This window comes from Corvus cornix, chromosome 2 (assembly GCF_000738735.6).
Source record: "Corvus cornix cornix isolate S_Up_H32 chromosome 2, ASM73873v5, whole genome shotgun sequence".
NCBI lineage: Eukaryota > Metazoa > Chordata > Aves > Passeriformes > Corvidae > Corvus > Corvus cornix.
The window spans coordinates 79,846,498-79,990,676 of NC_046333.1; positions in this window are offsets into that span (position 1 = coordinate 79,846,498).

The following is a 144,179-nucleotide window of genomic DNA, read 5'->3' on the forward strand; positions in this document are numbered from 1 at the left end:
ACAGCAGTAGTTAAAGAAACTGAAAAAATAGGGCTCTGGAATGTAAAAGAAGAGTGAAAAGAGCAAAGCAGTGATCCAGACAGAACCTTAAAGAAGAATTTAAAACTCATAATACAGAAGTAGAACAGAATTTATATATGAACATGCAGAATTTTTAAAACTATTTTACGATGGCTAGAGGCATGGATAGAGCAGGCAGTAGATTTAGAGAGTATGTGTATGAGTTTGGACCCAGAAATGGAATGAAGGACACCAGTGCTCCTACAAGGAAATTGATGCTCAGATTCATAGTCTCAATATGAAGTTCATTAACCCTATTTTCCATGTTTCAATGGAGTGCAATCCATCACAAGCATGTTTTTTAAAACCTGTACTTACTGACATGAATTTTTACATGAATTATGTCAAAAATTTACAATCTTATAAGAATTGCAAGTTTTGTGGTTAAGAGTATTTTAATTGCCTAGAATTCCTTCTATCAATTCCCAAGGTCTGTAATAGTTTTGCAAACTTAGTGAAAAATCCCTGTTCATAATTGCTGTTCCTTATTCTTAAAGAATAAGGCTACTATTCACTCTGTGTTTTATTCCTTCCTAAAAAAAAAAAAAAAAAAAAAAAAAGCCTTATTCTTGTTTTTTTTTTCATTTTATCCGAAACTAGAAATACTGTTTTGGCATTGTTTCTTATATTCTCTTTCAAGTTTTAATCAATTAATATTCCATTTCCCCATTTTCTTGTTGAACTGAGGTATTTTTCTACAGGCTTACCAAAGTAGGCAATCCTTATGTAATAAATTGCTTCAGAGTAGTCATAACTGCCTTATCCTCATGTAAAATTCTGCCGAAGTTAAAGGAACTGCTCTGGCAGAAAGAAGTAAAGCATCTTATTCACACTGTGTACTCTTGGCCAAGAATTTTATCTCTTCAAGCAATTCTCAGGGAGGAGGAAGGCAGGTTCAAACCTTATGAAGTGGCATGTGTTAATCTTCTCCAGTTAAAAACTGTATTACATTTTGATTGGCATGTACCTTAGAGCTTACAACTTCTTTTTCTGCAGATGCTCTATTAAAAACCAATTAACTTTCAGCGTAATCAGGTATTTAAGTTATCAGTTATGCAGTGAAAAATGTTGGGGGTGATAGCAATGACAAACAGGCTTACTACCTGATCAGCTGTCTAATTAATTTGAAAGTCTTTCATGTTTGATGAAAATTATGCATAAAATGAACTGTTTTAAATCCTGGGGGATAAATATACCTGTAGAAAAGCCTTTGGGAAGGTTTGTCTTGAGATATATTCAGAAGGCAGCTGAAAGATGCAAAGGTCGTGTGATACAGAACATTTTGGTTTCTTCTTTCTTATGTTACTTTCCTCAGATGTTAATAGAAAAATCTAGAAAGAGAAAATGATTTTACTAAGGTTAATTAATAAATGACCTTTTCAATGATGTCAAAACTGATGTTCCGGGACAGATCTGCATCTGTAATCAGGGAATATGTAATTTCCTGAAAATTTCAGGGCAGATTATTAGTTCTCTCCTGTTATTTATAAACATGATGGCCTTTTCATCCCAAACAAGCAATTATTGACAGGGTTTGGGTATTGGGCACTGCAGAATTCCATGTGTGGGAAGAGGTCAGGAACTACCCTGTGACAGTCAAGCCAGGTCCACCTGACTTGGCAACAGATAGAAACAACCACAGCACACCAGAATTTCAGTATGAGGAGCACATGGCAACACTGCTCAAACATCATTAAGAAATAGGAGTATCTGTAGGGAGTAGGAGAAATGAAAAGGGAGTTGAGGCAGGAGGATGAGGAGGAGGCACAGGAGACAAAAATGGAGATACACGAGGAGATGAGAAAAGCACATTCTGCAGTAACCAGAGAAGAAAATGCAGGAGACGTAGGGAAGAAGACATTGCTGGGAATGCTGCTAGAAAAAAGCTCTTGAAAGGGGATGATCCATGCTGGAGAAAGTCTGAGGACTGCGAGCGCCCTGAAAGACTGCACAGCTTGGAGAACCCTGAGGTACCGCAGGCTATGGTGAAGCCAGCTGCTGAAAACGGTGGGAATGGTGACTAGAGAAGGGCAAGGAGGTGTTGAACTGAAGCTGAGCCTACAAGGCCAGGAGCAAAGCTGTTATCCTATGTGTCTGTATAACTGCATGAGTCTTGTTCCTCAATACCTCAATCAATAATTAAAAATTGTGTTAATCATCATAAAGTTGAAGTTTAAAATCCCCTGGTCAAGACTGTTTTTCCCATGAAGGTAGTGGAAAGAGAAATGTAACTTAGCTTCAAATATTTTTTTAATTAAATTTAATTTTGTGTCCTAACTAAAATAAATTCAATTAGCAAAATTTCTTTAGACACATTAATTTATTGTGGCAGTGTTGTCGAAGCAGTTTGGACTCATTATGGCTTCTGAAGGTTCATTTTTAAATTATTTTTTCTGTGTTTTGACAGTGCAAGAATTTTGGTTAGATACCTGTATATTAATAGTTATATCTAGTGGAAGATTTGAACACACACTGCTCAACTTGAATGTTTCTTGCATACCCTGGAGATCAGAACTATAGTCTAGGTGACCTGACTGTCTAAAAAGTGCATTAAGAATGCACTACTTTGAGAGTGGAAATGCAAGTCAGACAACAGAAGCAGGCAACATTATCCTCGTCTGTCAATCCAGCCATTCTTTAGGTTGCCTCTTTTGGAGGCTGAATAGATAACTAAACTGCATAATATTCATTACTTTCAATTTTGCTTTACTTCCACAGCTAATAAAAGGAACTGTAAGAGATTTTTAGAATACCTTAGCAGAGATAGGGAATAGTGGTAATTTAGCTACAGGCTCAGTTTACCAGCAAGCATAGATATGGCTTATAAGTTGCTGCTGTAATGACAGCAGGTTCGTGGAGAAGGAAGGCTGGTTTAAAGATTAGCTGGGAGTACAGCAGCTTTCCTCATGCCTTAAAGTTACCTGTGAGTCATTCTTTATTTCAGAAAAGGATCTGAACCCAACACTAGGCTACAGAGAAAGGTGCCTACAGCTAGCCACCGGGAAATGTAATTACGGATCACTGAAAATTTTCCAGCTGCTCTAGTTAAAAAGAATGGTTTCAAATATCTACCATAAAATAAAAGTGCTGCTGCCAGACTATTGAGATAAATTAAATGACATGGGTATCTGTGTTTTGAAGGATTTTAACATGCAGCTCTTTTTTTCAAACAAAACGTGCAGCTTTTGTTTTTCAAGAGACTATTTCTCAGTTTATACTTTATAAAAAATTCAAAGCTCACTAATGAGGACTGGAGTATAATTTTACTGAGATACTCAGACAGGAAAGAGGTTTTCACTTTTCTTTTTATTCCTAGAAATTTGTACACTTCTCTGTAACATTAAGCACATAAAAGGTTTCTCTCTGCATATCCTCCAGCCTGCAGAGGTATATCAGAACTAAAAAAAAACCCTGCAAAGATTGCTCACATTACAGATACAACCATTCTTTGGACCATGATATACAAGATTTTATGCCTAAACATACCTACACACAAGCATATACATCTCCTCTCTAGGGACAGTTTTCTGTTGTACTGCTGGTGGTGATTTGTTTCAGCAGGCTCCTCATGGAGCTGTGCTCTCTGTGCCCTAGGGAGGTCTGGCAATCCTGACACTCTCAGTGCAGCTTTTGATCTTCTCTACTGGGATCCTCTCTGCACCACTGCTTTGCTTTATTTCTGGGCTTTTCCAAAGACAAATATAAGCCATTTGGATTACAGGCATGTTTCTAGGTGCACACTTGGTTGTTTCGATGAAAGTTTTGGCTGTTTCTTGGTCATGTCTCCCCATCTTATTTTAAACAGTCAACTCTGTATCATTCAATCTCACTGCTCTGTTTATCACCTCCTTTCCATGTGAGAGCACGAGAACTTCTCCACTTCTATCATCAGGAAAATTCTGTCTTTGATTTTGCACCAATCTGGACTTCACAACCCACAGGAAATATACAATAAAGAGCAAGTATCCAAGTGTTTCTAGGTTTAGGCACCACTTGACAAGGGATTTTCAGGAAGCACTTTTGAACCTGAGGACCTCAGTTAATTCTAAATCTTGCACTGGCCGTCTATCTGTAGGTCGTCTAGTTCTTAATGTTTTTCATAATACTGATGACTTGAGAAATTCTTACCAGGCCACATTTGCTGTAACTTAGAGATACATAATAAAATAGTTCAGAGTATTTTAGTCTGAATAAACATGACAGATTAAGTGTAACAACTTGTTAGAAACCTCTAATGAATTGCTAAAGATATAGAATTATATCTTCTAATGTACTCCCATGCTGCATGAGGAAGTTGCTTCTATTCATTTCAGTGAATACCAAAAACATCTTTTAAGTTTATTTTAATATTCATGACTGTATACTTAATATTCTGTGGAGATTTTAGGGAGCTAGCAAAAATATGATGTAATCCTTTTTTTGCTATACATACTGAGTCTATCTGGATGGATGTGGAGAACAAGTTTTTATACCCGAATTAGACTGGAAATTATGCTGTCCAGCCAAAATCTCACTTGATGAAGGAATATAAACCTAGCAGGTTTTGAAAAGGCACAGAACTAACAGGCAGCTTTCTGTTTTCATCCCAGGGAAGGAAGGTCATATACACAGGAACAAGTTGCATACGGGTTCTGACAGAACCTATGTTTACATTGTATGAGGACATTTTAAAAGCTTCAGGAGAAGATAATCAAGCAACACCAAATTAGTTGTCTTGTTTAAAAAGCATTGAATTTAACAAGAGAAAAGTACAATAACGATTTAATGCTTCTTAAACTGTTTCAGTTCTAGGTCACGTGCTACACCAAAACCTCTCCAAGTCTGACAATGCAAAGTTGAAATAAGCGTATTTTACTGCAAGTAATTTTGAAATGCTTTGGGCAACTCTTCACTAGTCATTAGCTTAAATACTCAAAGAAAATCCTATTAACAATATAATCTTTATTTCTATTCAAGAGAAAAATTTAAATTTGTATTCGAGTACCGTAACAGGAATAAATTTACTGAGTATAATTGCCCTTTCCTACTAAAATTTATCTTTATAGCTATATTAGGGAGGAGAAAAAAAATCCATTTGCAATGTAATTTTCAGATGTAATTATTTTCTTTACTTTTCTTTAGCTTTTTTGTCACAAAAAAAAGTTTTTGTTGAGTAGAAGACTTAACCCTTTTCTCTGGCAAAATGGGCTGGTATGAATCTTTCAGCTATGCCAAAAAAAGTGCTGGTTTTCTACTTGGCTGCCCTAATTGATCTCTTTTCTGAGAAGTTTCTTCCACTTCACCAGACCTACATTATACAGGTCAAAACTTCTCTTCTTAATGACATAAACAGTGTGACTGAGTGCAAACTCAGCAAGCTTGCAGATTACACCAAGTTGAGTACGCAACTGATACGCTGGAGGGCTGGGATGCCATCCAGAGGGACCTTGGCAGACTTGAGGAGTGAGTGCTTGGGAACCTCATTCAATTCAATGAAGTGGTCATGGCAATCACCCGTATGAACAGAGTCTGTGGAAGGAAGGGATGAAGAGCAGCCCTGCAGGGGACCTGGGGATGAAAAATTGAACATGAGCCATCAACGCGCCCTGGCAGCCTAGAAAGCCGGTTGTATCCTGAGCTGCATAAAATGAAGCATCAACAGCAGTTTTTGGGAGGTGATTCTTCCTATTTGGGAGGTGATTCTTCTATTCTGCCCTTGTGACACTTCACCTGGAGTACTGCATTCACTTCTGGAGTCCACTTCTGGATACAAGGAAAACATGGACCTGTTAGAGCTGGTCCAGAGGACGGTCATGAAAACAGATGGTGGAACACCTCTCCTACAAAGACAGGCTGAGACTCCATGTTTTTCAGCCTGGGTAAAAGAAGGCTCCAGGAAGAGGTTATTGTGGCCCCTAATATACGAAACAGGGCTTATAAGAAAGAAGGAGTGACATTTTACCAAGGCCTGTAGAGACAGGATAAGGGACACTTATTTTAAACTCAAAGAGGGCAGATTTAGATTTGATATAAGCGATTAATTCCTTATTGTGAGGATGTGAGGTACTGGAACAGATTGGCCTGGGAAGCTGTGGACAACCCACCCCTGGAAGTGCTCAAGGCCAGGCTGGATGGGTCTTGGAGCAACCTGGTCTAGTGGAAGGTGTTTCTGCCCATGGCAGCAAGGTTGGGATTAGATGATCTATAAAGTTCTTTCCAACTCAAAACATCCTATGATTCCATGATTTTATGATTTATTCTAGGCTTTATAGTTCAGCTTTTTAAAATTTAAATAGTTGCACATTTAAGTTCTTAATTTCTAATAGATTAAGAGTGTAGTTGTTATAATAACTAAACTGAAGTTATTGCTGCAGACTAACATTATTCTAATTTTGTTCTGTACTGTATTACAACTTGCCAATGTAGGTGTAGGGAAACAGAGAAATTGAAATAAATGTGTGATGTCAAGCATGTTCTACACATAAATTTTCTAGAATTAAATTCAGACTTATACTTCTGTCATTAGATTGTACATAATGTTACTGAAACTGAGCAATGCTTATACTTCTCTTATCATGTTATTCAGATTTCTAATCTGGAAACATCTTCAAATTTCATGCCAAAAATATATATCTGTTCTGCTTATTCAGGCATATGTTAAAGTATTAAGAGGAAAACTACCTTCTCCATTTACTGTATTTAATAAAATTTGTGACTTTCAGCTTTATGCTCAGATCAGTAATTAGTTCCCAGATCCTTTGATTTGACTGAAGTCAGCAGAGAGATGGAGGAGCAGTGACTGTAATCAATACTGTATCTCTCTATAGGTTAATGGAATCAACATATAAATATGCTCAATCCCACTGAATGAAACGCAAACTACATTTCTACACTACAAGCTGGGAACCCTAAAAACATATAGTTGCTTAGATCCAAAGATTCAAGGGGGATTAAGAAATCACTGTAGCTGCGATTAAGAAATAAAATAATTAAATTTATCCTTTACTTGCTCAATATGCTCAGGCTGTGCTTTTCTGAAGTAAAGATCTGTATTTAGGCTTTGTATATATTTTATGAAAATTTAAAATGAATAATAGTGTACTACAGCAGCAGAATGAGATTTCTTTTCCTAAGATACTAGTAAGAAAGATGCAGTCAGAGCAAATGGTACTCAATGTGAGTATGTTTTCAAAATACTTGTCACCACTAATAGGCAATTCCACTGCTTGCTCAGGAAAAACTGTATGAGCACCTCAACCTGTTGATTAAGAAATCTGGGTGTCTCTATTTAGGTGGGTAGAGGAATTGATGTGGATGGGGATGGAATGAATGGTCTGTCACACAGCCTGCCAAATTAACCTCAGTTCTGATTATCATCAAGAATAAAAATGATATCTATATGTTATCTAATACTTGTTTAAAATGCATGCTCTTATTTAGGTATAGAACCTTACTGCCTAGCACCTGTTTGCACTTCTAAGTACCAGACATGATAAAACTATCCTAAAATGACCATTAAAAAAATCCAAATAGCCCCTCAAAAATTTAGAATATTTAGCTCAAATTTATCAATCAGAGCAGGTTTAAAAGTTGTTCCAACTGGTGTTCCTGAAAATTAAGTACTTGGTTAATTTTTGTATGTACATCTCTATGGATTTTCTAGTTATCAGTATCTTCAGGTTCTACAGAAGTGGCACAGGATGCATACAAACTCTTATTGCTGTTCATGATGGCAAAAAGACATTTGCTATGGCACAGCATCTTTAAGCAGTATGTGGAAGAGAATGTAAAGGAATTGTTCACTTTAAAACAATTCCTCCTTCACAGTTCAATGGAAGATGCATTTTTTCCATTAAGTGGTGGTAGTTCTTGCCATGACTCTGGCATGTGAACAAGAACTGGGGTGAAGCAATTGCAGACTTTGTACATTTGGGCTGCTGGAAAATTCATTTTTCTGAGAGGTGGTAGGTCCTCAGATCAACAGTGACACTTCCTTCAAAAGATATAATTTAGCAGCTTCAGGAAGGTCCAGTGAGGAGGAAAGAAAGAAAGCACTAAAGAATTTGAGGCGGTTACTTTTATTACTTTATAGAGCAGCAACCTCTGACATCAAGTCCTCTCAGACTTTTGTTCTAGGCTGCCTCATTTCTGAGGCTAATTATAAGACATGGCTAAATTTATTATGATAACTAAATTGAAAGAAAACAGACAAATTTATGTCAAAGTGGTTTTTACCTCTGTGTGTATGAATCAAGAAGTTCCATGTAGCATAGTATAATTTTTTTTTCTGTGAACTTTAGCTGCAGCCTGAAGAAAATCAGAGATTGGGATAAGTTCAGGTATTGGAGAAGGAAAGAAAAAGCACTGGACGACACAATGAAAAACCAGTAGAATTACAGAATGATTGAGGTTGGAAAAGACCTCTTGAGGTCATCTGGAACAACTTCCCTGCTCAAGTAGCGGCAACTTGAGCAGGTTGCTTAGTTCTGTGTCCAGCTGGGTTTTGAATATCTCCCAGTGTCTCTACCACTTCTCTGGGAAGCTCATGCCTGTCTCTCACCACTCTCACAACATAACTGTTTTCTTGTTTTAGATGCAATTTCCTGTACTTCACTTTGTGCCCATTGACTCTTCTTCTGCTACTGCACCACCAAGAAGAGTCTGTCTCATCTTCATTCCCTCAAAAGCAGGTATTTGTATACATTGATAAGACCCGCCCCCCAGCCTCCACTTTTCCAGTGTGACAGCACTCTTAGCCCTTCCTTATATCACAAATGCTCCAATCTCTCAACTTCTTTGTGTGTCTTTGTCAGATTCCCTCCAGAAAGTTCTTGTCTTTCTTGTGTGAGAAAACTAGGTATTTACAAAGATAAATCAGTAAATTATTGAGGGAGAATTTTATTTTAAATTGACTGCAGGTTATATTGGTGAAATTTTGTGCATAAACACCTTTAAAATATTATATTACATGAACATAGGATGTAACTTTCCAGGATTTAATGCAAATTTTACATGGAATTTATAGATGCTTTTGAAGGTGGGATTTTCAAGGTCACGACTTTTGTTTTGTTCTGTCAAATGAGAAGAAAAAAGGAAAGTTACCTGGTATTAAAATCTTAATTCCTGTTGATTCAAAGAGCTTTTGCATATTATGTGAAACTGCATAATACCTTTAGGCTTTTTCTCACAAGAGATAATGAATGACGTGTTTCTCTCTTGAACAGATAAGCTTAAAGTAAAAATCCAGCATAGCCTTAAACCATGCGTATGTTCTGGTTTTTGTATGGAGATTCTAGTAGCAGAAGGGTGTTTTGCTGTTACATTTTTGGGGATTTTTTTTGGTGTGTTTGTAGTCTAGGGAAAGAAACAACTTTCACCAGCAAGGTTGGGATCAAAACCATAAAGTGAGAAAGTTCTATAAAATTGTTTTATTAGCTGCACAGCATGCTTCAGAAAAATTGTCTGGTTTTGGAGTAATAACTTTAAGAAATTGTGAGATAGCATAGATGGAGTTGATTTTTTAAGGTCAGGACATTTCTCTATTTTTACCGTCTATATAAGTACGTAAGTGACCTTTGTTCTATGAATTTTGCAACCAACTAATCACACCACACTAATGGTTTCTGATTAGGAGTGTATTCTGAGGAGGACTAAAATATCAACTGGAAGTTCCAATGTAGTAGAAGATCAAACAAACTTATTTAAACTGATTAATTTCTTCATGATAACTAATACAACTTCTTGGACGAATGGATTAATAAGTAACTGGTGACTTGATTTCATTGAACCTTCAGAATGAATCCCACATGGACAGAAACTAAGGTAAAAAAATAAAATTTTCAGTACTGAGTTATCTTTTTGAATATTCAGATTGTAGCATTCAAACATTAACTAAGCACTGGCAAGACTTTCCTATCTGCACTGGACCCAGCTTGGGTGGAGGCAGTCAATAAAGTGATGAGTTTTGTATCTGTGACTGAAAAAATGCTGATAACACACCAGTGTTTTCAATATTAGTGTACTAGTAGGAGAGAGAATTACTTGGTTAGAGTAAGAATAATTAAAAAAATCATTAATAAGAACACTTACAATGGAATGAAGAATTTGTAGTGTAAACCCTAAGCTTCAGATCTCTTAAGGTCTTCTGATGTGTTTATTCTCCCAAACATAGAACTTCAATGGGACTTAAACCTGTCCTGTGTTTCCATAACTCCTTTCTTCAAAAAAGTGGAAGATAGATGTGGTTATTTTCCAAATCTCATAGAAAAGTGACAAAAAGCTTCTGGGTATCCGGGGCATATACATTCATATACATACAGAGAGTTAGACATAAATATGCATATGTGGTTATATTTAATAAATATATAACTATACTATATAATAATAGATATGTATATAAGTAGAAATATATTTCTATGGGATAAAAATATATTATATGCATAATAAATATATAACATCAGACAGTATAACTGCTAAACAACCTTTCTTTTCCCCTTTTAACAGAGTTAATGAATAGAAGGTATTACGTATTTGACAAGTAATGTTTTATAATTCTGTTCAAAAGTGTTTCTCAAAGTGACATTTTTCAATAGACCTTTTTTCCCGTGTGTGTAAGCTCCATTAAAAAAAAGAAAAAAAATTTAAAATCCTATGCCTTTTTACTTTTATCTATTCCTAATCAGTGAATAATAAGATGAGAATAAGTCAAAACTTGGAACACTTTCTCCTAACCCATTTATTTTTTTCCTGATTTTTATTTTTGTCGACTTCATAACACTGTATCTTCAATGTGGGAAAAGCTATGAAAGGTAATATTTTGAGCATGAGAAGCAGAGGAAAAAGGTTGAAGTTAGCTCCAGCATAGCTGTCAGAAAGTGTGGACCACAGTATTGTCTAAAACGATGAAAACTTACAGTTATTTGACATTCAAAGTAAAACTCACCTATTTTATATGCTGAACCCTGTTTTCTAGGTCTACTCTTAGCCCATGTATTCTGATCAAATCAACTTTAGACACTTTTTTGCCTTCAGACCTTTTTTTGCCATTTGAATTACACAAGATTGTGGGTTTTTTCTTCCACTAAAATTGCTGAATAAGTAGCTGTTTCAGAGACACTAAGTAAGGATTACTACAGACATATAGTTTATAGAGAGCCTTAAATTTTTAATAGCAAAATATGATTTTTTATAGTTTGAAGACTAAAACTGCATTCAGAATATTCTGTATTGCTTGAAGTCTGTTAGAAAATGTTGAATATTAGTTGTTTTCTGCAACTTTCTTAGAAGGATGTTTGTTTCCCTTTGGAAATAAAAACTTGGGTCATTGATTGAAAATCTAAAAGGCAAAATAACTATTTCCAACAGGAATATTTCATGTCAGTGGCTGATAATGGTAATAGCCTAAGGAGTATTTTCCTGCCTGCTCCACTTAATGTGGTCGGAAAATGCCATCTTAGAAATCCTCCAACTTTTCAAAACTTAATAATACATTTTCAGAGCACTTTTTCCATTCCATACACCATTTTAATGACAAGTTCAGTATGGTGAAATATCATGATATAAAACAAAAGAGAATTGGATTGCAAATGGAAAGACTCCATAAAATCATGGAATTTAGAAAAGACACTTTTTTTTTTCAATGAAACAATGTGGGTTTTAGGGTTGCCAGATGTAGACAAAAGTTCAGGTAAAAACAATGTGATCTTAGGATGACTTCAGATTCAGTTTAGAATAAATTGATTTCCCCATTGTAAAGTTCAGTTTAACAAAAGTTTGCTTTTCCTTGCACAGCAAGTGTTCTTTTCTTTTCAGGTTATGACGTAAATGTGCATTGGCCTCCTAGTACAAGATGAAAAATTGACCACAGTTGATTTCTATGATGCCTATGAAAAAACAGGTGCCTGTCTTGTTTCCTCAGTTTTTAGTTTGCAAAGCTGAATGATTACAGACTCTTTTGTTAGACTTAAAGCAGAAGCCATTTCCTATACTTGATATTTCTCACTGGCTTTTTTCTAAGTTCTGCTAGTTCTGCTACACCTTTCCTGCAATGTCAACCTGAACTGGACACAAACACTAGTATTACATGGGCTCATGCAATAATGGAATGAAATTTCCTATTTGTCCTTATGTCCTTCCTCTTAATTGCTGTGTTTTTCTGGATGTGTTGGGACTTTTTGACAAAAAATGAAAACCACACCACATAACCTCAAGTCTGTTTGAGTTATGGTCAGCTCACCTTTTGTCTGTGGCACACATAGTAATTTTCTCTGCTGTTTTGCTGCCCGGCTACTGAGTAGAACTGGCATATCTCAGTCGTTGAGCAAGTACGCATTTATCTTTATCAGTATTTGCAAAAAACCTTAAGATTTTAGCCTTCAATTTCCATGACCTAAGTGACAGACTCATATTCTTTTAGCAGAACTGACTGAGCTCTTACTTTATGGGAAGAGCATGATATTGCTATAGGTTATCATAATTTATCTGTCTACTTATCTACTATATAGTTAGTGCAGCCAATGTAATGTCTTCTGTTGGGGTCCCTCCCCCTGCCATGTGATCCTGGGGGAGGGCCCCTGGGGGCAAGGCATGGGGTTTCCCTAGCACCTGGTCAACCTCGCTCCCCATTAGTTGTTTTGTGTTCCCCTGCACGGGCAAGGACCCTCGGGTCCCGTGATTGCTGCAGTTCCTTGGCAGAGCTCCAGCCGTGCGGCTGGAGAAATAAACATCTCTGAAACATCTATCAAGAATCGGTCCACATATATTTCTTTTCCATGGGCCTTGTTATCTGATACACGTGTTGCAGTATCTGCACTGTAACAAATGGTGGCAATGCTGGCAAGACACCGATCCCTAAGGACAGAAAATTCGTGTGTAAAAACCACTCTAGATCTCTCTCTTCTCGCCTTGGTTTGGATATCCTCTCTAAATTATGGAGGAACCGTGGAAAGACTCTTGGCTCTCAGAGCCGCATATGGACATTTATCTTAAACTTAAAATGATTCTTGAACAACGATTTGTAAATTTTAGCTAGATTCAAGCTCAAAAAGAACTGAAACACTTCCTGGCATGGTTGTTTAAGAACTTTTTCTATGTTTCTTGGGATTTGATTCTTACCAAGGACTTTTGGAAGACCGTTCGGACACAGATAATTTCTGAGTCAAAATATATGCCGATGGAAGAATATTTTTGTGAATATTATTTAATTACCGAGACTGTTGAGCAATATCAGCTGTGTCTTGGTGAAGGGAAGCCTGGCTCAGGGACCGTGTGACCCAGGCCACGTGCAACGAGCCCTTTGTGAGCAGCAGCGAGGCAGTTCCCACGCACGAGCGGAGCAACGCCAGCTTCAGTGTCAGCAGCGGAGCGAGACGTGGCGGGGCTTACAATGGAGATATTCTCTACCATGACTACGATTTTTAGCATATATACTGCCTTTTACAGGAACACCATCAGGCCCAGTGACCTGCGATGCTTCTAACCCTTTTCTACCTAGTACAATTTTGAATTCCACCACCTCTCCATCTCCCAAGCTTGGGATGCATTTTTCAGGGTTATTCTTTTTAATAGCAGTTCTATGCACGAATATGTCTTTTTGGTTGTCACATCTTGTTATAAAACCATAATTTTGCTTAACATTATACCATTTTACTATTCCTAAAACCTTAGCTATGACGATCTTTTCCTTTTTCTGAGTGGCTGCTGTTTTCTGTCTCGCTGCGTCTTTGCTCTCTCTTTCGGTCGCTCCCATGTTGGAATTGTCAGAGCTGCCGGGACCGCCAGAGCTGCTCGTGCCTGCGCGCTCTTCCCAGGGTCGCGTTTGGGGCTGCATGGGCTGGGCCGGGGCCGCGCCGCTCAGTTCTCCGTGTGCTGCCTCCTCTGGTTGCAGCTTCGCTGCCGCTGCCAGGCGCTGCATCTCTGCCAGGCCCCCGAGCGATGACCCCCCCGTGCCCTGCTCCAGCATATTTCAGCTGGGGTGCGGCTCCACTCCACTGCCACTGCCGGCAGCTGCCGCCCCGCACGCCGCCCTCTTGGTCTGGCGTTCACAGGGCTCGCTCCACCACGCTCTGCGCCGGGGCTGGAGGGCACTGTCGGGTCGCCCCGCTCCTGCCATGCACCGCTCCGCCATCGACCCTGCAGCTTGTGTGGCTCTGCCCGTGCGTGGGAACTGCCTCGCTGCTGCTCACAAAGGGCTCGTTGCACGTGGCCTGGGTCACACGGTCCCTGAGCCAGGCTTCCCTTCGCCAGGACACAGCTGACATTGCTCAACAGTCTCGGTAACTAAATAATATTCACAAAAATATTCTTCCATCGGCATATATTTTGACTCAGAAATTAACTGTGTCCAAACGATCTTCCAAAAGTCCTTGGTAAGAATCAAATCCCAAGAAACATAGAAAAAGTTCTTAAACAACCATGCCAGGAAGTGTTTCAGTTCTTTTTGAGCTTGAATCTAGCTAAAATTTACAAATCGTTGTTCAAGAATCATTTTAAGTTTAAGATAAATGTCCACATGCAGCTCTGGGAGCCAAGAGTCTTTCCACGGTTCCTCCATAGTTTAGATATGGAATAGCAAAGCAAAACCAAGAACAGGAATCCAAAGTGTCTAGGGTTTACTCACACAAATCAGTCGCTTAGGGATCGGGGATCGTTCTGCCCGCATTGCCACCATTTGGTACAGCAGGGATTACTGTAACATGCATATATCAAACCAGGAGTCCAGTGGAAAAGAAATACCTGTGGACCGATTCTTGGTAGATGTTTCAGAGATGTTTATTTCCCAGCCGCATGGCTGGAGCTCTGCCGAGGAACTCTCACAGTCTGGACTCTGGGTCCTTGCCCGCGCAGGGAAACACAGAACAACCAATGGGGAACAAGGCTGACCAGGGCCTCAGGAAACCCCATGTCTGTCCCCTCAGGGCCCCTCTCCCAGGGCTACATGGCAGGGGGAGGAGACCCCGACAGACATACAAATACATAGTGTGCCGAATGTACATTCTAAAACTACATTTTCAAAGCAAAAAGAGTTTCCATAGAGAACAATCTCAATTATTATTCTAAAAGAACCCCAAAAGGTAACAATTTACAGTAAGAATCTCAAATCTTCCTCCTACTTTTGAGCATATAATTTTAATGATGCCAAATAGTTCTGAGAATAATTTGCTTTGTGAGCATTGTAGGATGAAAAGATAGACAGCGGGAAGAGAAGACTGTGCAAAGGAAGGGATCAAGGTGCTTTGGACAGTAAAACATTTGGGAAAACGGAGGGTTAAGGAGACAAAAAAGGATGGCCATATAAAAATGACATTTTAGAAAAGGAGCTCTACTTCAAATAAGTAATGTTTATAGACTAAAAGACTGCATCTGTTATTTGTGTTTTCAGAGCAAAGAAAGAGGGCAAAATAATTTAAAAATCTAGAAAAATGAATAAGACCTCAATTATCTGCCTCATTTTAAAATTGGTAAGACAGCTGCATTTTTCTTCATTGAAAAAGCATTTTACTCTTTTAAGCTGCACTTTTTCTTGCCAACATTTGTATTTTCAGTTCCATTGTAAACAATTTTTGACCTGAAAAATTATAGATTCCACAGAGGAGTTTTCAAAATTTCCATAAATTATGGCATCTATTTGAAAACTCTCTTTTCCCATTTTTATTTTGTATTTCGCTATGTAAAAGGAAAGTGTATTCTTGGCACATAATATGTTTTGTTCTTCTCGTTGTGTTTCATTATTTTATTTACTTATTTTTTTAAATTAAAATGTTGTTTCATCCCAATTAGATTTCTTATATGAAAAAAAAATTCTTTGGAGAGTTTTCTCCTAAAAGTCTGACAAGCACTTTTAAAAACAAAATAATGTTTTTCTATATGAATAAAGGGCTTGGAAATATACTTTTCCAGATATCTTTCAACAATTTTTTATTATTTAATATATATTATTTAATCATTACTAATGGAAATTATGAATGGCACTCTCACCAACCACCTTCTATACTTCATTATATGTTTTCTAGACCACAGGTCTCTTTTCGCAGCTCTCATCTTTTTCCGAGAACTCAAAAATATAAGCAAAGTAACTAATTTGTCAAGAAATGTCTGAACAGTCTGATTGAGTGTCAGGTTTCTTAAACTATCTTAGACAGACAGAGATTTTATTTTTCAAGAGCAGCTGTGCATCCCTTAACTAATGTAAACTGTTAGAGCTAAGTGTTCTTGCTTCCAATATGCATAGTATTCTGGTGATTTTACCTCGTATCTGTTTTTAAGGTATTATAAGGTTTGTGTCTTGCACCACTACTATACATAACTTTCTGTGGTACCATTACTTCAGAATTGCAGATTTCCTCAGAATGAATTGTCAGGATTTTAATTCAGGATATATCAAAGATATTTTTAAATTAAAAACTAAGGTGGAAAGTGTCAGTTCCTGAAGGTAAGTCCCTGAATAGATAAATTAGTTTTTACGTTTACAATTTGAAATAAAAAATTCTCACTGAATACTCTGTCACTGACTTGACAACTTAATGGAAAACAGACTAACAAAGAAGCACATATGTGAGCTACTAGAAAATAAAATAGTTGCATTTCTAAGTGTCTCTCTCGAACAACAAAAGTGTCTTTAATGCAATCAAGTACTGTATTTTGCTTTATATTTCCCAAATGAATATGTTTATATAGTCTTTGACTTAAATTGATCAGTATAACACTCTTCAGAGAAACTTGAAATGCAACTTATTGGTGGCTTTTCACTTAGCAGAGTATCACAGGGAGCCGTGGGAGATGACAATAAGAGGTTTTCGTTATTTTTTACCTTAAAATGGTGCTTTTTTGTCCAACAGCATCACTTGTACATTATTAGAATTTACTAAAGCAAATCTGAATTAATCTAATACTAGCATTATTCTATTCCTGTTTAGTCAACTAAAGAGCCCTGCAACTAACACTTTGTCTTAAACCACAGGAAACAGGAGGATATTTTATTCACTTCTTCCCTTCTTCCAGAGCAAGTTTCAGTTCCTACCCAATGCTTCAAACCTAATTATTTCCTCTACTACTATCTCACGGCAAACTTTGAGTCTTTACACTACTAAAATAACTGGGACTACTTAAAACTGTACTGCAGTCAGTAGAGTCTGCCAGTGTAACAGTAATACAGTGACATGTAATGGCACTCTTGCCATGTCTCAACAAGTAGTTCAGTGTTACTGAAAATCTGGATGGGATGCTCAGTGCTCTTGATGATTTTTTTTAGGTGTTTTCATCCCTCTTTACTCTGAAACATTTGGAAAAGTAATGAGAAGACTGTTTTCCCTCTTTCAACTTCCAGTTGAGGAGTATTGACCAAAGCTGTTTTATTTTACGGTATTTTGAATAGGAGTAGAACTTGATGTAAAGAGACATCTCAGTGCTCCTAAATGGATGATGGTTGGTTTAGGGTTTTATTTGCAAGAGGTTTATGGAAGTCTGTTCGTAACCATGAGAGGGAATGTGTGGCAGGGCATGTCACCACTCTCCCACCACAGATGGCCAATGCAGATAGGAGAGATAACCCAGACGGGCAAGGCCCAGCGGGTATTGTCTGCTGATGCCAAAATGTCTGCCAGCTTAACAGATGTGGGAAGAATAAACAAACATAGGTGACCGAAAGGCCTGTTTTTACACTATAAAAGTACTACAGTTTATCACAGAGGCAGAAGACTCTTACACACTCCTTGGGAACATGTGAGAAGATTTCTCCCCAAAGCTGGATGCAACTTTGAGGTTACTTTTCTGGGAATTGAGAAAAAGGATTTTTGATGTGTACTCCATCAAAGAATTGGATGGTAAGAAACATTGGATCCTAAATGATACTATTTCTTAGCTAGCTGTAAATTTAATGGTACCTTTAGCTCCGCATGTATACTGGTATCCCCTTTTTGTCTTATCCCTGTGTAGTCATAGTCTGTTTTAAGTCTTATGTCTGTTAGTTTTGTGTCTATTAATAAATAATTCATTTTATAATAGACCGAATCAGTCATTATTAAAGAACTTGCGAATAAGAGTGGATCTTGGGGTGCTGGATGCCTCAATAATGCGACTGCCTGCTGCCAGAGGCCTGGGCAAAGGTAAGAGCTGATTTAAGTCTACATCATCCATTCATAACGGAATGGGAATGAAAAAGGTGGTATCTAACCTTGATGGTAACAGTAGAATTAGAGTTAATATCCTCTTCAAAAATCAATGTATACTTAGTCCAAAAAGAGGAGACCTGTAGATTTTTCATGTGGCATTGTTTTTTGATAATATTATAACTACAGATATATCAGTCTGATATATTTTTTAGTCTGAAGTTCCTTTCAACAAGAAGTTGATACCTCAGAAGATTTAAAATTTATTCAGTGAGTTAAAATCCATTTTACACACTTAAAAAAAATGTATTAGTCAATTGTAAGTCATTGTAAGAAATTAAAAAGTTCCAAATCATATATTCTTACGGAATCATTTTTGGTTTAAGAGGCCTAAATTACCTGGAAGGACGTATACTTTAATTTGGCTTGGTCTCTTTTTTTCTGTTCATATAATGAATTGACTTGATTCATGTAATCAATACTATAAAACTCTGACATATATTAATACATGCTATGTAGTGTCACATTGTATTTTGAAGGTGAATTAGAAATATCTAATCATCTATAGGTGATGAACTTGTTTTAAACATTTGTGTATTTAAAATAGTAAAAAAAGTTAAGATTCTGTACTGCCTCTGTCTTTCATAACATAAAATTGCAGCTCTGACATTATTAACTTGTGGAGATCCTTGACTTCTTCTTGACTCTGGTTTACAATGGTGGTCTTGCAGGCAGTCATCACATATTTCCAGGTCTACTTTACAAATCAAAGAAAACCCCTTCTGATAATTATCAATTAAATTACACAGAATTTCTCCATAAATAAATATCTTGCTTTTTAACGAAGTTTAGCTCCAGGGCCCAGCGAAATATTCATTTTCCTGTATTGAGAGAAACAGACTGTTCTTTTGTGCCATTTAAACCAGAATGTGCACTTAAACAATCCCTGAATCTGGCAAAGTAAACAAATCTGAAAAGAAATCTACTTCTGCAACATTTCTAAATACTGTGCTAAACCACTTAGCGCAGAGCAAGCCAATGCAGATCACAATGAGCTGCATACTGTAATGAATAGCTTTTCTATTCCTGGCACTTTTCTTTTTGAGTGGTTTTACTCAGGAGGCAAATCCATTAGGTACTGAAATAAAAATATTTTCTCATGATACTGTCATGGTATCTCTATGGAGACAGTGAGCAGTAGTTTTGTCTTCATACATTTTGAAGGACCGAGAGAGAAGAGAAAATGTAATTAAACAACATGAATAAACATGGATTTTTATGCCTTTTAATCATATCATACCATATCATGAAACAAAACATCTTTTGCTTTTAAATCAAATACAAAAAAATGTAGCATAGCTAATTAACTGAACAGAGAGGTCAGATCAGAAAAATGTCTCTGCTATGTAGTTTTAGACTTTTGCCTGAAAGGACTGAAGGATAGTGATTAATAGGAAAAGCCAGGTTTTTACTTGTATGATAGAGATGATTGGAAAAAATTTTAAGCACACTCTTAATTTAATGACACTCTGAACACTGTTTCTAATAGTATTGTGTGATTAGTATATTTGTGAATAAAAAAATTAAATTGAAGGGCCATAATATTTTTTCTTGAAGGGCAGGAGTCTGTTCAAATAAATAAATAATGTGGAAATGTAAATCCTGATGGTTGATGTCAAACATTTTTATTGTAAGTTTATTCCTGTGTTTACTCCACCATATGTTCTGATGTTAAACATAAATAAATGTCATGAGATAAGTCCTCATATTCTCTTTTAAATGTAACAAGCTTTCATTCATAGCTTTTGTTTTTAGAAGATAAAAACATGGAAGAAGTTGTCTGTTTAATTCCAGCCCATCATTTTATTGAAAGTTCTTACTGGCAATTGCTACATTTTCAATACCCAAACTTCCCGTAGATGGATTAATTTCTACAATTTCTCCTTGTAAAAAAAAATTCTCAGCTTTTTCTCCTTAATTCCTTAACCTTTTACTTCTTAAGCATTAGCCTGTTGGATTTTACAAGGTGGAACAATCTCTTTTTATTGTATCAAATGTATTTTTTCACAAAAAATGTCAAGAAATTTTTAAGTTTCCTCTAAGAGTGATATGGGAAAAATACTGTGAGAGGAAAGATTTCTATACACTGCTGAATACTCAAAGCAAAAAGGATCAACAGACTGTTCAATAATAGGGTACACTACTTGATTGGACACAACAAGTTCAAATTAAACACAATAAGTCCAATTTAATAGCAGGTATTTACTGTCAGAGAGGAAAGATCAAACTGGAAAAACAATCAGCTAAATGAAAAGTAACAAATACAGGTAGTAATTCACTTGATTGATATCTTGAAACTTATCCTTTAATTCACATTAAATATCTGACTTTTATGTTGCACAGCCCTTTAGGTGGGGAAACCAAAACTGTCTTCACACTATAGAAAAAAACTGTAAAACCTGAAAATGTTATGAGATAAGAGCTTTTTAACAAAGGTTCATCTCAGAAGTTAATCAAATAACTTTAGGAGCACAGAGGTTACCTTGCCATTCCACTTTCAAATCTATTAATGTCATCGACAATTGTCAAAATGTAACACTTGCCTTTTTGCCCTTATTGTCAGATTAGAGTAGTAACAGACCTCTTAAGTGCTTTTTCAGCTTCCAAATTCACAGTAGAAAAATGATTGAAATTAAACCCACTAGTGTAAAACACATGATGTGCATGACCTTTGTAGATTGAGATACACAGAGAACAGCAGAGGAAGTTGCTTAAATGTAGTGAAAAAAATTCTGTTCCATTTTCTTTGTAATAAAGCACAATGGAACGTTCTCTGAGACTGTGTCATGAAACTGAGACTTCATGTTCATATACAAGCACACATGAACATATGTTGCATGTTCAGACTAAAAGAGTTGCTAAGGTTTGGTTCTTTGAAGAAGTATTCTCACTGTTATAGATAATTTATTTATAAAAATAAATATGTAGCAGAATAGAAGCATGGGGAAACAATGTACCCAGCTGTGTATAAGAAAGGACAGACTGTGCATTGCCTGGGATCCATTAAGATCTGGCTGCATACCTCTTTATAGTTCAGATTTAGTTCCCATTATACAGTAATGTCCCTTGATATGACTGTGACTTCTGTTGATGCAGAGGTTATGCTTTTTTCCTTCCACAACTCTACGTTGCAGAAGGAAAAGAAGACTTTTTGATGTTCCTGGTCCTGTGAAGGCATTTTTGGTTCTCAAGGCCATATGGGTGCATCAGTCCTATCACACATCCAGTGAGGCAATGTGTCATTTATAGAACAGATTCTATCTGCCATCTTGCTATGAAAAGACTCTCTTAAGTACATTTCCTTGATAAAAATTTACTTGACAGAGAACACACTTCCAGAAAATGTAGACAGGTAATACAGCAATCCACTCTTGCTAAACGAGAAGTTTCAGTCAGCCTTTCTCCACCAACAGCTACCTTTTGCCATCTCCTTCATACCTCAGATCCTTTCATGGCTACTTTAAATACTGTTTGCAGGGGGAAATTTTCTGACTGTTTCTTGTCAAGATAATGTTAAAAAAGCTTACAGAAGGGCCAGAAATGTGCAGAATATGGTTCAAGATGGGGAGGAAGATGAAGAAATGTGAGGAAGATTTCCTCACTATGATAACTCTGAGTTATTAGTCCACCTCTACTTCCTATAAAAAAACCAATCTTCGTCATGCTGCAGCATTAGCAATCTGAGCTGCGTATTAAGTCCCACTCATTCTAGCATGCTTGGAAGCTTCTATAGCTGAAGTAACACTTATCTTTGAGATGAAAGTCCCAAAGCTGCTCCAGAAAAATAGCTTAGTGCCTATGAGAAAGATCATAGGTGAAAATGGATTGCCCTTCAAACCTTTTGTCAAATAATACAGGTAATAGAGCACAACAAAAGTCAATATACTAATATGTATTAATAAAAAAGGAGGATGTTAACAAAAAAGAGTTTAATCTGTTTAGGAGGAGAATATTTTAACTTTAAACACTAACTATTTAAGGGCATAGATGCAATTACGACTCTGGAAAGAGGCAGCACTGAACATGGAATTAGAGAGAATGACTGAGTAGAAACAAGGTGAAACAACATCTGCCAAAAAGCAAACCCAGAATATATTACCCAGAGTCACAGCTTTAGCTACTATAAACTGAGTTACTCCCCACTGAGGAGAAAGCCCTGCATAAATAACAAGTGTACCAAAAAGGAATAAAATATATAGTAGCTCCATTTTTTGAACCTGTAAAAGGAAAAAGAAGGAAAGTAGCAGTAAAACTGGTTTGACGCTTACAGTGCCTCAGTTAGTCATAGATAAATGTAGGGATCAGTGAGAGCTACTGGGAAAAATGGACAAGTAAGACCAAGTTTGTCCATTGCCTTATACAAAATCTGGTACCTGTGTGAACATCTAGGCTGGTATGATTGAGAGCCTTTCATGCGCACAGCGACTAAAGAAATAATTTCATGAGTCAAACGTTTCACACATGCACAGAGGAAATTCTTGTAAGTTTGAACCTGCTACCCAGAGCAGATGGCCGTTTTGCTACCCTAACTGTGAAAGTTTCTTTGCTGTAGAAATGGCTGTCATACCAGAGTATTTAGTCTTGTGTTTACATGAGAGCTGTACTGGCCTTTCAGCCTAATTTTTTTCTATATTTTTTAGTATTTGTCTACTATATTTGTTTTAGGTAAATTGTAGACTCAGAGAATGTATCAATTTGGAAGACATCCATAAGAACCATTGAGTTCACTTTCCTGGTCCTCCAAAAATGACCTCGACCTAAAAATACTAAGCCATAGGAATAAAATTATCTACTCTGGAACTCTGGCAGGCACCAGACACCTTCTCTGGAAACCCTGTTCCTGTCCTGTGACTGATCATTCTGTCAGTGAAGAACTGTTTTCTAATATCCAGCCTCAACTTCTCATGATACAGCTTCGTTTAATTTCTTTGTCTCCTATAACTAGTCATCAGAGGTTGGAGATCAGCATCTTCCCCGCTGCTGCTTCCCTTGAAGAAGTTGTACACTGTGATGAGGTTGCCCTCAGCCTTCTCCGAGCTGAACAAACCAAGTGACTCCAGCTTCTCCTCATAAGTTTTGTTCTTGAGACCTTTCACCATCTTTGTAGTCCTCCTCTGGATGCTTTCTAAAAGCTTCATGCCCTTCACTTATTGTCATGCCCAAAACTGCACACAGGACTTGAGGTGAGTCAGCAGAGCAGCAGAGAGGGACAATCACCTCCTTCAATAAGTCGTTAAACATCTCTCCTTTGTCTTTGCCCCTATTTTCAGGCGGACTAACCTCATCAAGTACTAGATCAGTGTTATGTCTAATCTTCATTTTGCTGCTTAAATATTCCAAAAAGCCTTTTTTTCTGGCCTTCACAGTACTAGCCAGGTTGAACTCTACTAAAGCTATGGCCTCATGAATTTTCTTCCTAGAGTGGCAAACAACATCTCTGTAGTCCTCCTGTGTCACCTGTCCTGGCTTCCAATGGCCATAGACTTTCCTTCTAGACCTAAGTTTTAGTCTGGTTTAACAAAGTTTACAGCAGCCTGAAGCTCTTTAAAGGAAGTAGAAGGTAGTTTGCTATTGAAAGATGAGAGTGGAAATCTAAGTTTGCAAAGAGACAGAAAGCAATCAGAGGAAAATCTTTAAGTACTGGATTAAAGTATCACCATGAAGTCATGTTCTGCCATGTTCCATCATGATAGTTTTTCTTTGTTTTATGAGTGGTCTCATTAGAATAATTTAATCTTCATACATAGTAACTCACTGACTGCTATGGATAAACATAATGAAATCTAATCCTCAGGGAATGAGTGGCATAAACCGGCACTGTCTATGGAATGTTAAAACCATCTAAGTTAACAGAAAATGAATCATCAATGTAGTATTCACTTAAGAGAGACATTTATTGTTTTAATAAGACAATAAAATTAATTAAACGAGACTTGTTCTTCTAGTTTAACTATAAGCATATTGTCTTATTTAACAATTCGCCCCTCTCTTTGGGCTATGTTTTCTTCCGGTCCTCTTTATCCAGGCCACAAATAAAAAACACCTCAGATTGTTTTCCAAGCTCATGTGGGGTTTTCCAACCCATCTAAAAGAAGTCAAACCAGGAGAAAATGCTTATGATATACGCAGTGATAGTGATGCCTTCTGTCACAATTTTTCCTTGTTTAAAATAGTAAGATGGATAGCCTAACCTCATAATATGTAAGAAAGGATGATAGTACCCAGGGAAGCTCCAAATGGCAATATTCCATTTTCCCAGGCTAGAAAAAACTAGAATGGAATTTTTCAAGTGTCCCCTTAGAACTAAAAGAAGAGAGATGCCTTATCTTACTCCAATGTGACTACAGGGACAATATCCATGGTGTAGCATTTTTTGTGATATTTGGATAGGTCTGGGAAAAGCTTTGTCCAGGAGCAGTTGCCATAGAAAATAAATATGTTCATTGAGCACAACTTATTTTCTTCTCTTAGATATGATCACTCATTTATCTCTCTCTCTCTCTCCCCACCTCCCCTCCCCCGCCCACCCTCCACCGCTTCCCCCCATGGCACACTTTCTGTGACCTTCAGAATTCAAATATGCGGCCTGGAGCACATATCAAAATGTGAGGGAAACTCATCCTCTTCTGGTAAACTCTCTGGACTCTACAGCTCAAACAAGGGCCCATTGTGTCTCTCTTTAGATTTAGTAGGTAATGTGTTAAGGATGCAAAGTGCGCAGCGCATTTTAGTTTTTCAGTTGGTTGATTTGCTATGTCATGGACTTTGTTGTTTACAGTTAGTTGCCTCATTTTTCCTTGTGACAGTGTGAAGTAAAATGCAATGAAATATTTGTTTATAACATCCTAAGTAGTCTTTGCTCCTATTGGTATTTACAACAGACGTTGCTAAAGGCAAAAAACATTGCTTTATCTTTTTAAGAGATATTTATGTATCTTTTCTACAGTAAGGATCATCCCTGTATATGAAAAGCTGGTAGACATCTGGTCTCACTGAAGGTAAAACTCTCTTATTCTTTGTAACTGCAGAAGGATGTTACAGTGCAAAATATGGTCTGACATTCTACAACCAATGTATGACAAATACACAATATTCTAAAGAAGACAAATACAGATACTTATTTTCTGGTATTTGACTGTCACCAGACACAATACTCATTAGTTGATTTCAGATACTGATCCACAATTTCTTTCTCACTTATGTCCTAATATAAGTAAATTTCCTCTCTACCCCAGATACTTTATTTGATTAATAACGTACTGCTAGTTTTATTATCAACTTACTTCAATGTTTTTCTTCAATTGCATAAATAGGAAATGATGTAACAATTTCTAGTGAAAATAAATTCTTAATGATAACTGTAATTTACCAGTGAACTTGATAATCTTAAAGTTCCTTTCCAGCTTAAACGATTCCATGATTCTATGATTCCTGTTAAAAACATAAAGCCCCTAGTGGTAGAGTTAAATTTTTCAATAACTTTTGAAAATATGCAACTCTTTTGGCTTTGGCTTATATGGACCATGGTTCCCAGAGAGAAAATTTGTCCGTATTTCACAGCACATTTTTAGTATGCCTATTGAAGAGCAATTTCCAGTCGTGCTGTTGCTGCTCAAGTTATTGCATTTTCTGTGGTGTCTCCCAGTATGACAACTTACTGTAACTCTCAGTGAGATTGATTCTGAGAATGAGATGGTTGGCTTCCAGTCACTGAAGTTATTTTCTTCTTCTACCTTTCCAAGCCAAATGTTCTGTTAGCAGAATTCTCACTCAGCAGTCAGCTGCCAGTGCTGTTGCTTAAGTGTTTTAGCTGGTGTGTGCTCTCCTTGAACCATTGCCAATAAATTTCATGGTTCTTCCTCTTTGGACATTTTGGCCTTTCCAATGCCACTGCACAGCAAAACACATAAAAGCCAACCTTTCTTTTTTTACAGAGATTGTAGTATTTTTTCCAGAGAGACTGCAGTATCCCAGACTTGTGTACAGAAATGGCAGAAACTCCACATGAGTTTCCCATTGTTCACTCTTTTTTTTACTCCATACAGTTTGTAGTCTTTGTTGATTCTGGATTTAATGTAGCACTTCTGTCTGCCACTTCATCGCAAGAAAGACTTGCGTATTTCTCATGTCTCTTTTAAAGAAACAGCCCTTCCTTCTTCTGAAGTCTTAAATTCAGAAATTAAAGTGGAAGAAATAGTAAAGTTTTCAGTAGAAAGAAAATTAGAGTAAGTGGCCAGACTGTGGGCTGGTATATATAGATGAGATGACTAGTGTGATGAAGAAATTTTAAATGGTATTCTAGTCCTGTGCTGACCTCAACCTATTTCTCCATTTTGCACTAAGTAAAATCTCAGTCCTTTTTCAAGTTCCTGGTATACTGGCTTTCTCTGTTGCATTTACTTTTACCTAATAAAGATTGTTTTGTGTTTTTTTCTACAAAATTGAAAGAACTTTCAATGTATGTCTGCTGTCATATTTTTTATAAATATGGGTTGCCATTTTCTAGTAATTATACTCATAAAACCTGCTCTTTAACTGGAAGGAAAAAAAAACCCCAAAAACTGACTGAATGAAAAAATCCATCAAAAGTTTAGATAACTTTTTTTGGGTTTTTTTTTTTTCATTTGAGAAGCTTACCTTGTCTAAATTTTGAAAAGTAGAAATTCACAGTTTTGGTCCTGTTCAAGAATACAATGCTTATTGAGATTTGAAATATTCAAATATTATGAAAAGTCTGAGTTGGAGCTAGGTTCTCTTGCCTTATAAAGTCAAAAATGAGTTTTTTCCCTGAAACTAAGTTGTGTTCTATAGAATCTACTGTAAATGAAGTATTGTGGTGATAATATGAATACAGCTGGTTATTCATTGTACTTTTTGTCTTTCATATTTAGAAATATGAAAAGGTTATTTTTTCAGAAGATTTGTCTGTTTTTCTTATAAAAAGTAAAATGAGAGAATTGATTTAATGATTCAAGTTGTCCCATGCAGATGTAAATGTGTTTCATTTAGAGCTCTGACTAGAGTCACTCAAATGTTGATGAAAGGTTGGTGAAAATTATTCTAAAGTATTTTTTTAAATGTTATTAGGGCTTGTTTTTACAGGACACCAGTATATTTTCATCATTTAAAATAATTCCTGGTCAGTTGTCCATCTCAACATTTACTAAATCATCCTTTTCTCCCAGTAACTAAGGCCTTCCATTCAATGTTACTCATAACTTAGACTGGGCTCCAGGATTTTTACTATACTTAACGTTTAGCGAATCAAAGTCCCTCTTTTAGGCACTTTAACCAAATATTCTAGAGCAACTTCACAGTCTTTCTGAAACATAATTACAGTGAATTAAAAGACCTTCAAGGATTGTTCTAAAATCTCATGTCTATCTTAGCTAAATTCCCCATTCCAATGTTTGCCTGCACAAATCTAACTTTTTCAGATATTTCAGAAAAGCATTTTGGCCATTATTTTATTCAATAGTACTGAAAAATTAGCTTTGCCAGGGTAAGAGTGAGGGTCACCTGTTGTTCCCTGAGAGTTCCTGCATTCCTAAGCATATGGCATTGTCAACCTCACTTCTGTTAGCTCCAGAGGACGCTGAAACAGATATTATGGTGTCACTGTCAGTGCCATTTCTTTAAGTACTTGCTGCTGTGCAGCTCATCACAGGCTTTTCTGCAATCTCCTGATGAACCCCACCAAAGACATGCAAAGGAACAATGTTTAACCAGAGCGGCCATGCATTAACTAGCAGCTTGATATAAATAGTTTTGTAAATTTCACATATTCATTTAAATGTGTAGCTTTTGTGTATCTTATTTGTATCAGTTGTGCTGACAATATATACATCATAAATCTCCATTTTATTGCATCTTCTCTGGATGCAATTTTTCTTCATAATTTAAAAAAAATTGTAAGTTTCTTCATTGAATAATATTAGAAAAGTTGACATTCTTTTTCCTAACAACAAGACAGCATTGGACTTCAAGTAATATTGGCAAGAAGCTGTCATGTCAACCCATGATGTATGTGAGAAGATAGGACTCAATAAGGAAAATTTAGTGATCAATGACAAGTCAAACACAGAACAAAAATAATCTAATTCCTCATGACATAAATTTATTTCCTTCCAATTCACATCTGGATTCATCCTGGATCAACTTCATTCATCTCTAACAGAGCTATCACAATTCAGAAATAAAATTAAAATTGCATAAATGACGTGTCTAGTGAAATATGGAGGCTACAGGATTAGCCATTTAGTGACAGCTTTGAAATATATATTCTGTTAAATACCACATATTTTGAATGCATTTAGTTGAACTATATTTATGAAGTTTTTCTGGTAAAGTTACTTAAGTGTGTGCAAAATAGTCATGGAAATCAAAATTTGGGATTAATGTTAAAATTCAGGTAACACCTATCATTGTGAGGAGTCACAGTAGGAAATGAGACATTTTCCCTACACTCACATAAACAGCAATCACTATGAATGGAACACTTAAATGGCTAGGCTATTTTTGTAGTTACCAGGACAACAAAACTGAAGTTACAGATTCAGACAATGAAGTTAGTTTAATTCACAACAGTAAGATTTTTTTTCTTTATAACTAAGGTCACAAGGATAGAAGCAACTTTTTATAAATAGTGACACGCTATGCTGAAGGGCATGGGATCCATGGTCAGTTCTTGCTCAGCTGCAGTGGAATTTTTCTGAGGCTGTTCAGATACTAAAACTTATGCTAATTGACATAAATAAAGATGGTTTTTATTGGTTATAAAGAGTCCATGACATGAAATATGAATTATAAAAAACATTATTTTGAAATTAGATTGAAACTCTGGTGCCTATACCTGCTAGGAAATGTTTTTTAACATTTAAATTCTGTTACAAACCATGTACTTTAATTTGAATTTAAGTTGCTTTCAATCCAGTCTATTATCTTTCATAAACTACATCCTGAAGTTGTAGATATTTGTTTGTGGCTGTTAAGATTCACTCTACAAGCTACACACTTTTAATCCAAAGAAACACTAATGTAAATTTAACCTGATCTAAGTCATAAAGAAAATACTTCAATTTTAAATCAGTTTGATAAGAGACTGTTCAAAGTACTAGGTCTCAGAGATATGTTTGGTATTGGCATATATGCATATAATTATCTGAACCTCTATCAGCAAAGAATATATTTTTACAAGAAAATTTTATGACTTGTCCTCTGATCTAACTGATGGAAAAATCTGACCAGAAATACTGATGTATTTTTCATATTTTCATATTTTTCCACTTTGACAATCAAGAGAAGGTATTATTCCATGTAAAATAGTGTAAATATTATTTTCATGTGGATAAAAGGAAATGAGTGTCTGTACGTCCCAAGGAAAAAATTCATCCTTCTTCTGATTAATTCATAAATTTCATGTGGAGTCAGGGGCTTTTTAAACATTATTTCAGAGATTTCTCACAATTTTATTATGAGGGCATTCAAGTGGAAAACTGTTTTTGTTTTGAGGGGTTTTTTAGTTCTGTTCACATTTCCTTCTTTTAAGATTTTCAGTGCAACTAACATTGAACTATGATTCACAAAATCTTATAGTGGTACTGGGTTTTCCAAATAAATTTTGTCATTCTTTTTCAGTTCTTTCCCACTTTCCATGATCCATGTAAAATTGGTTAATATTAAAGAAAATCAGGAAAATGAAAAATTCTTTTGACTGCCAGTGGTAGCTGTTGAGACAAAATTTTTTTGTCTACATATTTTCTCATGTGTAAAACCATAGGAATTGCAGGAAATATTGTCATCCCGCTCCCTATTCAGCTCTCTGCTCTCTGTCTGCAAGTGGAACTGGTACCATAGCATGCCTAGATATATATTTTAAGGAATTTTAATGACAGATTATCCCTGCTCTCCACATTTTTCCTCCTGTTTCTTCCAGGAGCATGAAGCTTCAGATTGCTCAGAATAAAGGGTGTTTTTTACATATATAGTGTTCATATAGTACCCAAATATGAAAATGAACATGTGTAGTTGCAGCTTTCCACTGTTGCAGTGTAACTCACATCCAATACCAGAAAATATTTTATCCAACACCAGAAACTATTTTTTACTTTTTTTCTTTTTTTTTCTTTCCATTCAAGACAACAGAACATGGTTTTGAAATGATTGATAATGATTTCTTATGAAGATGTGATGTTTATGGTTCTCTCTGTCTTTAAAGTCATTGAACAGACAAAAAAATTTGAATCTCTTACACCAAAACAAAAGTGTCCTTTCTTGTAGATTCTCCACTATTATATTTACCTTTCTTCTTAATTTTCCAGTTTCATGCTTAGTTTGGTTTTTCTTTTCTTAATGTAGAATAGAATAAGATAGAATGGGAAAGTGATATTAGATGAAAAAAACACTTTCCTGTTTTTCTTAAGTCAGCAAACCTGAGTGTGACAGTGGTCAAGCTTAACAAGAGTAAACTCGGATAAAATTGAGCTCTTTCAAAGTAATCCTTTTTTTTTTTCTCCTTTCGATGTGATAAGCTCTAACTCAAACTCCAAAGTAGAAGGCAGTGAAAGCAAATAGGAAGAGGACAGATAAAGATGCCCTCCTATCTCAGCAGAAACTTGCTGATGAGGCATGCCTTGTACCTTCTAGCTACTGAATTTGTATGTATATTTATACTTGTGTATCATCTTATTTCTACAGCATGCTGTCAACTTTGTCACATGAAATGAAAAGGAGGTTAGCATACACATTGTTTAGTCCCGTACAAAATACTCAGTCATAGTTAGCATCGTGCTGAAGAATGATGAGAAACTGCAGAAAATATATTTTGATTGTTAAGTTGTGGAAGAACTATCTTTCAGAGTATGTTGCTACTAAATATTGGAAGCCTTGGGGTAGATATACAGCAAGTAGGAAAAAATCCGAAAACAACCCACACTAGGAACATGTGGACCTTTTTGCTAAATATGTATATGAATATACTTATTTTATTATTTGCTTGTGGCAGTGTGGCTTGCGTCAAAGCTGTAAGCTCTTCAGAGTTGGGATTGTATTTCATATGGCTTGTACATTATAAAATCTATAATGCTGGTAAAAAATGAAAAGTGATGTAACTAGTAGCAATTTCTTTGGCAAGCTGGTTAGATAGTTTTTCAGCAGTTCATTAGGAAATATCATGTACCCCACTTCAGAAATGTTTACAATTTTGCTCATCTCTTAAAAATATCTCCAATTAAAAGTGTTAATCTGGTTTTCTCTGAAAATGAACAAGCAATTCTTTTCAAACAGTACCTGTTTTAAATTAAATTCCCTAGCACTGAAACTTCTATGAAGACACCTTTGAAGACGCCACATCTTTGACTTTTCACTGTTTGAAAAACAGAAGTACCATTGTCCTTGGTTTAGCTGGGAAAATTAATTTTCTTCCTAGCAGCTGTTACAGTGCTGTGTTTTGGATTTTGGATGATAATAATGTTGATAACACACTGATGTTTTAGTTGTTCCTGAGCAGCGCTTGCCCTAAGTCAAAGACTTTTCAGTTGCCCTTGGTCTGACAGTGAGCAGGTGCAAAAAAAACTGGGAGAGAGCATGGCCAGGACAGATGACCAAAACTGGGTAAAGGGATATTCCACACCATCAAATATCATGTCCAATATATAAACTGGGGGCAGTTGGCCAGGAGGGGCCATTCACTCCTCAGGGACAGGCTGGGCATCCATCAGCAGGTGGTGAGACACAGTATTGAGCATCACTTGTCTTGGGTTCTACTACGCTATTTTTGTTATCTCCCTTTTGATCTTCATCTTTATTGTTATTATTGCTATGGTTGCTATTATTATTATTACTGCTGTATTTTTCCTTATTTCAACTATTAAAATGTTTTTATCTCAACCTGCAGGTTTCACCTTTTTCTGATTCTCCTTCCTATCCCACTGGGAGAGGAGAGAGTGGAGGGGAGGAGTGAAGGAGTGAGCGAGCAGCAGTGTGGTGATTAGTTGGTAGCTGTGGTTATATCAAAGCACCTAGAAGGCGAAGACTGAAAAGTATCTTGCACCTGAAAAATCTTACCCTTTTTGATTAAATAAGTAGTAATACTCTTCAGACATCCTTGGACCACTGTATTGTAATGAATACTCATCTATTTCTCAGTAGTGCAAAAATTACAGTTGACAAAGACTGTTTTGATATGAATATCTGTAGGTACCTCTCCTGGTAATGGCTGTAAATTTGTTGTAAATCTTTCCTTTAAACAGCACAATAAAGCCTTTGATAGACATTTTATCCCTAGAAATTTTGCTTTTCAGATTCAATTCCAAAAATTCAACACCTGTATTTCTACAAAGGTTCTAATATGAGAGACACTTATTTTCAAAGCTTAATAACCCTGACTTTGGTTTCTTTGTGTTCTCCATACAAGATGAAAAGCTGGATTTAGATTTTTTTCTGTTCCTTCACCATTAGGGTAAAAGGTCTTCATTTGCTTCAGCGTTTGACAAACATTTCTGAGTGGGTCATCTGAAGTTTTTTAATCAAATCTTTGTTTCCTTATCTGCTCTTACTTAAAGTGATGTCTCCAGCTTAGATTTACAAATAGATTCTATATTCAACCTTTGTGTCAGAAAACACTCTGCAAGAGTATAAAATGTTTTCATCTAACTTTTTTCTAACTGAATTTTTGAGTTTTCTAGATTTTTTTCTGTTTCTAATGCTTAGGATAATTCTGTTGCTTTGTAGAATAAAACAAATCTCCCCTGTTTATTTTAAGAATGATTCTCTTTTAACATATAGCTAATTTCACGAAAAGGTCTTTAGAGTTTGTTTTATAGCACTTTCTGAGGGCATGGTATAGCCTAGCTCCTTTTAATTCTTTCACATTTGATATCTATTGCAGAAAAATGCCACTCATTCTTTTATGAAAGTCAAGTTGGCCAGTGGTGCTTGCCATCAATCTGTAGAGGTCTCCAAATACGTTGTGCATGTCTTGTGAACTTTTGTTTCATATTTTCCAAGTTAGCCAAAGGTCTCTTACTCTTCTGACCTTTAAAATGGAAGCAAAATGGAAACTGTGCCTTTTGTTTCCTTATGCTGTCAGAGATGGCCTCAAATACATAACATTTAAACTTCCAAAATATTCTGCAGGTTGGTTTTTTTTCCATTAGAAATATCTCATCATAATGTGCTGGTCTATGCATAAAAGGACACTTTTGAGAAACTGAAGTCCATTTGTATCAATGAAATCTAAGCAGTTTCTTTCTAGCATTCAGCTGTTTTTCTTCAGACCTTTGTTTTCCTTGTTTAATCCTGGTTTGCATCCAAATACAAACAAAACAGGGAAAATAGATCTATGAAAAATTTAGGAATCTCCAGATTTTATGTTCTAAAAAACCCTCTGTTTAATTTTTCAGTATAAAAATGTTCTATTATAGTTATTCATTATTTTGGACACATTTCACTCGTTTACAAGAAGATGGACATACTAATTTATTTCCTTTTAAAACTGGGTAGGCAATGTCAGTCTGATAATTTCTCTAGAAGATGCCAGTGGCAACTGAGGCACATTTTATTCTCAAAGAAACTATGTCACCTGCTTTCCTCACTATTATTTTTATGTGGCTTCTGGCTTTACTTTCCTGTGTTTCTATCAAGTGGTAATGTCAGGACTGGCAGCTAAATTTCTTCTGGTCTTCTTTAAAATTAATAAAGACATTATGTTATTCACCTTCCAATCCTCTGTTATCAAGGCAGTACTGGAGCTGAGTTTTAGTAGAAACTCTTGGACTGACATTTCTGGAGAAAAGCCATCTTTCTACATTTTCCTACTTCTGGATGAAAACAGTCTCAAGGAGGTGGTGCTGTGATGATACCAACTGAAACAGAGCAGGATAATATTTCACCTCAGTGCCAAAGTGGAATTGTGGGGAAAGGAGCTGGAAGGTACAAAGAGCTAAGAGCAAGAGAACCTGAGCACTAGTGGGACGAGGAAAGGAATTGGTTGGTGATGTCTCCGCAATGATTCTGACCACTGCTCACAGGTAGTTTGAGGTATAGGAGCTTTTCAAATAAAAATGGTTTATTTGTTATTCTGCATCACATTCAGGCAGATTATGGAAATAAATACACAGCAAGAAAACTGAGGGTTCTTCAGCAGTCATATCAGTCCAGGTTTTCCTTACTGCATTTCAATTTTGTCTTTTCCACCATGATGCTGTTCTTGGTGATCAGGGCCAACATTCAGTACTCCATGTTTCTTAGATACCTTCTTTTCTTTTTTCCTTCATCTTATATTGATTCTTTATGCAATGATGCTGTTTTCTTGCAGATATTTTATCTACCATAACTTCAGCTTTATATTTAACTGTTGTTAAAGGAAACCTTTCATTGCTTGGAGTCTACCATGGACATCTTGGAGTTAGATATTTTAGTGACTATTGCTGTTCTGCAGAAGAAATTAAATGTTTGTATTCCAAAGCCTTTGTCCTAGCATCTTTTAGAAAGCTTTTTTAAATTATAACTGCTGAGAAAACTTTACCTAAAGGTTCAACCTAAGTTGAAGAGCACTCAGAGATTCTTTGTGAAAGGTACTGCAGGATTGTACTGTAGTGTTGCTATAACTCAGTTGGACTTCTGAATGTCCTTTGCAAGTCCCATTTCAGAATGAAATTATGATTTTTCTTCTCTTTTTAAGTAATAATTACACATTTCAGCTTGTATTTCAGTAGAGACTTCAAGCTGCTATGTGTACTTATGTAATAAAAGCAGGTAAATTTTGTATTTTTATGACCAAAGAAGTATATCTGTAGAAGTGAAAAACCAAGTTTATTTTAAAAGAGACAGAAGACAAACTACCAGACATCAAGATGTAAGTTTCAATTATCTTTTCCTAATTCAAAACTCTCTGAAATTGAGCATTTGCTTATTTATTTTCTTGAAGCTGTTATCAGGTAAAAATTCTTCCATCATCTATTTCAAAAATAATGTTTTCTGCTTATAGTGTCAATATCCTGTCTAAAACATCAAAATTTTTTATATTTATGTGCAATTTAGATGTGTGCTTATCCACTTTTTGAACATACTAAGTTACAAACACAGCAGGATGATTTGCCTTTCAGTCTTCATTTTTGGAGATAAATTTACTTCTTGCAGCTTCTCAGTGGCCATGTGATTTCTTTTTTTTTTAATCTTGCACAAGTAATACTGAAATTAAATCATAAAGGACCCTCACTGTTTAAGTACATATATATATATATACACACACAGATTTTAAAATATATGTATTTATTAATACATTTTGGAAATGAAGGGAAATCTATAATGCTGTTTTATTTTGATGGACTTATTAGTGATCTGAGATAAAATCTGACACATTGTAGGCATTGATATGAAGGTTTTTGCATTCTAATAAAGGTTACAGAGAGGAGCTAGATTTAACAGCACTCAAACAAAGCATTGTCATATTTGTTTCAAGGTATTGAGTAAGATCTCTTTCAGCTGAGTTCATTTTTTTCTCTTCTTGAGCTCCACTCTAAATATTTGAATTAGTCCTACAACATAATTGTTATCTAAGTTTGGAAAAATAATTGTATTGCTTTCTGAGAAATGAGCCCTTGTTACTTTCAAGATATCTAGATGGGACTTATCACTTAGCAGCCATCTGTATAACAACATTTCTCACAGTATGTTATCACTGACATATTCTGGTATTTCATACCAAAGTAATTATAATTTATCAGCTAAAAGCTAAAGCTAATAAAATACAAGGTATCTATCCCTTGCATACTGGTGTTAATGTCTGCAGAATGCTAGATATCTAGAGCCCTGCTTTATCTTGTGATTTAACTGATCTACCATTAATAGTACAAAGTAAATCAGCATATTTAAATTATAAAAATTATGTCCAAAATAGTATCAAGAGATTCATCTGAAGACCCATTAACAGAGGAAAGAACATTGTTTCAGTAGTACGAAGTCCCACAAAATAGAAAATTGCTGTGTCCAATCCATGATCTGTGAAACTCAAGAGAATTGACATGAGAACTTTATAAATAAGGTGCCTTCAGAAATAAATCTCTATTTATTAATCTGATTGTGTATGGAATCCTTGCCTGAGTGAGTGAACAAAGACTGAGTGGAAAATTTTGAAGTCTCTCACTATCCAATATAAAGCATTTCTATTTTGAGCACCTGAATTTCTATTCCAGCACAAAATGCTCTTGCAAATTCTCATACCAAACATGTATTTCACTATTTATACCACCCTGTGTTTAGCCTTTAACTTAAACAATTTAAAATCTCCATTACTCAGGGTTGCCTTTCCTTCTGCCTGATCTCTTCCAAATGTCCTTTACTCACTAGGTTCAGCAGCCAGCTCTGTTAGCCCTGCTGCCTTCACCTGCAGAGACTCAGCTGCAGTGCTTTGTGGAAGCTGCTTCTCCCACTTGCAACAGACAGCAGGAAATGCTGATGAAAAGGACTGTGAAGCCTCACTCATTTTGCATGTATAATCTGAAGAGGGATTCCTACTGCTCAGAAAAAAGGTGTTTGTTGTTTATATTTCAGCAATATTTTTTTCTCAGAGGCCTCTTGGATAATCTGAGTTATTGCACTGTATACAAGGCTAAAAAGAGTTGATGGTGGTGTGGTGGCAGTATTTAGTTATGAGTTTGGAGCTTGTGTGGGGTTGCTTTGAAAAAGAAAATAATTTTGCTTTCCAGTTTCAGTTTGTGTAAGTATTCAAATTAAAGGACAACTGCAATCACTCAAGAACTTCTAGATCTCAGTTTTCTTATGTGCCTACAGGTGCTTGGGGTTGTCTATTTGGGTCTTGATTTGCTGTACAAAATCACAGAATTGTAGAATTGTTTAGGTTGGAAAAGACCTTCATGATCACGAAGTCCAACTCTTAACCGAGCACAACCAAGACTAGCACTTAACCAATTTCCAAGTGCCACATCTACATCTGTTAAATATTTCCAGGGATGGTGACTCCACCACTTTCCTGGACAGCCTGTTCCAATGCTTGACAACCCTCTCAGTGAAGAAATTTTTTGTAATATCCAAACTAAACTTTCCCTTGTGCAACTTGAGGCCATTCCCTCTAGCTTGTTAGTGGGGAGAAGAGACTACAGTCTTGTTTCATATAGTTGTAGAGCTTGATAAGGTCCCCACCTTGATTCTCTTTTCCTCCAGGCTAAACAACCTCAGAATTCTCAGCCACTCCTTCTGAGTCTTGTGCTCCAGACCCTTTCTCAGCTTTGTTGCCCTTCTCTGGACACACTTCAACACCTCAGTGTCTCTTTTGTAGTGAGGGGACCAGAACTGGACACAGGATTAGAGATGTGGTCTCACCAGTGCCAAGTACAAGGGGGAAATCACTGCCCTTGTCCTGATGGCTACACTCTTGCTGATACAGATCAGGATGGCATTTGCCTTCTTGGCCACCTGGACACACTCCTGGCTCATGTTCAGCCAGCTGTTGACCAGTACCCCCAGGCCCTTTTCCACTGAGCCACTTTCCAGCCACTCTGCCCCCAGCCTGTAGTGCTACCTGGGGTTGTTGTGACCCAGGTGCAGGACCCAGAACTTGGCCTTTTGAACCTCATACAACTGGCCTTGGCCCATTGATCCAGCCTGTCCAGATCCCTCTGAAGAGCCTTCCTCCAGCAGATCAACACTCCTACCCAACTTGGTGTCATCTGTAAACTGATAGAGGGTACGCTCCATCTGCTCATCCAGATCATTGATGAAGATACTAATCTTGATTGGCCCCAACATTGAACCCTAGGGGAAACCACTTTTGACAGCCCACCAAACAGATTTAACTCCATTTACCACCATTCTCAAAGCCTAGCAATCCAGCTATTTTTTCATCTTACAAACAATACACTTGTCCAAGCCATGAGCAGCCACTTTTGCCAGGAAAATACTGTGGGATATGGTATCAAAGATTTTCCTATAGTCCTGGTAGACAACATCCTTAGCCTTTCCCTCATCCACTATGGAGTTCACCTTCCTATAGATGGGGATCAGGTTGGTCAAACAAGACCTGCGTTTCATAAATTCGTCTTGGCTGAGCCTGATACCCTGGTTGTCCTGCATATGCTGTGTGATGGCACTCAAAATGATCAGCTCTGTGACCTTCCCCAGCACCAAAGGTCAGACTGACAGGGCTGTACTTCCCTGGATCCTCTGTCCAGCTCTTCTTGTAGATGGGTGTCACATTTGTGAACTTCCAGTCACCTGGTACCTCCTCAATTAGACTGGACTGCTGGTAAATGATGAAAAATGTCTTGGTGAGCACTTCCGCCAGCTCCGTCCGCGCCCTTGGGTAAATCCCATCTGGTCCCATAGACCAACAGGTGTTAGCAGGTCACTGACCATTTGCCCTTGGATTATGGGGGATTCATTCTGCTCCCTTTCTTCCAGCTTAGGGGGCTACTACCCAGAGAACAACTGGTCTTGCTATCAAAGACTGAGGCAAAGAAGGCATTAAGCATCTCAGCCTTTTCTTCATCATTTGCCATTATGTTTCTCCCTGCATCCAAAAACAGATGGAGATTTTCCTTAGTCCTCCTTTTGTTGCTCATGTATTTCCATAAACATTTTTATTGTCTTTTACAGCAGTAGTCAGATTAATTTCTGGTTGGGGTTTTGGCTTTCTAATATTTTCCCTGAAAAACCGAATGAAATCCTAGTAGTCCTCCTGAGTTGTCATCCAACTCTTTCAAAGGTTAAAAACTCTCCTATCTTTTCAGAGTTCCAGCCAAAGCTCTCTGTTCAGCCAGGATGCTTTTCCTCACCATTGGCTCATCTTTCAGTATGTGCAGATGCCCTGCTTCTGTGATTTTTATATTACTTTCATGAAGAGTGCCCAGCCGTACTGGACTCCTCTGCCCTTCGGGACTGCCTCCCAAGGGACTCTCCCAACCAGTCAGCCAAGGTCTGCCCTTCTGAAGGCACAGGTGGCAGGTCTGCTCACCCCTCTCCTTACTACTCTGAGAATCAAAACCCATTATCTCATTATCACAATGCCTAAGATGGCCTCCAGCCACCACATCACCCACCAGTCTTTCTCTGTTCAAAGACAGTCCAGTGGGCACCTCCCCTAGCTGCCTCACTTACCAGCTGTGTCAGGAATTTATCTCCCAAGCATTCCAGGAAGCTCTTAAACTGTTTCCTCTCTGCTGTACTTTATTTCCAGCAGACTTCTCATCCCATAATTTGAAGTCCCCCATGGTGAGGCTTCTCCCAACTGCTTATAGCATATTTCATCTGTTTCTTCATCATGGTTGAGTGGTTTATAACAGACTCCCACCAGGATATCCGTCTCATTGTCTTTCCCCTGATTCCCCATAAACTCTCAACTCTATGCACAAGTTGTTCCACCATATTTCTGTGATGGCAGCTATGTCATAGTTTTCCTGCTGCACAATGGTTTCCAGCTCCTCCTGTCTGTTGTCCATACACATGTATCGGTGTAGATGCATTTCAGCTGTTAATCCTGCCACCTTTTTTGTGGGGGAACCCCCTAATTCCTGGATGGAATTTCCTAATGATGGAAAATGCTTTTGCTACAGAATAATTGTTTGCTCCTAAGGTTTAATTTAAATGGCACAGTGCACAGATTTTATACTTATCTCCAACTGTGTGCCTCTACTTCAAAGGAAAATGGTTCACAGGAGTTGAAACCTGACAATCTGACAACATATTGAGAGAGTTCTGTAGATGAGTAATCTAGAAGGCAGCAGCTGGGCTTATTCAATCAGCACTGTCATCTCTAATCTCATACCTCACAAACCTCTTTCATCTGACAAAATTTCAGTTCTTTTCCTGTTGTGATTTCCTGTGAATACTATTGTTGTGAAATAGTTGTACAGTGCTTAAGCATCTTGATCTTAGTGCAAGAAAGCCTTGTACTTGATCACCTGAAGCTTTGAGTTTTAGTTCCTTGTGATCAACTGTAGGCACTTTGAACTTGTGTGTTCGGCTCTGTACCTAAATGGCCTCTTTTTTCTCTGAGTCATGTATATGATTATGTTCTGCTGAAAATATGGAATTCATTCCTTGCTCTACTGTTAATCAATGTAGAGTAACATAAATCTTTCACAATACACCATTTGGAACATTTATGTGCTTTAGAATCTTAATTTTTTTCTTCAAAATACCATTTCTCTTGTACTTAGAGATGATGCATATTGGGGCTCTCTTTGACTGCTTCCCTTTGAAATCAGTATCAATAGGAGTGGCAGAGTGAGGACCATCATTATCTAGATTTCTCTCCATAACCTGCTGTCTGATTATAGATAATAGAAGTAAACATCCACTTAATTACCAAGTACACTGCAGTTAAAGCTGTCTGGTAACTATAGTTATAAATAGATTCTACCATATAATTTCATTCCTATTCATGACCCCTTTTGTTTGCTTATTGATAAACACTTGGTTGTATTACACTTATTTGCAAGCACGTTTGTGATAAGTACAAATGTTGCACATGGAACCTAAATAAATATTTGCAAGATATGAGACATCAGAAAAGAGCTTTCAAGACCACTTAAGATTCACCTCTTTCTTCTCAATGAGCTTCTATTTCTTTTTATGCTGTAAAATTCTGGTGCTGAGTTAACTTAATTGTTATCATGCGCACATCTTTCAAGTCAAAAATATAGCTCTAAAACTGTCACCCTCTCCCCCTCCTATTCTAATTCTTCTTTCTCTATCTCCCTTACCTACTTCAAACAACCTTAAGAAACATTATTATAAGTCAAAAAATAAAAACCAAATATCTGGTTTGAACAAAGCATGTGATTGCCTTTTGTTATTTAATCCACAGTCTAAAAATTAAGGGTCATGCTGCCTAAAAACATCTTTGAGAAAATTATATGTTATGGATTAATGAACTAAACAGTACAACCAAACTAAAAAAAACCTACAGTGTGGTTACACTCATCAGAGATGCAATTTCTGAAGAATTCAAGGTCATAAGAATATTGCAACTCTAACACATTTCTCGTTCAATATGAATTCTTTAGAGTTTGTCTACATGGAAAATTTACTGTCATAGTTACATTTACTGCTATAGTTACATTGATTTAATTCTTCCTGCAAATTCTTATTTTAGAATAGGTACCATGAGAGGGAGCTATAAATACGGTGGTATGGTTACGATAGCATTGTTCCCCATAGATCTTCTTTCTGGGTTAATCTTTGATGCAGAACATAATTTCTATAACCATTTCACAAAGACACAGAGGTTGTGACTTACCAGAATAAAACTAGCACAGCTGGGAAACAGAACCAAAGTGCTAGTTTAATCGTCACTGTCTGCATATACCTAAGGTATACAGCTATATTATTAATTTACGTTCTCTGAGAAAATTCCCCATAAGTAGAGCAAGTTTATCTGTGCAAGCAGGTTGTTAGAGAGCTTACTTACATCAGCTTGGCCCATGCTAACTACCAATCTTCCCAAATAATTCCCAGCTACATTTCAGCAGTTAAAATGTCCCTTGGGACCTGTTTCTGCCCTTCAACCATATCCGAGTAGTCATTGTGTCTCCACAAAACTATAACTCCATGCACTCTTTCATGCTGTTGTGTTGTTCCACAGTTGCACTGGATGGGCACTTAGAGGATCATTCCATGTATTTTCACCCTTAGGAGTGCAGAGCAGACTTTTGTTCTCACAGCCAGGTGGAGTTGCAAGGAAAGGGATCCTCAGATCCAAGGAAAGCATTTTGAAATTCCAGTCTATGAGATTTGCCATGAGCAGACTGGTCTGGATGGGCAGTTCATACTTGAGTCTTTGCCAGCTTTCATCCTCCCTCCTGTCTCTTCCCTAAGTTCATGATTTGGGCGTTGTGATTTGGTATGTTGTGATTGGATATGTTGGGTAGCAGACGCACACGATAGAGGTCAATGTGGTAAACTAGGGAGAGACACAATTTTCCTAAAACCATTGTATCGCAACAATAGGAAAGCAAACATTGTATAAGAATGCCTATCTATCTATCATATAGATAGAGGAGAACAGAACTTAAGATTCCTCATATAGAGATGTAATCAAAGTCTAACTCAACACCTACAAGCTGTAAGTATATAGTACAGAGAGGTTGAATCTAGAAAGTGTTTAGGTGAGCGTGGGTGGTGGGTGGCCAGGGCTCATCCAGAAAGTCTGTGTGAGAATACAGTGAAGGTAGGTGGAGAACATGCTAGAACAGCTGGGAAGGGGCCGTGGTTTAGCAGAACGAATCTTGCACCTCATCAGATGATCTGTGTTCCAAGCAGATGGTGTGGCAATGGAGAGAGGGGTGGTTGGAATTAAATGGTCCATTTTATATGACTGGATCTAGAGGGAGTACACATTATAGATTTTGGGTTGTTTAGTTTGTCTGTTTCTTCTGGCATTTGATTTTGTTGTGGTTTTTTTGGTTGTTTTGTAGTTGTTGTTGGTTTTTTTTTTGGGGGGGGGGGGTTGTTTGTTTTTTTTTAAGTCAAAAGAACTGATGTACAGCAAGAAAATGTGTTAGTGCCATATAGAGCGTGGGAGAGAACCCAGATCTATTTTTAAAACCTGCTTTGTGGTATGTGGCTGATGGAATCCTGCTTCAATCCTCATGAATATTTTGATGGAAAAGCCTTTAACTAGATGGGGGCAGTGAAGTCGGGCAAGATTTACATGAGATAAAGGACCCAATCCTGCAGTGAATCCTGCTTTTGAAATAGTTTGCCCGCATTCTCAGGCAGATGACTAAAATGCTCCAGGTAGATGTTTTGCGCAACACTGAGCATGCTGCTTTCCAGCCTGTCCCTCCTGGTTTTCTGTTTCAAAATCATCAGGTCAAACACGGCAGTGAGATTCTACAGGACCACAGGTCCTAATCCAAACACAGGTCTTGTAGTTGTTGGAATGGCTGCAAGTTTCGGGTAGAACCGACTGGAGGATGTGTGATTCTTCACTGATAGTCTAATGACACCCTTCAGGATGTGTGACTGGAAGACTTTCCAGTTGCTGTAAGAATTCTGCAGGGGCCTATGGCTGCAAAGAGGGAGGGAAAGGGCATGTTTTTTCAGTGGGTTTGGCAGTGTGCCCATTTAATCTTTGTGCAGCTGGAATTGTGCAGTGCCTTCACACTGGATTTGCTTGGCCTTGCCGGTACTGTGGGCATGCACCAGTCATGGGTAGATGATCTGTGTGATGGTCTCTGTGCCATCTGACATAATCCTGCCTGCTATGAACCTGATACTTTCTGACCCCAAACTGTTTGCATGTTGACTGGGACAAGCAACAGGAGTTTATTTCATTTTTGTAACAGAGATGCAGGATACTTCAAAAGACAAGTTCACACATACTAACAAGTTTCCACAGTAGTCCTTCAAATTCAAGCCTTTGCATTTTTTTAATGAATTCAAACTGCAAGATGTTGAAGAACAGAAGAAAGGGGCTGACTTTTGAGATAGTATTAGAGTAAGAAGAGTTAGTTTAAAGTATTAGGTAATTAACAAGGTCATATACTGTAGGAACATTGTCCTCAAAATTAATGGGCAGTCCAAATGCTGATGAAATATTTCTTACACAAGGTCAGCATGAGGAAGAAACCATAGTGCATGATTCCATATTGTAGTTTGCTTTGTGGGCAGGCTTCAGGAGCACCTGGTTTATCACAAAGAGAAATTGAAACTCTATGGATATCCTTTGAAAACACTGTTTCTCGCAACCTTCTGAGCGAGTACTTTACTTATTTCTATCAAAGTGCAGCCTGATGTTAGAGCTGTGAGCCTTTACCCCTCAGCAATAACTCTGTAGATTTTGATTAGCATTTTTAATCAGAATGTTCTTCTGCACAACCTTGAATATGTGTTTTGTGTTCAATGTCTGCATGCACAATATGTCAGGTGACGATTTAAACTGTTAAATGTGGTTATAAAGGAAACACTGTAAATCAGAATCAGAAAGTATTAGTTTTCTTAAAAAATAAATTATTTTTGTATCTGGTCTTGTGAAGGATTAAAAGATGTTTTTTCTAGTGTAGATTATTCCTGGAAATCAATTGTAGATATCAGATATATGCGCACTTTGTTAATGTGACTCCTTTTTTTTTGAGAAAAAGGAATGATTGATGATTGCTTCTGAAAAAGAAATTAACTCAGGTTGTTGCCTGGTAGCTCCCTCTGTTCTATCTGAGATGTCATCATTGAAATGTTATTATTCAGAACTGAGAAATATTGTGGAGACTGAGTGCCTAAGGCAGTGAGGAAGTAGAATGAAGGCTGTTTAATTGAACCTGCTAACAATAACATTGACTATTCATGTGAAACAGAGGTGCATAATCAGAGGAACTGGGAGAGACGGAATATATTAATTCTCAGTCCTGGTATGAAGAAGAAGCTTCAGATACAGTCACTGGTTTTGGGTTGTTTTTTTTTTTTTGGTTTTTTTTGGGTTGCTTTTTTTTTAATGACACATTATTTTCCACTGTATGGAGAAATTAGGCTACTAGATATGCACAGTGGAGCAATTTCTGCTTGAGATTTCTGCAGAAACAAAAAGAGTTTGTTTTTCTTTGAAAAGTATGAAGTAAGAGGTCTCAGTGATGTACAGTGTCATCCAGCCACCCATCCATCCATCCATCCATCCAGCCACCCAGCCATCCAGCCATTCATCCTCTAGCCAGTGTGGCTGCTCAATTCACCTGTAGGTGATAATGTGCAGGAAATCCTGCAAGTATAGACAGGGTCCATCAAGCATCAAACCATGTCTAAAGGTTCTCTTTCTAGAGGATGTTGGACTGCTCATACCCATGAGTGTAGTGTAATGTGAGTAAACTTACTCAGCCCAATCATGCACAGTCTCAGACTTGGATTGTAAAGCAAGAAAGCTGAAGTAGCAGCTCAGCTCCTGCAAACTAAAAAGCATTAAGGTAGACTGAGACTGTGCCAGGAAGTATAACAACCCCTGAAGTCTGACTGATCCTTCTCTTTGGTGGCACACAGGAGTTTCACATGCAGATGCCTTGCCTTTCGTTCCAAAAACTAATCGCTCATGGTGGCTGGTTCTCAAATTTTTCACCCCTACGCATATAATGGAAAGGAAGTAAGTGGTACCTGAGGACTGTGCCCCAGTGTGATGAGATATACATTGTACAGTACATGACTAACTTCTGTGTTTAAGTTTTACCAGACTAAATTAGCCCTTTATAAGCTCCTGCAGACACTGTCTCGCAAAGCAAAGGATACTCAATAGTCAGCCATCTTGATGCACATGCTGGACATTAATATTGTGGTTGTCGTGGCAACAACACTGTATTTGAAACAAAAATGTGTCTGCAGAATGTGCAAAGACAATACATTTCAAAATTAAAAGAAATTAATGGAATTCTCAGTAAGAAAAATTTAACTTAATTAATTGTTTAATTTGGTATCATGCAGAAATTATGTAAGTCCGAATTAATGTATTATAAACCACACATAAGCTAGACCAATTTTAGATACCACTGAAAATTAAATAGTTCTGCGTTATGATGGCATGTAGTGCAAATGGGGTAGCAGTTTGTAAGTGGTCCATAGTTTCTCTCTGAAATATTGCAGTGGTATTGAAAAGTAGATGATTTGTCCATGGTTAAATATTTGAAGCTGATATTCACTGACATGTTAGGTGTATAAACACAGTCCACTGAATCTGAATTAATGTCTCAACCTCAAATAGTCAGGAAATTACAGCTTAGTGTAATTTCAAGAAGTTGAAATTTTCAATTAAGGAAAGAATGTCTAAGAGATGAATTCTTCTTGGTTCTTAACCAACAACCTTGGGAATTTCCAACCAAATCCTTTTGGAAGTGATTACTCTTTACTAATCCACATTATTAAATATAAGAGAATTTTGCTTTCCCTGGTGAAATTTGACCTCCCCAAATTAAAGCAATGAGATGTAGCACATCCCACATAACTATTTAAGTACTCCAGTGTTTAGTTTACTGTGCTAGAGCTATCAGGATCCTGTTGCTGACTCTCGTATTTTTTGTCTGCATAAAATTGGACATACATTTGTTTTCTAATAAAATATTGCACATCAGGAAAGTAACTCTTCTACTAATATCAATACATTAGTGACGCTTGACCTTTCTACATTAAGAACCTGAAAACAGGAGAGGAAAAAACATACCTAGAAGGCTTTGGAGTTATTAGAACTACAGAACAACAGAAGAAAAAGGGAGGAAATATTCACAGCCTAAAAAAGCAAACTTCAGGGAACCACTTTAACTTGTACTGATAAAAGCATGCAGGAGATGTTTAAAAACTTTCTGTTGTTTAAATATAATGCAGGAGAATATCACATAATAAATTATATATTATTCAAGTGGCAGTCATAAGTGGGGACAGTGCAGGCTCTGAAAAAGATTGATTTACTGGGATTAAAAATGTAAAGGAAAAAAACCCAGCTAACCTCACAGCAAAACTGAAATAATACCAGCTGGATACTTTTATGTATTTTACTGACAAGCATGGTAAAATGAATACCATATTGATTTAATTCAGAAGAAAGATAAATGGCTATTTTTAAAAAGTATTTATCTCAAAAATAGTTGTTCAAACTGTGACTGTACATATATTTTGACTCAATTCCATTTAACTGTTGAAGCTTTTGATCTCCCGCAGGATAATTGTATATTTAATCATACAAGCAACTGCACATAGTACATGATATACAGACTTCAAAATCTCATTGTCACAAAAATGTATTTGAAAACAGATGACTCTATTGCAAATATATATATATATATATATATATTCTCTTCAATCACATATGTATACAAATGTGAAGGACAGACCTAAGATTTAAAATATCACAGAATAAACCCTTCCCAAAGGGATATCAGATTAAATGAGACCTTGACTACACTACCCAGCTCTATGTTTTCAGGTGATATTCATATTTGCTGGGAAAATAAGGAAAACCCAGATAATTGTTAAGGGCAGATGTATCACTTTCCTTTGGATTGCATCTCCCCTTCTGTCATGCTTTAAGCCCAGCCAGTAACCAAGCCCCACACAGCCGCTTGCCCATTCCCTCATCAGTGGGAGAGGGGAAAGAATCAAAAAGGCAAAAAGTAAAAAAATTGTGGGTTGAGATAAAGACAGTTTAAAAGGAAAAGCAAAAGCCATACACACAAGCAAAGCAAAACAAGGAATTAATTCACTCCTTCCATGGTGGAACAGGTGCTCAGCCATCTCCAGAAGAGCAGGACCCCATCAGGCATAACAGTGACTTGGGAAGACAAAGACCAACACTCCAAACATTCTCCCCCTTCTTTCTTCTTCCTCCCACTTTATATACTGAGTATGATGTCATATGGTCTGGAATATCCCTTTGGTCAGTTGGGATCACCTGTCTTGGCTGTGTCTCCTCCTCCCAACCACCCAAGCACCCCGTTTCCTTGCCAGCATGGCAGTGCAAAAAGCAGAAGAGGCCTTGGCTCTGTGTAAGTCCTGCTCAGCAATAACAGAAACATCTCTACGTTATCAACCCTGTGTTCAGCACAAATCCAAAACATAGCCCCATAGCCACTGTGAAGAAAATCAACTCTACTGCAGCCAAAACCACTATAACTTGATATTTTATGTATGAGTGAAGAAGAAACTAAACATCACTGTTTCACATCCCTGTAAAAGAAATGACCCAGGAAAGTGTGCTAACTGGCTCTAGATACAGTGAAATTCAGAGATTAGCTTGAGTAATTTCACCAGCAAGGCCACTAGTTGCTTCTGGGACCATCTAAGTCAGAAAAAACCAAATAGTAAACCCACTAAGCTCTCAGTAGAGGATATGTTATCCAACTATATGGTAAAGCTGTAGTAGATCAGAGAATCATGGGAATACGCTGTCCTGCCTAAAAATATGATTTGAGTTTCACCATTGTCAAGTAAAAGAAACAAGAATTTTATATAGAATTGTATATAATTGTGGCCGAAATTGATAAGGAAAAGTTGATATTTTTGCAAGGTTACTCAGAATTTTTAGTCCTTGAGTCTTGGAGTTTTATTTTATGTATTTACATTTTAAACAACCCTCTATTTTTTTGCAGTTGATACTGACAAATTTAGTTGAGGAAAAAAGATTGCAAAGTGGATTTTGCTGGTGTGATCTGCAGCTCTGTATGCCAGGATGAATCTCTTTTCTCCACATATATCTAATATATTACATACCAGTATTGTATCTGTTGACTTAAAACATTTTCAAGGTAGACACTGAAAGAAGAGAGAACATTTTCTTTGCAGTGCTTTAATTAAGTCTTAATCTCATGAGTTTTATTGGATTGTCTAAAACCATAACCCTTCATTACTTCTACTATCAGTGTCCCTAATAACATTATGAACCTAAACCTTCTCATCCTGCTTTCTGTTTGCTGAAATATTCCATAATTACTGTTGATTCTGTTAATAATTGCATAGCCTAACTATTAAGAGAAAAGAAATTTACAATGGCAGTGTATTTAATCTATATGAAACAAAAGATAAAAAAGAAAAATACAAAAGTAGAGAAATTCTCTCATCTATGTAATATTTTCAGTGCAAAAAGAACTCTAGATTAAAACTATATGAGGGCAAGCAATAGAGCAATAAGCATTAAATATGACCCATAGGAATCTCACAATATCCGTGATAATTAATAGCATTATCAAAGCTGCAATTCTGGTCCATCCTACAGCTCACGTGTTTCTAGCTTTCTCCTTTCACAATTTTTGAACCAGTAGGAATAGGTAAGGGAGATCTTTCTAGACTATAAATACTCCCAAACAAACAAAAATCCGAAAAGTGCTGTCTGCTGGAAATTTCATAGTCTGCTGGGATGGGTTTTATCTGTAAACAATGCTTCTTGCTTGAAGATTTCCCTTTCAAAAACAAATGGATAATTGGTTTGTGTGTGTGTTTTTCTTGAGCCATTTATTGTTTCCCATACTTTAATTCCCTGTTTATATACCTCATTCTATCTGTGTTATTCTTATAGCTTTAGAGGTATGTTAAGGATTAAACTATCTGCAAATTTGCTGAACTGTTTATTTTCTAATAATCTGGGGAATAAACTGAGATATGTGGGGTGTTTGTTAATTTGTTTTATCTCTCTTTGGAAGTGCTGCACTACATTAAAAAGGATTTAACTAGATATTCAGAAAGATTTTGAAAAAATATCTAGTATCATATTAGCAATGAAAAACTTCATGAAATGTTAGAAACTAAATCCATGTCTAGAGAAGCCCTGGGATGTCAATAAAATAAAGAACTAAGAATTCAGGTAATGAAATTATTACTTATGTAGATATAAATTGGTTTGTGTGAATCCAAAGAGGTACATGATGTGTACATATAGAAATACTAAAATGCTATGAGGAATTTTTTGCTCTTAAAGCATGCACAATGAGACTTAGTTCCTGTATAATACTATCAGTTGCAATTCTGAATTTCACTGTCATAACAAGGTCATGTAGAAGTAAAGATTTTGTCTTTTTAGCATTAGGTCATGACTAAAGGTATCAACTTGCAATGATGTAAAAAATCTTATACTGAAAGATATTACATTAGTAATTTGTAGCATCCTGGGACTGGGATCTGCAACAACAACAGTGCTGGAAATAAAGGAAGAGGAGAGCTTTAAGCAATTTTTAGCATTTTAACACAAGCTTAACAGTTTTATTTATTGTTTTATACCAGGAGGTGCTGGTTCTTTTTGGATCCCATCAATAAAGCCACATACTGATAGTCCAGAAAAGGTGGTATTAAGTTGGAAAATATTACATCCCTGATGATGAAAGCCTGGAATGACTGCACAGGCCTCTCATGTTACGGAATGGCATTCTGCACAAAATTCCTGTTTATGGTGAGGTTTGCTGCGTTTGTTATCTTTAGAGGTTCTTTAGCATTTTCTTCAAGAGGATGTACTTATGAAAACATGTTGGGAACTGAAGTTATCCTTCATCAAAGTATGTGCGTAGCACAGCACATTCCTTGAGGCTAAGTAATATGTGTGGTACAACACAGCATGGCCCAGCACCCACTCAGAACAGCTGTTTGTGGAGCATTAACTCCTCAATATACAACAGTCTTCCAATTAGGGCCACAACATTTTTTAGGAATACTTGAGCAATATTTGGTGGCTATTTTACCTTTGTCTTACCTAGCTCAAACAGGAGCTCTGCTAGTAACCTGGGAGCCCCAAAAGCACCACTGAAACTGGACCAAACCTTAGCCTGCACTCTGTGAAAGGTATTCTAGAGAAAGGACATGAGTTCTGCTATTTTGCCTGAGATACTATCATAGGGCATAAAAAGAGCCTAATAGTCACATCTAACAAATAGGGATATTACTGCTGAGTTTTGAAAGCTGTATTACATGATCAATTACCAAAATTAATACTCTGCTGCCTGCTACATGGTGCGATAACATGGCATAAACATGTCTGAAACTTGGTGTAGTGGATTGACCCCGGATGCATTCCAGGTGCCCACCAAAGCTGCTCTATCGCTCCCCACCTCAGCTGGACAACGGAGAGAAAATATAGCAAAAAGCTTCTGGGTTGAGATATGGGCAGGAAGAGATCACTCACCAATTACCAGCACAGGCAAAACAGACTTGACTTGGGGAAATTAATTCAATGTATTACTGAGCAAATCAGACTAATAAGAAATAATTTCTGGGGGTAATGACAAATCAAACTAAATCTTAAAACACCTTCTACACCTCCCTTCTTCCTGGACTCAACTTCATTCCCCATTTTCTCTACCTTCTGGCCCCCACAGCAATGCAAGGGTACAGGGAATGGGGGCTGTGGTCAGTTTGCCACACGTTGTCTCTGCTGCTCCTGTTTCCTCAAGACTAGGATGCCTCACACTCTTCCCCTGCTCCAACATGGGGTGCCTCCCACAGGAGACATCTCCAACATGAGTCCTTCACGCAGGCTGCAATTCTTCACAAACTGCTCCAGTGTAGGTCTCTTCCAGGGGGTGCAGTCCTTTCAGGAGCAAGCTGCTCCAGGTGGGGCTCTCTATGGGGTCACAGGTTCTGCCAGTAGCCTGCTCCAGCACAGACTTCCCATAGGGTCAGAGGCTCTTTTGGGCATCCACCTGCTCCAGCCTTAGCTGCAGGTGGATGTGTGCTCCACCTTGGGCTGCAGGAAGACAGCTTCCCTCATCAGGTTCTTCCTCACAGGCTCCAGGGGAATCTCTGTTCCGACATCTGGACAACCACACCCTCCTCCTTCTTCACTGACTTGGTGTCTGCAGATTTCTTTCTCCCACATATTCCCACTTCTCTCTCTGGCTTCAATTGATCCTGAGCAGTTTTTTCCCCCCTCTTAAATATGTTTTGCCAGTTTATGCTACCAGTACTGCTGATGGGCTCAGCCTTGGCCAGCAGCAGATCCGTCTTGGAGCCAGCTGGCATTGTCTCTGTCGGACATGAGGGAACCTTCTGGCAGCTTCTCACAGAAGCCCCTACTGCAGCCTCTCACTACCAAAAGCCTTGTCATGCAAAGCCAGTACACTTGGCAAAGAACATTTTCAAATATATCTTTCACAAAATTTTCTTTTTGAAGCTTTTTAGATAAAATGTGTGTCAAAATTAGAATAATGGAAGAGTTAATTCCAAAGTGGTAAGACATTCACTAGGACTGGCCTTTTTTTAAGTTTAATTTTTAATATTGGCTATCTCCTAAATATTTTTGATTTTGGTGATAGTGCTTTGATGGAAAATAAGTGTCTCCTTTTTTATGATCTCTAAGTCTAACTTTCATCTATGCTGCACACATATGGATTTTCTTATTTGAAAGTTCAACTTAGCCCTTAAAATAATTCTTAAATTTAGTGACCTGGTTTTTACATATTTTGCTTACAGAAAAGTACAAAAAGCCTTCTCTGGGTGGTAATGAATAGCAATATGCTGAACTTAAGATCTCAGTTGTGTAGGCCCCACTGGATGCTGGCACCCAGGGTTGTTCCAGTCCACATGCAAGACTTGGCATTTCCCTGCATTGAACTTCATGATGTTCCTCCCTGCCTAATTCTATAACCTGTCAAGGTCCCTCTGAATGACAGCAATTTTCTGCTGGATCTGTCACTCCTTTCAGTTTGGCATAACTTGCAAACTTGCTGAGTGTACACTCTGCCCCATACTCTAGGTCATTAACAATGATTTTAAAAGGTATTGTATTAAATTCTCTATTTTTGTTTTACCTCTGTCTTGCGAGTTCTTCTACTCAGAGTTCGGCTTGAAATGCAGGAGACGCAGGGTTGTTCCTCAGACTCAGATGTTTATTATTTCTTATCTATGGTACAGATGCACAGAATGTGCCTCTAAGTTAACAAGGTGGAAATGGCCCTGAGTTCTGCCTTCCAAGGTCTTTTAAAGTCCAAACTACCCAATTATGGAATTCTAACTAATTTATTTTCACTTATAATCCAATAACTAATTATTCATGTTCCGCACTGTGGGTTTTTTGAACCAATACCAAACTACCCAGATTTGTGAAGAAGGAGGAAAGAAGAAGAACTAACCTACACTCAAAATCCTCCATCTTGTTACATATATATTGCTATATCCTAGAAACCTAAATTTTCTACATCTCTACATATTCCACCCAGTGATACAACTTTAATTACACAGCAACAATCTCAGTGCTATTACATAATCTGGGAAGCCTTTCCCAAGACATCCAGTCAAATGCAGTGTGCTTTTGAAGATCACTGCCTGTCAGCACTGAAAGACTGAAATTCTCTGAACTCAGGGTTCCAACAGTATTGGACTCTCCGTCAGCCCCTGGAACACATCAATAGTGACAGACTTCCTTCTGGAGTCCAGCAGTTCAGCCAGTTTTCAGTCCATTCCTGTTCATTCATCTGTTTCAGAGGATACTGGAGGAGACCGTGTTGAAAGCCTTAATGATATAACAACTACTATCCTCCCCTCAACAACCAAGTCAGTCACATCAGGTGGATTAAGAAAAATTTCACTATGGTAAATCTGTGTTGCTGACTCTTGATGACATTCTTGTCCTTGATGTATTTGGAAAGGGTCTTCAGAAAGATTTGCTGTATCACATTCTCAAAGATCAACATGAGACCTGACAAGGTTATAGTTCACCACATCCTCCTTCTTGTACATCCTGATAACAAGATTGATGTTTCCGTCCTTCCAAATTTTGAAACCTCTCCCTGCAAGCTGGAACCTCTCACTCCACTGCAAGTTATAAGTGATACATGCAACCTCAATTGTTTTTCATCTTCAGTCTAATTTTGTACTTCCAGCTTCTGCTTTTTGTCTCAGTTTTCCTGTTGGGCACAAAGGTGGTTCAATAACACTGATTAAATTCCTCCCATATTGGTTACTGCCTTTCACTTCCTTTTGATTCCACCTCTTCCCTCCATTTTCTGTGCACCAGCATCTCACATTTGCAAAGCAAGTATCCAATGATTTCTATTTCCCAATCACCATCTGCTGGACAGTATTTGTGTACCTAGGTACCCATCCCATAATCAAATGTGTGTAGCTTGAAGCATTTCAAAGTGGTGAAGAGGCTCCAGCTCTACACTCCAGGCATCAAAACGGCCCTCCTACAGAGAAAATACTTCCTTGTAGCAGCATGACTTCTCCAGTGTGATGTAACTCAGTCTGCTTTTTATTTACCTCACACAAGCCTGAACAAGTGACTTGATAGACAGTCTCATGCCTCTACTTTCAACAAAGCTCATAACTTCTCAGTGTGAAGTCCTGCTTCCTGATATTCAGTGTCTATCTGCATATATGCCTCTGGCCTTTAATATGTTTGTTTTAATATTAATTAGACAGAACTCTTATTTTGATATGCTAGAAAGTAAGGAAAAGTACTAGGAGTTTTAAATTCAGTATTAGTTTTGTGTATGTAGATATGTAGACATTGCAAATATTTAGATGTAAGAATAGATTATGTGCTTTCCAGGCCTTTGAGAAAGGCCCTTCCTACAGAGTTCTCTAGCAATATCCCAGGAGATATTCACAGGAACAAAGCCAGTACATCAAGAGAGGAGATTAAGCCCATCTGCCTGGCATTTGGTACACGACATCTAGGACCATGGCCTTGCTTCTCCCACCTTCAGCCATGTATTTCAGGAAGGACATACAACAGAGGTCACTGTTGTTGCAGCACGTGACTTTTGAGGAGAGGCTGAGGGACCAGATCTGGAGAAGAGTTCAGGGAAACCTAATGGCAGCCTGCAAAACCTACAAATGATGATCTGGTGGGAGTAAAAGAGACGAGAAGTGTGACTTGAAACAAGAGAAGGATTTCACACTGGATAGAAGGAAAACCTTTCTTATTCTGAGAATAATCAAGCAAAGGAGAAGCATGTAAATTATTCCCAAAGCAGAAATTGCTTTAAAGCAGAAATTACTTTAAGTAATGAAAACAGTTTGCAACTGAAGCTCTGCAGCTTCACCAAAAATCTATCCTATTGTTTGGTTATGTTTCTAAAGTGTTACATAATGGTCACTATTTACATTTTCCACAGTGGGTATTTGGGGGATAATTTACTCCTCTTTTTTTAATCTATCGTAAAGAAATTTTTTTCAAAATTTAAAGTATTTTTTCCAGTTGAGATTTCATCAGGCTCAAAGCAGGAGAAGGATTAATATGCTTTAATATTCCAAGATTTTTTGTCCCAAGTGACTCTGGAGCTTGTGATTCCTGACTAGGTGTGGAATCTTACGTTTGTCCCTACATAGTTTCAGCTGTTTTTTTAGAACAGTTCTCCATCTCTTTCTGTCCTGCCTTTTTGAACTCAACTTCTATCCTTGATGAAGGTGATAATATGTTGAGCTGTAGAAGCCTGGGATTTTTTTGTTAGGCAGAAAAGCAGTTTTGGGGTATTAGATTTAATGGAACAGATCTATTTTAAATCTAGCCTATTGTTTCATGATTTATAGTCTGAAAGACTAAGCATTCAATAATTTAAGCACCAGTAAATGAGTCAATAACTATGAACTCATTCACAGAGTAGTCCCAGTTTAATTCTAATGTTTTTAATTTCTGAATATTTCCTAGGTAATGCAAACAACTGTTTTGCACAAAAACTTACTGTGTTACAACTGGTTTTGTATTTTGGAAATGTTCAGATTTTTAAAAATCAGACTCAGTTTTTTTCAGCATCTAAAAGCTAACACATTTTTATTTCCAATTTATATTTAAGTAACAGAAAAAATTACACAGGAATATAAGGGCATCCTGATCAGTAATGGATCTTGGTCTGGGTCTTAGGCTGATCACTTTCCTGTACAGCAAGCAGTGTGTGTGTGACAATGCTCACACACAAAACTGACTTGTAGGTTTTACTGGCTTTACCTTATGTAGTGGTATACTTGATAAATACTTAATATTTTGTTGTTTGATGGACTGTTATCTTCTTTTTCATATAACTTTTGTATATTAACTTATTAAAAACATTCATTCTCTGTGGCATGAAATATTTCTCAGCTATTCATTAAAGAAGCATAAAGGCAATGGAACTGTTGACCTCTTTTGCTTTGCCTAGGGATGTTTTTGAAATGCTGATGTCTAAATGCTACTATTTGCCTTTCTTGAAGAGCTGTGATGAATATTGGGTCCGCAAACCCTGCAAACTTCCTAAAGCAGCAGTATTTCTATTATCGTTGAACTTCTGTCACATCCTACTGAAAAGGTTAACTTTGATTACTACTTTTCAGGGAAATTACACAAGTGAGAATTTACTTCATTCCTTTTGCTGTTTTCTTGCTAATGTTTCTGAATTTGAGTGCAGAAGTGAGTACAGCTGCACCAAGACTTGAGTGAAGTAATTGGATTTCCGGAAGATACAGTTGCACAGAGATAAGTGGTGTTTTTTTACCTAAAGAAAATGGACCAAATGTGAAATATTTACTTGGTAACTTTAAAAGTTCCATATGATCAAAGGATTTTTACAATAAACATAAATAATTCAATATTTGAAACTAAGGCAAGAAAATTACTGAAAGCCTTTGTCTTATTTATTTTAATTAAGGTAATTTTTTACATAGCCTTGCAACAGCATCTTCTTTCCTTTATTGTGAGAATAAACATGAGAACTAGGCTATAATCACTTTGAGCAATAGTGTCTTTAAATATATGACCCGGTTTGTTTGATAATATGGCTCTACACTGCAATAGAATAGTAGGGAAATTAGTGAAGTGCAGGATATTTATTTACAAATCCTTTGAGCAAGGGATTTTATATGTTCACACTCTCTCACTTGCATGTTTGTATGCAATATGAAAGGCATTAGTTCTTGATGGGAGATGACAAACAGGTTTCTGGACAATTCTCTTGCACCTGCTATAAGTCACCAGATGTCACATCTCAGAATCTTGCCGATTTATGCTTTCATAAATCTTTGAAAAAGTTGATGCCTATTGCATGCTTTCAGTCACTTGTGGGTGCATAGTCTGTTCTTTTGAGCAAGGAGAAAAACAGGATGGTGTGCACTGCATGCAGCAACCTAGCTTCCTTTTTCATTGTGTGAGGGTAGTGGTCTTCAGCTAGGAAGTCATCTGTGCTGTGACCTTTTCAGAACGAAGGCCTTTTCATCTTGTCATAAGCAACGTCGTCCTCAGTACTTCCCAAGAGAACAGTGCCTGGGGAATGGTGCCCTTTCCTTCCCAGTGCAGGCTACCTTTTAAAACCTTTTTGTGCTCTTCCTTCTGATGCATAAACACATATATTTCATTCATTCTGAATCCAAGCCATGCTCTTTCTGTTATAAATTTGTAGAAATTAAGTGTGCAAATATTTACATTATCTCAAGACTTGCTGCCATAAAACATAAGAAGAAACTAGACTTCTCCCTGTGCTCTCAATTATTGGTATTTGATGGTTGTTATTAGTCCATCCTAAGGGCTGATCAAATTCTATCTTTGATTAATGGTATGCAGAACACCACCAAGGAGAGTGGGAATATTTGTGAAGAACAATTCTTTTCAGCTTGAGACTTCAGTCAGAGCTTCCTTGAGGCTTCTCAGTTCTTATGGGTTCTCTGTGACAAAGAAGTAGATTAGCAATGCTCAAAAGATTAAAAAATGCTCTAAATGCTCAGACAGCAACTTATTTGGGGACTTTAATAACCGAGGTTCAATATGATATGGCACAAGGGAAGTGTAAGAAAAGAAAAAAACCTGGTTGTTTTAACAGTTTTTTGAAGTACTGCAATCAGAATTATTCTCTACATTCTATATTTAACAGAGTGTAACAGAATGTATGCCAAAAACAACATCCATTGTTAATCAAGTTGCTTATGGTGTCTGACCTGACTCATAGACAACCTACAATACAAATTAACTTTAGATTTTACTTCAAATGAAACACAGGGGAGCTCTTTTTTGACTGTAAATTTTGATCAAAATGATAGTTCACTCAAGAAGCAATGGTTATGCCAGCCTTGAGAATCCTTTCAAAACTCTGTGTTTACGTGATCAAACACACTGATGTGACTATTCGCCGCTGCATTCAATTAATGAAAATTTAACATGTCATGTTGATGTTGGACTCCGGTGACTATTAATGGTGTTTCTCTGTAGAGCAAGAAAATGATGTGCTGTTGGCTTCCAGAAAGACACCCAGTTCTGGCCATATTTCCAGTTTCCATGTAAATGCATTCTGTTATTCAGGGCTGTTAAAAATTGGCCACGGTTGTCCAAGGTTGTAAGAAATGATCGAGACCTTGGATTGCAGCACTGTAATATGGAGAGAGGTCCTTGTATGCAGGCAGGCACTGCTCCTGCAGCAAGGAATTGAGCAAGAGGATAGGATGGGTTTAGTTAGACTTAGGGCTGCTGTAAAGACTTTGGGCAGACCATCAATGGATATTTTTCAGCAGGAAGCAGTTTGGCAAAGAGTTAGGAACTGTGGCACTGAATGTCAAACCTGGTACTGCAGGACCAGTTTTTCAGAGAATGTAGCTTCAAGGAGAGCTTGAGAAGTATTAGAGTGAGCTTCTGAAAAGCAGACAACCTGATAGTAAAATTATTAAGCTACACTGATCCAGGGAAGAATCAGTACTAACTTGGGAGCTCAATAGACTTTTGATCACATCTGACACAGATGAGAAATTTTTTTTGCTTTATAAGACCAGGGGGTTACAGTTAAGTTCTCTGAGTGCAGAAACTGGTTGAGTGAAAAAGGGATTGGTAGACTTTTCAGTATACATGAGATGCCAGTTTAGGTCTCACTCTCTATTGTCAGCAATACTTTTTGTGTTCACATGAAGTCCTGCTCTAATTTTGTCTCTTCCCCTTAAATTATTCAGTCTTGCTCATTTGTAAAAAACAGGTGTGCTCTTTCAAAGAGTAGATGAACAAATTAGTATCATTCTATTCCTCCGCATCCATAGCTGGAACAGTGGTTCAAATTTGATCTTTTTGCAATAATCTACAGACAATTTAGTAATACTAAATCCAGAAATACTTTTTTTTCCTCACAGTTGGTTTTGTTTTGGGGATTTTGTTTTTGGGGCTTTTTTGTTTGGTTGGGTGTTTTTTGGTTTTTTTTTTAATGGTTATGATGTAAGCAGCGGTAAGAGGATTTTAATCTATCATTTTGATAAGCTAAATGGCAGCATTATCAAATTCAAAATATGATTAAATCTTGAAATCTCCTTTAAAAATATCTACCAGGTTGTTAGGGATGTTTGCTGACTTACAAATAAATAGCATATAAATTTACCCTGAGCTGATTAATATTGTTTTCTATAATACAGCTACTACAGAACTCTGCTAAGATTTAGAATCTGTTTTTTCATTAACTAATTTTCAGGAGCTTCTTTTTTCTCCATGGGCATAATTAATTAAGAAAATCTAAAGAAAACATACATATAAGCTTTATTTGCCTAGCCAGATGAATGTGGCTTGAAATCCGCCTTATCTAAAATACTTGTGTTAGAAGAAAACAGTGCAAATAAAACAAATCTATTAAGAGTTTTCAAATAATTTATGCCTAAGAGGTACCAGTGAATTCTACCACTGAAGAGCTCCTAAATTAACTATCTTTAAAAGAAAATTAAATAATATTTGTCTATTTGCAAAATCTTAAACCATGAAGTTTTTTGTTTTCTACCTTCTTTGTCATTCACAATAGTTTCAAAGCTTCCTTGAAATAGATGAGCAGCACTTTAAAAATAGAGCTTTTAGCATTTTAATACATTTAGTCCCTCATAAACATTAAATACAGTAGGTATCCACCCAGGTAGGATCTGGAACTAACCTTGTGATTCTCTTATTTTCCACATTATAGATTGTGATTGTGCAGTCATCAGCACAATCTTTCAGAATTTATTTGTTAGACTGGAATGACTTAAAGATACTATGTTAGATTTTCTTGATAAATAAGCTTCTGATAACTAAGTATTCTGTGTATATCTTATGTCTGCCCTCACTGATGTAAAATGCAAATTAATATGACAGACATAGATACTTACCAAGAGTACAATATCACAGCTAAAATCCACAATTTTGTGAATCCCTTTCAACTGAGATATGCTTAAGTGAATAGTGGAAATTTCTGACTGCTCAAAAAAATACTTAATTGGCTTAACCAGACTGAAGTGTAGTGTAAATTATTTCCCAATTTAGGTGAATTCCAAAATATACTTACTTTGATTTTAAATGAGAATTTTTTAAAAAAATGAATGTAATTTCAACATTATTAAATTAGACATTTGTAAGGGTTTATTTTCAAAATGGCTAGAATACTGATTTGATATTAGGGTAGTAATAGCAAGAGAAGAGATTAGGGCTGAAAACTAGAATTTCAAAACCGTAAGGTTAGGGATATAGGGGATTTTTAGCAACATATTTTCATCCATATAATTTTTTTTCAGATTTGTTATGCTTTTAATATTTGCTATTTCTTATATTCTGTTTTAATATCTTTTATAACATTGAGGTCTTCTCTGTTTTTCACTCTGTTCCTCCAGACAAGTAGGCCGGGGCTTAGCAAGTAGAGACGTGGGAGAAGGCACAGCCAGGAGAGCTGATCCCAGCTGAGCACAGGAATATCCAATGCCATGTGACATCAAGCTCAGCAACAGAAGTTTGGGAAAGAAAGATAAAGCAGAAGGACGAGTGCTGGTGTTTGTCTTCCAGTGTTTTTATTCCGTCACCTTTACAAATGAAGGGGCTCTGCTTTCCTGGGGTTGGCTGAACACTGCCTGCCCATGGAAAGTGGGCGATTAAGTCCTTCTTTTGCTTTGCTTGCGTGTGCAGATGCAACTTCCCCTACTAAACTTTCTTAATTGCAACCCATGAGTTTTCTCACTCTTGCCCTTCCAATGAGCAAGTGGCTGTGTGGGGCTGGCTTGCTGCCAGAGCTAAACCACAACCATGGTCCAAATCAACTACAGAGAAAAAGGAAAAAGTAGTATTTCAGGTTTTTACAAATCTGTTTGGCAAAGTTGTTTGCACTACAGTTCTAGCTATTCCTGATTCTTGTAGAGTTGGCTATTTCTCACTAGTTATCAGATAACCTTTTTTTGTTTTTAATGTTCTAACATTTAGATGGTGTTTTATGTCGTTTAATATTTATGGGTGATTATTAGGAAATATAAAATTAGCAGGATCCAGAACTGTTTAAAGAATTTTTAGAGAAATGTGAACTATAAGAGGAAAATATTGCTGTAAACATTTACAAATGTGTGTGTGTCTGCAGCTGTGGGCACAAACCCTGGTAGCTTAGGATGTGGCTAAAAATTACGTGTTCTATTTACCCACTATTTAAATCATTCAGAAGAAAATCCAAATGGCTTTCTGGAAATTCTTTAGTTCTTCCTGTATCAGTTCTTTAAAAGAAAAAAACAATAAGAATTTCTCAAAATTTTTGACAAACTGCTACAGCTATGGACATTTCAAATAAAAATTTAAAAAAATGAATACAGCATGACCTCATTAACTATACCATGGCCATCTACAAATCTAGAACCTGGGGAAAAAAGGTAAGGAATTTAAAATGCTTATATGATTGCTCTAGCAACTCAAGCTTAAACCAACTTCAATATTCTCGTGAGTTGGTCTTCTCCGGGATTTATTCTAATTGCTTTTTATCGATACATTTTTCTTTCATTTCATTATTCCTTTTATAATTCACAAAGGATATCCCACTCATAAATGAGAATTAGCAAGTCATTATCAAGATCAAATGCCCTTTTTCTTTTTTGCCCTTTGCTCAAGGACAACTACTACAGATTTTTCTGATATCCTGGATGGGAGTGGAAGTAATTTAGTTCACACTAAGTTATTCTTCAGTGCCAGAATTCCAGTGTAATATGGGGCACTCAGTGACAATCCTGTTCACAATATTACCAAGAGCATTTAACAGCACTCTTTTACTGAAGGATTTCTCTCCTGAAGGTTGAAAAGTTTCATTTCTGGAAGCAGCACTACAACTGGTCTACGAGATGAGAGAGGTAACCCTGCTCTCTGTCTTGAAGTCAATTAAATACAGCCCTGAAGGGCGCAGCTTACTGAAAGTGGATTTTTACTTTGTACGTACAATTTCTGTCAAAACCAACAGGTGTTAATTCTGTATTACCAAGGGAAGTACTTGGAATGTAGCTTAGTGTGTTAAATCTACTACTGCTTTCAAGGAACGAAGAAGATTCCACAGATTTTTTTCACGACCCTTGCTAGACTCTACTTTTGTTTAGTCACACTACAAAAAAAGTATCCAGGACTAAAAATAGAAGGAGTTCTTGCTTTAGACATAAATTCAAATTGAAAGAAATTATTTGGATTCACAAATCCAACCATTGTTTCTAGATATTGATTTAGTTGATACTAAAAAGTGATAAGGTACTGCTCGATCCAATATGTTTTGTCTTAACAGCCTTCCAAGAAATTTAACCACGGAACTTCTCTGTGTTGGGGTTTGTTTGTTGGGGAGTTTATACATTTAGCCCACCTAGCCATTTTCCCTGTAGTTACCTGGGACCAGCCCACAGTAGCCTTCCAAGGAGCTGAACTCACCTGGCTTTCTGCTATGTGCCTGAACATCTACAATCTGCATACAAATCCAGTAGGTTTGTTCCAGTGCAACTTAAACGTGACTCTTTCAAGCCGGTTAGGATACTCACTTTTCTGCACATCGACCATCTCAATAATACATTAATTAAGAGCGCAATATATTCCGAAGATCTCTGCTTTAATTTTCCTCTAATCAAGTGTAAGGAAGGTATCACACATTTATTTTTCTGTCTGACAGCACCTCACACACAGTCATCTATTTCTGAATATTTCTTTTCTGTGGTTCATTGAGTTCCATCTGCCATTAAGTTGTCATCACCTCACATGTTGGTATTTCAATTAAAAAGAACTTGTTAATATGACTTAATTTTTAATATGCACAGTGAATTTTCATTAATTATAGACTGGCCTTACTTGTGAGGGCCTAGGTATGCAGAACTAGAGTGGCCAGCTGAGTCAGTCAAAAACTAGCAAATGGAAATTTGTGTTGACACTTTTTACATGCCCACACAACTGGATTTCTCCAAGACTTTCTCATCTGAAAGTTGGAAATATTTGGGAAGAGTGAAATTGTGAGTTTCATGCAAATGGCAGAGGAGTAAAAAGAAGCGATGTGGATAAATCATCTCTAGGCTGTAAAAGACTTTGTTGTTTTCTCTAATTACATCTTATCTCTCACTGCATCACATTTACTTAAACAAGCAAAAAAGATGCTGGAGTGATAATACAGATGAGATACTGGTCCCTCAGATGTTCAGGATTTTTTCAGTCTAGGAGATCTGAAAAATGGCAAAGAGGAGAAGTAAACAGTACTCTCACAAGAAAATAAAATTTTACCTGATAGTAATAAAATGTTTTGGATTATGCTGAAATATACAGAAAGAAAGCAGTATATCTAATATGAGGACATTAGCTTTTTAAACAATACAGTTGTCCTGTCTTCTGTCTTGTTTCTGAATGGAATCAAAATATGACTAACAGCTAAAAACTGAATTTTATTAGATATTTGTTGTCCTTTTGTATCACTAATTCCCATGAGGGTTTTTTTTTTTGGTGTATTTAGAAACCTTCAGTTAATTAAAAACATTTCTAGAACACTGCTTTCCAACAGATGACTGAAAAGTCTGGGCAATCCAATTTAATTCCTGCTGGTCTTCTGCAAACTCTTTTCTAATGTCATCAAACACTCTCCCTTTTTCAGCAAATGCAATATCCCCTAAGGCTGCCCATTTTCTCCACTACCGAAAAAAATTATTCTCAAAATGAGAATCCTAGTGGACAGGGCAGAGGGTCCCTGTCACCCACAACAGACTTCTGTGATCCAGAGATCATGATATGAAAATTATTACTTTAGGACATTAAATGTTTTTGAGGAACTCAAATGATGATAAAGCTCCAATCAGGTAAAACAGAAAAACAAAGTTACAATATTCAAAAGTCCTTCTGAATGTATTTTAGTATAATAAGCAATAGCAATCAGTAAATCACATGGTGAGGACCTTGCTTTGTTCCCACTGTTGAATCCTTTGTCACCTCAAAGTGTTGAGTTGTCTAATAGATATTTCCCTAACCCATACTTTGGAACCACCAAATCTGTTGCACTTAGACTTGCAGCTGCTCTTTAATCTTTATATCAAAATATTGGAACTAAGGTTTGATTTGGTTTCAAAAAAAAGGAAGGAAAAATTGGTACCTAAATTGAAACTTTTGTCAACATGCCCTAAATTTTATTTGCTGTTAAACCCTGTCTGCTAGAATTGACCACCATTTCATATTAAAAAAAAAAAGTTTATTTCTTACAAATGAGATGTGTGTTATTTCTTAAATAAAAATGGACAATATTGAATTCTCTGGCTGTAAATTATAGCAAATGCAGGTATTTCTGTCTTTTTTTTTTGAGAGACTACAACAAGCAGTGTGTTATGTGGTAATGTCCAGTGTAAAAGTCAGTTTTGAAATTTTGAAGCTGCATGCTTCTTTGACCAATCTAACTGTATCCTCTGATGAAAAAAAAGGAAAAAAATTCTTCCATATCCTTAAGACAAAGAATTTCACTGTACACAGAACTTTGGAAATCATTCTTCTTATGATACAGGGATTTTAAAGTATCTGCAAAAAGTAAAGTAATTGCTTAGCAAGATTATCCAGTATGTCTTCTGATCCAATAAATAGGGAGTGCCAAATCAGAACAGCAGGCAAGAGGTTCAAAAGAAGCTAGAGGTTGCTTTTCCTAAAATGGGACACTTAAACATCAGAATTGTGTCAACTGAATATTTGAGACACTAAAATCAGATGGACAGATGATTCAAGGAACAGGAATATATCAAGCACTAAGTATAAAAAAATCAGCCTTGACTGATCAGTCATTACCCTTCTTAAATTCTTATTCCTCTTTCAAATAATTACTCCCATTAATATACATTAATGGTTTGGAGACTACTGTTTCTGTCTTGACCATTTAATTGTCAGAAGGGATGATTTCAAATAGCTGCCTTCCTGATGTCAGAGGGTGTTGTGGAAGCGTCTTACTTTCCGTCTTGTACTCAGTGTGTCAACAATAAAAAACCTGCCCTAGCAGGGACTTTGGAAGTGTACTAAAGCCATGAGACAAACCTTTAAGATATTCTTAGCCTGATTAAAAATTACTCTGCAACAGCCTAGAGTGGCATATGCTTATATTACTTCAATCATGTATCAGACTCAGCTACGTCATCATTACAATATACTTCGTTTATTAAGTATTCCTCTCTATTAAAGCCAATTCAGGCTTTCTTTAGTGGAACCGTTGATAAAGAAGATACACAGAAAGATCTTTTGACTTTGTCAGCTGAGAAGGAATGAGAAATCTGCATAATTTTCACTATTTCCAATAAGAAATTTCAGTTTCAGTTCTCAAGTTATGTTAGCAAGCATCTGTCAGGGTTTGAGAATACCAGTTGTCACAGAGCACTGAGTCATATGGTTCATAAGACAGTGTGTTGATGTGCTGTGAAGAGCATCCTCTTGGGCACAGGAATTAATGTGTCCCATCCTCACTTAGTGCTGCTGTTAATTGCAGTCATGGCTGGGAAGGAAGGGCACTGGCAGATACCTCTGTTTAGATGCTTGATGTGACTCTCACTGTGGTTCCTTGGGACAATACAGAAATTGTAAAAAATGGAATAGTCCTGTAATAAAATCATACATCGTAGATTAGGTCCATATTGGTGTTAAAACTATAGAAATTTCATTTGATAAACATTTCCTGATAATGTGAAACAAGCTGATGACCTTTAGATAGCGGTATAAAGGGCATGAGAAAACAGACTGTGAAAAGAGACACAAGAAAAATAAATTTGCAGAAAGAGTCAAACTCTGGGTTATGCAGTTGCTTTGTTTCCATATCAAAGGTTAGCTGGTAAATGGATGTCTTACATCCTTCTGAATGTGTAGCAAGTTAACATATGCTAAATCTCTGACCAAGCATATTGGGTTTTTTATTACTATAGACATCCTGTACTCTGGGTGTTAAACTTTGTGTATCAGTACTTTCTGCTGTACTGACATTGAAGCACGAGGTTAATTGCAATAGAACCCCACTGTCAGGCCCACACAATCTGACACCTTTCCAGCCCAGTTACCAAAGCTATCAAATGAGATAAGGCATTCAGTATCAGAAAAGTTTGGGCTTTACACCATGAGATTTGTCTAGGCGTGTTCACACATATTTATTTATAAAATACATAAAAGTTAATGAATATAGAAAATGGCAACTATTTTTTTGCTTACCTACTCTGTAACAATTCTTCTGCATAAAATGTTTAATTGCCTATTTGCATTTGTTCTGCTCTCTCCTCATAACACTTTAGCATAGCTGGATTCCAAATATCTGACTAAATTTTATTGGTAGAGGAAGGATTTAGCTAACTGTGGACGTTCTTTTCCTGATGAAGTTCAGCATGGTATCTGAAGGAAAAGAAGTGACCGCCTGCCAGAGGTCTCTCACACTCCTTCAACAGATGCTTGCTCTAAGGAGTCAATTCTTCATTCTTCCACTTGTGTTATAAACTTCCAATTTCCTGATGGTCAGTCTCCATAGCATAACCGCGAAGTGCCTTCTTTCTGGACATGGACTAATTTCTTTTTCCTTTTTCACCTTGACAGAGATGCATAGGTTTTCCTTACTTTATCTGGTGCTGAAATCTCTTCTGTGGTTCTGGTCACTGTCTGATATCTTGTAATGGTGTAGTGGTTTGGTCCAAAATACTCATTACTGTTTATCTGCTGTGAGATAAGAATTAGGAGAAATGCAAAACAGGCACCAAACTTGAAAGAATATAAAGAAGTTTATTAACAGACCTAAAAGAAGAAAAAAAAAATTATACCACCTTCAGAACTCTCCTCCTCCCCCCACCTTCCTCCCTTCTCCCACTGACAATGTTCAAAGACAACCCTTAAGATGTTCAGTCTGTTTACCACTTCCATAATAACCTTGTTCAGTCCATTTAGAAAGAGAAGTCTCTCTTGCTCATGCTATGAAAACATTATCACAACGAGACAGCCGCCCACTTCCAAATATTGTTCAGTCCATTTAGGAAGAGGAGTCTCTCTGCCTGCGTGTGAGTCCTTTCCCCCGACTTGCAGCTTTTCCCGCAACTGCTTTCGAGGGTCCACTCTTGAAGTTTTTTGGGGTACAATTTTAAGGTTGAGCTGTTCAGAAACAAAAACAGAGGCCCTTCTCCTTCCCTGGGAGCAAAGGGTCTTCATCATCTTCATCTTTAGGACTATCTCTGGGAGCATCTCTAGGAACTGAGGTTTTCTCCTTTCCCATTTGGAGCAAAAGTCCTCATCTGGTTCATCTCTAGGGACTGAGGTTTTCTCCTTTCCCGTTTGGAGCAAAAGTCCTCATCTGGTTCATCTCTCCCTGTCCAAACTTCTCATGAAATTACAGCTGCGTCAGCATCTGCCTATCTCAGCGCAGGTGCTTCTGCTCACGAGTTGAACACTCCACCCCCCATATCTTCATGAAATTACAACAGGATACTCTGATATATCATAGCTTCACAACAGAATTTCAGCTTTAAGCATCTCCTCTCTCTCTTCCCTCAGGTTTTCAGCTCTTCACAGCAATAAAAAGGGTTAATCTCACCTCGGCCTTACAGCTTTGCAGCTGGAATGTTGAATTTTCTTATCGCAGTGGAGAGGGGGGAGAGCCGAGCCGCTCCGGCTGCCCACGGCAAGGCAGTGGGGGGGGGGGTTCCACGGCTGGAACAGGTCCATGGCTTCAGGATGGCCGTGGCCCGGCCCAGCCTGGCCCAAGCAGGGCCTGGGCCGGGCCCACTGGGCCCTGCTCGGGCCCCGCAGCCACCTGTGCCAGCGCCGGAAACGAGAGAGAGCTTGGAGGGGGAGTTTGCCTATTCTTAAATGTGGATCACAGAGGTGATCACAACTTTAAGTGGCTTAGAGAATTGTCCATATCCAAACTGGCCAGCTGATAGGTTCTATCAGTTCCCAGAGGAAACGGTAAGCACCCCTTAGCAAGGACGTCCCTTCCGGGACTATGCTTGCTAACCTATGACAAATGGGTTCTGTCAAAGTTCTCCAGTTTTCTATCTGAGTCATTAATTGCATATAAGTAATAAATTAATCAAATTATCCTTCTTGCATATGTAGTCTTATTTTGCATATGTAGTCAATTTATAATAGCATTATATTTCTGTTGAGGTGTTATAATCTTAAATCTTACTAGACACAATTTCTTAACTCTTTCATCTCAACAAATGTGTTAACATTTTTAGTTTCACATAATTTTCTGAATGTTATTATATATTGAAATTCTCTTTCTCAAAGAGTGCTTTTGCTTCTGTATGGGTGTCAGAGCCTTGTTTGAATAATTTCAAGACATTGTAACTATGTTTGTTGTTCCAGCTTCTTGGGAATTCCATTTCATCCCCCTCCCTCTTTGGATTAAAGTAAAAATAATTTTTTCCTTTCTGTAATCATGCTTTCTTTTAATATTAGTGAGTGGTATTGAGTTCTTGAAGAAAGAACTCAACTGAATGTAAATGTTGAATTTCCTGCAAAAACTAAAATTTCATTGCAGACAGGCTGCTCATAGGGGCTCAATGGATTCATCTTCACCAATTTTATGTGCAGTGTAAGGGAATACATGTTATCTCCCCATCATTTTACTGTTATGCAATTTGTGGCCATCAGCATATTCTTTAGTGTTGACCTCCACAATCAGTGGGAAGTTGGCTGGAAAGTAGTTGTCCAGTTGCTGTATGCATGAACACCAAATTGAAAAGTGATGTTTGCTGCACTGAGGCAAGGCTTTTATTTCTTCTAGATAAATACGATTCTGCATCACACCAAAGTCTTCTGAATACTGCTGGACTTTTGCAGTTGTACAGACTGACTGTGGCAGCACATAGTCTTCCTAGTGGAAAGTTAGGGTTAAGACCACATTTGATTTTTCCCATGGTAAAGAGATTAACACAACATAGTGCATAAACATGGCACTGAAAAAGATATTAATAATCTAATTATTACAAGTCATAGAAAACAATGTAATTTGCATTTTGTACATTTATTTAGCAGCAGCATCAGTAAATAACTTCTTTGTTTCCCACAGAGAAGTTTGAAGCTCAGCAGTCTTTGGAAACAAATATGAACCCTTTCAGTATATTATCCTTATGTCTATATATGTAATTTTTGTCTCAAGTGAGAGTAGACTGCCTTCATGCAGAGTCCTACAGCTCCTCAACAGAATGAATTTACTTTATGAGCACCATTAAAAATATTTAGCTGCCCCTTTTCACTGTTTGGTTGTTTTCCAGAGCTGCTTATGCAGAGTTGCTGTTTCTGTCAGATGAAAGATTCAGGCACGTTACCTTGTCTGACACAAACAGTAAGCATCAAGGATTTCCTGGGTAGAAACATCAATATGCAGCATGTTAAGTTCATATTTCACAGCACTACTAATTACATTATCACCTCAACATCGGCTTCTAATAAAGCTATAACTAAAATGTGTACAGCTGTTTATCTTTAAAGAGAATTCATCTGACAGAGTGCACAGCTCCTTTATCTCACCCATTGCCTTAAAGTGAATCAGTACCTATTCCAGATGAATCAATGGCAATAAACCATCATAATTCAACAGTGGGAGGCTAGAACCACAGTGACAGAACAAATTTCTTCCTCAGACATAGAGTATGATGTGTGGAGATTTTGTATTTTTAAATTGTGCTCTTGGTTGGTTTGTTTGGGTTTTTTTGCCCTTTTTTTAAAAAATTTTTTTTCTTTTCAGTTTTAAATTAGGTATGACATGCAACCTGTCTACAAAGATAACTAGGGCAGCTGTCAGGAAAAGTGAAATTAATTGCACTGAAAAGATTCCATGTTAAACCTAATCTTACTTATCTATTCATATCCTTTTTTTTTTTAATTGCAGCTGATATATATCTTGTTTTCTGTCTCAGAGGGGAAAGTCATACCTAATCAGAGGGCAGAAATATACAGTAAACAAAAAAGAAAAACCATTTTGTGGATGAATATGAGAGAAAACTTGTTCTGCTTACAAGGTGCGATATATATATGACTCATATTCATGTATGTTCTTCAAAATATGTAATTAATTCAGGGAGTCACTAAAGGAACAAATGCATGCAACCAAGTTCAGCACAGTGTTTCTAGAATACTTTGAAGAAAACCAAAGGTTCGTGAAGTAGATATACACAGTGGTTCATAACAAGTGGCATGAGTGTTCAACAAACACCCTGAATGAAATAATCTGTGTTGAAAAGTCTAGGCAAGATACAAAAATATTATCAGTAGGAATAAATACAAAATTATGGATGCTGAGCACATTAAGGAAGAACAACAACAACTAATACTAACTCGTTTATAATTTGAAAAATTCCTTTTCACAGCTGGAAAAGCAGACAGCTAAATGTATAGCAAATACAAAGATTTTTTTATTAAAACCTATTGTTAGAATACCTAAGACAAGCCAGAATGCAACTGAAAATTTAGTAGGGAAAAAGTGGATATATTAAGGGTGAAGGTTACGTTGGAAACTGACCTTAGTCACTGAAGGTGTGGTAGTGCAGAAACCTCTGCACGAATGGGGCAGAGAGAAGTAAACATAAACAAAATTATGGGGTCTTGTGGAAGGATATGACAAGAGCTAGTGAAGTAAGACTGAGGTAACAGGAAAACCACTGTAGCACAAAACCCTGAAAGCCCAAGGAAGTAATAGATAAGTCATAAAATTTACAGTGTCTGAAAACACTTCAGTGATCAAAGGGGGAGGAGAGCATAGAGAATATCTTTGAGTATAGCCAGCTGCAGTTTATTAGTAAACTTTAAAAAAAGGATTTCAGAAGAATTTGAGAGGGTGAAAACAACAGACTGCTAATTTTCCCTCCCATTATTGAGAATTAAAGTGAAGAATATGAATTGAGAGCTTGGATGACAACTGTCAAGTATATACAAACCAGAACTGTAATAAAGCTTCTGAATTCAGTTAGCAGTCAATCATGTCTGGAAAGCCCTTAAACCTTGAAATTCTGTACTAGATGCAGAATAAAAGAAAGTAATTTCTCATGCAATTGTTCACCTTCTGCTCCTTTCCTTAAGTACCAACAGAATTGACACCAAACTGTCAATGTCTCTCAATGATCACTTAATATCACAGCTCTTCCTGCTTCACCCTATAAAAATCTTGCTAAATAACCAGTTGTGACCCAGTACCTTCTTCGTGTTAAGCAGTCATTAGTCATTATGTTCTAGTGTTTCACAGTGTGTAGTTTGCAAACTCCATAAGGCTGTAAACACAAGTTAAAATAAAGGCAAAGGTGTGCAGCACTCATGTTTCCTACCTCTTCCTGAATGAGTATTTATCATGTTGAACAGAACAATGTCTTTCAGCATAACAATTTTTTAAAGCTCTGCTGCCCCCAGTTTCTTACTTATTTGCTATAATTGAATAACAACAGGGATTACACATCCTGTAGCACATAATGTGGTTTTTAAACAAAATTCATATAGAATATATTTATATAGGCATGCCAGCTGTCTGTCTAACAGACAAAGCGAAGGGAAGGATTAGAAATGTACTAACATTTCTCCTTCTTGAGAAGGAGAGAAACTGAAATTACCATACTGTGATGCAGCAATCTACTACCATAGTGATTTTGTAGCTTCCTCATAAAAAGGGCAGAGTTGGAGTCTATCAAATATGACACAGACTTAGAAGCACCTCAAGTTTGTCCACCCTGTATAATACTGGTCTTCATAACAATTTTACAGTAAATGTTACAATGATTAAACTGCACCAGGATTTCAGAGAGGTTATTAAAATTTATTACTACTCTTGGAATATAAACAAACTGAAACAATATCTTGAAATTATTGACCCATCTGTTTTGGCTTTCTTTCCACAGCCAGCTTGTTGGTGCTGTGGTTAATTGCCCTTTCCTCATGATTAAGGGTAGCATAAATGTACTAATATGTGTATGTATATATATATATATATATGCACATATATACTCTGTTGTTTATCTATTGTTCAACAAATTAACTAACTAAATGTAGTTGGAAGGATTGACATTAGTTCAGTTTCTCAAAACAGCCAAAAACCCCCATGATATTTAATGTTATCAACTCATTTGGAAAAGAAGTAGGAGTTTCTTTAGTGGTAGGTTTTTTTTAGAGTATGTTGCGGTTTTTTGTGTGCCTTTTAGATTTTGTTGCCTTTTTTTCTCTTCCCCCTGAAACTAAACATATGTTTCTGATTTAGAAAGAAATGAAAGAGGTTTGGCTGATCAGAAGCCCGAATAGTAATGGCAAAGAATGACTATTTTAGATGCATGAGCAGAACAGTGAAGGTAAGCCTCTTGAAATATTCCGTAAGAACAAAATGGAAAAAAATAATCTTGGACCCACTACAATAAAAAATTTCATTGAGGAGAATTGACTTTAGATGACTTGGGTTTTCAGGGGAATGCAAAGCAAGATTTATATCTTTTGGTTTGGCAGAACACAGAGCTGCTTAAAGTACCAAAGGAAATAAATGGAGTATAGGAATTTTTCTATATTACCCTTAAGACTTATTTCTATATTGTCTGTTATATTCCAATGATTTTCATGAAGACTAAGTTAAGGCTTTCAGTTTTGGTCACTAAAGATTTGGTGTTCTGCCAGGTAGTATAATGGAGGGTAAAAATAGATTCTGGAGATAGTATCTTCAGTTTTATTCTCTATTACCAGCTACCACTTCTATTTATTTTCTTTTTTTTTTTTTTTTTTCCTCTACATATTATAGACCAGGGCTGTCTGTTTTAAGGGCAGAGGAAATGGGAAAGACCAGACAGGGAGGACCACACAAGGACTCCTGTTTTAGGAAAACCAAGATCTATTTGATGAAGTCTTACCCAAATGCAGACCCACAGACTCACCTTCTGCCTTGTCCTTACTTGGTTATTAGAAAGTTTGAGATGTAAGAAGAAGGAGAAGTCTCCCACAGGATAAATCAGGGATATGTCTAAAATGTCTGAATGTCTAAAAGCCATTCATTGCTATAGATCACTGGAATTTGGATGAGATTATCTTCAAAGGTCTGGTCAGCTTCAGCCTGTGTCCTGTATCAGTCTTAAATGCTTGAAATAGCCCTGAGGTTTCCAATGCCAAATCTACTGAGTGAAATCAGTGTGGTGGAATGGCACGTATTTACAGCCTGTGGCTGAATAATAGTGAAGTTCTCATCTAGCTGTGGTTAGTACAGCCTTCACTAAACTACGTAATGTTAGTTGCAATCACTGTGTAGAATATATTCTGCTCACAGAATATATTCTGTGTTGAACAACAGCATTGCAGCTGTTGCAGCCAGCTTCTGTTGGTTAATGGGTCACTTAAGCGAAATTACTGGGAAGATTACAGCTGAACTCCCATTTTACAAATGTCTTCATCATAAAACGTAATAAAAATTGCCACTTCCTCCTGTGCTGCCATTACTTGGAGAATGGTGGCCTTGTCATATCAAGGTTAAATTACTTAGGTAAGCAGAAAAGAAATTAGTGGCAACTTACAGACACTCACCATAATTATCATTGCCACTTGTGGTCCCACAGTTTCTGATTATAGCAGTGCAGTATTTTTTTATACCATTAAAATTCAGTCTACACTCTACTGTGAATAAATTCATGTCAAATGCATCAGTACTGTCTGATACACAGAGAAAATTTCTAAGGTACTCCCACAGACTTAGTGGAAATATTAATGTTGCATTTCTTAAGTTGCTGTGGAAGAAGTCAAATAGTTGAAGTGCAAAACAAAGAGGGGAAACAAGAAACTAAAATATTCAGCATCAAGTCCAATGAAGGTTTTTGCAAGCTATCTTAAAATTGTGGTAAAATTTAACACTTTTAAGCAATCTGGATTTTCATTTATATAACTTAATGGGATTTGAAATTTCCTCATTGATAAAACTAAATTGCTGGAATTTGCACATATATTTATGTAAATATACTGAAAAACACTGAAGTCCCGTCAGTTTCTAAAATGACATACAGCAAGTAAAAAATCTTGATGTGAAAATTTTCTAATGTTACTCTTTTTATTTTACACTTATAGCTGTCAAGGTTTGCTTACGACAGACCTTGCTGAGGGTAGCTTCCTACCCATGGCATGATACAAACTGTGAAAATGGCATGTGAAACTATTTTTCTATTTTTCTCTAGTGGTCATATATTACAGCTCTTTACCACAGATGCAACACCTTTGGAGACTGGCAGCTTTACGTAGTGCCTTAGACTGTTATAGTGTCATGACAGAAACAAATACATGTTTAACACCTTGAATGCATGATATTGACACAACTTTTGGTTACAGAGATAAGGAAAATTGTAGCATCTTTAAAAATAAAAAGAAATGCATTTTTCAATAGCTGACTACAGTACACTTTGTCTTGTCAAGAATATAATTAAGATGAAAGACTGTTATTTTTTTCTGATAAAAGCATTAAATAATCCTCAAGAAAACACAAGAGCCCACACCATTCCATCTAGCATGAACTGTATAGTGAAGGTGCATTACATTCTAAGGAGTAATTGGAGATGTTGTTTATCCCTTCAAAAGATAACAACCAGATAACTTCTCTTCATTTGAATAGTCTTTCGTAAATAGACTCACAGTTTGAAAAACGAGTATTTAAGTCTGCAAATACTCCTGCAACCAACTTTCATTGGAAAAACAAGGCTTTATTTATGGATGGTCTTTAAAAGAAAACAAGTTTTCATCTTAAATAAGATGAAGATACAATTTTTTTTTTCTCCTCTCTCACATCCTTCATGCCTACAGGCTATGTTTTCTCCATGTTACCTAAAAAAGCCTTCCTAATTTTTTTTCCATGTTTTTTGAGCACAAAGCTATGAAGTGCATGGCCCCACAATTCCAGTAGATTTGCAGTAATTTTTTCAGAAATCTGAAGATCAACTGGGGCAAACCACAAGAAATGAGAACATAAATTCTACTATATGGGGTCTAAGCCTTCACAAAAAAAAGGAAATGGCAGAATATTAGTAGTGACAATAACAATACTTTTATTTTGATATAAAAAATAGGGACCATAAATGATTTAAAAACTTTGATGCTCACTACAGGTGCAACTTATTCTTTCCATTCAATTTTTTCTGTTTCAGTCACAAAGAAATGTTAAAGGGGAGATTGATGATGAGAGTAGGAAAGTGCGGCTAAAACTTCAATTTTAATAGAACTTATATACTTTTTGTGAGGTTTTCTTGTGGGGTTTTGTTGTTGTTTTTATTGTTTGTTTGTTTTGTTTGTGTTTTTATTGTTTCGCTATTGGGAATTTTTTGTAACATGGTTTGCATTTCCACCAAACATAGTAAAGTTCTGGGTCATAACAAGACAGCTTCCTCATAAGGAAAATTGCTCATGTAAAGTGCCAAAATATTTTATTTGATATGCAACAATTCTGAGCGTGATGGTCAATCAAATAATAACTAATTGCCTCTTCCTTTTTTTTCTTCATATAAATGTCAATGCAGCTGTCCTATGTGAAGAAACAGAAGTCATCTCTGGAAAGAGAGCAAAAACTTCTGGAAGTATTTCTTTTACTTCTTCAAAGTTTTATTTCTCCGTAGGGGCTTCTCAGTCATTTTGCATGGAAGTTTCCTAATTCCATGAGCCTCCATGAAAAAAAGAAGTTGGCCAAACAAAGATGGAGAACTACATGCCTTTGGGCACTGTGTAGAGTAATGGAGGCTTTGTAAAACTATTTAAGAGTTTCAAACAATGCAACTCAGTAGTTGGGGAGTTTTCCTAATTACTGGGGTGAGGGACATTGTTAGTAAGTCTATCACTGACATTTACTGCTGCAAGTTTATTCATTCTCTGTCATTCAAAGTAGCTCCTGTGGTTAACTCCACTATACAGCTGAAGGCTGCATGGCAGAGCAACAGGGGAACGTTCAAGACTGATTTTTTTTTTTTAAATTGTAATTAATTAGAAAAACTGTTGCTACCAAAACATTCCATACAGATGACAGGAAAGAAATAATTGTGTGAAAATTGTGATTCTGTGACCATCTTTCCAGAATGGTCTCGGAAACTTCTAAGTACCAGAAAAAATTTATCATCTTGATGTTACTTTGTAAGTTTGACTCACGTAGATTCAAGAAACAGATAAAATTATTCTTAGGGGTTAATGCTAACTTCAAGTATTGATTTTCCTACCCATAAACATTGCTGGGTATTTAAGTAAAACATTGCCCTGAAAAGTCTCTTAAACTGCATTTTTTTTCTGTTTGAAGTCAGGGATATTTTTTGCTTGCTTTTTACTTAAATTATCTCTTGATTTTTAATCCTAAGTGTAATATGATAAGAAATGGCAGAGGATATTACTTTACTACATCAGAGACAGTATACCCTTTAATCTAGCAATATCAACAAAAAACTCCCCCAAAAGCACCTTAATGTAAGAATAATTAGAAGGTATTTGGTCATCTCTTATCATCACAGGCTTTTAAAGATTAGAATGCAAAAGTTCTTCCTTTGTACACATAGAATTTGTACTCTGGAAGGATGAGTTAAGGAACCTGACCAACCCTGGCATTTTCTGATCCTCCAGAATGATAGACTAAGAATCCTCCTGTGGTCCATGAAAGATCACAGTAAATCCCTGGAAAGCAAAGCAAAGCCCAAGGATATTTTTGTCTGAAGACTGAACAGTAAATAGAGGGATAAAGGAAGAAATGTTGTAGCCTTCTGTTTTCCAGCCCTGAAGACACTCCTGTTATGAATCTCCAGCCATGCGATTCTTTTCCTACCAACTGTCAGCCTGACCTTTGGTTTCACAAAGGCTGTGTTTGTGATGGCACCACTGGGAATGTACTGCTTTAGCTATTAAATATGTGGAATTCTGAGTTGATTTATTTTTTTCACACTTCTTTCTCACAAAGTACAGGGTAGAGGTTAGGACAAACTCAATAACCTTGAAGAAAGAATGGAGATTAATACAATAGCTCCTGACTGAAATACTTCTGATTTCATTAACTTTTGCTGTAATGTTACTGCTTGCAGGGCTTGTGTTTGTGTTGAATTTGTAACTCTGTTGTTAGTCAAAAAGACTAGATTAGGTTTCCTCTGTGTGTTTGATGTCCTAGATGAACCATGTATGTGTTTCTGGTTCCTTATGGTGTTTCTGTTACAGATCTGAGGTCTACATATTATAATATTCAGCCTACCCATAGTTCTTTGCCCCAGACTTTCAATAGGATCCTCTGGCAGAGGTGATTTTTTCTGCACTCCTCCTTCATTACATTGGTGAGAGACATCAAAGGGAACTGAAATTAAAATGCTGAGAAAGAGATGAAAAACACACAGTTGTTACTGCAAATATTTTTTCTGAGGTCATTTCAACTTTTTTGTAGCTTTTACTTAAAGGTGTAAGTAGCACTCCTAATTAAATAGAAATTTTAATAAAGTCTTGTTTTGCCTTATTAGAAGGAAACAGAATGGTTATTGCAGAAATCCTATTGATACCTAATAAGAGGTTATGTTGGTTTATACTTTGTGACCATACTTAACTATATGCAAGATTTTGTTTACTTGTATGTATTATTAAAACCCCGATTTAATATAGAAGTTTAATAACTATTTCTTCATGAAGCTTGTGTCAGTTAAAAGTTTTTATATGCCTCACTAAAAGATTGGTATCACATGAGGACACAAGGAAACAAACACTTTTGCTTTGTATGTATCTCTTGTTAGACTTTAAAGTTTTTGTGGAATTCAGTGTTCTAAAAGACTTTTGCTTTTTTCAGTGATTATGTTTGATATTCTTGCCACCAGCATTTTTCAAAGGAAGATGATAAATTTCTACTTGTGACAAATTCAGATAGAGGACTCTGTAAAAAACCATTTCTCATAAGAATTTGCTTTGAAGATTCCTATGCTCTATTTCATACCTTAACATAACAATAGCACATGTATGTTTCTCGTATTACTGTCTGTAAAAATACAACTTTTCACTTGTTTGTGAAATTTCTAATTCCTTTTAATTTATTCTGTAGATTGTTAAAATCTTCCAAGGAGCAAAATGCTGGTGCATAGTGATTTTATTCTGCTTACAGGATCACAGAATAGTCCAGCTTGAAAGACCTTTAAAGATCTTAAGACAGTAAATAATTTAAATTTTTTTAATTGTGCTTTTCTCTCAAGCTGTTTCAGTGCTATTTGTTGTCTTAGAACAGGGTTCTCAAGCCTCTTCTTTTCTTCATTTCTTCTGAGGTTCTGTTACGCTTTTTCAGTTCCACAATAATGCAGTAGAGGGGAAAGTCATCCTTGTAGGTTCTTGATTTGCTTTGCTGTACATCTTAACAGAAGTCAATCCAGTACAGTGCCAAAACATTTGAAGATAATTTTCTGTAGTCAACAGCTGTTCTTGTTTTGCAGAGGGTGTGATTCGGTCCAACAGATGGACCAGTACAGTATCTTACACTCTTCAGGGTCCTGATTTATCAGAGTAACTCTTTGAAACCACTGAAGTTAAACAGGCATAACTTTGTAGTGACAAAGTGATGAATTAGGTTTTCACTGTAGTTGTGCAGAGCAGTCCAGAAAACTCCAGAAATAATAAAGTATCTTGCTCTCAGAATTTAGGAATCAATCTAAAATCTTGTTCTGCAAGCTGCAACATTATCAGCTTGGTTGGGCAGTTACACTGATGGTTTTTTAAACAAAACCTTTCTACCCTTCTCTCTTTTTCAGTTGCTTTTAGTTATTAAGTATATGTTTCTATAGGACCCTAACACAATTGTGCACTTGCATCCAAGCCAGAACATCTGGGAGGCTCACCCAGAAAAAAGAGGGTGGAGAGAGAGAGAAAGAATGAGCTATGTTCCCATTTTGTACTTGTGGTCAGTTTTTATCTCTACCAAAAATGAAATACAAACTTCCAAAGAACACTGAGGGGCAGAGTTGTCAGTCTTACACAAAAATATTTAACTTCAGGTGGAATCTAACACATCTGGCTTTTTAGCAAAGGACAAACAGCACAAATTGCTTTAGTATGCCAGACAGCATCACTAGTCATCTGGTAAATCTATATAGATTACAGTAGTGATGAATTGATACTCGTATCATTAATACTAAGAATAATAGCAAAAGTTTAAATATTTTTGATGGACTTATGATAGATTTATGTGCCTCAGTATGTGAAGAGTAAGTGGATATGGAAACTCACCTTATAAATTTAAAGAGGTGAAATGAAAGTTTTCGTAACATGATCTAAAGAATAGGGTAAATATAACTTTACTGTACACATATGTGAAACACAAATGCAAAGAAAATAATAGTGTTATAGTAGAACTTGGCAGGCCTGTTCTGATATATTCAAGTTAGCACGAGATGAAGCAGGAGTGTTGTTTTACTGAGAAGACTCAGACAGGTGTTATTATATCCATAAATCTAGGCCTCCTACTCCTACTGTGGCTCCATCATGTGATGCCACAGCAGAATTCAAACCATATGCTGATATTCCCATCAGAGCTGCACTCATCTTCGATTACTTTTTTTAAGACATGGTTTGAGTTAGTCGTCTTGATGCAAGAAAATATTTTGCTGACATTCCTGTATTGAGATGTAGGGAAGAGTCTGTGGTAGTAGTCAATATTCAGTTTTCAGCTTGGATAAAGTAGGGCCTAACACTTTGTTATGTCTCTTAGAGAATCCAAAGATGTCTTATATTCACAGATGTAAAGAAAAATTAATTTTTAAGGTTCATTGCAATGCAAATGGGGAAAGAACAAGACACCAGTCTTCAAATGAAGGAACAAAGTTTTGGGGGTTTTTTTGCATAATTTTGACCACTCATAGGGATAATTTAAAATTTTTTAAAAATTAGAGATTTCAGTTGCATGTTAGGACAAAATTATTTACTCAGTGGGTAGTGAGGCAGGTTGCCCAGTGAAGCTGTGGATAGCCCATCCCTGGAAGTTCTCAAGGCCAGGTTGGGTGGGGCCCTGGGCAACCTGATCTAGGGGATGGCATCCCTGCCCATGGCAGGGAGTTGGAACTAGATGATATTTAAGGTCCTTTCCAGCCCAAACTTTTATATTTTATATGATTCTGTGATAATTGTTATCATACTACTAACCACAGCATGAAATAAATTCTTTCAACAATAATTTTGCTTCTTTATATCAAAGAGCATTTTGTACAACTGGAAAAGGAAACTGGAGGTATAGGTCTGTGGTTCTACTGCATCTGTCAGCTTAGACTGCCCTTAAATTGCCCAATGATACACATAAAAAGCACAGAGTATCCTGTATGTTTGTGATAAAATGTAAAATGTGCGAAGAGGTACACATACAGGTGATTTTTCTACATCTGGAGTAATTATATTATATGTGAACAAGATGAAAAATGAGCAAGCTGCTATAAATTATTCACCTAAAAAACCAAAACCGAAATAATAAAATAAACCCCCACACCAGTAGGTTAGTCATCTGTGCATTGTCCATCTGGGTTAAGCTACTCTGAATTGTCAGTCATGAAGGGAAAGAATTTCACTTCCTTAGGATACATGAGCTTCTATTGATTTTTGTTTAAGGTTGTGAGGATTCAACACTTAAGACAATTAGTTAATTGTCCTGCTCAAAAAGACATTTGCAGTGAGTTGAGGAGATTTGAAAGACTTTATGTGACTTTTCCTGGGTTCCAATTTCTCACCTAACACAAATTTACAAAAAGTCACTCAGTATGTGAGAGGCCTTCCTTAAGAGTTTATTGTAATGCAGGACTAAGGGGGATGTTTCTAGCAGTCCAAAGCTGGAATAAAAAGTTGTTCTGAGCTCTCAGCTACTGCAATCATCGTTCTACTTCTTTTTTGCACCAGGTTAGTGGCTATTTTTGAACAGCTAAGCGTCTGCATGAGCTTCTCTCCTACTGCTTCTTTATTCCCTAAATTTCAGGGGACTTGGATCCACCAGAATGTGTAATAAGAGAAATTTTTTCAGTGTTTCTTACATGGTTCTCTTTAAAGCAAAAACCTCATAAAAATGCTATTCATCTAGAGCTCTGTTTTAATTTCTGTTATTTTCCAAATCTTCTCCTTTTACCTGTTTTGCTGTAATTTCTGGTTTTATTTTGAATTTTGCACAGTTTTGTTTAAAGCAAAGGCTTATGCAATCATGTTGTGGCTGTCTGTCTGCATGTGCTGTAATAAAAGACTGATGAGTCATGTCAAGTGGTTTTCTCTTTTTAGTGCACAAATAATTAGCCCACAAACCTCCAGATCTGCATGTGCCATTTCCGTGGCACCACCAGTGCCTCTCCTATAAATTTTTTTTTCAGGAAAATGCAACAATTGGTGCATGTGTCATACCACAGTTGCTAATGTAAATAGGAGTGATTAATATTCTTAGAACCTTAAATAACAGAGGAAAAAAAATTATTTTCTCTGCCAGAGAAACACTGTTTCTATACCATTCTTTTAACTGTGCTGTTAACAGCAAGTATTACAGGTCTCATTGCTGAGTAGGTGTGCAAATACATCAAAGTAACAAGGGGATAAAGTTGAGCTCAGACTATAACAGCTTTCCTGCTTTTTACAGGATTTTAAAGACATTTTTTCTTCTTTTATTTGGATAAAGAATTTGAAAATAAGAATTTGTACTTTGATTCTGAATGATTTTCAATTCTAGCTGTTCCCCACTATCTGCTATCAGCTATATCCCAGAAGAGAACTCTATTCTCCCTGTTATGTCATCAGTTGTTCTTACATTTACTGATCCTGTGAAACTATTTATATTGAAATACTCTATCCCTGAGCAGGATGTATGAAATTTTTTCTGAAACCATAATGTTACACTATTATTGCTTCTCAGAAATCTCTTTTTGGTTACCCTGTGAATTAAATGGTGTTAGCTTTCTGTGGAGCACCTAATTTCTATTAAACTTGCCCCTATTAATACAGGGCATTAATTAAAAAAATTCTATTCTTTCCAGTAATTTTTCATGTTATGATTTTCATGGATAGCATCATTGAATTGCCTAACTGACTTTTTTTCCTAATTTTGGGGGTTTTTTCATTAGAATTTGGGGCTAAAGAAAACAGAAAAAGATGAGCAGAAAAGGATTAGCTGATGGTTAGAAGGAGCAATTGAACTCATTAATGGGGAAACACACAAGCAAAAGCGTGTTTTTCCCCCAGCAACATGGTATTGCAGTACTGGCTTTGTTTTTTATTCTTCCAGGCAAGAATCTGATGTATGAGAAAAACAGAAATTATCTTAGCAAAATATTTACTTTATTGACCAAAAACTACTGTGAAATGTGTTTTGCATGTACTGTGTTGCAAAATCAGAGAAAGTAGGTTAAATATCAAAACAAAGAAAAAACAGAATGCAATACATTCATAAATAGTCCAGTTAAATATAAAAAACTCAATATGTTTTACTGATATCTATTAGGTTTTTAGTATCTCAGTTTCAGTATCTGTATAAATGTTTGGCTAAGTCACTTTTTGTTTACAAGAACATGAGTGGGGAAAAATGAAGTGATTACTTGCAAATTCATGCCATTTTTGCTGGTTTTAGAAATATTTTTAGAAAGCATTATTATCTACCCGGTATATTAAAAATTATGAATATGAGAATTCTTTCAAAGCATAAATTTTTTTTAAATTAATGTAATCAATAGCAAATCATTAACAGCAATTTAAAATAGAAAATAGCAAATATGTTATAGTGAAAATTTTCATAGTGAAAAATGAACCAGTGCCTAAAACTTGCTGTAAAATGCCATTAAAATTGCAAAGGGAAAGAATGTCTATCTGCAAATAATTTATAAGCTGAGGAAAAGATTTAGTTTTGAAAGTGTTCACATCTATGTATATTTGAATAGTTATGCTCACAGTTTATGAATACCTCTGTTCTGTAAGAATTCCAAATCTACCATGATAGTGTGAATGCCTCATTGGGACTTCCACTGAAACCACCTAGCATCCCCTGGCATAAACTGTTCTTAGGAATTTTTTTTTTTTTTAGTTCAATAAAATGCTTTTGTATGTCTATGAGTAATAAAGCTGGTGAAGGATTTAAAGAACAAGTTCTGTGAAGAGCAGCTGAGGGAGCTGGGGTTGTTTAGCTCAAGAAAAAGAGGCTCAGGGGTGTCCTTATTGCTTTTCACATCTACCTGACAGGAGGCTGTAGCCAGGTTGGGATTGGCCTCTTCTCCTGGGTAACTAGAGATAGGACAAGATGAAATGGCCTCAAGTCATGCCAGGAGAGTTTTAGACTGGATACTAGAAATACAGTTTTCACCAAAGGGGTGGTTAAACAGTGGAACAGGCTGCTTGGGGAAGTCGTGGAGTCACCATCCCTGGAGCTATTTAAAAGGCGTGGAGATGTGTGCTTTGAGATGTGGTTTATTGGTGGACTTGGCCATGCTGGGGTAATGGTTGGACGTGCTTATCTTCAAGGTCTTCTCCAACTTAAAATGATTCTCTCTTTTCCAAACTTAATGATTCATTGAGTCTATGATTCTATGATGATCCTAATGATCTTTTCCAACATAAACAATTCTACAGCTCTATGTATAATGCCACAAATGAACCTGAGTTGTTTAAGAATGGTGGTAGAACACATGCTAGTGATGTCCCAGTTTTCTTTTGAATTTGATAGAAAACATCATTATCTAGAAATTTGTAAAGGTAAAACAGCCTTCAGATATTTTGCTTAACATTTTAAAGCAATGTATTGCAAGAATATATAAATATGGTATATTTATTTTTGTGGCATTTTATGCAAAAGATATTTCTTGTTCTACAAGAAACAGTCTTACAAAATGGACCTCCTAATCCTGTCATGCAGTATCTATATCTATATATAAAATTAAAATGCTGTAAACACACTGAAGGCACAAGATGAAAGCTGAAACTTTCAAAAGAAATGGGAATTGCACACACTATTGAGCACAGTAAATCAACAATGTGAAAATTGTCCAGTATAAAAATAAAATCTTTTCCAAAAGCCCTGAATGCAAGAAAAGTATATAATCTATAACAGCGAGATAATTGGATTTCACTGCAATACAACTTAAAAAATAAAACTTTTAAATTCTTAAGAGTGATGTTATTCATTCCACATAAGTCTTGGAAATGAGGACATACCTGGATTTCCAAGTATCAACTGAAAGATCAGTAGTATGAACAACACAGTGTAAAAGAAAGCTGCCTTCTATTTTCCTTTTTTAACTACTCTTCTTCTTGAAAACATTCATGAGAATTTCATAGCCACTAAAGAAGAGAGGAAGTAAGTGTATAATGACACACACACTACATGAAAGCAAGAAGTTTGCCCAGCCCACTGTTTTGTGGACAGATATAGAAACATGAAGGAGACAAAACAGTATACACATAAAGTAATGCATCTTCAGGATTTATCAAGCTGAAAAGAGAAAATATTTGGAGATTCCATGTGTAAGAAATGATATATTTGGTATTACTTATATAAAAATATTGGGTTGTACAGTGCACTCTTGTTTCAGTTTATCTAATTGACTAGTGAGCTCATAGCATCTTGCAGAAAATAATTCCTCAGCTTAATTGCAATGTGCCAGAGGAAGTTCCTTGTTGCAGCGGGGATTCTTGCAACACGTGTATCAGACAACAAGGCCCGTGGAAAAGAATATATGGAATGATTCTTGGTAGATATTTTCAGAGGTGTTTATTTTTCCAGCCGCCTGGTCGGTGACTTGGCCAAGAACTGAACAATCACAGGACCAGAGGGTCCTTCCTGGGCAGGGGAACACAAAGCAACCAATGGGGAACGAGGTCGACCAGGGAGTAGGGAAACCCTGTAGGCCCTGCCTCTACCCTGGGGCCCCTCTCCCAGGACCACATGGCAGGGGGGAGGAACCCCAACAGTTCCTCCCTCTGATTGTTTTAACCTCTCACTTCCTAGCTTTAACTGATGTTGTCATTACCAGTACTGGAGGATAGTGAAACATATTTCCCAATTGATTTTACTATGCTGCTCATGATTTTACAAGTCTCCATCCTCTTCCTCTTGCCATTCTTTTGTTCCTCTCCTTTAAGATTTAGAAGCAAACAAGCAAATGAACACACAACACTTACACAGAGAAGTGGTGTTGATATGGAATGCATTCTAGACCTTTGATCATCCTTGACATCCTTCTCTGAACCATTTCCAGCATCATCTGCTTCCTGAGGAGAAAAGCCAAGAACGATCTTCAAGAGAGAGGAAGACATGGGTATACACAATGGCAAAGTAATGATATTTTCTCTCCTAATAAAGTGTTTGGCTCCATGTAACAACAAGGATACACCAAAAACTACTCTGCAGCTCATTATGTCTTTCAAGGAATTTCTTGTGTCTAGTGTTAAATAAGCCTAACACATTGAGGTGCTTATTATAAGTTTTTGGTGGGAGTAGAAACTTGTTCAATTTGTCTGTCTGTATAGTGACATATCATGTTTCTCTGATTGAAAACTTGAGTTGCATTCACTTAAAATGTAAAATGTCTTGCCTAAATTGTAGCTCTGCAAGTTTCCCAGTATAGCAGTTTATTCTCAGACCAATTTATATCCATAATTTCAAGTGATAATGATGATATTTCATGCTCTCAAAGTACAGCTGGTGACATCAGGGCCAATCACCCATCCAAGCCATGAGCAGCCATTTTTTCTAGGAGCATGCTGTGGGAGACAGTGTCAAATGCTTTACTGAAGTCTACATGGGCAGCATCCACAGCCCTGCCCTCATCTACTAAGCAGGTCCTCTTGTCATAGAGGAAGATCAGGTTGGTTAAGAAGGACATTCCTTTCATAAATCCATGTTGGTAGGGCCTCATGTCTTGCATGTGCCGTGCAATGGCACTCCAGTTGCTCTCTTCTGTAATCTTGCCCCAAACTGAAGTAAGCTCTTCTTTTTTCCTAGAAACACAGCATTGCTATTCCTATATTTTTTTAAGTTTATGGTTGTTTTACTTAGCGACAGAAAACAAACTGACTTTTCCCTTAGCACTCATCGAATTATATATTCTTTTACTTTGTATAAGATTTTCTTCTTGTTTTTAGATTACCAGGTTTATTTGTATTTAATCAATTTGTATTTAAATCCTTTAAGCCTGCTGCATCAATTAGGATTAATCTTCTTGCTCTGTCTCATAAAACCGTGTACAAAGATGAACTGTTCTTAGGAGAATCTGACAGAGTGGTTCCATGGACAATTATTTACTACATCCATCATTTATATCTAAGTCATTGTAGGTATCTCAAGGTGCCCTGACTGATGCACTGAGGCCTAAGTCACGAGCTTCACAGTTTTGTAGTCTATACATGTCCTTAAATCATAACTAAGTATTTCAATCCCTTGCTGTTCATGACATTCTGTGGTACAGACAAGTCTAAGACTCATTCACATCTCAATAGGCCTGGTTTCTGATTGTAATTTAAGTTGTAAAAGTGATTATTTTTTCATACACTGAGAATCTTTCTGTAGGTCCCCTAACCTGACACAAAGGCAGCAATATCTTCTGTACCAATACATTGTTTATAATCTAATTGTGTTGTTGTTTGCACATAGAAACAGAGGGTGTGACCTCTCTCACCTAAAATTTAACATTTATTTATGTTTATTTTTGACAGAGTTTTATTACTTTATTGCTGCAAGACAGAGAACATTTTTGAATTTTAATTTTAGAGCCAAAAAGAGAACATTTTTTAAGGTGAAGCACTTTCTGAGCATCAGCCATCATGCCTCCTCCAGCTCTCCTCTGTCCTTCCTTTTCTGTCCTTCATTGCCACAGAAGAAGGGCCCTTTCCCAAAGTTCAATTTCACAGTCCCAGGCGTGTCCCATTCCATTCATGTGATCAGGTGTTTCAGAAGAAGGCAGAAAAGCCCAAATCTCTGCTATTGTAGCTCGTGTTGGTTCCCCAACACCAAACCCAGTTTAAGGAAATCCATCTTTCAGATTGGTTTATGAATTTTCAGCTACAACTAAAATAATTAATACAAGCCATTAAATGAGCTACCTTGCAACAGACTCAAAAAATTACTTGAGCAGGAGGAGGGATCATGCTCTGAAAAACAATTTCTAGAGCAGTGTGATTATTCACATTGTTAGGTGACACTATATGTAAGAATTCAGCACTAATACCAAATATTAAGTTAAGAAAAATATTGAAAAATTTAGTAATGCTTTATGGGCAAATTAGAAATTGTATTTGTTGCTGATGGTTTTTTAATCACCTAGAAAGTAATGGGTTTTTCTTCTTTTTATTTCTAAATCATGATGCCTCTATTGACTACTACTTCAGGTCATAATAAATCAACATGTTCCATCAGACAGAGATCAAGAGAATGTTTTGAAGCATAATATTGAGACAGTTGAGAACAAGACCTTGATTGTAACAGGCAATGATTCCTGGAGCAAAGTGAAACTAGAAAAGGATATCAGTTGAATTCATATTTGATATATTAATTTGCAAAATTATTTCACAAAGGAATAGTATTAAAATTTGGAAAGTCTTTTTGGAGTTTTCTGTCAGTCAGAATTGGTTCTGCTTCCAATCTTAACTAGGAACATATGCCAAAAATTTTTACCACTGTGAGTTTCCAATTTTTAGCATGCTTGAACTTTGCTTAAAATTAGCTGTGGTGAAAACAGGAAGAACAAGAAAAGATGTAAGAAAAGATTGCAATTTTCTTCTTCCCACAGGTTAGTGCTTTGCCATGAGAGCTCCTTGCACTTCATACAGTCTAGACAGCATAAGAGTGATACTAGTCTTTCTAAAGAGAGACTTGTTTGCAGTCATTTGTCCTCTGCTTGCTTTTCCCATCTGTTTAGGTATGAAGTGAAGGCATCAAGCTACAAGACTACAAATAATATTTTGGTGTTTGAATGCAGGTTTCAGTGTTTCAATTTAAATTGAAAGCATATGTAGAAATTAATTTATTATCCCAAAAGGGTTGCTGATAGCAACTTGTATCCAAAAGCAAATGACAATAACAACCAAATGCTCTCTCTCCTAAATTGTTATTCCTGTCTTTCATGTACATCTTTGATTACCAGTGTGCCTCTCCTAAATATGATTTTTACTCACAAAGAAACCAGGGTTCACAAAAGTAATAAAACACATTTTGTCCTTCTTGGTACTATTGAGATTGAGGTTTAACCGTCTTAAATTTTGAAACGGAGTCAGATTAAAACTAAAGATGCCACACATAACATTCTTCTTTTGCTACTCATTCAGCTTTCGTTTTCCAATATATAATTTGCCCACTCATGCAAGTCAGATAGCATAAAAAATTTTATGTCTTTCCTTTTTATAAGCTATTATGCACTAGAAAATATTGGTTTTGTAATGTCAGTTCTAATATTGTAATTGTTACCTTATGAGTTAGCTTTTCTTACAAATTCAGTGTTTAGATTTCAGTGGTTTAAGTGTTCTCCTGTCTTAGTGTTTTCCTATTTCAGTGTGTAGACTGTGCTGAAGATTTAAAAAACCCACAAATATTGTGGTGTCTACAAAACTGTAAGTCTTAAATGCACTAAGCCTTTGAATAGCAGCTACCTTTTGAAAGTCAATCCTTTTTTTGCATCCTTTCCACTTAAATATATATTTTAAGTGCTATTCCAATGTTTTTCCTGTCTTTCAAATTAATATATTTTAATCTCGTAAATCAAAGGTGACACAGAATTCATAGTGAACTAGGTGAAAAAGTTAGTAACAGTGCTTTTTCTAGAGTGATAATAGTCTAAAATATCAATTAGCATGCAAAATTAGGCCAGCCAAATAATCCTGGTACATAAACAGTCAATGGGAAGGATTTAACTAAATATTTGCAAAGGAGTCATAGCAGATTGACTTGAAAACTTTCAAATGGAAGGTCTCCAGATATAAATATTTACACATAGAATCTGTAATTCCTGACTTTCTAATATGTTATCCTTTATGCACAATTTATTTGTGGCCTTATTAAGACATAATTATCTATTGCATTCATTACACCATTGTTAAAATTGCCTTATTATTTCTGTTTTGTTCTCCTCAGTGTTAAAAAGATGATCCAGGGATATGTTTGTACAGATAATGAATGACAGACAGTCTTGAATTTCTCCCTGCTGTCACAGGTAAGCAGATCACACTAAAAGGAGAAGAAATATAATCTAATAACTAATATATAGAAGGTAGAAATAGGTATTGTCAATCAGCTTTAATTTTCAGCACATTCCTGGTGCTACCTGGATAGCGAATGCCCCAATAAAGCTGATGTATTTACTGAGCATATCAGTAAAAATGAAAATAAACTGCAGAGCTAGTTGATAGATACAGTATACCAGACAAGTTAAAAGACAGGGAACTAACTGAAAATAAATAGTTCAACTTCATGTAGAAACCAGTCACAGTGAAGTCATGCTGGAGGATTGATACAGATATCTGTAAGATTATGAGAGGCTGTAGAACATGAGTATTGAAAAACTGTCCACTTTGTGTTCCAAGCCAAGAAACAGATTTTACTAACACAGAGTTAAACTGTACAACACTTTACCACACTCATTAGGGATACCAGGAATGTACATGGCAGATAGAAGCCCAGTATGGGTATCTGTTTGGGTAGAAGTGATTTAATGTAAAGGAGTCAAGAGAGAGAAAAAATGCTCTAAGTGTTGTGGGATAATGCACTTTACAGCTTTTCTTGTACCTCCACAGAGTCTTTTGGGCTAGTAACAAGACAAGCAAAAATATTTTCATTAATTCATTGTTGATAGTTTGGTCACTGTTTACACTGCTCATGATCAAATTAATGCTATTTGGGTAAAACAGTACAGTTTGAAGGTGTCAGTATCTAAATGACTCCCAGTACTTTTTCAACTTCTCTAGATTTTAAGTGTTGCATTTATACACTGCTAAGTCTGTAGCCTCTTGTGGAATTGCACCTTTGGTGGCTTATTGACTGCTGCTAATGGAAAATGATCTGCTACAGAAATGCTGGAGGATGTTTCATCTCTGCTACACTGCAATACCTTCAGTTTTTACAGCCTGTTAGTATTTGATCCTCACTATAATTTATTACCTCTAGACTCTTGGGGTAACCTAAACATTTTCTCTATTTTCCTCTTGCATGTAGAAATAACAGTTAAGAATTTGCTTGTTTAAGAACTTGAAAGATCTTCTGTATGATTGATATTCTTCTAGACACAATGTATCAGATAAGTTACTGATATAACTGCTGAGTAATTTCTCTGCTCCAAATGCAAATGTATAGAAAGCTATCTATATGTATAATGATTGATCATTGTATATTAGTACTTAATTTAGGTTAAGTTATGCTTTTAAATTTATAGCATCCACAACACAAATTCCTGCAGTCCGAGGATATTAATAACTCAGACGACAAAACTTGGAAAAAATAGCTGTATTGTTACCGACTTTAATGTGTACAGTCATTATGTAAATAGTTTCCCTTAACAAATAAAAGTTTAGAAAATGACATAATTGTGATATGTCTGCAATTATGGGTCAGTAACTTTACATCATCTTGTCAGCATGATGCGATGAAACTGATGTGCTTAAGCACAACCTGGAACAAATTTGTTTCCATTCAACTCATCACGGTCCTTTTCAATATTCTACTCAAAAGTACTGATAAAAATTTTTGAGAATGAGAAGAAGGTATAAATAGACAAGTACTTCCACTGTTGATCCAGGACATATCTTGGCTGTACTGTTTGAGGTGACTAACCTTTTTGATAGGCTTTGGACAGCCAGTTGACCTTTTTCTCCTAATACCTTCCAGTATTCATGTACTTCAGAAATGATGACTTTTTGCTTGCTTTAGCCATACTTTTTCTTATGAAAACAGTGTTCATTATCCTTCTCACTATAATGTCAGATTGAAAGGCAAACATTTGCTGTGCTATTGCCTTCTTCTTTCAATATATCAATGGCTTAAGCTAGGAACTCTGTATATTCTTAAGGCTCCTAAGCACATCAAGGGAAACTGGATATCACTGTCCTTTGTCAAGCTAATACCAGCGAGAAAGTGGACAATAGGTTACTTCAGGTAAGATCAGTATCAATTGATCTCTCTTTATTGCTTTGGGGATACTCAGTGAGGCCACTAAGGGAAAGAAATGGAGCTGACCAGTGGCTGTTATAGCTTGTGAAACACGAAAAATATTGTGGATCGTGAGTAAAGCAATAACAATTCTGCCTAGAAATGGAAATTCAATTCTCAACTTACAGTTAATGAGACCATTATCATGTTCTTCATAGTTCTAAACACTTAGAGGCTGTTGTGGTGAAATCTAATAGATTTGTATCATTATGTTCTGTAAATGATGTAAATTAGCATAAATCGCCTGAAATATGCCATTTGAAATGCAGTGCAGAGTGATGCTGAGGACATTGTCTTTCCACTTTGTAAAGCATTAGTTTATAATGACTTTGTATCCCGTGTGCTAATATTCCATGTATGTAGATGTTAAATGCTGCCAACAACAATTATAAAGTAGAAAATTTTGTTTGCTTTATTCTATATTCATCCTGGTAATGAGGGAAGAATTGTGCTGGGCAGCCAGAAATACTGCTGGTGAAACAGGCAAAAACTTAATGAATGCAAAGTATAATTCATACAGTTCCATATCCCTCTGTGTATATTTTTCTAAGAAGTGATGCTTGTGATGATAAGGAATTTTTTGTCAACATTTTCCTCTCAAGCTTTTGGATCAAGACAAGGAACCATAAGTTGACACACTGTTCTTTACGGGTAACTGTTTGTTGCTAAAGTTTTCCTTGGAAATAAATACCTCGAAAAACACCTTCAGAAAAAAAAAGGGCATCACACCTTTACTACATGTTCAGCTGTGTTGTGTTCTTTCAATGGAATTGGGAAGTATTTTGAATATCAAGTATAGGCTTAAACAATTTCCCTGAAATATTTTTTATCTTTTGTTAACTGGTACTAAGTGGCAGGTGTTGCTATTACTTTTAAGGTCTTGTCCAGTTGAAATGGAAGGGACCTGCAAAAGGGACAAAAATATGTATTACTTCCCAACCTAGATGATGTATCACACTGCTCAAGAATGACTGACAATTTGCTCAGGGTGGGGGAAGTGTTCTGCCAATCATGGCTTTTAACAAGGTGAAGGAAGAGACTTTTTTTTTAGATATGTAACAAAAAATCCACATAGAAATTAAACAAAAAGTCAAGAATGCAATTGTAAAAGCAGGGAAATTAGCTAATAGTACCTGTGGTTGCATACTAATTGGAAAAATGTTGCTAATTGTGAGTAAAGATGGGTGTCCTTGCTGACAGCTTCCTACTGTGTTCATAGAAGTAGAACTTGTTACATCCTTAATCCATAAACAGGATTGTCTTGAATCCACTTTCCATTTATCATTTCCTAATGCTCGACTGCCTCCAAATTTGTAATTGACTCATAGGTTAATAACTTAACTTGTTTATTAATAACCCAATAAAAATGTTCTGTGAAATAAACTTTATAGCTTTATGAGACTCTTTTTGATTCTCCTCTTTTTAGTGTTAGGTGGAGGGTTTTGGGTTCTATTTTTAGCAGTGATTTTGAACATCATTACTAAAATAAGGAACTTATTTTCCTGATGGTGCTTATTAAACCATGCCTTTAAACCTTTAGGAATGGTTGCTGAATGGCAGTGGGAGCTGTAAGAAGTCAGGTCTACAGTTTCTTCTAGTATTTTATAGGATCACATTGTATTTATGGTTCTCAAAATGTGGATTTGCATAGCATGCTCTTAATAGTCTATGAGACAAGGATACATATCACACACAGCCAAGTTCAAAATTAAGGATGTGTTTTTCCAAATTCTTCTCATCATACTATCCACTAATATTCATTAAAGATCAGGACAATCTGGTTGTCTCTAAAGGTACTCAGTTCTTTGCAGATCAGTACTGTATTTTAATACCAGAGTTTTAAAGTTATTGTAAATTTGGATCTACTGCACACCTCCCCAGAGGACATTGATCTAAAATTATTCCTTTCTCCTCTGTATTCTCCAAACCATTGACAAATTCTGCATTTTTCAGAGGAAGATGAAAAATCTAGAGAGAAAATCCATTTTCCTATTTTAATGGAAATATTTTTATGTTGATTTGATTTTATTTAGTTTAGATGTTGAATTTTCTACTCCTAGTCACCGATTATGTTAAGAAATATCTGCTAGACTGGCTGAGTTTTGCTCCCAGTATGCACCCATGACATCAAAATGGAGTATTTATTCCAGAGGCCCAACAGTGTATGAGCCAAGTAAGCCCTATTTTCTTCAAAAATTATTCAGAGAGAAATCCTTATTAAAAAACCACTAAAGACCGATGGATTTGCTTGTTATCTTCAAAAAATAAGGGTTAGCCCAAAAAATACCTCATGAATACCTCCAAAACTATACCTTTGAAGGTTCAGTTGCCTCATCAAACACTTGGTTTTATTCATTTTATTGACACACAACCCCTCCTTCCTGAAAAAACCCACTACCCAAACCAAACAAAAACCAAAACAACAACATGAGCAAAAACAAACCCTAAACCCAATACTTATGGATACCTACAGAGAACTGAATGCAATTGTTCTTTGAATTTCTTTTTTCTTTAAAAATATATATAGGGCATTATAAAATGCTTGGGTTTTTGTTTGTGGGAAAAAAGTCTCATCCTAATATTTTCCATTTTTTATAACACATATATACCCCAAAAGAATGAATAATTTCAGAAGTTTGACTTGAAGGACTATTCCAAATTCTCTGGGATAAAAGCATCAGAGGAACATGAGACAAAACAAAGTACAATATTTCCACTGCCCTGGTGCATGTCTATGTTTATATTTGTAGCAACTGAGTTAAAAGTCAAGTCTACTTGAAAAGGGAGGATAGATAAAAGCAAAGGAATATCTTCTCAAAGATCTGAAAATCTTGATAGAAACCAAGAATTTTTCCACACATTCAGGATAATCATTAACTACCCTGGAAAAAACCTGACATGCACCATCTCAGTTAACAATGAAAGGTGAAACATTAACACTTTGGGTACTACAGCATAAAAAAGACATTAAGCTATTAGAGAGCATCCGAAGGAGGGCCTACAGATGGTGAACGGTTTGGAGGTGAAGCTGTATGAGTGGCTCAGGTCACTTGGTCAGTTCAGCCTGGAGGAGACTGAGGGGAGACCTCAGAGTGCTCTTCAACAACCTTACAAGGGGAAGATGAGGGGCAGGCACTGATCTCTTCTCTTTAATGAGCAGTGACAGGACTCAAGGAAATGACACAAAGCTGAGTCAGGGGGAGTTTGCTTACTTCTAACTTAGTTATGTCTTTTTACTAATGTTTTGAAAACAAAGTCAAAATAACAGTAACAATGCATAGAGAAAAAGTCTATTGAACCATAGATCAAGTTGTTGTCAAGAATATTTATTAATTTATATTCTGTAAACAAAAGGGTTTTTTTATGTTGAGTATGGAATAGATTATATTCTTGTATGTTTGTTTGCTTTGTTTTATGCTTCCATTGCTTTCATTTCAGAACCAATGTGTTAAACAAAGACACTGTTGCTTAGCAACTTCATATATTTCCTCTTTAAACTCAGTGCTCATATTTTGCATTGTAATGCAAGTTCAGGGTATACTGTGTGATGAGCTTTTGGAAAATAATTAACTTCCTCTTTCATGGAGTAATTTCTCAAAAATTTATTTTTTCTACTATTTGTTTAGGGAGAAGGAATTTTCTAAATTATATTCATCTATAGAGATTTTGTTTAAAAGGCAATTTATTATACTACATACTGAAAAAATATTTTTTCAGTTTTACCATTTAAGTAGAATTTATTTTCCTTGATATATATAGAAAAATCTTAAATCAGTAAACTTCAAATATACCCCAAGTAGAGTGATTCTAGCTTTTATCTCTCTAATGAGTACCCAGTGATACAACCTCTTCATGCCGTATAGTTACAATTTGAAATTTTTGAATTTTGAGTGCGAAAAAACAGGCTAGACTTTTATTTATTTATCATTTCAGTGATATAGAAGTTAGAAGCCATTCATTTGCTTCTAGTAGAAGAAGGTGTCCTAACAGTGTTTGACTTCTAATAAAAGCAACCTGTTATTAGTGACTAGTAGGAATATATGGCCATTAATACAAGTAGGATTATATAGTTATTATTTTTATTAGCTTATTTGAAAGCTTGTAACTTCCTCTTCTATATATTCTGAAGTTGTTTCTTTTAAAAGGAGTTCCTTATTATATAATAGCATGCATCTGCTGTATAAGTGTTAATAACCGTATTTGGGGCATTTGTAAACAAACACAGAATTTCCCAATAGCAAGAAGCTGGCACTAATTTAATAGGCAAAGATGGACATAATTTCTTACCATTTATTAAGTAATTTAGGTAATTTAGGTAGATTGAGTTGCTGTTTAGTTTTTTTCCTGAACTTTTCTTTGAAGGAAGTAGATCTTGAGTTAACTATCTGGTAGAAGGACAGCATTCAGTAGATTATACTTGGTCAACACCAGCATTTCAATCCATGTATTGTGGCACAGATCTGTCTGGAATTTCACATTTGCCAGAATAGAATCAGTGAATGTGTTTTCCTAAATAGCTTTTCTTTTTTTTTTTTTTTAGTGAAGAGGGAGATAACTGTTAATTTTGAGTAAGAATTGGTAATATGTTTTTGCTTTCATTTCCTTCTGACTTCAAAGAGTAGAAAAATTTATAAATAAATTAAGATATAAGCAAAAATGTTGTTAGTATTTTCTTTAATCAGAATTTGCAGTCATGAATTACTTTTTCTTTTAGTCATAAATTGTCACTTGAAATTTGGTGACAAATACTGCCTGTTTTACAATTTTGTGTAGTCATCCACTTCTTACTCTAGGTAGAATCTGTTAAGGGAAATAAAATTGTGGAAGCTGGCATTCTTGATTTAGAAAATGGACTATCAAATTGCAGAAAGATGAGTTGCAATATTCTCCATGCTGTGTTAAATTATCAAATATTAAAAACATTAAACAGAAGCCCATTTAGAGAATACAAAAAGCCAACCTCCCCCAAAAGTTAGGTATTTTACTTTCAATTTGTACAGTTTGTCACAAGCATATACATGAAAAGATATGAAATCACAGTGTTTTCTGAGTTGGTTAACAGCTACGTTTGATGAAATATGAAAACAACAGCAAAATACTATTATCAGTGGTAGTAGCTGGGATCATAATTTCCAGAGTTTAAAACAAACTATAGAAACATTTGGAAATTAAGGGTATTCTTATTTGACAAGTCTTTCAGTAACTTTTTCACCACTTTCTCTTTTTCTGTTTTTTCTTTCCTTTTCCTTTTCCTTTTTTTTTTTTTTTTTTTTTTTTTTTTGGTTTTGGTTTTGTTTTGTTGGTTTTGGTTTTGTTTGTTTACACAGTTTTTGTTGTTTGTTTGTTTTTGTTTGGCTTGGTTTTGTTCTTTGGTTCTTTTCTATTTCTGAAAAGTCAGTATAATATGAAACGAACACATCTGCAATGTGTTTGTTTCATACCAAACTCTATAGTTTAGTATCTGATTGCAATATAAATTTATATGGCTTGTTATTAACTCTGTAGGTATTTTGTATACATCAGGAAAAGGCACTTGCCTAAGAAACAAAGGTATCTTGTGTTTCAGGAGAAGATCTCAAAAATTGCTTAAAGCTATAATAAGACTTAATCTTGCAGTTTCTCTTAAGTCATATATATAATAAAAATCATAATTAAACACTTAGCTTTAGATTTCTTAGCAGCAGCCCTTGAAATTCCTGTGGTGCTGCTTCCTGACTTTTCGAGAGCTTGAACTGGTTGCTGATTGCACACCTGCATGCACCTTTCTCTATCTAGATGTATTTTGCTCATGTCAGGCATTCTCCATAGAGAACACACTCCTAGAGCATATGCATTCTTATTCTTCAGCTTAGCTGCATTAATTTCTCTCATCTTTTGCTTGAAAGGAAAAACACCAAACAAGGGAATGCAGAAGTACTTTTCTGTATAGGCCATTATTTTCACAATGAGAGAATGTAAAATACTATGTTACTATTGTTTCTCACGAAATGCAGAATGGGATAAAAATTTGGTATTACAAATAAATGTAGAAAAGAAAGGATAGCTTGTACAGCTTTTGCTGATGGAGAAGACATGAAAGATGACTCTACATATTCATACAGAAACTTACTGATTTAGGCAGTTCTATGAGTAAACAGTTTTTAAAACTTAAGTTTGTAATATGATTCTCTGAAATTAGGTAATCTCATTAGTATATTTAATGTTGTAGAGGAGGTGAATTCTGATTTTAGAGGTTCTTAGTCTATATTTATGTACAGTATCTCTACTTGAGACACCCATGTTCTGTGTTTCTTCCTGCAAGCTTCTACTTGCATCTCTCTGGCAGAGTCCATGGAATTTTTTTCTCTTCCCTCTCTTGCTCCCTTCATAATGTTGTTAATAGTTCTCCTGTGGAGCACTTTACCTTCCTTTGAATTCTGAAAAGATAAAGATGTAACAGTTCTGCTTCCTTTTTAGATTTTTTTTTCAGTTGGTACTCTAATCTGTGGAATGTTATGTGTCAAAACAGGTAAGCTGGGTTGAAATTTTTTCTTATCCATAAATTTATCTTTCAACATTTCCTTTTTTCATTGGACCTGAAAAAACATACATTTAATTCTTCTCTTTCATTCATCAGTATTAGTCCATCATTCAGATGACTCAGAAGACTGCTTCTAGAAAGAAAATGTGCATGTCATATATTTTATGAAAAAGTAAGCTCTTTGAGTTTTGATCCTTTTTATTGCAGATGAAGAGAAAGATGTTTGTTCTGAATAAAAAGGAAAAATAATGACGAAGTCTTTAAGAGAAAATGAAACACCTACTGGGAATTGACTGGAAAGTCAGTCAAAAGGCTTCTTCTGTGAAGCTGTTGTATCTCCTCCCAAGAGGCTGAAATTGTCTTATTTGGCTTCCAGGAGGTACCACACAGAATTATTTCTGCCCTAAGAGAAAAAATTCCCATTAATTCAAAATAATTTAATGTTGAATTTTTCATACCCTCAATGATAAAAGCTATAATGATTTTCCCTGCAGGCTAGAAAAATATGCAAGTATCATTTCTATTTGGTTTCAAAATGCATGCCTCTGTGTGTGTGTGTGTTTATGTTATGCAGACAGAAAAAAAGCTACAATAAACTGCAGATTCAGATTTTTAAATGCTTTTGCCTGTCATCATCTATAGGTCTTAATTATTGGAAAACCTGAACTGGTATTTTAAGATAATATCACCCACATTAACTAGAAAAATCAGGAAAATTTCTACTTAAAATAACTATGAAAAATAGTTGTCACTGAATGAGATGGTTTTTAAGGCAATACAGTGAAAAACAACTGAGAGCTCTGGGTGCTCTTCTCATATGTCATCTAGCAATTATGTCGTTTTCACCTTCTCTAAGATATGAAAAGGCCACTTAACTTTCAAACATAAAGCCATGAGGGATTTGATATTCTACGGACCCTTCCTCTGATTGTCTCTTTGATGATACTCTGAACAGTACGGGTCATGGCTACAGACATCTGATCCTACATGTTTTTCTGTACCAGTTTGAACAGATAAAGGCTGAGTAATATTTATGAGTCAAGAACCAAAAAAAGGACAATTCTTACTCATTTCTAGAGGTATGTGGATACTATATATTCCCTTTTTCTTTCCACAAAAGACATTATTGGTCTTATTTCACAGTAAGCAGTAAATAGTTTTGTTAGGTTATCATAATTAAAATTATGTACTCCCTTCCTCCCTTTCTCTAAAATTTTGGCTAGAAAGACTTTCAGTCAAATTTGACCACTCGTTTATGATGCATTCTAAGCCATATGCATCACAGCAACAGGAGAAAATTTAATTTCTCAGATTAAGTTGCTCGCTATTAGTAGAGCTGCTGCAAGAAATGGTGTAATTTGTATGTCTGTCTTAGCAAGCTTACAAGCAGTTTGGCTAGTTTGGTGTTTACCTCCAATTTGTCACCAGTGATGCTTGTACTCTTCAATATCAGTGAAACTTGCTGCAATTGTCATTTTTCAGCAGTTTGGTTTCATTAAACTAGCAACTAAATGCAATTTCTAATAATCAAAAAACAAGTTAATGGTGTTTGCTGTGAACTGCATCTATGGTTCAAAATCTAAAAAGTCAAGAAGACTAAATGCACTCCTTTTTTCCATGTCATGTGAACAGAGGAGACTTTCTTGACCCTTAGTATTTGATTTGTCTGTCACTGTCCCAGGAAAGCTGAGACCCTTGTGCTCAACAAGTCTGTCAGCATCCCATTGTGGGGACTCTTCACTGAGAGTGGTTTGACTGACTTGTTCAGGGACCAGCAGCATAAGGGAGACCCCTCAGCAGCTTTTCTCGCTTCATGACTCCTAAATGGGTCTTTCCCTTTATTTGAGTATGTTCCCTGATCTTTCCACATCCCCTCTCAGATTTAGTTGTTACCTCAGACAGTTTTAAGAATATGCTGTATTGTCATTTGCAGGTCTAAACAACATTCCAGAGTCATTAACTGAATTTGTACTCAGAATTATTTGATTCTTACTGTGGCAACACAAACTTAATGGATTTTCTTCTGCTTACCTGATTGGGCGAAAGCAACTTAGATTCTGACTGTGAAAATACTGTATTTATGTGGATAATTACTTTTTCTTCCCTCTTTTTAAAATTTGCAGATTTAAGAACATTTTTCTTAGTAAGCTCATTTTCTAGGATAATTCCAGAAAATAAAAAAAAAATTAATGGAAACAGCAAAACTATTGGAAATTTATGTTTGAAGAAACAGGAAAGAAAGACATTTTAGACAAAATTTCCCAAGAGTAAAATGCACACTGTGTATCAAATATTAAGGAAATTATGAAATCAATTTATTCCCCAAAAATCTCTGTGTGTATATGTGTACAAATGTGTGTGTTTATGCATGCATATATATTCAAAATAGTTGAAAGATATTTGAAGGATAGCCAGAGAATACTTAGTAATTATTCTTTGTGTATCTCTGTAGTCCTGTGTGTGATCAATTAATATGGTTTTGCCGTTTTTCTTGGAGAAGAGCCAATCTGTCCTTAACATGAGATATAGGAATGATTTCTTACATGTGAATGCTCAAATACTAGGTATTTTGTTTGGAATTAAAGCCAGATTTCTGATCTATTCTACAAAGTCTTTACTTTTTTAACTACTTTGCTTATCACAGCATGAATTCCCTGTTGATAAGTATTTGAGAGATTTTTACTCCTTAGAGCCATACAATAATTTGGGTTGTAAAGGACCTCCAGTGGTCATCTACTCCATCTTCCAGGATGGTCATCTATATCCATCCTATTTTATTTTACATTGTAAGGAAATAGTCATTAGTGGTAACTGAATAATATTCTGGAAATTTTAATATGGAGATATTTGTAGAATATGCAAATGAATGAAAAGGTATATAGTCCTAAATTTGTATTTAAAATACATTTTAAGCAGGAGTAATGCAATGTAAGGGGAAGAAAATGGGGTTGCTTTTACTTATCTGTGTAACTATCCTTAAGGGACCCTCTCCATGAATCAGTACTGTAGTCTGATTCACACTCTATAACCATGCACAGCAAAATTATCCCTGCCCCAAGGAATTTTTAAGCATCCAAAACGAGACAAAGGTACACATTAGTACATAGAACTTTAATAATCAACATAACCAATCCTTTCACACATCATCAAACTAATGATTATCATGGTGTTTATAAGAATCCACAGCAAAGTGCTGTATGAAAAGACAATTTTTAAGATGGATGGTGGAGAAGTTTGTAAATATTTACATGGGACTGCTGTGTTGGGTTGACTTTTCCAGCTGCCAGATGTCACTCAGTTGCTCTCTCTCAGCCCCTCCTCAAAAGGACAGGGGAGAAAATAAGATGCAATTTTTCCCAGCTTGAGGTAAGACAGACCACTTGAGGACAACATATCTTAAGTACCATCAGTAGAACAGACACAACTTGAGGAAAAATCAAATCATTTAACCACTAAAGAGTAGAGTTGCACCACAAGAAACAAAGACAAAAAACCTAAACCACCTTCCTTTAACCAAGCCCCCTTTCTTCACAGGCTCAGCTTTTCTCCATCATTCCTAACTCCTCTACTTCCTCTCCTCCAGCAGCACAGGGGGATGGAAAATGGGGCTGCAGTCAGTCCCTAACAGCTACTCTCTCCCCCTCATTTCTCCTCCCACTTTTCCCCGCTCCAGTGTGAGGTCTTCCCATGGGCTGCATCTTCCTTCAGAACATGTCCACCTGCTGTGATGTGGGGTACTTCACAACCTGCGGAGTGGATATCTAAAACACCTTCTCCATGCGGTTTCTCCGTCCTGGGGCTGCAGAGGCATCCCTGCCAGAAACTTCCCTCCTCTCTCTCTCCACTTGGGACTTCAGGGCTGTTTCTCATGCAGTTCCCCTCAGGCCTGGCTGCCTGGCAGTGTTTTGCCTTCACTTACTCATCCATGCCCTGCAGTGAGACTGTTGGAGCTGGTTGGAACCAACTGTGTCTGCCTCCCCACAGGGACCGCCCCTGCTCCCCTCCCACTCTCATTATCAAAACCTTGCCACATAAACCAAATACAGTTTTTTCAAAGATGCAAGAATACAACAGCAAAGGCATGAAGATTTAAAAGAGAAAAAACCCCAAAAAACAAACGAACCCCAAAACAAACAAGCGAACAAATAAACCAAAAAAACAACCAAACAAAAAAACCCCCACCAAAATCCAAAATCTAAATTAACAAAAAAAATTGGCTTCCTGGAATAATTAGAGTTCAAAGTCAAACAAAAATAGAGATGATATACGTAGAATAGTCAAAGTAAAAATAATCAGTTTATTTGAGTGCCATGCAGAACAGCAAGACAGTAAAAGAAGACAGAGGGGTGAAAAGTCTAAAGCTGAATGGAAAAACAGTATTTGTTGCAACGTACCAAATAGACTAGGAGAGAAAGATTGAAATTGTCAAGGAAATTGTATGCCAAATGAGATTCTGAATGAGCTATACCTGTGTATTTGAAGAGAAAACATCATGGCTTAAATATTATGCAAAAAAGCTTGTCAAACAGTAGCCACAGTTTGTCTCTTAAGGACCCAGAGTCTAAGAAGGGGCCCTAAGTTGATAAGGGTAACTAAGAAGCAGTCTGGTGAAAATGTCATTAGTGACTGGAGGCAGAAGGACAGCTGTGTAACCTGCTAGGTAGCCAGTACAGAGGTCAAGGTGCTCATAAAGACACAGGAAGGCAGAGGGAATCAGGGCTGGGGTAACTAGGCTAGCATCTAAGCTGTCCTGGTGAGACAGGTATATAACAGAAGGGAGAAGAGACTAATACTAGGGAAAATGATCTAATGCTCAAAAAAAGAGCTTTATAGAACTGAGTTAGCAGTGATAACACAGCAGCAAGGTCATGGAAGTCATTTGAGGATATATTTTCAAGAACTTTGCCTCTTTATTGTATGAACAATGTAAACACGAGCAAGAAGGAATGAGTGTGGCTGTAAGTATTTACTTGTTAATCAATGAAAGTTCAAATCCTGATTTAAGAGTCAAGATTTTGAAAAAAACTGGTGTATGCCTTTTTGTTCAGGATATAGAAACAAGCTGGTAAATAAATCACTACCAGTCATGATTGTATTATCTTCTATCTCAATCACTTTATCCCTGAATATTTTTTCCTCCTTCCAATTTTGAAGAGAGCTTAGTTGTTGCCTTTCCTATCTTTTACTAGTTCTTTAGTAAAATAACACTTTGTTGTGCTTTGTTGCACTAACATTCTTACCTTCCTAGGTTTTTTGATTCTCTCTGTGGCATTTATTTGAACATTATTCCTTTTTTTTTTTTTTTAATGGTACAATACCACTTCCAGTGACTCTTTTTACCACAGTGTTTACCACAGTCTCTACCCACAATGTTTAGCTGTGCTCTCTAAAATCTTTCCTGACAGTTTGTGCCATATACTTTTTTTTCCAGTGTGGTCCTCAAGTAACTTCCATGCTTCCTGCAAAGACTTCCACCTCCTCTCTTTTTCTTTTACCTTCTTTTCAAGAAGTTGGTTCATTTTTATGTTGGTCACCTTTCTAAATTGACTGCATCTCTAGTGAATGTCTGCTTTTGTTGCTACAGAAAGGGCAACAGAAATGCTGAAGGGCCTAGATGAAGACATTTTAAACTGAGGTCACCTGGCTTGTCCAGCCAGGAGAAGAGGTCACTGAGAAGAGATCTCATGGTGGTCCACAACTTATTCACATGAGGAAGAAGAAGGGCAGGAACTGATCTCTTCTCTCTGGTGGTCAGTGACAGGACTGAGGGAATGGCCTGAAGCTGTGTCAGGAGAGGCTTAGGTTAGATATTACGAAAAGCTTCTTCACCCAGATAGTATTGGGCACCAGAAAAGGCTCCCCAGGCAAGTGGTCATGGCAGAAAAGTGCCAGAGTTCAAGAAGCACTTGGACAATATTCTCGGGCACACAGTGTGACTCTTGGGGATGCCCTGTGCAGGTCCAGGAGTTGGCCTTAGATTAATTTTGTCTCTTCCAACTCAGGACACTCTATGATTGTATAAATACTGAATTATGAAAATCAGTCACTTTAAGTGTATTGGACTCAAGCACCAGCATTTAGAATCACATCCTTTGTGCTGGTGAGGACCAAATAAAAAAATTACCCTACCTCTTACGAGATCTTTTGTGATCTTTCCCTAGTTTAAATAAAGTAAGTCAAGTCTACCATTTCTCTTGTATGCCCTAATCTCAAAGCATCCCTGACCTCTTTTGCATATTGTTGTCATTGTCCCCTATGTGGTCAAGGAGACGGTAATATCTCAAAATTGCTTTTTTTCTCATCTAGGTCTGGATTTTCCCTTGAAGAAGATAGTGTCTTTTAAGATTAAAGTGGATTCTTAAAGCAATGATTGTACAGTGATATCTGCAAACCTGTGGTTCATAAAAATTTCAATTTCCCTGAACTCCTTCAAGTAGTAACCTTGGTCTTGAGGGATATTTAGATATTTACCTCAAAGGAACATAAGCAGCCTACATAATTTACAAGCCTATAGCAGTTGCCTTACCCCGCCTATACTACATTTGACATTTAATTCAGATAACTTGGAAATCCATCCTCTTAAAAAATCTCTAAGTGCTCATTTTACCTATTTCAAATGAAGAGGAATTACTCTAGGTAGCCTAAGATATCCAGCTGATCTGGATGACTTTCCTTGGTAAATTTCTGTCTCAAGTTAGAGAAGGTCTTATAGACATCATTCTCCTGTTGTTCCTCCATTTACTCCATATTAAAAATCCCTTTTCAGTTAATTTAGTTACAGATTTTGTTTATTGTTGATCTTCATGTGACCAAGATGATTTTGGTGTGCTTCAAAGGTACTTCTATACATACCATAAATATTTATAGCAACATATGTGGCTAATGTGTGGTTGGGTCTGCACATCAGCCAGATTCTTTCTTGACTGCTTTGCCCAACCCTACATCATTGTGGATTTATAAGACCTTAGAAACTCTTCAATGTTCCTTAGCAAGAGGGTCAAGTCCTCAGGTACAGTGGTGATTATAATTCTCAAGGTACTGAAGTTTTACAACTTGCTTCTTCATCTTCTCTGCACAAGGCAGGGCATTCTATGTGCAAACTCTCCTCGTCTAAGATTATATTAAAAAATTTGGTAGAGTTTTAGTCTGGTGTCTTATATCTTTATAGAGTGGTTTTGCTTGAAATTCAGAGAATTTAATTTGCTAGCTCAACACTTTTCAGACTAGATTGGATTCTTCTTTGATAAAGGAAGCTTTAAAGAAATTAGTGAGAATATGAACTACCTTTTTGTCCTTACCTTCACTTTGCAAGGAAACACACTTTACAAAAATGAACCAAAAAGTATCCTGAGAAAATGCTGGGACACCCCTCTGACAGAAAGCCCTATATTCCCACAGTTGCAGTTAGATAATAGAATAAGATGAACTATATTTGTTTAGAACAACCATGGATTATGAGCAATAAAGCGGAATCCTTTGTCTGATCTCTGTCTCCCCCGATCTGCATCAGAAACTTTATGATTTTTGTCCTGCTCTCATCACAAAGGTACTGAACTGAAGCACTTTCACAAGGATTCTGTCAAATCATTCTTGCCAGCTAGATGAACTGAGTCATTTTTCTTGGGGAATCTTCTGCTTTGACACAAGGTGAAAACTAAGTAAATATTCTCATTGGATGAGGTGATACCAGGACAATCATCATTTTTAATATTCTAGATGCCTAACATGTGCCGTATGTCTGTGTTCTGCCCAGTCAGCCCCAAGCCGTTAAAGACCAATTCACCTGAATATTTAAATATACAAGAAAAACTTATTAAGCCTCTAGCCAAAGCACATCTTCAAAACACACAAAATCCTTCTTCTAAGTGCACAAACTTGACATAGATAGATATTCAGTTTGAAGCACACATTACCGCTACCTCGTGACAGCAAGATCACTTGGTTGTACTCCTGAGAATGTATTTTCTTCTTCCTTACCTGTGATTTTCTGTTACTTTCTTCTTTACAATTTTAATAGTTTTATTTTTAATATTGTAATAAGTCTGTTTTATAACATGGTATTGAAGTATTTTTACAATTTTTTATTCAGAGAGAAAATCATGCACATTTAATGTTCTCGAGACACACCACAAAGGACAGAACAGATATTTCTGTGCCATTTGGGGGACAATAGAAAATTGCTAGGACTTTTATTTCCCTCAAAATCACATAGAATTATGGAATCATAGAATCATAGAATCATAGAGTAGTTTGGGTTGGAAGGTACCTTAAAGATCATCTAGTTCCAACCCCCACTTTCGTTGGCAGGGGCATTTTCCACTAGACCAGGTTGCTCAAAGCCTCATCCAACTGGGCCTTGAACACGTTCAGGGATGGGATTTCCACAGCTCCTCTTGGCAGTCTGAGTTTACTTGAATTTCACAGAATCAGGATTGGTGAACTTGGAATCGACCAATGAGCTTGTGAAATCTTCACCATTCAACTACTAAAAGCTAAATAAATCAAGGCTCTGAAAAAACTGATCAGCTTATTCATTATATACTTCTAGAGACTTTGTGTCAAGTTTACTTTTATTGGACAGATTAAGTGCAATATTGATGACGGTGATGCCTTAGGTTTTAACTTTCATATTTTTCAAATCCTGTACTGCCTAGTGTGTAACTCTGAAGTTTCCTGTAGCCTGTTAACTTCTGCTCTCTCATGCCAGGTAGACATAACAAAGCCTCTCCGGGCCTGCTCTCCAAGGACACCCAGACTGTCCTAGGCCCAAAATGTGTAAACAAGCATCTTAAGGGGGGGGAGGGGGGGGTGAGATTAGGGAAACTACATCATTAACTGATGCTTTAATTGGAGAATTAACCCCGAAATGCAAATGAACCTAACCTATAAAATTGTGGAGAACTCGTGACCTATTGTTCATCTTGGGATCCATCTTGGCAACAGCCTCTGGCTCCCCAGGGTGTACCTTTGAAGGCCTTTCAAATAAATACCTACCTTTATTCCCTTACTCCTGTCTGGTCTCTGTTTTAGGTGGACTCTTCAGTCATATCAATGACATAAGAATTTTATAATTTTATGTTCCTTTTTACCACACTGCTTTGATGGTATTTTTGTTTTATAAAAAAATAATATATTTTGAAAAATAAACCACATTTATTGTTTCAAGTGAGAATTCAGATTGATTCTAGAAAAACTGCTACAAACCCCGTTTATTTTTATATTTTCATTGCCAGCAATTTCTTGTCAACCAAAAATTTTAACCTTTTTTCATTAAGATTAAGAAAATATATATTTTTAGCCATTTAGTGTTTGAAAGAATTTCAGTTTTCAGAATAGCTACAAAAAGAAGAGAAACTTAAATCTTCAGTAATAGAGGCAGTCTCCAAAGAAAGGAAAAGAGTCTGTTTCTTAATCAAGTATTGTTTCAGATTTTCAGAGCCTGCAGACTAAATCACTAATCAAATCAGGGAACATATTTTGCCTATTTGCATGAGAAAATTTCCAGAGAACTTAAAAACCCTGTTGAACTGTAGGAGTGTATGACCCCAAACTCTTTTTTATGTTGTGTCTCTAAATCTTCTCTATCTCTTCAGATTGTTTGTATTCATACTGTGCATACATTGCACTTGGAAGAGTATTGACCCCACCTTTGTCTCGGTGTTCACATTCCATATTCAGATGTTATGATGGTGCTTGAGATTAATATGTACATTTTATGAATACAAATATTGTTAAATGTTCTCTTATACTTTCAGCACTTTTATGATTACAGTTTTTATTCATAAAGTTCAACATTATATTTTCATATAGCAGTGTTTGTGAAATTGAGCTTTATTTTAAAGTATGAATTTATTAAAAGTTATGTGGTCACATATAACTTGCTTAGAGGTTTAGTATCAGTTACAAGGTTCCAAGTCTAATGTCAAGTACCACTACTTCAACACAATCATAAAATCATAGAATAGTTTGGGTCACAAGGGACTTTTAAAGATCATATAGTTCCAAACACCTTCCTTGGGAAAGGATACCTTTCACCAGACCTGTTTGCTTAGAGTTTAATGCAACCTGGCCTTGAACACTTCCAGGAATGGGGCAGCCTCACCACCGCCTCAGTAAAAAACTAAAAGAAAGTAGGTTTAGATTAGATATTAGGAAGAAAATCTTTACCCGTGTTTCCTCCTTGTCCTGTCACTACTTGCCCTTGTAAAAAGTCCTTCTCCATGTTTCCTGTAGGCTTCCTTCAGGTACTGGAAGGCCACAATTAGGTCACCCCCAAAGGTCACAGACTTTTCTCTTCCAGGTTGAACAATCTAAGTTCTCTTTGACTTTTCTCATAGAAGAAAATCTCTCGCTCCATCATACTGATCAGCTTGTTGGCCCTCTCTAGACTTGCTCCAACTGGTCCATGTCCTCCCTGTGCTGGGACCCCAGAGCTGGCTGCAGCACTGCAGGTGGGGTCTCACCAGAGCAGAGCAGAGGGGCAGAATCCCCTCCCTCACCCTGCTGCCCACGCTGCTTTGGATGCAACCCAGGACACGTTTGGCTTTCTGGGCTGTGAGTGCACAGTGCTGGGTCATGTCCAGCCTCTCATCCCCCAACACCCCCAGGTCCTTCTGGGCAGGGCTGCTCTGATTTGTTCATCCCCCAACTTGTGTTGGTACTGGGGATTGCCCCAACAGAGGTGCTACTTCTGTAATTTTAGGAAAAAATAAGTAGGTGGATTACTTGAAAAGAGAGCAGGTATTAGAAGCTGGAGGATCGTGAATGATAAAATATTATGGTGCGGGGGGTGGGGGGTGAAGTTGCAAGATTAGTAGGGAACACCAGAGATTTAATATTTGCATTCTCATTTCCTAAGTCTTCACCTGATGCTATATATGGCTAAAAATCTTTCATTTTTCTGGAAAGTAGGTGAAAGTAGCTTGTAAAATCCATTTAAAAAATGGACTAAAAGCAATAAAAACATTCAGGGACAAAAGATTCTAAAGACTATAAAATATTCTTGGCTAAGAATAGAAAATGGTAGTAGTTTGCTCCAATTTCTGCATATTCCTGTACATGCACACATACTAAGATACTACAGAAAGATCAGGGAAAGGAAAATATCACAGCGAGTTGTCTCTGGAGGGTTTTTCAGAAGAGATCAGACAAATACCTGTTAAGTGCATCCCAGCTCATCATGTAATTTTGATTTAGATAGCCTTAAAGGTTAAATAGAAATAAGATTTTTTTAATGAGCCAAACATGAATTATTTCTAAGCATTATCACTACTATTCAGATATTTTGACTTGTAGTAGCTTTTGGGTTTTTTTAATACAGTTCCTCTGTCTGTGTCTTCAATATACTGAAGCCTCAAAGGCTAGTAGTTTAAAGAAACTTGCATCTAGGCTTTTGAAAAAACTTCATAAAACAGTAAATAAAAATACAGTGATGAAAAATAACTGACGTCTATATTGAAGTTGCTCAAAACTCTCTTGAAAGCTGAGAAGAGGGGGGTCCACATGTGTGTGTGTACAACTGAGATTTCATCACTGTGTGCTTCTACTTTCTAACTGAGAAAATTGTGAACAAAACAATAGGCAAACTCCATGCTTGGCCTTTTTTGTGCTACAGACTTTTCCTTAAATGTTCTGAAAATTGCACTTGTCAATGTGACTGTTCACATTTTTCTTCTCATTTTAAGCATCTAAAGAATGCTAGTCATTAAGCTCAGTTCTCGAGTGGCATGGTTGAAATTGCGACTTCCACAAATTAGATGGGGATGTTGGATGTGAAATGAATAGAGTGAAAGTGTGAGAGCTATTCATTTTAATGAAGAATTTTTAAAGTCCCATGGATGACTTACCTTATTAACATCCTACTCAGACTTAAAGTTTTACTAAAACAAGATATTTTTTTTGTATTGACGCTAGTAGTAGACAGCATTAAAATGAAGAGAAAACACTTACTCCCCACTGTAGCATTCATTTTACAAGTGCCTAATTTATGCTCTACTAATCACTTCTCCACATGTTAAATGGCACTGTGACTTGGAATTACAAACTGGTGTAAAACAATACTATTCACACTATCGTACTTGGCTCTTCTGTCATTGAATCCCCATGGGAAAATTATGTTTCTGTATGCATACGGTGAATTATACTACTATAGAGAATTAAGACCAAGAGCTGAACATATAAAGGTATTTACACATTCAGTCACGAATGAAGTATGCACAAACACACTTTTAAAAATATTTATATTTAGTCTAGTTATGCTAAAACTGCAAGTTCCCTTTACTTAATGACAGAATTCTCAAACTTAATGACAGTTTGAGACCATTATGACCATTATTAAAGGCATCGAAAGGTGACAAAAAGAATCCAAATTTTCAAATACTCATAAAATCTACAAAACATGTACATATCACACTCACAACTAGCATTTTCATTTTTCTTTCATGTACGTAACCTCACTTAGGAAATGAATAGTCAATTTTCCAGTTGAAAACATCAGTTTTGATCAAGAATGGGGCTGCTTCAAAATACATACAACAGAAAGCGAAGAAATCAAATCATTCTTTTTACATCCTTGTGGAGTGGTGTTTTAAATTCAAATTAAAAGGATACATCAGGTTTAATAGCCATGACAGTAATTCTTGGCCTAAACAACAACAACAAAACAACAGCTTCAGAGTTTGTTCTAGTTTATTTGTAGCACGTAAAGAGAAGCAGCTGCCTTTTACAGAAGAACATTCCTAGGATAGTCTCCAACATGTATCGGGTTTGGTGCTAAGTCTAGCACCAAAAAAAATGTTGCAACTTTTTTTAATATTAAGCCATCTACTTAATAAAGTGATTTATAATTTTTAATACCAGGTATTTACTTCAAAGTGAATCATACTTACATGAGAATATTTACTTCAAAGTGAATTATATGATAAACCAAATGTGTAGGTCTGTAGAATCTGTCTTCCTCTAGCAAGGACTAGATACTTCAGTAAATGCTACATAACCCTGAGTAGAAATGAATTGATTTTAACGTAAATGAGATATTCATTCTTCTGAAGAATTTTTTCTCTTAATATGCTGTTTATTTCGAAACAACTTATCCAGCCCATTTTGGGAAATATATTTCTATTAGCAAAAAACAAGCTTTTCTCAAACCTTATGAAGTTTAGCATTGTGTCAGATTAGTGCAACTTTGCAAACAAACAGTAATTTTCAACCATGGTTTTCTTCAGCTGTAGAAACAGAACAAGACACAAAGTGTTCTTGACAAGAAAATGGTCTAAGCCATGTTGTTCACACAGAATTATAAGAATACAAGTAACCAAAACATGTATTTTTCACAACCTTCAAAATTGTAGAATGTAGAAGTAGAAGCTACTTCTTGTAGCAGGCACATATAAACTTCATGTAAAAAAAATGAAAGGAGTGAAAAAGCATTTTATGAAAGCATACTTTAAAAAGATTTTCGTAAACTTCAAGTACTAGCCCATCATAATATTAACAGTTACTGCCTGGTTTGCTCGTTTTCTAAAACAAAGGAAAAGTGCTAGGAGGTTTGATGTCTGTGTTGTGGGATATGGAAAGGAGTACATATTGTGTAAAAAGAAATGATAAAAATTTTACATGTGACTATAATTACTCTTTCAAGTAATTGTATCTACACTAAGCATATATTCTCAGTGGTTAATCATTGGACTCCAGTCTGCCAACACATCTGTAGTTTTTCACTTAATTTCTTTCTGTTGCTGATGTACATAGTTTTCATATGGAACCAAGGAACAATCAGACTTTTGTGGAACAGAATTTTAAATTGATGCAAAATTAGTGTTATTTTTCAAAAATGTTTGAATTCATTTTCTCTACCCAATGGACCATTTTAAATGATTAAAGAAATATTTATCTATAGGTATCTTAAGCCTCCTTTCTGATACACTGTGTGAAGTAGTGCTCGGTGACTGTATTATTAAATACAGGTGGAAGTTAAGTTCCTGATTTTAATTTGAACTAGTATCCAATAATTATACCACCATTTGCTAGTACAGATTCCTGTGATCAGAGATGTTCCCATGATTGTAAACTACAATTTTAGTTCCATAAATGAGAGTTTCCAAAAGCATATTTAGTTACCTAAACAAACAAAGAGTACAAGATATACTACTATAAAGGTATGCCCACACTTTGACAGGAGAAATACCTTGACTGGTTGAGGAGTACTGTCTGTAAATGGAGCAGGGCAATAGCAATATACTAAGAAACAGAAAGACTGGTGAGAGGTACATGCAGCCCAGTAGGTTTGAGAGCAACCTGATCGTGATGCTACCTGAGCAGTAGCAGAACACTATTTGTTCAAGGATTATGGGGGGAACTGCTATTAGTGGGTCAACCAAGAAACCAATTCCATCCCTGGAGTAGCACGCTTTCATCCTCAGTTTTCTTGTGAAGCTTCCAGCCAGTTGCTAGTCATTGATAGTGTATAAAATTGTGATCTCTGCATTAGAGCCCTGTATGACATTTTTCTAATTTAAATGGAGTCAAGGTTACCATGACTGCTGTATTTCCTGCCGCTAATCTCTATAAGCAGATCACAGCCAGTGTCACCATCATGTGGTATCAGAAAAATAAAACCAAAAAATATGCTCTTCCTATCTGATACCTGAAATTTCAATCTATTTGGATTCTGTTAACCTTCTGAGGCAAGCAATTTTTCATATCTATTTCAGCATTAGTCCTGTACATTTTGTAACACAACTAGAGTCTCCCACTGATTAGATAAATATTCAGCATTCTATTATATGTCTTTATTTAGTGCTAGTCTAAGATCATCCACACAATTTCTTAAACTTCCAACTTTGATGCAGAAGCATAAATACTGCTGCCTTTGTTCTTGTCTTTGCATCTGTCCTGGTTCTGGACAGGGCAGGGTTAATTTTTGCAGTGACCAGGAGGGGTGTGTACCCTGAGGACTCTGAGGGTATTTTATACCACCTCACATCATGTGCAGGGGTCAGGGGAAAAGAATTCTTCTGGTTGGGTAGTGTGGCAGAGCAGTTGCGTGTTCATGATTTCCCTGTGGTGAGCACTCACATGTGAATCATTTCCCTCTTGTACATGTTGTTCTTAACATTGTAGCTGTTGCTGTTTGTCTCTAATTTCATGGTTGTTTCTAGCAAATTTTTCTTATCTCAGCCCGTGATCTTCACCTTTTTTCCCTCCAATTCTTCTCTCCAGCCTGCTGCAGGAAGAGGTGAGGGAAGTGATTGAGTGGCAAGAGGTTTGGAGTGATTCACTAAATCGTGGTCTACCATTCCTAAACCATGACAGCAGCCCATATGAACAGCACCCCTCCATTCTTAATTCCTCTGCTTGAGTGTGCATGTATTCTTCCGTAACTTAATTATTGTTATTTATTTCAGGCATGAGAAAACTAGATCTGTCGTTGAGTTAAAATCCATTCCTTCCTAACAGATACCCTTTAATCCACTGTGGCTGGATGAATCCAGCCTGGTTTCTGATGAATCAAAGTTCTTACTCCTTGCACTTTCTGAGCCAGACACTAAGATTCTTCTACTTCTTAGGAACATTTCACTGACATAGGTGTGCTTACTGTCATCTTTCTTCTGAATTATCTGAACATGCTTTCAGATTCTTTCCCTTGCTCTTCTCTTTCAGCAGTATCCACGTAAACTCTGATTGCTGGCTTTTCTCCAGACCTTTCTAAGGTGGATCCAGACTCCCTAAGAGACCAGGCTCTTCTATAATCAACAGGCAAATCACTATACAGTATGGTCTGAGAGGAGAGGTTGTCAACTGGATTGAAATAGCACCTTCTGCCACTGAAGTACTACTTTAGAGCTTGGGTTTTTGATTCCAAAGATATTTGCTCATTGCAAGAGGTTAAATGACCATATTTTAATCAGGAAAGAAACACTGATGTCTCCCCTTTCTTTCAGTTTGGTGTCCTCCCAGAAAACAAGACTGCTACCTAGACGTTGACTCTGCCGCATGATGTTCCTAAAGATCTCTACAAAGCTCTGCTGCCTTTAGCACAGGGGATTGTTTGCTTTTCAAGAATAATCTGCTCAAGTGTGTTCTTAAATTTTGTGAGTGAATCTCTTCAGTTTGGCTACTCTGCTCTCAAGAGCTAAAATGTTCTCTGATGCTATAAGTGGTCTGTGTCATGCTTAAATATATACTATCTTTTCAGAAAAGCTGTTAGCAATAAAATTAATCCCCACTTTATTTTGCCAAAGTTCTTTCTCCATTTCTTCTTTCAGAGTGAGAAAACAGAGAGTTTTGAAGTTGATTTTATGTCTGGATGAATTTGCATACTGCAAATACAGTGAATCAAGATCTACAAGCTAGATATCATTTAGCTGTAGCACCAAATGTACACTAATACAGTATATTATATATACACACTATTTTCTAATTGAAATTAGAAATCTAATTACATAGATGGCTTGTGCACTTTCATTTGTAGCACATTCATTTGTACTTATTTATATATATATATATATATATAAAAGATGCGTTGGTCAAATGTTCTATTGTTTATGTATATCAGATATGGCTTGTAAATAATAGTCACAATTAAAGTGGGGTTTTTTACTATCTACAAGTCCAGTTAGTTTTGTTTGAATTGAAAATATTGCTTTTCAATTTTTCCTAATTGGCACTACTATTAACTATTAACTATTAACTATTAATCCTTCAGTGTTAATTTTCTTTTATGCCAATAGGTTAGAACTATGGATTGAAAATTTAATCTCTTTGTTTTTAACTATGACATCTGCTGTTATTCTAACTCATAGTTTGGTAAATCTGCATGCATGTATTGCCATAAGGCATAAATGAATTCTTAGATTTTCTCATGGGCCAGATGAAGTTCCCAGAAAGGCAAGAGATTTTTCCGTCTCGTCTCTCCATGCTTTGTTTTTCATTTGTTGAAGGTCCTAAATGTTATCTATCATTATCCAATGGATATCTTTAGTTCTAGCTTGTTCACAGCAGTCAGTAGAGCACTCATAATGTTGTAGCATCTCACTCACCCTGGAGAGGAATGATGGGTTGCCTGGCAGCAATTCTCATTCAAGATGATATCAGGCCCATCCAAGCCTCCTTGTCAAGGTCAGTTCTCAATAAATAACAAAGGGTAGAATCAGTCTGCAGAAAAATACTTTCCTGCACAGGATTCAAATCACCACTAAAGTAGTTTTGTGTTAAATTATATAAATGTTAACATAAACATGTAATTAAAATGTATTGAAGAGAATTTGCAGAAGGCAAACAACTGACAAACTATACCTATTATGATGAGTTCACTTTTTAACATCATTTATTAGCTCTGAAGGAAGACTGTCTTGCAAATAGAGAAAACAATTTCTGCCTACAGTAGAAAGCCTCTAACAAGATGAACACATTAAAACACCAATCTGGCTATTGCTTCCCAACAAAATATATTTGGAGTAAAATAAATGTATCTGTAGATGCTAGACTCCCTTAGAATGATTTAGTGAAGCCTTATGGTGAGAAGCAATAAAAAGACAGATAAATCTGGTATCTTGCTCTACTGTGAAATTTCTGATGAAAGAGGAAATAAAAGAAACTTAGAAAAGGTATATTGTTCTTTTCACATGAAAATACTCTTAGGAAATAACGACTGATTATTTCCTTTTACTAGCAAAGTAGTCTCCATTAAAATTTGTCAGTATATATGAATGCAAGCGTATGCCTCACTAATGCTTTATACTCCAACGTTGGAAATAACTTCACTAGATGTTACTGTTCTTCCTAAATTTCCATCACTGTGTTCACAGAGCCAATTCATCTAGCCATCACTGAACCCTAGTTTAAGAGTCAACCAAACTGCTGGTTTTCCTGGCGGTATTTCTACTATCTATTCTAATCAAGTCTGGAACATCCCCCAAAAGTCAAACTGAAACTTTTTTCCTAAATGCCATATAGATTTCTGCATTATAATGCTCATGAATCAAACCAAAATATCAGCTATCAATCTCAATTTACTGGCTGAGAGGTGATGAGGAACAAATGAAATTCCTCTCGACTGTAAGTGATCGTATCAGGCTACCGCTTCCCTTCCAGTACAAAATCAAACAGAATATTGACAAAACACAGTATGGGTGAACTCATTTGAGTTTGTGATGAAAAAGAGTAGGAGTACACACACCACTAGCTAGAGATGACAGAGACTGATGCAAAGTGTAACCACTCCATTTCAATGCAAAGTCCAATAGGCAGTCATTTTTCTTTTACTGGTAATATTAATAGAAAAAGCTCTGCTTTCATGCAGGACGTGAATATTTTAGCTGCACAATTTTTTTGTTGTTTTGAACTACACCTGAAGTTGAACAAGATTAACTCATAAAGGTACAGCTAGCTGTCCAAAAAATAAGTACAGACTAAGAGGATTTTTGGGTCCCAGATTTAGTTAATACTCAAAGATATTCCCCACAGAGATAAAGAAATTGGATAAACACCAGCCCACAAGAAATGAAGAGATAACCTCCAAAAATAATTTTCATTAGATTTCTTTTTTCTTTTGTCCAATTTCAGCTTCACAGGTGTGAATACATGGCTGACTTGTGCATAATGTCCAAGCTTACTTCTAAATAAAGATGAAACTCATTGATTATTTAATTTTTTGTCCTTTCATAAGCAGAAAGACAGCTTGTCATAAAAAATAACAAGAGTTGCCATTCTTTCTCTGACAGCGGAAAAAAGCATACAGTCTTTATTTTATTATCATTTTAATCAAGATAGCAGCTGCTCACTTTTGAAGTGAAATGAGAGGAAACTTACATTAAAAATTAACCATTGGTCAAGCCTGGTAGAATATGTTCTTAGCTTTTTTTACTTTTTGTAGCATAAATGTGATTGTACCCTTTTAAAATTTCTTGCCATTTTGCCCATTAAAACTAAACTGAGTGCGTCTGGGGGTGGTGTTTTGTGCTGGGGTTTTTTGTTGGATATTTTTTGTTTGGGGGGTTTCTGGGTTTCTTTTGTTTGTTAGTTTTGTTTTGCTATCAATAGCCATTATTCAGAGCAATTTGTTTCTGACAGAGGTAAGCAGTGCACAACCACAAAGCAGTCTGAACACTGTTTTTACTAGTATCATGAAAAATTTCCAGGTTAATTTGAATTAAACACATGTTTGCTTGTGAAGAGAAGTTCAAGGCTCATTTTAGATAGGGGTTTTTTTTCAAATGGTAGGAGACACCAGCTGATTGTTCACATTTCTGGTACATTGTCCTACCTAAGGCTAGTTTATCAAATTTTTCTAAAGAAACACAGTCATCCTTGTTTTGCCTGAATATTACATGTTTATGTAAACACCTGAAATGGGAATTCCTTTATGGTCTTTGTAACATAAGAATCTCTTGGCTTGATTCATCTCTCAGGGGCTCAAGTTTGGCCATTTGGCCTGAGGGAGTATATCAGAAGATGATTCCATAGCTTAGTTGGTAATGGTTATATCCCATGCTCTATCATCTTAGGCTACTTTCTGTTCTTTGAAATTGATGTTATCTGGTTATCACTGGACACTTTTGTACTGGTATACAAAAATTATACAACATCAGTATTTATCTTCTATCAGTAACTTGTCTGCTACTGACAGAAACTGAAGGTCAGCTTTTAAAGTAAGTTAAGAATTTGATACTACTCAAGGAAAGGAACCTAGAATGCCTTGACAGAACCTTTCTTAACAGAATATGCGTTTAGAGACATCACCTTGCAGATTAGAAAACACTTTCTAAAACTAGTAAGGCATCTAGTTCTAAGAACCTTCAACACCACATGTAAGTTTTCACCTAGATCCATATATAAACAACCACTAAGGAAATCACAACAGAAGTTTCATGATCTCTTACTGGAGCAAATAGAATGCAGCATAATAAAAATAGCAAAAATGCAAGTTCTCTGAATTTGCAGTTATGAGAACACAGAATTTAATGTCACATATTATGAAATATGCATAAAGATACTTCCTTGGTTTAAGGAAAGCAACCAAGTTCCATTAATTTGAATTAGAATGCCAGATTACAGAAGAAGACAGCTAACTAGAAAGGAGGGATTTCTGTCCTCCCTCCCAGAGGAGGCTGGATTTGTTTTATGTTTTATTTAAATAAAGGAAAAAGAAAGCTGGAAGCTTACCTTTATCTTTAGCAGCAGCAGTAGGTTTTGGAATAAGGACAAAAATGTTGGGAATTATGAAAATGATAATAATATACGTATACTTCTAAAGAAAAATAGCTTCTCATCCTCTTAACAAAGCCAGAAATATCTGTTCACAATACACTCACACGCACATACGCCTTGTTTTTATACCTTGAATCAACCTTCCAGGTAATTGTTCATTAAAATGCAAGTGACTACAGTCTATGTTCGAATATATAATATACTTCAAAACCTGAAGGTTTTGTGGTTTTGTTCTAATTGTTTTGCAGTTCTTGAACCATTTGGTGTGGGAAATGCAGTGGAGATTTCATGTTTGAGAGTGCTGCTGTTGTAGCTCAATTTCTTTTTAAAAATTAGCTTTGGTATCCTGTATAACAAACTTCTTTTTTTTTCTTATTCTGGAAATACCTCTTATTAAAGATAAACAGAAAGTATTCCTCTGTTGAGGAAGAGTTCTTAAGATTATCAAGAGTCTATTAATTATTTTTCCTTTCCAATTTAATCTTCTTTGAAAGTTTTTGAAGAGATAGCACTTTCTTATTTACAGCCATTAATTTTACATAAGACATATAATTTTTCTTTGGAGATGATACTTACTGGAAGAAGGGTACTTTTCCTGGATAATTTTTCAAGAAAAGTTGAAATACTGTGACTATGTTATGCATAATTACTTCACAGATTGTATGAGTTTACTGTCAACCCTTCTAATACTGTGCTAATATCACGGGGAGTCTTTATTTTGCCTGAAACTTCTAGTGGATGTGGAGAACAGTTTTTCTTTAATTACTTCTGAGTTGAATACTTCTATCATATATATATATATGCATATTTATTTATTTATGTCTCTATTTACACATGCACATATATTTCATATCTGAAAATATCTGTGTCTCAGTTCTTTCTCACTTTTCTCATTGTGATAGTTGAAGATGTAAATCTGTAGGTCAGGACTTACTTTAACGTATAATAACATGCTGACCACCTAAAACTCTCATCAATGTTGTGGCCTAACCCCGTTGGCAGCTAAGCCCTACACAGCTGCTCAAAATCTAAAACACACCATCAAGCAAGCTTACTATAAGGAAAATTAACATCGCAATCAGACACAGTAGAAGCTGATTTTGATGTTCTTATAACATAGGAGAAAAGCTGTTGAAGAAGTTAGCTAGAGTACCTTCTCCAGAGGTACACAGTGTTGTGAAAAATATGTTGGGACAGGTTCAAACGCACAAAAATTTAATACAGCAGTCTGCAGCTGATGGCAAACAACCATTGTAATGGTGACAGATGCTTTGGGGCACAAAGAATAAAATAACAAAGAAGAGAGAAAGAGGAGAGAGAGACAAAGGGAAAACTCTTCCTAGTTGACAGTTATTAAAAGAAAGCACAGGAATTCCTAGACAAACACCCTCCTTATGTGTTTCCTCTGATGCAGCAGACTGTTTTTCCCTGTAATACTTTACCTACAGCAACTACACAATTTCCATCAGGAGCCAATCAACCTCCCAGCTGTTGTTCCTGCTTGTGATGCCTCAATTGCTGACTACATCAGGGCAGGTACTGCACACTGCCTGGCTGCTGGCAGTGCATATTATTGTCCCCACCAGCATAACCATGGGTTAACTTCGGCAGCAGGAAGAACAATGGTAAAGAAGGGTCATTCTTACACTAATGATAATTGCTTCCCAGAAGTAACTTAAGTAGCAACACCACTGAGCTTGTGGGAGCAAGGCCATGGGAATCACAGCAGCAAAACAATAGCATGAGAAAAGTATGTGGAAAACCCTCTCACAGCAGATCACAGGAAGAGGTACAGGTTTGCAGGCTGTAGAGTGGGAAAATTGAATGTCCTTAGCAATATAAAAAGGGTAAGACACCTAAGGAGCTGTGGAAAACCAGACTGGTACCACCTGAAGTATGAAAGTCTCTTTCTTAGGTGGAAGGGAGGGTGAGAAAGAAACGTGAGGTGAGATTTCATGCAGATCTACAGTGTGAAATGATAGCCCTTTGTTCTGAGATTTTCTTCCCTACTTAAGAGAAAAATATGGGTTTGTTTAGAAGCACTGTATACTTTAAACACAAAATAATAGAATCATAAATGCCTACCTAGTTTGTACAAAGACTGAGGATCATTTTGTGGAAAAAAAGATGAAATACTTGTTTTGAAATGTGGAGACATTTTTTATAGAGATTGTGACATAAAATTGCATCTACTTAGAGTGCTTCAGGCAATTATGATTCATTCAGCTAATATTATATTTCTTCTTTGAGGACAGTATCTTCCATAATCTACCAAGCACAAGGTAAAACAATGTATTATAATAATCTACATAGTTAAAAAGAGAAAATAGGATATGAACTATACCAGCGAATGACAACTGGACGAAATGCAGTTTATATTTACTGTTTATATTTGATTTTATCAATAAATATTGCATTTTGAGAAATGAACAATAATTTTTCTTATTGTAACACAAGTAATACATTTTCTGTTGAAAATTCATAGCAGAAATTTTTTCCTGTCCCATTTATGAATAAGATTAATCCTATACAACATCATGTATCTAACGTTTTTCCCTAGAAAATATATTCTAGGCTTTACAGAGAGTGTTACACAGACCTCAAGAGATTTTCTGGAATGAGGAATTCTTAGTCCATTTTGGTTTCTTGATTAATTAAAATATTATCTTCTCTAGTTTGTACCAAAGAACTTTATTTAATGAGAAGTCTGTTATTTGCTTTTACTTCAAATATCAAACTGCAAAAATTTAACCTGATTGGCAGCTCTTCTGAAGATATGTGCATAACATCCTCAGGTCACTGCCTCTCAGTCGTCAAAAACGGAAATTTTATGACTAAGTAAAAGAAGATGCTTACTTCACAAAATGTTGCTCTTTGAAATACATTGTCTGTATATGTGACATAGGGGAATCTTTGATTTACACTGTAAGCTAAAACCAACACCCAGACATTAGACACAATCCTATGTTCTTTTGAGTGGCAGCTGGGAGAGCACTCAGAAGGTTGTCACAATGTGAGTTGGAACAAAAATATAAGCAAAGTTCCTTTAAAATATGAGGAGTCAAAGTTCGAACAAAAGATTACACTGAGTATGGGTTTTGAGGTATGTACCTTCATATGGAAAGAGGAAAAAGAGTAGGACTCTAGTGAGTTTCAGCAGTCAGTGCCTGAGGACACTTGCTGTGCTCATACTGGTTTTCCAAGGATTTAACTCCTAGTTCTAACAGGTGATGTTCTCTTCCACGTCCTTCATAACGATGACAAAAAGTTCTTCCTACCTTGTCTTCTGTGATCCCACATGAAGCAGAAGCAGCCTGGACATGAGAAAGACAGGGACATTCCTTTTACAACTCCTTTAGGCAGTAAATAAGAATAGCACTTGTCAGCTGCCACAGAGAGCAAAGCATGTCATGGTAGAGATTGCAGATACATTCCAAGACTTGTACAATCACAGGGTAGCTCAAGCTTGGAAGGGATCTCAGAAGGTCATCCTGTCTTAGGTCTTACTCAAAACAGGGCCAGTTATGAGGTCAGGCCTAGCTGCTCCGAGATTTATTCAGTCATGTCTTAAACCTCCTGAAGAATTCACCACTGCTCTGTGCATCCAGTTTGAGTGTTTACCTGTCATCATGGCAACAACAATAAATTGAAAGCAGTGCCATGAGTTCATGCCAAAACCACAAAGAGGCTCTAAATTTTCTACTGAGCCATAACAAAATACATTATTATTTTACTAAACTACTTTCAAGAACATTTCACTTTTTCATGTTCCTGCTTCCTTAAAGTAAAAAAAAAAAAAAAAAACACCCCCAAACCCCCAAAGACACAAACAAAATTCCTGTATTAATTAATTCACCATATTCACTGAAAGATGCATCCACTCTTCTTATCTTTCAGTTTGAAAAGTTAACAGTTTTTTCTGGCTTTATAATTTTCCAAAAATAGACAATTACAGCAAACCACAGACACCCCTTTGGAATTTCATGTCGTGTGTTTTGCCTTTAAGGATATATTCTTAGTGGCACTCACAAATACTCAACTGATAATAATTTTTGTCTACTAGAATAATGCAGCTAGGAGAAAAAATCACTACCCTCTTTTAAAGGTGTGAATTTTAATAAACATTTGCAGTATGTTTTATAGGTAGTATTGGCTTGCAGCTCTGTCTTTTAGATATCATATTCTTCTCATGTCTAAATCACGAGAAACAGTTCTTTTGACTTCTGTAATTTAAGGAAACAATGACAAAAGTGAATTTTTAATCCAAAAATTTTATCTGTCTGTACTTCCTTTTTCCCAAGAAACCGTGCAGCGTTTGTTACCTCAGGTGATGTATTTAATGCCTAATTCACATTAACAAATTTGTACTGCAGATTTAGAAAAGTTGTATAGGCCAAACTACATGATTCAATCAGTTATCACCTTTAGATGGATACAAGGAGTCAGTGATATAGCATAGATTTGAACTCCTATTAATACTTATTAGGTTTTCTTGACTTGCTTCATTTTCTTTTGCATCCTTGTCCTATAACTTGCCTTTTCCTTGGTAGATATAGGTGTCTAGAGACAAAATATGGTCATTGCCTGATATACTCCTGCTTTGATCAAGTGAAAGTTCTTTAAATGTTTTATAGCTCATTCTTCCCCTCCTCTGCTGTACAGGCTGCCCTATTAAAATGATACAGTAAGGGCAATACCTGTTTAGGTATACCATCAGCTTAGTAACTCCTTTGCCATCATATATTGCTTATCTCGGACCATAAAGATAGACATTTTCTTTTCATCTGCAAGTCTATGACCTCTCTACCAATTATCCCAGGCTCAAGATCAGCCAGGCAGGAAGAGGAACAGCAGGAGACAATGGCTGAGTGCTAAAGAGAAGCCTAAATATTTTCCAAAAAAACAACGATCTTCATCTTTATCAGGCAGGGGGTCAGTATCATCAGCAAAGGATGAATGGTTACTTACTGCAGGATAACCAGGGTTTCAGAAGCATCCAAAGCTTTGCTGTTGCTCCAAAAACTTACCACTGTTTAACAGCTGTCACAAGAAGGCTAATGACCACAGGGAACGTGTCACAGATTCCATCTCTGAGACAGCAATGTACGTGTCGTATCTATATATAGATTGAAAGAGATGCAAATTCACTTGTGGGGTTTTTTGCTGCTATTATTCACTGGTGTCCGTATTAAAAATAGGAAAAAAGGAGACAGTTTCAATGAGTGGGATTCAAGAGACAAGATGCACAAGGTTAATGAATTACAGAGATTCAAAACCTAAATCAAATTTTACATGTAAAATAGATAGATTGAATGTTCCATGAAGAGGACAAAATACAAATAATAGGGTTCACTTAAGTCACTAAAAATCAGAGTATAAATAAAATTATATTGTACTAGTGCAAATTATAAAACAAATCTCTCTTATGATTTTGGTACTGATGCCCATAAAATCCTGTGCAGGTCTATTGATGGCAAACACAAATGGTAAATTAATGACAACGGGGACAAGCAACTGAATTTATTTCAGATTTAACTTTCTTACTCTTCTACTATATAGATATAGAAAGCAGGAAAAGTCACTCTTATGAAAGTTATTTTTCAGTCTTCTCTTGTAATATAAATAAATAATTGTAATGTAAATAAAGTTGTAGATGGTACCCTTTTTATAAATAACTTATAAAAAGCTAGGATCTTACTGGTGAACAGGAACCTTTTCTCCTGAGATTGGGCAGGGGTTATTTCGGAATGTTTCTTGGTATTGGTCTTGGGTTTGTAAAGTTTGTTTGGAACATGGGACACTTCAACTGCATCTTCTATATTTATGTAAATGAGGCTGTGCTTTCTGGGTTGCCTTTTGCCTGCATCTGTACATACCTTACTGTTGTGGTTTTGGCTGCAGTAGATTTAATTTTCTTCATAGAATTATAGAATGGCTTTGGTTGAAAGGGACCTTAAAGATCACCTAGTTTCAATCCTTTTGCCATGGGCAAGGACACCTTTCACTAGACCAGGTTTTTCAAAGCCCCATCCAACTTTCCCTTGAAGATTGCCAGGGATGGGGCATCTGCAGCTTTTCTGGGCAACCTGGTCCAGTGCCTTACAGTCTTCAAAAATATTTTAATAATGATTGTCATGAAATTCTTTCTGTGTTTTATGGAAAGTTTCAAAAGGCTTCAAAATTTTCACATTATAGACTCTTGTATGTCTTTTAATTGTTTTACTGTGTTGAATTTCCCTTTAAATCTATTATTATATGTTCATGGTAGCTGTTTGTCTGAACTCAAATTAAGTAATTTAAAACTCCTCTCACATTCTATTGTGTTTTCATGATAAAATGGGTAGTTAACACATGATAGATGTGGAAAAGAAAGGCAAAAGTGAATAAGTTGATAGCTTCTTTAGTGTAATCGTTTCTTTTCTTTAGGAAAGTGTCTTGCTACTGTTATGACTAAATGAAGGCATATTTGGACAACGAAACAGTATTTTTGCTTGCAGGCTGGGGGTATAAGAAAGACATTGCATCTTTAAGCAGGGCTCAGTAAATTCTGACCCTAAATGATTATTTTTCACTGATTTGGCTGTTTCTTGACCACCATGGAGCAGGCAGTGGCCAGTGCAGGGGTGCTATGAGATTTAAAGAAGCTCCTTGCTTTCTCATGGAAAAAATGAAGTTATGTGTTTATAGATGGGGCATTTGAAGGACTGTGATGATCTGTTCCCTTTAGCAGAGTACTCACTGGTTCAAGTTTAAAGTTTGGGGACAGTCATAACTGAGTTTGTTACTGAGAAAATGAAAAGATTACCACATACCAAGGATTTGATCCAAGGTCTTGATGCACATTTGATGTCTTCCAGTTTCCTCAAAAAAGCTTTTGATTGCACTCAAAGTGCTCTGGTCGAAATTTTCAAGCTAGTTAAAACAAAGTAATAGGTAATCCAGATAATATTGTGTTTGTAAGGAGATGGGAGATAAATTTAGTTAGCTTCCCTTCCCACCTTGTGTATAGACTAAATTTTGGAATATTAGAATTTTGAAATACTTGGTCATAAATTATGAAGATCATGCAGGAATCAAGAATGGAAGGTGGAAGTAAATGGAGGACTGGGAGGAGGAATCGTGCATCCAATTGTCATGTTTGTAGGACTTAGGATGAGTAGTCGCATGAAGAGCAGTTAATAGAATTACTCTTAAATCATTAAGAGTCATAAATCTCTCTTTAGGGGAAAGGAGATGCTGAAATTTAGATCAAAATTTAACAGCAGATTCATTATTTTAAAAAAGGCAAAAAGCTCATTTTGCTGCATAACTGGAGCTACTAAACCACTGTAGATGGGACTATGTGTATCCATTAATATTAAATAACCTATGCCCTACAAAAATCAGAAAGGCCTGATCCTTGGGTGTGGGTCAAGAAAATTAGTTATATTAAAGATGTTTAATCTGGCAGTTTTGAGTTTGAACAGAATGATATTGCTTGTTTAATTCACCTTCATGTTTAAAGTGAAAAAAACTGCAAGGAATGAAATATTGCTTAAAATATTCAGGGCAGCAGTGTATGCCTCAAGAGATAAGCGTTTCACTGTTCATTTAATTAAGACAAAAAAAGCGCAAGCTTCAAGTGTTATTTACAGGTTCTTGACATATTCACTAATGAATCATAGGATGCTGTAAAGGTTATTCCGCCTATTACAAAAGAAGTGCACAATAATTGTTTCTTAAACAACTTATTTTCTTCACACTTTTAGTCTGTTCATAGTAGATCAATGTGCTTGAAATTGGAAACAAAGATTCTTTTTTTTCACTGTGTCAGCAAGCTGGCAAGGTTGCTTCATATGTGAGATAGAGTACAGTGGGACATTGTTATGTACATTGCTGTACATTAAGGAGTTGAGCATACTACTGGCACAATTTTCACTACTCTGTATTTTTCAGGACACATAATTTGTTGTTAGGGATAGCAGAAATCTTTGCTGCCATTTTCAGCATACCAGATAACAAAGGATTATCAAAATACAATAGATTCTTTTATTTAGTACAATCTTTATTCTTTCTGCATGCAGAGTTATCCGTTGGATTGGTAATTTTTGTTTCTATTTATTTTAAATTCTTTCAGACACAGACACTTTTTCTTGAGTAATTAACAACCTGTTACATTAGACAATCTCTCAGCTAAAACAAATCAAGAAACAACCCTTCTTTTCCAAATACGTGACTTTAGGGTTAATGGAGATGATAATGCATCCTTACTCAGATATAAGGAGTGCTAGACAACGTGTAGCAGTATCCATATTAGCATTATGCCAGGTTTTTAAGTAACAGCTCTAAGTACAGCCTGTCTTACATACTAATGTGTTGCTCATCTTGTATCTTCTAAAGAACAGGCATCAGCTTACTTCAGCTGTGGCTAACTACAGAAAGACAGATTATGAAATACAGTATTTATAGTTCTTGGGTTTATGTACTATCTAGATTAGAGATCCATCTTTGGAGAGTTACTGATTTTTCCCCATGGGAAAAGAACCTATGTGCACCAGAAGATCAAAGAATCTATATTTTTATTATTTGAAACATCTATGCTATTTTTCCTTATAACATGGAAGAGCTAATTTTATAATAAAACATTGTTAAAATAATGTTTTCATTATTCATATAAAAATTTTAAAAGTGAAATCTTGCCTCTCTTCACATCACCAGGATTTGAAGGCTAAGATTTTGTCTGAAAAAACCCTGACTTCCCAAACTTGGCATTGAAGGAAGAAATAGCAATCTATTGTAGCTATAATAGCTAATCTGAACTGTACACACTCAGAGTAAAGGAAGAAAATTTAACATGCCAAACCTTCTTCAAGGGTGACTGTGAGCAGCAAATTAGATACAGCTTGTGGTAAAGCATTGCTGGAAGAAGGCCATGACTTGCTCTGTTGAGGAGTTAGATACGTTTCCATGTGTGCTTGAGTTTCCCTGCATTTTGTGCACAGATCCAGATTTATCAGAGCAGTCAGCAAGGGTGCAGAAAGTAAACTGGAGGGAATTACATTTCCCCCAACAGCAGTTGGTTTCCCTCTAATGAGATTTTCTGAGGACCTTAAATGGGCCCATTAAATTTCTGGTTATGTTCTAGAAGCTGTTTTGGAGGAGACTGTCTTTAACAGAGACACTGATTCTGATGCATTTATGTCAGGCTATGCCCTGAAAAATTCAGTTACAAAATGGATGGATTTTGTCCTCTCCACCTGTCACACTGCCAGCTGTAATCTTGTCCACATTAGGAACTCTACAACATCTACAAGTCCCTTTCTTCCTTTCAGTGGAGACAGGACAGTGAAGAACTTCCACAAGCCAGAAAGAGAAACAAGAGGAGAAAATAAAACCAAACCAAATCAAACAACCATTCATATAATTTCTCTGTTATTCAGATCACACTGCGAGTTGTTTATAAATGTGATCACATCCAAGACACTTGACTTCATTACTAAATTTTGCTCCTAACTGAAATAAAGTACATAACTCTTTTTTTTTAAGATTTAAGAGCAAAACCAATGACTACCTAAATTGAAAAGGTGGGGGGAGGGGGGGGCGAAGGGGGGAAAGGAGGGGGTGTGTTTGAAACAAAAAACAAACCCAAGATTTTTCTCATCCATCTTACTCTTTCACACAGATGTATTTTTCAACATTTTTGCATGGTCCTGTTGATGGTTTCCACATCTTTCCCTCTCTTCTTTTTGACAAAGGATTAGAAGCAAATGCACTCTTGAGTCCCACAGTAAACAGACAGAAAAGCAAAATAAGCCAAATGGAGGATGAATAACTTCTTTGCCATGCAACATATTTTAATATCTTTTTGGTGCTTTTCATGACCACGGAAAAAGTAGATGTGAAACACCAGTTTGAATACTGCATAGGACTTCCTCAATAGAAAGCTTTCTGAATAGAAAGCTGTAACTCTTATGGTAGACTTGGAGATTTTTATACTCATTCACATTAAAGAAACAATCCTCCGCCAGGATTTAAAATGAAAACTTAAGTGGAGCAATTACTGTTTTCTCAGCCCCAAAAGAGCAAATAAGCTTACTTTGTGAAGTCTGAAATTTAAATACCTTGTCAGATGGGTGAAACATGCTTTGAATTGTTCCAAAGTGTTCTTATTACAGGTATTTAAACAGAAGTCTAGGAAAAAACCCTGAATCTCAATAATAGAGTTCTCAGAATGGTAAGGGAGATGTAGTATACTAAAAGTTTTCTTATTATGTTGGCAGTTAAAACAGGCCTTGGAAATGTAGATCTAATCAGGTGAATCTTTATTTGAAGAAAGGATAATCTTTATTTATCTGCCCTTTTCTGCATCTAATACTAGCAGATATTTGTCATAATTGAAAACTAAGAAAGAATTCCTCTATCAAGAGAGAACAATAGAAAATTTGAAGAATTCTGACAGTATAATCATAGAAATCTACCAGCAAAGCCTTTGCTTTTTAAATCAATTTTTTGGAGACTAATTTTAAGAAGTGACATTGCATTTCTTCTGGAAGAAGTCTTCTCCATATTTCAGAGTCCAAATAAAGACAGAGAAACAATATAGAGAAAATGCAGTAAAGAAGATGGCTGAAACAATATAATTATTCTATATTGTTATAGAGGTTCACATATAAATGAGTATTCTATTTTTACTCCGAATCTTAAGAATCTCCTAATACTGTACTACTTAGCAATCTACTGTATAAAAACCAGGAAAATATAACAGCACCTAGCTGTGAATATTTTTTTATTGAATAGTGAAATCTACAGATCTCACCTGCATTAAAGGAATATCAGATGACCCAGAAGAAAGAGAACCAGAAGTTCAAAGTCTCATGGTTTCCTGTCAAATGACACTTACTATTTTCTGTTGTAGCAAGTAACAGCTCTTCTCTGCCTCAAGGTTAATATAACCCGTTATTTTGTAAAAGTTGATTTTATTTTGCAAAAGTAGTACGTGGGGGGACCCTACATGAAGAAAAGATGCCCATGATGCCAAAGGCTGACAGATCTTGTTTTTACTTTAAAGTGGAAACAGGCCCAGATATCCAGTAGGAAGAGAGCTAAGGGGTTCATATTAAAAAAAAATTTTTTTAATATTATGTGGTATGGATACTTTTTTCACAATAACTATTCACTGTAACATGGACTGTCAAGATAATACCCTTGAAAAAGAAATGATACTGCAATATGAGGTACAGCCTTAGACAGTTGGTACTGGAGAATTTCAACAGTTTTAGAGAAACAGAGGAGGATGTTTTTAAATTTAAATGCTGCTACAGAGAAAACTGTCGTTTCCAGAAAACTTTCATATTTTATTGGAATTTCTGCCAGTGACGACCACACTGCCATGCCCTGATAAGATTCTATTGAATTTGGTGAGAATATATAATCTTGCTTTTCTTCTGGAGCCTTCAAAATTGTATGAATTTTTTTAGACATTGTTTTCTTTTCTGCACTTCTGCTCCCTATCAGCGAAATTCATACTCTTCAACACCAGCCACCCCGAAAAGGCAAGTATGCTGATGGTGGGCGAGAAGTTGGAAGGGAATGTAGCCACGATAGCTGACCCAAACTGACCAAAGGGTTAGTCCATACCATATGAGATCATGTTCAGCAATAAAAGCTATGGGAAAGGAAGAAGAGGGGAAATCCTTATTAAGGTGTTTGTCTTCCAAAACAAATACTACTCATAGTGATGCTCTACTTTCCAGAAAGTGGCCAGACATTGTGTGCTGATCGGAAGGAGAGAATGAATTATATCTCCTGATCTGTTCTAGGAGGTGGAGTAGGATAACTACATAGCTAAGTTGTGAATGCAGTGTACAGCATAAGAGCCTTGCATTCTGAAGGCTTCCAAGAGTTTTTGGAAAACATTCAGCATATCTTGAGGCAAAGGTACCTGCCAGCTTCACCAGCAGAAACCGTTTAGACATATCGGCCTGAGGCTTCACACAAGCCATCTAGGTTCTCATAATTTTGAAGACAGCACAGTACATTAAAAAGCACAGTGGCATTTATTCTAGACTTCCACTAGGCCATGAAGAAAAAAAAGAAAAAAAATCAAGTAATTTGTAACTTTAATTCGTCCAGGTGCATAGAAAATTTGTAGATGCCATACCTAACAATCTATCTTGGATTGCAGTTTTGCAAAGATCTGAAGTCTGAGAGCATATTTTACAAAAGCTTGTGATACATTCCTTTCCTGTTTCAAATACTGTCATGACACGAAAAGAGATCTGTCCCTTTGAAAATGGAACTTACATTGAGAACTAATATTCCTATTACACTTGACTGAAATTCTGTGACTCAGTGGCATTGGAATAGAATTAAGACTTGTAGCTTGTACGTTTGCCTAACTTCATTCAGAGGCATGATTCAGTTTCCCTTAAATTGGAAATAAGAATAAATTAAACAAAATTGCATTCATTCTGGTCCTAAATTACTGTTTCTATTTAAGAGTTTGTCGTTGTTTAAGTCATCTAGATGTTAAACCAGGTAATTTTTTCAGTATCTTTACCTAGCTAAGACTTAAATAATTGTTTTTGGCAAGCATGTCATCACATGATAAAACTCGTATTGTGATTAGGATGGATGTAAGCATTCATCTTCTGCTGACAGCTTCAGACAAAAGGAAGATAAGTGACGCTACTGTAATTGTAAAATGACCTTTCTGCTATAAGGATATTGACAGCCATCCTCTCACTTCTATACAGTATGTTTTCCATCATGAAAACTAGGGTTTTGCTAGTCCATTGTTGGCTTTTATGCTTAGAGTGCTTTCTCTTGAAATGTTTGTAGATTTCTCTGGTTTCCTCAAGACAACATTTACTATGTACCTGACAAAATGTCAGCAAATAGTAGTACATGTTTTCTTAAAAGGACTCTTGCTTTTTTCATGTTGATATCAAATCATAATTTTGTTGAACAGAAAAATAAAAAGCTCTTTCTTTTTCAGTTTTAAGAAACATTTTTTTTATGTATATCCCTTTGGGATCCACCTGGTTAGAATGCAGAAGAGTAGACCAACTGCAAAGATTTGTGTGTCAAATAAGAAGGCATAAAATTAACTTTTGAATACAAGAAAATGAAGCTGCATTTGCAACTTAGTTTTCACAAGATGCTTAAAGATTCAGGAAGATATAGGGTGGAAATATTATTTAATGATTTTTAAAATAAAGATAATGTTACTGCAAGTAAGATAACAGGGAACTGTAGTTCATTTTGGCAGTGGCAAAGTGACAAAAAGGGCTAGAGGGTAAGGAGTAGACTTGATTTGGCAACCAGTTATAGGGAAAGGAGGAATTTTGACTTAACGGTTTGACTTAAGTCATAAAGTAGATGTTAAAGAACTCCTCTTTGACAATGCCACCCTGTGGTAGTTAAGCTGATTCACTGCTCCCCAGAAACAGAGCTCAGCAGATAATTCATAGGGCTTCTCCCTCAGCTTTCACAATATATGTGACTAGTCTGCTGTTTCCCAGCATCAGTATATTATTTGTGTGATTGACAACTATCTTTTAAGTCACTGCTATTTGGATTGTTCATGTAGGTTTTCGTGATCATGACTTGTGAATAAACAGACATTCCATGCATGAGAAGAAATGTTACAGTCAATAGGGTGATGATAATTTTGCCTTAGTTGTATTATTAGAGCACCACTACTTGAACATTATAATTCTAATTCACCAATGTATATTTATCATTTCACATTAGGCCATTTCAATCCCTTATAGAGAGAGTCCTTATTCTCTTGTGAGTGAAGTGAATATAACAGCAAAGGTTTTCAAAGGTGCAGGTACCTCACTCAAAATCCAGTGAACTTTGGATGAGGAACTTAGAGGTAAGGCAAGCTCTTCTACATTTGTACTCTGACTTTTATCTTTAGATACTATGCATTTGATGGGATTCATGCTATAACCTAATTTTAAAAAATAGTTTTAAGAAAGGATGCCAAAATGCATCTTCAGGAAAATATTCCTGAAGTTATTCCAACAGTTTCTGGCCTTCCAAGTCAGCTACAGGTATGGAAATACAATTGCCTCTTTAGAACAATATATTATATAAAATGGCTTACATTCTGCAGTTTATGATGAAGAAAACATCCTACATGAAATAATGGCACTCACTGTAAAATTAAATGAAAAAAACCTCTTTCCTTATTTCTTCATAAGATATCCTTATTTAGGCCTGATATGCCATAGAACAATGGGTGTTTACAACAATCTCCCTTTTATAAATCCCACCAATGGGACATTTATTTCCTTAATAATTGCTAATAAGTAATCAATCCTTTGAATCAAATGTGTAGTCTTTATTTTTATACATGTATTTAAAAATTATTTATTTCTTCAATAACTTTATTACTCTTCATATACTTTCATATACTTTCAGTATGCTTGGCGTGTTTTAAAAAATCAGTAATATTTGATGGTAGGCTATTAGAGAGGTAAAAAGGGGAAAGTTACTGTTTTTATTAATATGATAATATTGTGTGCCAACAATGATGGGCTTAAGGTTTGATAAGGACCCTGTGCCAATACAGCCTCTACCCAAAAGCATCATTCTGTTCCTGTAGAAGAAACCTCTCAGAATGACTGTAAGACCCCAGATTGTGTGAATCATACATTGCCAGCTGCTGTTACTTAATTTGCCTTAAGAAGGAGCTGTCTTCTGTCAATGAGAGTACTTGCCAGGCAAAGAAAGGAGCAGATATAAAGAAAATTTAATTCTTTTACTTTCATGTCCCTAAAGGGCTCTCTGTAATTGGAATTCTGACTGAATATCTCTAACTGTGGAGAGTCACATAGGTGTTTACAGATCACTTTTATGGTGATGTTCAGGTTTTGATCCATATTACGCATTTTTTTATTATTCGCATCATTTACACAGACTTTAGTGATATTGGAGGCAAGCAGACAAACAATATAGCTAGATATAAAATCTTTATGAACAGCACAGGTCATACAGAGAAAATGTCATTAAATAACATATTCCTTACCTGGAAATATTGATGATCAGTCCGTTATTTTTCTTTGAAATGTAGAAAAGGAAAGCCAAAAGGGTTAATTTGACCTTGCACTGTCAATATACATCTCTAACTATTGCCTGTAGTTAAATGTGAAGTAGTTTATGCATAATATTATAAAAGAATATGGCACATGCTGTGATGTTTATGTTTGCTACTTGCATTTGTTCTAAGAGCTTGCCATTACTTAGGGTAATTTCTCTATTCTTATGGCCTTTAAAAGTGAGTGAGGAATGAAAAAAGAAATATATAAGTTGCATTAAAGTCTTTTCCAAGTTCTTTTTGATCTATATTTTTGAGCTGTCAGTGGGAAAAGCTGTTATAATGTATAACGGGAATCTTAAATTATCCATGCAGAAAACATAACAAAATTTGAGTCTAAAGGTGAACTTCAGAGTAATTGCTTATTCTAGAGAGCAGTTTCTATAAAATGCTTCTTTTCCCCCGATGTCAGTAATTTTAACAATAAAAGTGAAAGGATAACAAACTTGTCTTTAAAGGTGACAATGCAATGATTGAAATGAGTGATGTTCCTGCACATATAAAGCAGCTAGAGCCTTTCCTCTGTTTTTAGTGGTACACAAATCAATCAGTCTTGCAGAGCCAGACACAAAATTCTTTTTTCATTATTAGATGCGTTATACATAAACAGAATCCTGTAAAAATAAAAGACATTTGACTGAATAACACTTTAGCACAGCCACAACTGCTGTCTCACCAGTTCTATTTAAATGATGAAATTAAAATTTGTCATTCCTTGTTATTAAAAAGTACTCCTTCAACAATGTAAAAATGAAAACAATACATTAACTTTTAAATTACTCTCTGGAGACTCCCATTTACAATTTTGGGAGGAGTTCAACAAAACACTTCTAAAGATTTCTTTTTTCTTTTTAAGGAATCATATTTGGTGATATCCATGCATTCTACAAGATCTCTATGGATTTTTCTGATGCAGTGAAATAGCTGCTAATAGCATTCTACATTAATAAATTGAATCTATAAGGAAATAGTCTAGATTTTTCCCTCTCAGCAGTCATCTTTGCAAAATGATATTGTTAAAATGGAAACTGCTTTATTGTTGAAATTTCTTCTGGTGCATTTTTTTAAAAATTACATTAAAATAAAAATTCAGATGATTTTTAGTCCCAGCAGCAGAATGAGATTTTATGGTCCATTCACCACAAGAACTGTTTCCCTGAAGGTTTTAATTCCAAGAACAGTTATTCAGTTTTGATGGTCAAGTTGATAAGAAAAAGAGGGAAATAATTTCACTGATCTATCAGTATAGGTAGGCAACCTGTCATTTAAAAAATAAATTTTAGAAATATAACCAGATAACTATGTCCCACAAAGGACATATAAGCCATACCCACTGAAGCATATTAGAGAAATATCTGCTGGAACTAAAAGCATCTATATTCAGAATTATAAAGACATTTTAGTACAGACAGAAGAAAAAGGAGGAAATTTCAGGGATGGAATCTGAAAAGTAAATCCTTTTGGGACAGGAAAAATAGAGGTTAGCTCAAACCAATTTTCAGATGGAAGCAGCTCTTGAATTTTTCACAAATATTGCTGTGGAGTTTCATCCTGTTTTTTCAGATGCAAATGACAAGGTAACCATTTGGACTTTTATACTTGTGAACTATGGTGAAGCAACAGATTCTTCTGCTTATCTTGCATGACTTTTATTACAGCCTGATTGCACTGACCTTGCAAAGCATTGCTCAGAATCCTGAAGCAAGTATTAAACACTTGTCTAGAGTTTTCTCCTCATTTTCTACTTTTTTTTGGCTTATCAGTCCACTTCATGTTCTTGATTTTCCAGTGATAACTGTCCAGAGCCCGTCAAGCAGTCTCAGTGGGTTAAAGATGCAGGAGTTAGTGCTGTACAGATTTATAGTTTGTACAGCATTAACTCCTGCATCTTTAGTGAATAGACCATATTTACTCTATATTCTCATAGTCCCCGGTGCAAAACTGGTATTTTCTTCCAGTGCATACACTTTCTTAAGTGTTAGATCTAGTCAGATTATCTCCTTTACTTTCGTTCTAGCTGATAAAATGTACCAATGATACTAAAATATTACTCACATTTCTGCTTCAGCCAATCTTCTTTTTTCAGTGACTTGTTCTCTTAGAGACTTTACATCTTTTCAATGTGGATTAGCTGTAAGAGAACAAAAGGTCAAAGAGAAGAAAGAGAAAAAATTCACAAGAAAGAAAGGTAGGAATACTAGCTTTAAGAGGTTATGGAGCCCCTGTCTATGTAAAGATGTGTTCCCCTTATACTTAACAGGGCAATTTCTTTCCTAAATGCTTGTTTCATTTCACTTTTTTGTCTTTATCCCGGCCCAAACTTTCATTTCTATTTTCCAAAAAGTCCATTACTTAATCTTCTCATTTTTCCATTAATCTTTTGGCTCCAGCAACATCCAGTACTACCAGGAATTTAAACGTTTTCTTGTGTTGGCTTTGATTCCTAGTTCTGTTGACAGGTCTAAAATATAGCCTCTTGCAGTCTATATAAAGATGAGAAGTGTAATGATGTCTGAAGAGCAATGTGATCTGGAGTTTGAGCTTTGTGAATTCAGATTTTAACACAACACTTCTCTTTTTCCCATGTAAAGACAAATGAGCAGAGCGGTCGTTACGCAAGACTGGGCATCTTCAGCTCAAGAATATATCTGATATATCTGCTCCTAAATCAAAAGTCATGCATATGCACATGAGGGGGTGAGAGCATAATCTCAATTTGACTTTATACTAAAATGCAAAGGAGAAACACAGTAGCAAGGTTCCTTAAGAAATAATGGTAAGCTTGTTTCAAAGAATTTTTAAGAAAGGGCAGAGTGCTGTGAGGCTGCAATTCTGCCTTTGTTTCCTTGTGCCTGTCCAGTTATTTCAAAACAGATAAAAGATTACACAATCTAAGCACCGTCTGAGCAAACTGGGTTAAATATCCAGGAAGATTTAAGAGGTCAGAAAGTTCCCCATATTTGACACTTGCAGCTGGTTTGTGCTCACTAAAAAAAAAGCTAAACAGCAAAGAAACAAACAACCCCATAAGAAACCCCCAAAAACCCAAACTCACCACTGAGTACTGCACTCTTAAGTGTATACAGGATCTAGGTTTGGAAAATCTGGTACCCTTGAAATGTGGATGCTAGTACTAGGGCTTAATGCCTGGTGCATGTAGCAAGTAATTACCGACTTCTGTACCGGTGAGTTCAAGCACACACAGAAATGTTTTTGGACATAAATTTGGCCTGTGCTAACTACTGGCTTACCAAGGAGACCCCGAGCACATTTTGACAATTAAGATGTTATCACAGGATAAAATCACAAAATCATTCCTGCTGGAAGGTGTCACAGAGACAGATTATTCATTTTGCATAGTTTAAACCAAGTGCAGATATAAAATGGTTTATTAGTTTGCTAATGACATGTAATTAACCAGCAATCAATAAGCTACACATGCAGGTTGAATATTGCTCATACCGCAGATAAAGCTAAAATGTTAATAAATCCATACAAAATTTGAAATATGTGTCTATAACTAATCCTAAGCAATTCTAATCACAAATGTACACACAGTGGTACAAACACACCCTGCCCTCTAACAGCACTTGTGCATTACAAATACCCCCTGCCCTGTCTGGGGCTACAGGCTTCCCTACTATTATCCTCATCCTTCAAGAGTTGTGGGTGCTCTCACCTTGTGGGACCCCTTGATGCTCCCTGCATCTCACGACCTGACACTCCTGACCTCACATGCATCCTGCAAGGTGTGGATCTCTGCTTGCAGTAATCCATGCTGTTATCCCTGATCAGAGAGAATCAGCTTATGGCATCTGACCAGACTGCTCTGTCTGGCCACAGAAGAAGTGTGATGTCAGTGCAGTGACTTCTAGCAGTGCCAAAACAGGTTTTTACTAAGACTGTGTCTACTCCAAGGTCTCTACTCACGTTACAACTTGTCATGTTCCTTTCATACTTTTTCTTATATTGACTCCTGCTTCATTTTAAAATGTCCCTGTGTAATTCCTTGGTTATTCATTTCCAGATGATGTCTGTCTTTCCCTTTTACATGATCATTTGGGAACTAATAGTTGTCTTTCAATTTAGTGCAATTTGTTGTGGGCAAGTGCTCTCTAGTTTGGCATACTCAGCCCAACATATGCATTAAATAGCTTCATGTTCTTAGCCACAACAGATGCTGTTGTCCAGGCCATTTTCCAAGGGTAGACTATGAAAATATCCCATGAAAGAGGTCTTGTGAAGTCATCTAGTCCAACCTCATGATCAAAACAGGTTCAACATACAACTCTGATCAGACTGCTTAGGCTCTTTGTCCAGTTGGGTTTTGGAAGCCTCCAGAGCTGGAGATTGTAAAATCTCTTGGGGCAACTGGCTCCAGTTCTTAATTACACTGAACATATTTTTTGCTTATATCTAATTGGAAGAGGGACAGTGGGGACAGGCTGTTTCTTAAAAAGAGGAGGGTGTGATAACAACAGATAATGGCAGAACATGGCAGGCATGTTGTACTAGACAATTGTATTTCCAAACAGTCACTCAAGCCGGTGGAATATGTCATGTGTCAGGATCTGTGTCAGCTAGCTTTTAATCTGATCAAGGCTGATTTGTTTTATGAAACAGGAAGTTATAATCTCATAGAAAAGACTGTTCCATGCTGGTGACATCCGTGGCCAAGGCTGTTTCTGTATAGGCTTAATTTACTATTGCAAATATGGTCCACATGCCTTCTCTTTCCTACTTCTCCTTGCTGCAACCACATTGTGCAGTAGCTCAAGATATTTCCTCAAACATTTTCTTAAATTGTTTGTTATTGGACACAGACTAAATTCTGACCTACATGTATGGCAAACCTTTGGAATCCAGTGGAAAATTACATTGAAATATAAAATTATAATCTTTTTTGGAAATAAGTATGATATATTACAACTATATCCTGGGCTGCATCACAGGAAATGTGGCCAGCAGGTTGAGGGACATGGTTCTGCACTTCAATTCCACTTTCATGAGATCCCACCTGGAGTGCTGCATCCATCTCTGGACCACCCAACATAAGAAAGATGTGGACCTGCTGGAGCAAGTCCAGACGAGGCCACCAACATGATCAGAGGCCTGAAGCACCTCTCCCATGAACACAGGATGAGGGAATTGGGGTTGTTTATCCTGGAGAAGAGTAAACTCCAGGGAGACCTAAAAGGGAGCTTGAGAGGGACTTTTTATAAGGATATGTAGTGACAGGACAAGAGGGAATTGTTTTAAACTGAAAGAGAGTAGGTTTAGATTAGATAATAGGAAGAAATTCTTTACTGTGAAAGTCCTGAGACGCTGGAACAGGTTGCCCAGAGAAGCTGTGGATGCCTCATCCCTGAAAGTGTTCAAGGCCAGGTTGGATGGGGCTTTGAGCAACCTGGTCTAGTGGAAGGTCTCCCTGCCCATGGCAGAGGGGCTGGAACTGGATGATCTTTAAGATCCTTTCCAACTCAAATGACTGTATGATTCTGTGATAATTCCTTCTACAGTATAGATAATACAGCAATGAGACTGTTTATTCCCTAAAAACACTTTGTTTATGCTTTATTAGTAACTGAGTTCAGCAAAGAAAAAATACAGTTTTCTTTCAAAGAATGACATTTCTATAAAGTCTGGTGATCAAAAATTCCTGAGGGAAAAGAGTTTTTATTCCCTTTGTGTGGAAAAATGGGAAAAAGCATAAGACATACATCACCCACCCACACCTCCTCTGGAGATATTTGGAGAGGCACTCTAGCAATCAGAGCTGGTGAGCAGTGGATTTTTCACTTCACAGAAGGAGCCGAGGTTTTACATTTTATTATGCTTTGAAATGAAAACTAGAAGTGCAGCCATATTTTCCATTTGAAAATTTCTAGGCTGCTCTAATAACTGCATATGAATTTAGACACCAGGAGGGGAATGGATGCCCAGAAAGGCTCAGTGAAGGAAGCATCTCTTACTTAAGAGCTCATGCTTGGCAGCCAGGCTTCTATTTAAAAGGACTAGATGCTCATTACTGCTCTCCCATGAGGCATGTGTTGTGGCACATTGCACATATGACAATAAACAGTACTGACTGAGACCACTTTTCTCAGAGACATGACACAGAGGGCACAATATGAGATTATAAATAAAATAAAATTTTAAAAACCCAACTGATCATTTTACTGTGAATTTCACAGAGGTGGCCTTATAGCAAAAATGAGGAGCTTCAATCCAGGAGCAGAGGTAAGCAATCTCTGGTCAGCCTTTCTATGTCCCTCATTCATCTGTAAAGCGTATTTTATGGTCATTCCTCATGGCAGAACCAGAGAATCTTAAAGGCTCCTGTTCAGGGTGCATCTCACTAGGTGCCTGTAAGAATCTTAATCAACACTGGAGTCTTGCTTGCTTAATTGTCCTTATTTTGTACAGTATCTCCTATGCTAACTAGAATGACTGATTTTGCGAAGATCTGGGTAAAAGAAGAAACTGTGATTTCTAGTAACCATGTCTGCTACTCAGAAAAGATTTTGCTACTGCTCAGAAGGCTTGACTATATTAAGATGAAATATGCTAGTACATGTGCCTTTGTGTAGAGGGAATAGTCTAGATGCATGTAATGTCTTGTTATTTTATGTTTGTGGAAACTTAGTGAGAATGGGACATTAATAAGGCACAGACATAGCTGACACATTATAAGATAGCACCAAGAAATTTTAGCTATTGTTGTCATTTCCAGAGAAGATCTGATCAAGCCTGCAATCTTCCCTCCAGAACTTTCTGCCATGTATTAAAATTCCTTAGCTACTTCAGCTGGAGCCTGTGACCTTTTCTGTCAGTGTATCTGTTTATATATTCTTCATTATATAAATATAAGGCCAACATTTTCCAGACAGTTTGGTAAATTAGATAATGCAATGTATGGACTGTTTAAAGGGGGAATAAATGTACTTTTCTTCCTTTGAGCATTGATAGAAGGAACTAGTGCCTAAAACACGAAAAAAGAGGGTGCTGAAAAAACAATGAATTTTATGCCATCCTCCACATTATGTTTATGAGTGACATTGTGCACATGTTAATCCAGAGCAGGTGATGCCTCTTTCAGACCAATGAGGCTCATCATCGAAGGTCAAATAGAAACTTGAAGCTAGAAAGGGTCAAGCTAGTGAATGAGAAGGAAAAGCTTGCTGAGACCATAATCCCTTCACTCATGTCAAAACAGATTTGAGCTATTGTTCAGCCTGTGGAACCTCTATTACCCTTAGAAGTCATTCTCTTTGAAAGCATTCAGGAGCCTGTGGATAGGAAACTTGAAATGAGCACAGTTTAAAAGAATTCACCTTTGTCACTTCAAGGAGAGAACAGCCTGTGCCCTACAGAGATGAACATAAAACACAGGCACAGTGAAAGCCCACTGGTTTATGAATTTTGGTGTTAGAATGATTCCAATCATATGGTTTTGAATGATTTTTCTAATTGTTATACTTTAAGATATAAACAAAGGTAATTACATTAATCTTGGTCAGAGGGGTAAAGTTCATTTAGATGTTGATGGAAGCAGTATGTGTAAATGAGTTATAAGCTATTGAGCATAGCTATAATGCACAGCTGAAAAGCTCTGCTAAGGCAAGAAACTCAGAAGAAAATCTGAATCCTTTCCAGGGTGAGTAAAGACTACGTAATGTATTTTTCAAAAGACAAAAGGTTGTAAAGTATCATTATAGTCTGAATAGAGCTCAGAATTTATGTGGAAGTAAGAAGGTATGCAACTGGGGAAATAGATACTAAGGCAGACCATGCATGATCTCATGACCTCTGGGAAGCTAAATATTAACTTAGTAGATAGAGATAAAGAAGAAGAGTATTGGGCATGGGAGTTTGGAGACCAATCCATCTTCTTTAAACTGAGTACCAGTAAAACCTAAGCAGTTCTTTTGTATTCTCTGAAATCTGTTTACAAAATTATCAACACTTAGTCAATATAAATTGCTAACAAGAACATTGAGCAACATATTGAAAGTAAGAACTGATGATACGATTTGATAGAAATCACAAAATAAGTAGGTGTGTTGGTGATACAATAAAGGGGTATATCGGATCTTTCAAAGAATCCAAAGTAATGGTTTGTTTGAGTTTACAAGAAAATTAGGCACAAATGCTGGGTCTCAGACCAGGGCCATAATTCTCAGCTGCCTGATTTAAACAAGCTTTTCTGCAGAAGAAGAGTGCATAAGTGGTTTTATTCTTTGGTGGGAAGGATCCTAGGAGACTTGATCTGATAGAAGTTGAGAGAGAAACAGAAAGGAACAGTACAGATTATTGCTTTTGTTCTTAAGTGTGATGAATTGCCACTATTTTCAGCTTGTTAGTGGAAGAAACAAAAAAAGAGGGGAAAAAAAAGGGAATTTATCAAGAGATTTTGACTGTAACAAAGACTGTTTGGCTGGAAATTCTTTTACACACTCTCTCTTTATCTTCTCCTTCCCAAGAGACCCTATAACACCTCACAGAAAGAACAAGGCTAAAATCTGGTTCCAATGCCAAAATGATCTTAAAAGAAATTTATTAGACCTGGACAACCACAGAAATTCCTAAAGTCTGAAAGAGCTTCAAGTAGGATTTTCAGGTTGGAAAAAAAGATTGTAGAAAATAATAAAAAACTAGAAAAAAAACAAAAATAGAGGAAGGATCCACTAGAGAAAAAAAGGGAAAAAGATGCAGGTGGCTTGAACATCAAATTTCTTTAAAAGTCAAATTTGGTTTTTTCAATATTAGTAAGAAAAAATGGTCCATCTGGAAACTCAGTCTCCCAACAGACTGTTTGAAATTAAGTTGGAAAGGTTTTGTTGTCTTACTGGTAATAGTTACAGCTAAGAACATCTTTGAGACTGTAACTGTGTAAAAGATGGGATTCTCTGCTTGTGGTGAGCAGGAGAGATTTAAACCACCTCTTTGAAAATTTACGTTTTCAGTATACCAGCAGTAAACCAAGGTTCATCTTCCTCATTGTTTCACGGCTATTGCCACATCATTCCATGCATCTATTACCTTAATTTTGACATTTTTTAGAGACTAATCAGGCCACAAGCCAGATGTACTGATCAATTTCGATAGATTTGAACTTAATTGTAGAAGCCACTTATAATCTGTAGAAGCCACTGAAGTCTGCAGAGGGTCTTGTTCAACATAGGAACTACTTGTCTGTCAGCTTTTACAAGGGATCCTTAGAAATTGCTATTGTCAGAGGTAATCTTCAGTGTCGGGAAAATTGACATGGACCTCAACACAAATGCCTGCATTCCTTCTTCTACCATGACCCTGCAAAGCTGACTTTGGGGTAGTGTTGTGTAAATCAGCACACTGTCACTTGTGTTTCACACAGTGCTATCTTTAGAACCTAATACTGCAAAAAATGGCTTCCTTTGTGTAGGAAACCTTTCCTATTAAAAAAACATAATGTGTTTAAGTTTGAATTTCAGTGAACCAGCACAACCTCAATGGAAGGGCTAATAGAATTGGATACTCATGGCATAAACTCACTTGTCTGATGGTAACATATTCCTGGTGCTGATAGCTGGTCTACCTTTTGCAATTAAAGGATGAAGAAGAATTAGAGAAAAGCCCCAAACACTGCATGGAAGAAATAATAAAATGTCTCGGGTTTTATCATGGAAACTTCCATAGACTACATTGATAACATAAGTTGTGAAGGAAAGAGAGAGGCAGAAGCTGAGAGAAATTGCAACGTTACCTGAAATAAAACCATCTCAATTGTTCCACTCAGTGTGGACACACTGGTAATATCTTTCAGTGTGTTGCAAAATCTAAAGACAAGAAGGATCAAAGCTACCTTTTGAAACTTCAAATTTCAAAGGGCACCTTAGCCCTATGACTGAGTTCAGATTAAACTAGATAGCTGCTTACCAGATCTAAAAGAAGTTAACTTCTACCAGTAGCAGTCACAACTTTCACAAAATGATTTGAGACTCAGCTTGAGAAAACTGGTAGTCTTAAGTACTGTCAAAAAAATGCCCACAGTATACCCAATAAAAACACCTGATACTTGCTGGCACATACATATTCCAAGAATCAGATAAAGAATTAATTTTCAAATTAGATGAATGCAACTGAACATTGTACATTGTATGGGATGAAATAATGATTCTGAATATTTAAACAGTCTACAACTGTTAGGGAGGTGTAAGTTCAGGCATGTATAAAAAAAATTAGTCCTTATCATGACATGGATTGAGCACTATCAGGAATTCTAATACCTCTCAAAATAGCTGCAATGGATTAACTGGAGACACTTTTTATTCTAATGGAAAAAGTGCAATTGCTGTAATCAGATACCTTAGTTTGGTGAAGAAAGGCAACCAGCAGTATCAACCACCTGATTTTGTAAAAAGATCAGCTTTTTAAGGAAAGGAGCAACACAGAGTTTGGTTAAGGGAACAGGTATTATTAAGGGAACAAAACCATAGCATGGGACTAAATTTGAAGAGAGAACTCAGGTAACGGTAAAATTATTAAGGAAAATGGATCATGCCTTCTCCTATCACACATAAAGACCCTATGTTATAACAGACATGTGGCTCTCTTCTAACTGGTGCATATGTCCACTTGAGAAATACAATGCAGTTGGAGAAGTAGACCCCTTGGTGTCAGAAAGTCTTCTTTAGAACAGCATGAAAATGTGTTTTTCTACATTTTTTGGTCTGTTTTTTGTTACTAAAACATTCCTTTCCATCCTGTGTTTCAAGGCTTTGAATTCAGTATGATTTCCTATCCATAACAGGGCTGAGGGGAGATGGCATTTATTTATTCAAAGCCCCATCAGTTCACAAGATTGAATTAATAAGCTAAAATTAATTTTTAAATTTATTGGTCAAACTTTCTTGGAAAAATAAATCCCACTCAATTTAAGATTTTTTCATTTTAAAGTAGTGATTTTTTTAAGAAAAACAAAATATTCTCTAGAATGCACAAAGATTTGACTTTCCTAGTGAAACAGTCTCAGTCCTGCATTGGACTGTAAAATCTTTATGGGCTTGTTCTGTAAATCAGTTGCAGCACAACCCATAGTAAAATGGTGGCATTACTGGTTAGTAGTTAGAACTCATCCAAACTGTACTATTTTTTCCTTGAAATGGTAAATATTTGCATAAAGGAGTAGTGAGCTTTTGCACCAGATCCCAAAAAAGTAGAACACTTTTCTTGTGGCACCAAGAGAAGATTCTGATCTTACAAGTCAGATTATTTCTTTCAGTATATGTAATGAATTTAGGTATATGCTTGGAACTATTAAAGATACTAGCACACTGTTAACACCATAAATAATCATATTACAGACTTTAGTGGCTATATTTCTCTGGATGCTGAGCTGAAAAACAGTCCTGTTTTTTTTTTTTTTTTCCCCTTGGTTTTACCCACTAAAACCTTTGTTTCTGTCTCCCAGTGCTGCATTTAGTGCAGAATAAGAGCTAAAGCCACAACAG